Genomic DNA, 144,179 nt, shown 5'->3' with positions numbered 1-144,179 from the left:
ATATAAAGTTTTTATAGAAAGTGTTTTCTTTACTGGAAAAAAATCTTTTAAATGTCTTCACTTATAACTTTAAGAAAACAAAAATTAATCAAGATTTTAACGAATAAATATCAGCATATGTATATTAAACTGACAATGCACATTTTGTTCAGTAAATTCATTTGAATTTTTTTCAGTAAAGTACAAATTATATTCTGGCTTTTAGAAAGCATAGGGCTTAGAATCCTACTCAGATTAATTTCTGCTCGTTTTGAGTTTGACTCTGTTATTTATTTTAATTTCTGTTTGTTTTGGTTTTCATTTATTTATTGATACTGATTTGTGGTAGTTGTATGCTTCGTAGATTATTTGATTCTATTTTTGTTCATTTTTGGTTTAATAGAGTTCATTGCTTTTTTTTGAAGACTTATTTTGTGCAAAAAATTAGTTTCATTAACTATATAAATAACGGTTGCGTTGGAAATTCAACAATCTTATTTAGGCTATGCAAACAATCATGTAAGAAAATGCTTATATGATGCCATATATGATGTCATAAGAAATACTTATATGATGTACAAACATAGTACATGACGTCATTTGCAAAAACAAAAATTGAGGCTCTTAACGATTTTTCTCGGACTTCTGACCTATCTAGATGGTTTTTTTTTGCGAAAATATCCCTAGACACCAATTTTCCCTAAGAAAATATGGAGCCATTTTTATGGAACAGAATAAATATATATATATATATATATATATATATATATATATATATATATATATATATATATATATATATATATATATATATATATATATATATATATATATATTATTTGAAAAAAACTACGTTTTCTAAAGAGTTAAAGAGGCTGAGTTACAAGGTCGAACCTTAAAACGTACAGGGATTAGGAGGCACAGTTGGGGCTGCCGCCCCCAAACCTCCGCTTTCGCAGCCTTTAAATAAAAAAAAAATTTTTTAAACTGAAAGTAAGGAGCGACATTAAATCTTAAAACGAACAGAAATTATTCCGTATATGAAAGAGGCTGTGCCCTCCTCAACGCCTCGCTCTTTACGCTAAAGTTTTGATTGTTCTCAAAACTCCGTTGTGAGAACAGTCAAAACTTTAGCGTAAAGAGCGAGGCGTTGAGGAGGGCACAGCCTCTTTCATATACGGAATAATTTCTGTTCGTTTTAAGATTTAATGTCGCTCCTTACTTTCAGTTTAAAAACTTTTTTTTTTATTTAAAGGCTGCGAAAGCGGGGTTTGGGGGCGGCAGCCCTCCAACTGTGCCTCCTAATCCCTGTACGTTTTAAGGTTCGACCTTGTAACTCAGCCTCTTTAACTCTTTAGAAAACGTAGTTTTTTTCAAATAATTTCTGCACGTTTTTGTACAGTTTATTACTTATTATTGCTTGACTAACTGTTAGCTGATCGTGTCAGGAGTTAAAGCTAGGGGGCTGCCGTCCCCCAAACCCCCCGCTCTTGAACATTCTTGTGTTAAGGCTTTTAATTCCTGAATACTCAAATCACGTCGTACAGGGTGCCTCCTAATCCCTGTACGTTTTAAGGTTCGAACTTGTGACTCAGCCTCTTTAACAGCCCCCCAACTGTGCCTCCTAATCCCTGTACGTTTTAAGGGTTGACCTTGTAACTCAGCCTCTTTAACTCTTTAGAAAACGTAGTTTTTTTCAAATAATTTATGCATGAAGAGAAGACTTCCAAAATGTGGTGCACAATCAGTTTCAAGTGCAACCCGCAAGATGTCCCTTATGTGGGTGTGTCTTACCAATCTGTAAAACTAGGAAAGGAATGTGGAAACAGTGATGTTAGCCGGCTTGCATTTACGATTATATTTAGCGTAATTGCAACCCGTTGCCACTTCCCCACCACGTTGAGGCGCCACTGTTTGTACTCTGTTGTGTGTTTGGACCGTTTTTTGGCTTACTGCTCTTTCTGGGTTGAGTCTGGTTTTTAAATATGGAAGATATGACCGACGACAGACAACAGAATACGGGGAAGAAATGGTAGTCTCCCTGCCTAACCGCGGCAGATCATGGACAATTGTTTTTGTTGTCTTTAGAAAAACAAATGTGGGCAATTGTTTTCAGAAAACACGTCGTACAGGGTGCCTCCTAATCCCTGTACGTTTTAAGGTTCGAACTTTTGACTCAGCCTCTTTAACAGCCCCCCCAACTGTGCCTCCTAATCCCTGTACGTTTTAAGGGTTGACCTTGTCAACCCTTAAATATCTGCGCGTCATATCAATGAAAATATCTGCGCGTCAATTTTCATAACAAAGCATGTCTAACCTGTTTTTGTGTATATTTTTTTTCAAATAATACAAATAAACAGGTTAGACATGCTTTGTTATGAAAATTGACGCGCAGATATTTTCATAACAAAGCATGTCTAGCCTGTTTATGTGTATTATTTGAAAAAAACTAAGGTTTTTCGTAAATGTAAATTCGGGGGATAATTTTTTCGGTCTGAAAATATCAAAAGGCCCTAACAGGTCAAATTCTGCTTCGAATGAGTCCTCATTCACCCGGATCCGTTGCCAACTGTGGCCTATAGGCGTGGATAAGAAAAAAAAAGAAATGATGATGAATTTTAAGTGGCTATATTTGGTTTTTGAAAACAGGGAAGGAGTGATCGGATTGAGCTGAAATTTCGAAGATAAGCTCCCGGGCCCTAGAAAAGCTTAACCTCTAAATTTCAGCCCAATCGGACAACGTTAAAGGGGGTCTGTGGTGGGAGGGTCCAAACTTCCGGCCCAGTTTACCCCATGAAGATAAAGTCGGAGGAGGATGAAATTTTGCAAGTTTCTTAGTTTGAGCTTGGGCTACAACCGCCGTCTCTCTGCGACCTCTAGGACCTGAAATCGCTTAACATTGTGGTGGGTCGCCTCTTTATAGAGGCACAAGTGTGCCTCCTTGATATATATATATATATATATATATATATATATATATATATATATATATATATATATATATATATATATATATATATATATATATATATATATACAATTATTACTCAAACATACAGATATTATATACGCATGACTATACGATATGTAGTGGTTGTTACGTAATAGTTATACGTAACATCCTATACGTAACAACAAAGTACAATATGGTAAGAGCACAAAGTTATAAATATCTATTGCAAAATCATTTCAGAACGATAGCTGATTATTTTGTTTTCAATTTCAAACACCATAAAATACTATGCCTTTCAGAGCACTTTGCAGTATGAGTTTTTACTTATTTAATCAAAATAATAGCTGTTTTGGCAAAACTTGTCCCATATACCGATTTCCTTTACTACATAATTCGTGGTTTCAGCTAACAAACTGCACAACATGGTGGTAACATTGGTTTAGTTGAATCTCCTCATTAGAGTTTCTAGGCCTTCGTTTGATGTATTACTTCTCGCAGTATACCAAATCACTGCTTTAGTGAGACAACGCCTCAGGAGCACCGTTTTAGATAGATTTGCAGCGTCAAACAAAGTTGCTTGTCAAGTACCCATTCCTGGAACCTTCCTTACAGTAACACTGGGTTTATTTAAAGATAAAGTAATGCATTTCAATTCCCTGAAGGAAACTTGTACGGGAGAAACTCCTCCTATTAAATCACTAAAAAAAAAAAAATCATAATTAGAGCTCAACTTCCCGGACCCAAAAACTAACGAAGCTCCAACAGCACCCATCAAATTTATAATATTTATATTCATTTTCATATGCAGCTGCAACTAAACCCTCCTCAAAAACTTAACTTAGTTCCCAGTCCCCATTAGTCCCAATGTTTAGCATTAATAGAATTCACTTTTGACTTGTATCATCCCCTTTTAAAAGACGTGTGCAAAGCGCGTATAAGCATATTATTGGTTTCATTTTTGAAGAATCTCGCTCTGGACAATCTTCCAGTGGGCTCAAAAAGTTGAGTGGCTCAATCCTCTCTTGAGAACAGAGAGAAACCGAATATGAGTGCTTATGTCCTACTCTTTCCCCACTAATTCAGCTCCATGACGTTACTTTGTTAACTTACTAAAAAGCCGATAATCAATAATGTTTCCAACAATTGGCTGGGAAAAGTTCGCAAGAACATTATGGCGTCTTAAATGATCTGTACTTTGTGAAGAAATGAAAGAAAATACCAATGAATTGTTTCAAGTCGTGTCAATATGTGGAAAGTACGCCCCTTTGGATTTTTGAATTTTGAGATAGAAGACTTTACTTGTCATCTTATGGTTTAGTTTTGCTTTTGTTTACATTTGTTCTTACAAAAAGAAATAAACCTCCATATTGTGATATTCTTCTCAATTTTTCGTGAACTGTGAAAATTGTGTGATAGTATAGTAACAACCGAGAGAATAAATGGTTCCTCTCACAAGCATTATGGGCCAGCGAGAAAATTACAGAAATACAAAACAATATAAAAGAAAATAGAAATGACATCAGAAGTAATTTTAAGATAATTGGATGGTTTAATGTAACAAGACCACACAAACAGATATCAAGGGATCCCTTACAAACTGCAATACATATATTTGGGCTCTGAGATTGGACATATATTTGGATTTGGACGATTTTTACATATTGAATGGGGTTACAAATTCTGCTATAAAAACCAACTGATAATATTTTACTAATACGACAAGTCACTTTACCAAAACTTCAGTTCAAATATTCGGAGCAAAATCATACTTTTACTTTTCCGGGTTAAAATTAACTTGTTTTTTTGGTGTAGGATGAAGACACAACGCAGGATCGGGTTTCTATTCCCCTCCCTCCCCTAAGGAAAGCGCACTTCTAAGGTTTTGACTATATTCTTCCATAATATACATACTTTAGAAGTTTTTTCAAGAAACATTCCCCTCCCCCTTAGCTAAAAATAATTTCCTAAGAATGGGTCAGGTAGGACACATTTCTAGGATCCAAATTTCCCCCAGTCTAAAATATTTAAGATATAAGATATGATGAGTAAAATATTTTAGTTTTTGGAGACAATCTTCATAAAAGTACATAAAAGTTATTCTTAATTTTTCACATCAATATAGTGGCTTTCGAAATGTTCTATATAAAGCCTTATATATCTCTATATAATATATAGCTTTTTGTACTTTTTCTCTTCCAGAATAAAGGAGGATACAAAATTTGCTGTTGCCTTTCATCAAACGGTTCTTGGTAACAAATTGTAAGTAAGGAGTGATTCTAATCAATAGTAACCGAAACTCTAACACAAACAAAATTGGCAACAATAAAAACATGAAAATAATGGACTTTTCATACTGATTCTAAATATACAAAATTCATTAAGTTTAATATGGCCAATCACATGCTACAAGCCTGAGAAAATTTGTCAACTTTTATGAGCCTCAAAAAGTAAAGCGATCTTAATGAAAATCATGCCATCAGATTTAGAATATTACAGAACCCTACTGTAGAGGTTTCAATCTCCTATCTACAAAAATGTGAAGTTTTGTATTTTTGTTAGAAGAAAGATCACAGATCCGTGTTTATTTGATTTTGCTTTATCCTAGGGATGATTGTTTCGAACCGGTGTCATGGAAGATACCGATAAGGCTCATTCAAACGGAAATTAAAAGTTCTAGTGCTAACCCCCCTCCTACACCGCTTTTTCCCAATGATATCTTATCAAAAGTATGAGATAGCCATTTGGTTCAAATAGCTTAAAGGTCCAATAGCTATGCCTCTAGCGATGACAAGAAGCCCACCACCCCTAGGGAGAGGGCTGTAAGTTATGCAATCTGCCCAATGTTTACATATAGTATTTGTTCTCAGGAAATATATGGTCTTTTTTGGTGGGGGGACTCCCAAGGGGAGAATTTCCCGTGGGGAGGAAAGTTTCCAAAGGGAATTATACAAGAGGGAAAGGGCTGTATGCTATTTAATTTGCCTATTGTTTACGTATAATATTGGTTATTGTGAAATATACGGACATTTTCTGGGCGGGGGGATTTTCAATGGGGTAGAATTTCAGGATAAAATTTTCCACAGAGGGGGGGGGGTTCTGGAATGATTTGAAAAACGATCACAAATCAAATAAAAAAAAATCAAACGAAAGTAAAGACAATTTTTCAAGAGGACCTGTCCAGGTGGAATTTTTTGCGAAGAGGAAATGTCCGGGGGATTTTTCTAGGGGGAAGATTTTACATGGGTTAAAGTTCCATGGGGCATTTTACACGGGAATATTTTTTCATGGGGGAGGGAATTTCCGAGGGAAATTGTCCACTGAAGAGGAGACGGATTTCCCGGTTCGAATTGAAAAAGACCGGAAATTAAGTTTTAAAACTTGTTTTTTTTTTAGCTTATATTTAGACATCATTTAAATCCATTATTATGTAAATGAAGAAGTATCCCCCAAAAAGGGAAAAAGAAAAAAAAACTTACGAAGGCAGTGATTCCGCAATCCTAAGTAAAAAGGCCACAAAATCAACATCTCCTGTAAATCCCAAGCGCTGTTTGACGTTACCCCAGCGTCTAGCATTTCCAACTCCAATGTAAACGCTGCAAGAAGACCTGCACAATCATAGTGACAACACTGGTAAAAACGCAAATACAATTGAAAAGAAAAACTAAGCAAAGGCTACGACCAAATAAGCTATCTAGGGAACCAAAATCCCATCCCAAAAATACGATATACTGTACATAATACACTCAAATACGATATATATATATATATATATATATATATATATATATATATATATATATATATATATATATATATATATATATATATATATATATATATATATATATATATATATATATATATATATACATATATACATATATACATATATATATATATATATATATATATATATATATATATATATATATGAGTATATATATATATATATATATATATATATATATATATATATATATATATATATATATATATATATATATATATATATATATATATATATATATGTTTATACGGTGAATGTCCGAAATGTAGTTTATCCCGACATTCATCGGTAGATATTTGAAATTCCTTTTTTTCTGCTTTGATTCAATTAGCTTTGCGAGTCAGCTTTTTCAGTCTTATGCAACCTATGATTGTAAAATTTAAAGTTAGGTTAGATTTGATTAGGTTAAATTTGTTTAGATTAGGTTAGGTTAAACTTGGTTCTAAATATCAGAAATGGGTTAAAAACCTAACTTAAGCTAGCCTAAACCAACCTAACCTCGTCTAACCAAACCTAATCTAACTTAACCTCCCATCATCAAACCTTGTGTAAAACTGAAAAAGTTGACTGGCAACGGTGACTAAATCCAAGGAGAAAAAAAAGGTATTTTGGAAATTCACCGGTGAATGTCGACATTAACCAATTTGCGGACATTCATCGTAACATATATATATATATATATATATATATATATATATATATATATATATATATATATATATATATATATATATATATATATATATACTTTCATTCACTTAGTAAACTCTTCATTAGCTGGAGACTCTCTCCTTGAAATGAAAGTAAAAACCATAGAAAATGATATTTGGCTACACTCCTGGAATGGAACGAATAAATAAAAGGTCTTAATTATCCTAAAATGTTTCGTAAAGACAGAAGAACATACTAATTGTATTTTCCAGCGATTGTTTTATATTTGCCATAGAATGGATGTTCTGTTGCATAGATGACCGATGTAATTACTAATTTGCCTTCTTTCGAATACCTCATGCTCTATGTCGAGACGCCTCTAAGCCTGAAACCCAAGTTGAACGTTTTAAAGTTTACGTTAGCAATAGTTATGCGTGATTCTTTTTATTAGTGTTCTTTTGATCCTATTTTATTTTTTCTTTTATTATTTTTAATAGTATATTTGCTGATCGGTAGAATAAACTCATTTACTTTTCTTCTTTTTTCTGTGTTTTCGCGTTTCATATTGATTCATCCCATAGGCTTTGATGGAATACATTAACGACTGCTTAGAAGATAAAGCAAATTATAAATGTGCTTCTCTTTTGCCTCAGTCTTTTTTTCGTTTTTTTTTCTTTTTTTCTTTCTTTCACAATGCTTCCTCGTTATTTACAGGCCATTACAATTTATTATTATTATTCTTATAAAGCGTAACATGAATTGAAGTTATCAAGTATTTTGCAATAGGTTGCATCAAGATATGGCTAATAGTAGACAGAGAAAAGCCAAGACAGATAGTCCAAGTAATTGAGAGGCAAATGTTTAAATGGCTGGGACACGGGTAAATGGCGGGAGTATGCATGACTCTCTTATTGGACACATACTTGTTTGTTAGTTTTTTGGAAAGACATGCCTGCCTAGAGTATTAGGCATGTTGACGAAGAATTTAAAATTGACATAAAATAATCTAATATATCTCAGCAAATATATCTGAGGCTTAAAAGAGGTATCAGGATTTTATTTTAAGGGGAAAGGGGTAGGGGTTAAAGAAAAATGTCTATGGTCGTTTTTTTAGGGTTGTCTTTGAAGCCCTTCTTGTTGCACAAAGAGGATCTTCCTGACCCTCTCTGTGCAATCATGAGTTGTATCATAAAAACCTTATTTCTTTTAAGAAAAAAAGGACACTAATAAATGTTCTGCTAAGAAAGGATGCAACATACAGACATGACTAGGTTGTTTAGAAGTCGTACCGCTACTCCAAAAACAATTTGCTATCATTTTATCCTTATTTTTTCTTTTTAGGTACTTTCCTATTATATGGGTATATCTAAAAAGTCAAGTTTGGTTAATGTTAATGAAATACAATAAAATAGGATGAATATATAATACTTTATAAAAAAAATTGGGCTATATATTTGCACATTAGGGGGGGGGGGGTAAAGCATTGCACATGTTAAATACGTAACCTAACCTAGGTACCTTTTTCTCCCCCTAAACCCTTAAAAACAACAGTTTAAACATCGTAAACGCATTGAAAACCACGCTAAGCATTGCATTACTGTATAGCGGTGTCTTGAATTAACCCGTAAAAAACGGGTTTCTCGTGACTGATTTCCTTGTAAATGCCCATATAATGGGAAAATACCTTTAATTATTTTACGAATTCTAGACTTTTATGTAAATATGTAGGCTATTCAACTTTTAAAGTTAATGCTCTTCGTCAGCTAACATACGCTCTTTTATTCTTAACTATGTTTTTACCAACTGCTTAACCCCTATTGGCCTGTGCTAGGCGCAGCCAAAAAGCAAAAACATAGTCAACCTGTCCAAATAGGATAAAACAAGTGTTATTTAGCGGTTGTAAATTATCGACAAGCTCAGTTGTGCTAAGACCTAACAACCTAACACCAATTAACGGGTAAATATACTGGGTACTTATGTCTTATAGCCACCACACTCAAGTTCTTCATCTGAGAATTACGCCTAGGTTACATCTCAGAAAACCGGTTTCATAGCAACAAAACAAGTGACTGATTATACAATGCATTGAACTTGCATAATCTGGGCTATACATTTCCACATTAGGGGTGGGGTGGGGGTTAGGTTAGACGCGGTGTCCAAATGCACAAATATATAGCCCAAATTATATTATTATATACACTAAAGGTTATATGAAGGTTATTTTTCATTAGGATTAAACTAACTTCTTAAATGGGGTGGCTATAAGACGTAAGTACCATATATTGAAAACGAAAGGGTAAACCTGAATTTTTCTAAATTTTCTCAAAAGTAAAATATAATACAAATTACTCGTGGTAGCAAATTTGGCTCAATGGCTTAAAAGAGAATATGTATTAATAATGTAGTGTATACCAAAAAGAAGGTAAACTGTACCTAAATTTAAGTGTAATATAGTATACCTATGCTATAGTATACCTATATATAGTATACCATAATGTCCACCAGCGACACTTAAAACATCAAGTAGCCACCAATCCCACGGCGGACTTTTTAACTATAGGCTACTATAGTATACCTATATATAGAATACCACAATGTTCACCAGTGACTCTTAAAACATCAACTAGCCACCAATCCCACGGCGGACTTTTTAACTAAAGGCTACTATAGTATACCTATATATAGAATACCACAATGTTCACCAGTGACTCTTAAAACATCAACTAGCCACCAATCCCACGGCGGACTTTTTAACTACAGGCTACTATAGTATACCTATATATAGAATACCACAATGTTCACCAGTGACTCTTAAAACATCAACTAGCCACCAATCCCACGGCAGACTTTTTAACTATATTATAGTATACCTATAAAGTATAGTGTACCTAAATAAAGGTTATAATACATTACATATTCTTTCAGCTAGGATGAACTAAAGAAAGATTTGGGGGGAGGGATGCATTTAGGATTTTGAAGGGGTACAGGCCTGAAGCCCCTCCCTACGCGTATTCACCTGAGTTAAAGGTAGCAAACCTTTTTTCCTAGTCATGGCACGTTTACTATGCCTCAAGATGTAACATGCTTCTGTAAATGGGGCACGTTAAAAAGCTTTCATTAGAGAAATTCATCTTACTTTCCATGCTTTTTTTAGAATATTGCACCGAACAATTGAATTTGTATATGTTAAATATAAAAGAAATACAAGAAATTCAGTATTGGCAAGGGCTGGTTTTATTTTCTACAACATTGAATCATTATGATCTGGCAAACCATAATTATGGAGAGGAAGTTTATTTTAAATTTAATTTACCGGCTATGATTTTATGTCGATGGATTCAGCTTAGGGCGAATTGCCTTCCAATCCAGAGGAGGTAAAAGGTGTTCGACAAAAAGATAGTTAATCCTGAAGGGCAGTATGTGGGTTCTCTTTGTAAAGATTAAATTTAAAAAAAACAAGTTTTTTAAACTGAAAGTAAGGAGCGACATTAAAACTTAAAACGACAAGAAATTATTCCGTATATGAAAGGGGCTGTTCCCTCCACACCGCCTCGCTCTTTACGCTAAAGTTTTACTCTGTCTCAAAAATTTATTTTTTAAAACAATAAAAAACTTTAGAATTAATGGCGAGGTGTTTCGGAGGGGCCAGCCCCTTTCATATAAGGAATAATTTGTGTTCGTTTTAATTTTTAATGTCACTCCTTACTTTCAGTTTAAAAAACTTGCTTTTTTTTATTTAATTTCTGATCGTTTTTTAGTTAATGCAGCTTTTATTTTGGCTCACCGTCATTGAATAAGTAAACAAAATTTGCATAAAAATTTTACTTTTCTTTTGCTAAATGGATCTCTCTAAATTTGGTTATGACGTAATTTACAAATTAACTTACGTAACTAACTTCTATATTCGTATATTTTTCTTCTGGCAAAAAATACAAAGTTGCAAATTTTTGCAGATATGAGCTTGAAAGCTATGTAATAGGGTTTTCTGATACGCTGAATCTGACGGTGTGACTTTCATTAAAATGCATTCACTTGTAGGGGATGTTTCCCCTCTCTTTGAAAAATCGGGTAAATTTTCAATTTTCTCAGGCTCGTAGCCTTTGATGAGTAATACTAAACTTAATAAAATTTATATATTTAGAATCAGCATTATAAACACATTCTTATGATACATTTATTGACATCAAAATTCTGTTTTTAAAAGTTTTGATTGCTATTGAGCGGTATCGCTTGTTTTTTTTTTATTGTTTTTTTATTACGTAAGTGTTAATACGTATATTAGGGGGTTGTCCCCGTTGTCAATGCCACGCTCTTTACGTTAAAATTTAAAAAAAAAATTTATTAACAAGCCCCTGAATCACAAAGGTCGTTTAATTAGAATAGATAGCTCTTTTGAAAGCACTAAAAAACTGTAGCGTAAAGAGCGAGGTATTGACTTGGGGGAGAACCCCCTCACATACGTTATAATTTCTGTTCGTTTTAAGTTCTAATGTTGCTTCTTACTTTCAGTTGAAAAAACTTGTTTTTTTTTATTTAATTTCTGATCGTTTTCTAAATAATGCTTGGAAATCCGGCGCCCCCTTCATAGAAATGCCCCTTACCCCAAAAAAACATCCTCCACGGAAAGATTCTCCAGAGTAACCCTCTCCTCTAGCCCCCCCCTCCAGAAAAAAATCCTTCCTGAAAATGTCTGTATACTTCCCAATAATCAATAAATAATGCTAGCAATTCCGGCGCCCCCTTCATGGCGATTTCCCTTCCCCGATGAACACTTCCTTCATGGACAGATCCTGCAACATAACCCCCGGCCCCCCCCCCACTACCAAAAAAAACCCTCCTGAAAACGTCTGTATGCTTCCCAATAACCAATACTATATGTTGACATTGGATAAAGTTCATAACTTTTAGTCCTCCCCCTGGGGACTTCGGGGGATTAAGTCATTCTAAAAGACATATTTATCATATTTTGGAACATGCTGAACAAAATGGCTATCTCAAAATTTTGATCGGGTGACTTTGGGGAATAAATAAGCGTTGGAGGGGGCCTAGTTGCCCTCCATTTTTTTTGGTCACTTAAAAACGTAACTAGAACTTTTAATTTCCGTTCTAATAAGCCCTCTCACGATATTCTAGGACAACTGAGTCGACACGATCATCCCTGGGGGAAAAAGCAAACAAAAAACAAATAAACACGCCTCCGTGATCTTTCTTCTGGCAAAAAATGCAAAATTCCACATTTTTGTAGATATGAGCTTGAAACCTCTACAGTAGGGTTCTCTGATACGCTAAATCTGATGGTGTGATTTTCATTAAGGTTCTATAGCTTTTTGGGGGTCTTTTCCCCTATTTTTGAAAATCAGCCAAATTTTCTCAGGCGCGTAACTTTTGATGGGTAGCACTAAACTTGATGAAAGTTATATATTTGAAATCAGAATTGAAATCTGATTCTTTTGATGTATCTATTGGTATCAAAAACCCGTTTTCTAGAGTTTCGGTTACCATTGAGCCGGGTCGCTCCTTACTGCCACTTCGTTACCACGAACTGTTTGATGAGGACGAAGATTTGGACCATTTTCTCCCTGGATGTGCCCGGTGCTCTTTGATTTAAGCGGAAAATACTTACATGGGATTGTTTTGCTGCTTCCTTGTATGCTACAAAGTAGTAATCCAACCACAATATTTCGTATTGGTGTGTACATAGATAAAAGCTTAGAAAGAAGGAAAAGTTCATCAGTTAGTTATTATTTGTTATATAGAATTACAATTATTTTCTCGCTAAATTACCATTAGGTATTTTTTTGCTATGTAGCATGTTTCTGTGTGCTTTGTAATTTGTTCTGTGGGTGATTTTTTTTTTCATAAATTTTTGTGTGTATATGGCTCTTGTGCTTTTGAAATACACTATCTATGTATCTATAAAACAGATAATGGGAAATCCCAAAAACTGGATTAAAAATGGATTTATTACATATGTTCGGCCCGCCCCCTGAAGAAGTCCTTGAATCCTTTCTTTCGGCATGGTCATTATATGTCTCAGGGTTTAAATATTTTATTGAGTCATCAAATAAGAAAGCTTAGATTTACAAACGTACGAAAAACAGGAGATTGGGCTTTGGAAATGCTGCAAGTACTGCTTCTAGCTTCTAATCTGCTTCTAATTGAAAATAAGGAAGAGAACCGGCAATGATAGACGCGTTAAATAAGAAAATATACTTTTGGGCCAATACTCAAGTTAAGTCCGGAATCAACTTGAGTTGAGAATCGATTAGCTTGAATTCGAGTCAAGCTCAAGCTTAAGTGTTAGTCCATAGACGGTTTCAAACATTAACTCGACTCAAATTGGAGTCAGTTCGTGAGTTGAGTCAATTCAGCTGAAACTCAAGTACCATGTCTATAAATCAGTTTGACTTTGGGAGCTTTCCATAAGTGGGTACTAGCCGCGATGAGTCACTGTTAATAGTAATAGTAGAGATAGTTACAGAAGGTATCAGTAGAAGCGGTAGAAGCAGTGCCAACATCACGATTTATAGGCTACAATTTGCAACGTGTAAGAGATTAATTTGTAGACAGAGTATACGCAAGTACGCTTATTTTCTTACTGATAAGAGCAAGTCTAAAAAAAAAAAATTAAATCTCTCGTCCTATGCCCTCAGCTAGAATGTGTATACTGGATTGTTATATATGTTTTGTTATGAGGTTGTGGAAGAGCATGTAAACAAATAAACAGATTAAAGTCTTTTCTTTCTTGTTTAAAAGTAGAGATCTCAAAAGTAAACCTGAAAACGAATTCGAAGGTAAATCCCTTTTCTGTGTATTTCGTACATTACAACCCCATCGAAAATTCCATAAGAATATAGAGTTCTATATCAATTCTTACAAAAACACTGTAGAGGCACAAATTATTAAATAGATTTAAAAAAGAAAATTAGTTTTTTTGACTAGCTTAAAATCAAAGTTCTATAGTTTTGAAAAAAGAGAAAAAGTAAAAAAAAAAATAAAGTTACGTCTCTTTCTTTGCTTTTCCTGATTAGATTTTAATAAAAATCTAAGCTGGGTATATTTAATTGTTCTCTTGTTGAAAAGCAAAAGTCTTAAACTAAATCTAGAAAAAAAGGAAGATATATATTTTTATTTGCTTTTCATACATTTAATTTCAATTAAAATCTAAATTACAATTTCTACATTATTTCTTGTTCACATGTTGTAAATGTACAATTTATTAAAGGGATATAGAAAGTTGTATTTAATTTTTTCTCTAGTTTAAAAATAAAGTCCTAAACTACACCTCAATAAGAAAAGCAAAATGGCACACACCTCCTTACTATGTATCTACTGGGTCTTTCCTCTAGTGGCACATTTGGTGGGAACTTATTACAAGGTCTTCCCCGCCTTTGCTTCAAACTTTCTAATTTTAGTCTCCTTCCTTCATCACTATCCTTTTTCATTTTATCTCGCACTAAATTTTCTCTACATTTAAAAACTTGTTTCTTACAAAGAGAGAGAAAATCCGTCTGTATCCTTTAAAAGTGATCCCTATATGTTGTACCTTGCGTACGCGCATTTGTCAATAATTTCTCTCCGAACAGTTTGACTGTCCCTCCTTGCTGGAAAATCACTAAATTTCCTCTGCGTTTCCAGTAACAGGGATAGACTTTGCTTTCTAAGATAGGGAGTTTTTGTTCCCCTGTTTAAAGAAAGCAAGCTAGACAAATATTTCTTGAGAAAGCTTGGCCATTGTTAAAAGTTTTCAAATAATTTTAGTTTTTCGTGCGAGAAAATATTGGAAGCTCCTGTATCAATAAAAAAAATAATCTATTTTTTATGAAATTAAAGAGAAGCGTTGAAACAAAAACTATGAGGGAGCTACACCCCTCCCCCTCAAGCTCCCTTTCTATCCGCTAAAGCTCTACAAGTCATTTTTTTAGCGCAACAAATATAGCCAGTAGGAACTCGTCTTTTACTTAAGGTCTGCCTTTCATAGCTTCTGAACTGAAAACTGCGCAGCAATAAGCCATTCAATCATCGAGGCATTGCGAAAAATGTTTGCTATCCCATTTCTTATAGCCCTTGTGCTTGACCGTTTGTTCTTGCAGTATTGGGAAAATCAGCCAGACTTTAGTTTAAAAAGCGAAAGGTTAGTGGAGGGGGGCAGTTTTCTCATGTACAGAATAATTTCTTTTGGTTTTACTTCAATGTTACTCTTTACTTTCATTTGAAAAAAACTTTACTTATTCAATTTCTGTATCTTTAATGTAATATCCGGGCTAATCGTATTATGAGATCGGCTCCCGCCCTCCAATCACCACCTTAATATTAAACTTTAGCTTTGGCATAACAGTGATTCGTGATAAGGGGCTTATTTAGTGTGTTATTCTATCAGAGGCACATCGAATCAAAATTTTGAGATAGCCATTTGCTCTACGTAGTTGATTTCCAGATAGAAAATTATGTTTTTGAGAAGGACACTCTCCACAGCCCTCAGGGCAAGGGTTTTAAGTTATACCCTCGGGGCACCTAAGATTTATTACAGAAAACGTTGTCGTAGAAACTTCCAAAACGGTCGACTGTAAATTCGAAAGGCTAGTGTTCTTTTTAATAGTTAAAAGTGATTGGAGGGCAACTAACCCCCTTCTCACGCCCACCTTTTCCCCAAACACATCCCATCACAGTTTTGAGATAGCCATTCTGTTCAACGTGGTTGGAAATTCTGGAAATTAGGTCTTTTGAACATGACACCCCCCCCCACAGCCTTCAGAGGGGGGATTCTAAGTTATACCTTGGGGGTAAACGAGGTTTTTAGAGAGAGCGTTACCGTATAAGATTCAAGAAAGACTCATTTGATTGGATATTGAAAGGGGTAGTGTCGTTTCTAATAGTCGAAAGTGATTGAAAGGCAACTAACACCCCTTCCACGCCTACCATTTCCTCAAACACATCCAATCAAAATTTTGAGATAGCCATTTTGTTCAACCTAGTATAAGTTCAGGAAATTATACCTTTGAGCAGGGCACTCCCCCCAAAGTCTTCAGGACAAGGGTTATAAGTTATGCCCTGGGGGATACATAGTTCCTATGGAAGGAATGCTCGTATAAACTTCAGAGAGTGCTCATTTGATCGGAAATTGAAAGTTCTAGTTCTCTTTTTAAGCGTCAAAAGATATTGGAGGGTAACCAGCCCCCCCACGCTCTTTTTTCCCAAATGCATCCGATAAAAATTTTGAGATATGAATTTTTTTAAAAATAGTTGAAAGAACATAAAAAAAGTCCTGGGTCGAAAAAAGCCCCGAGGGCACGGGGGAATGGTCGATAAGTAATGCCCGGGGGGACTCGCTGGTTTTAATGGACTGAATCCACTGATAAACTAAAGTGAGGTCTCAGTAGATGAGACCTTGACCGTGCTCGTTCACTTTTTAAAGTCAACAGAGTTTGGTGGGCACCTCACACCCCCCCCTCCACGCCCTTTTTTTCTCAAACCCATCTGATAAAGAACTTTGAGATGACCATTTTTTTAAAAATAGTTCAAAGACCATATAAAGAACATTCCGGGTCGACACCGCCCCCCAAGGCCCGAAGGTAGGCAGTGTAAGCTATGCCCTGTGGGAATATATAGTTCTTATGGAAGGGATGCTAGTAAAAACTTCAGCGAGGACTAATTTTATTGAAGAGTAAAAGTTCTAGTCCAATTTTTGTGAGTCAAAAGAGAATGGAGGTTAACTAGCCCCCCCTCCCCATAGCCATTTTTGCCGAATGTATCCGATAACAATTTTGAGATATCCATTAAGTTAAAACAACTTTCAAAAGTCAGATAACGATAACTCAGGTGTCGAAAAAACCCCTCAGGGCCCGGGGGAAGGCGCTGTAAGTTATGCCCTGGGTCATATATGGTTCTTATGAAAGGGATACTCGTATAAACTTCAGAGAGGGATCATTTGATTGGAAACTGAATGTTCGAGTTCAATTTTCGATACTCAAAAAGAGATCCGAGGGCAACTAGCCCCCCCCCCCATCCCACGCCTTCTTTTTCCAAACCCATCTGATGAAAATTTTGAGAGAGACATGTTGTTAAAAAAATAGTTCAAAGATCTGATAAAAAAAACTCCGGTTCCAATACAACCCCCCAGGGCGCGAGAAAAGGCGTTCGAAGTTATGCCCTAAGGGTATGTATGGTTCTCATGAAAGGGATGCTCGTATAAACTTCATAGAGGGCATATTTGATTGGAAATTGAAGGTTCTAGTTCACTTTTTAAGAGTCAAGAAATTTAAGAGCAACTAGCCCCCCCCCCACGGCCCTTTTTTCCCCAAACCCATCCACTACAAATTTTGAGATAGCCAATTTCTTCAAAATTGTTCAAAAATTAGATAACAAAATTCCGGTGTCAACACAATCCGCAGGGCGGGTAGGCGTTGTAAGTGTTGTCCTGGGGGCGTGTATGGTTCTAATGAAAGGGATGCTCGTATAAACTTCATAGAGGGCTCATTTGATTGGAAGTTCAAAGTTCTGGCTCACTTTTTAAGAGTCAAAAGATATCCGAGGGCAACTAGACCCATCCCCCCCACACCCTTTTTTCCCAAGCCTATCCGATAAAATAACCTCTCATGGCCCGGAGGCACGCGGTGTAAGTAATGCTCTGGGGGCATCTACCGTTTTTATTGAAGGGATGCTCGTATAAAATTCGGAAAGGGTTCATTTGATTGGAAATTGAAATTTCTCGTTAACTTTTTAAAAATCAAAAGAGACCGGTGGACAACTAGCCCCCCCCCCTCCACACCCTAAATGACTAAGATAAAAATTTTGAGGTAGATCTTTTGTTAAAAATAGGTCAAAGTTGTGATAACAAAAACTCTGGTGTCTACATAGCCCCCAGGGTCCAGGGGTAAGTATTGTAAGTTATGCCCGGGGGCATATATGGTTGTTATGGAAGGGAAGCTCGTATAAACTTCAGAGAGGACTCATTTGATTGGAAATTGAAAGTTGTAATTCGCTTTTTAAGAATAAAAAGGGATCGGAGGGCAGCTAGCCTCCCCCCACACTCCACTCATTTTTTTTCCCAGAGGCACTTCATATAGAAGAGGTCCTCGTATAAACTTTAAAGGCGGCTCATTTCAAACGGGGCAAACTTTTTTCACTTTGATATTGTTACTTTGATACCAGTTTTGATACTCTGATGAAGTTTTTTTTTTTAAGTTTGATTTTGAAATAAGGAATTTTTAAAAACTTGAAACTTTTTGCAATCAAAAACGAGCAAGCATTAATTTAAAAAAACTTCCCAAAAAATAATTTTTTCAAAGAAAAGTAAAGGCCATTTTAAACAATACAAATACCAGTAAAAAAATAAAATCAAAACGACCAGAATTTATTATTAAAGAATAAATGAAACACAAAACGAACAGAAATTAAATAAACGATCATAGGAAAAACGATACAACAAGTAATGATATAAATCAATAAATAGATCTTAAAGCGAGTAATGTTTAGATTGAATATGAAAATCAAGCTTAAAACGAAAAAAAATATTTGCCATTAAAATGTAAATGAAACTTAAAACGAAGAGAAATAAAATAAACAATCAATTCAAACAAACATACAATAGATATTAATATGAATGAATAAATAAATCTTAAAACGAGTGAAACTTAAATTGAATGTGCAAATCAAGATTGAAACGAACAAAAATCACTACAAACATAAGATTGGGTATCGTCTCTTTCTCTCACTGTACAAGTCTAAAACCTACTGCGTCATTGGCGCTTTATTGAAAACTATATGCGTCTTGAATAGTATTGGAAAGTATAAACAACATCGAATTGAATATTCGATGTATAATGATATTAATTGTTGAAAGATCCATCAGTTCAAGAATTTATTTCACTATAATTTTATTTTTATTTTCACTGCTGTAAGAACTGGAAAAGAAAATATTTGTAATGTAATTCGTTTTCAATTAAGTGCCAATGACGCTGTAGGCTTTTGGTGTTTATTTACAGTTAAGGAAGGGGGCAGTATTCAAACTCTTGTTTGTAGTCAAACTATATTCGTCTTGAACAACTTTAGAAAGAACTAATATATTAAACTGAATATTTGATGCATAATGATATTAATTGCTGAAAGCTCATCAGTTCAAAATGCTACTACAATTTCAATGTTTACTTTCAATATTAAGTACAAAAGAAAGTATTTGTAATAAAATTGGTTTTCAGTAAAGCGGATCAATACAAGATACTAGGGTATATAGGAATGCTGTTATTGATGTTGAAAATAAAGATCACCATCAAGCAGTGTCAAAGGTTAACTTAAAGCTGAAGCTTAGGAAGGGTAACTACCTGCCAGAAAGCAATGGCATTATGAAACTCCATGATGAAAATTTGAGAGGAACTTTCCAGGAACAGTCGAATGCTAAACTGGAGAGTTTATAATTTGACAACGCAGAAGATGGATGGAATATTTTCAGAGAAACAGTTTGTGAAGTCACTGATGGTGTCTTAGGAAAGAAAGTTAAAAACGCAAAAAGGAATACAAATGATACTGCTTTATGTTTAATAGAGGAGGAGGGACTTGCACAAGAATTATTTGAGTGATAGATCATTTGCAAATATGAGGAATGTAAAAAAGTGGAGAAAGCATTAAAGTATGAACTAAGGAAGCATGAAGTGGAAACCATGGATAAAATTGTCAAAGATCTGGAAAATGAAGCCAGACGGCCTAACACAAAAATATTTTACTGACATATCAACAAATTGAGAGGGAACAGTCAATCTGGACTTATCCCACTTAAAGATAAGAACGGAACCACAATAAGTGAGTTATAGAGAGACGGGTTGACACGTTTCGAGATTGCACTAAACCGTGATAGAGTTACAGGAAAATACATACAAAAGAAAGAAGAAATCTGTGACACTTTGGGTGTAAAGGAAGATTTACTTTGCGAGTGAGAATTAGTAAAAGTACTAAAAGAATTAAAAAACATTAAGGCCCCAGAATTCTGAAAGTGTGGTAAATGAATTTCTTAAATATGGTGGTTAAGAGGCTAGAAATAACTTACTGAAGATTATGAACATGATTTTTTTAAAGGAGAAGTACCTGGCGATTTTAGGAAAACTCTAATTAAACCCTATATAAAAAAGGCGATGAGAGTGAGTGTGGTAATTATAGGTTAACCTGGTTTCTGTAGGTAGAAAATTAATTAGTATAATGATACTTTTTAGACTTAGAGATGCTGTTGATAAAGTTTTAAGAGAAAAACAGTGTGCTTTTAGGAAGGGTAGAGGATACGTCGGCCAAATTTTCACTCTTAGATTAATAAGTGAGAAGTGCCTGAGTTATCAAACACCTTTAGCTTTAGCGAAGGTCTTATCCTTGTATGGTAAAAAAAAAATATATATATATATTAGATTATACCTACACCGCTCTTTACTAAATCAGCGCTTTTGCGCTGCCTATGGCACCATACAAATACATTAGGACGATTACTGCGATGTATGAGAATAACGTTGCTGCAGTTAAGGAAGGAAATGAGGTTAGTAGCTGGTTTCGTATTAATCAGGAGTTAAACAGGGTTGTGTTCCATCCCGATTTAAATGGATCTCGTTGATGGACTTTGACTTAAGATGCACAGCAAAGGCAATGGGAAAACAGAAGTAAATGGGGAAGTAAAACTCACCTGGACTTAGCTTATGCTGATGACTTAAGCATCCTAGATGAAAGTGTTGGCAAAATGAAAGAGCTTTTAGAGGTTTTCGAGTTAAGGGTACAAGGATAGGTTTGAATATTAATGTTAGAAAGACTAAGTCTCTAAGGCTAGGAATAAGTGGAGGTGAAAAGGTGATTATTTCCCCCCTACGGAAATTTTTCCCCGTGGAAAATCACCCCAGCAGAAAATTCCTCCCCCCCCCACCCCAAAAAAAAATGTCTGTATACTTACCAAAAACAAATACTATACTTCAACAATGGGCACATTTCATGACTTGCAGACCTTTCCCTAGTGGCTGTTTGGGTCATGTTATCCCCAATGGCATAGTTTCTGGACCTTTCAACTATGCTACAAAACCTTTCAACTAAGGCTATCTCAAAATTTTTATCAGGTGACTTTGACGAAAAAGGGGTGGGAAGGGGAACTAGTTGCCCTCCAATTTTTTGGTCACTTAAAAAGGGCACTAGAACAATTAATTTCCATTTGGAAGAGCCCTCTCCCTATATTTTAGGAGTATTGGTTAGATGCGATCGCCCCTGGAAAAAACAACAAAAAAATAAGCAAACAAATATACACGCGTCCGTGATCTTTCTTCTGGCAAAAAACAAAAAATTCTACATTTTTGAAGATGGAGCTTAAAACCCATACAGTAGGGTTCTCTAATACGCTGAATCAGATGATGGTGATCTTAATTAATGTTTCTTGACTTTTAGGGGGGCATTTCCCCCTTTTCCGAAAAACCGGCAAATTTTCTCAGGCTCGTAGCTTTTGATGGTTAACACTAAACTTAATGAATGTTATATATTTGGAATCAGCATAATCAGCCAATTCTTTTGATGCACCTATTGATATCAAAATTTCATTTTTTAGAGTTTTGGTTACTATCGAGCCGCGTCGCTCCTTACTTATAATCCAATACGTTTATAATTAGATACGTTTAATCTTATTTTACGATGTCAATCTCAAGCCCAACATCTTTTTACTTTCGCTTTTTTCTTTTACGGATTTTTTTAAGTTTTAATATTGCTCCTTACTTTCAGTTGAAAAAACTTTTTTTTTAAATTCATCGAATGAATCCCCTTTTTACATTGATTCAAGTCTGTGAATTCTTAAGCTTAAAATTTCCCATCATGAGTTAGTAGCATAAGAAATATGTAACCTTTACAAAAAGGAGGGAAACACGCTTAAAAGAGGACGGGTTTAACAAAATTACACGATCAAATTCAAAATGGCTGAATATCCAAGAGCAGAGGATTCGAACCCTTATGTTCAAAGATCAAATTTTACATTTTTTTCGTAAGGTTGTATTAGGGATGTGTTTTCATTTGACCTTTTTCAGCAGGGTTATCTATTTTGAACCAGTGGACATAAGATGTTAGGAGAATGGAATTCTCCCAACATCTTTCAGCAGGGTATCTTTCAAAGACCTTTTTCAGCAGGGGTATCTATATTGAACCAGTGGACATAAGATGTTGGGAGAGGGCTTTTTCGAATAGAATTATGCAATTTCTAGCCCTCTTTTAAGTAGCAAAGAGATCATGCCAAGGCAAAGTGTCAATTTCTGCCACATCGTACCATAGAACAACAATTTTGGGACAGATAAAGCCAAAATGCTTTCGGGTCAGAATTATGAGATTGTTTGATCGCTTCAGAATTATCGAAAAGCTATTTATCATCTCAGTTTTAGAAGCCTTGCTGCCGCGATGTTGTGTAATCACCAGGAATACAGCACATACGATTGTTATAACCGTTTAAACCTTGGGTCGGCAACCTTTTGCTGTAAAAGGGCCAAAAGTTTACGTTAGAATATTACGCGGGCCGCATTTAGGTCACATGTTATTACACTGTAGTCTAGTATTGTAGGTATACAATAAAAAGTAGAGTACATCTATAATATTTATATACAAATATATAAGGTTTGATAATAAAACGCTCAATGTATATTTTTATACATTTATTCTAGTTAATACAATCAATAAGATTTTCGTTGTTGCATTTGGCTTGCAAGTTTTTTTTTTTACATTAGCTTGCAATTTTGTTGTACGGACGTGTAATATTGCGTCTAAATGTAGTAATATTGTAATATTGCGTCGCAATTGCGTCTAAATGTATGTCCAATAACCGAGAACAGTGTTTGTTTTTTCGATAACTTCAGAATTGAAAAAAGTTTGCTCACAAATATATGTACTATCAAACATATTAATTAATTGCTCAGCCAACCTTTTTAGTTCCTTGTAGTTTTCAGAAGGCAAACATCCGCAGGAATCCACCAAGTTGGTTTTATCCTTAAAAGCTATTTTAAGTTTTGTATCACTTTGCAAATCTATCACCTTGATTTGTAAATCACTTGGTAAATTACTGATAACCACTTTGAAGCGCTTTTCAAAAATATCCATCTTACGTCAGATCTTTGCGAAATTAAATAAATAAAAACAAGTTTTTTCAAATGAAAGTAAGGAGCAACATTAAACTTAAAAGGAACAGAAATTGAAACGTATATGAGGGGGTTTGCGCCCTAGTCAATACCTCGCTCTTTGCGCTAAAGTTCAAATTTTTTTCGAATCACAAATTTCTGAATTACAAAGGCCAATTAATTAGAATAGATAGCTTTTTTGAAAGTTCTAAAAAAAACTTAAGCGTAAAGAGCGAGGTTTTGATTAGAGAGCGAACCTCACATACATAATATTTTCTGTTCATTTTAAGTTTTAATGTTGCTCTTTACTTTCAGTTGAAAGAAACTTTTTTTTCTGATCGTTTTTTTAAATAATGCTGGGAAATCCGGCGCCCCTTCATAGAAATGTCCCTTCCCCCAAGGATACATCCTCCATGGAAAGATCCTCACACGTAACAACTCCCTCCGACCCCCCCCCCCCCTCAGGACAAATCCCTCTTGAAAACGTCTGTATACTTGCCAATAACCAATACTATATGTAAACAATGGGCAAAGTTCATAACTTACAGCCCTTCGCCCGGGAATTGTGGGGGACTAAGTCATCCTCCAAGACATATTTATTAGATTTTTCGACTATTCTGAACAAAATGGCTATCTCAAAATTTTGATTCGGTGACTTTGGGAAAAATAAGCGTGGGAGGGGGCCAAGTCGCCCTCCAATTTTAGTCACTCAAAAAGGGCACTAGAACTTTTAATTTCCTTTCAAATGAGCCCTCTCACGATATTTTAGGACTAATGGAACGATACGATGACCCCTGGGAAAAACAAAAAACAAACAAACAAATAAAATACGCATCCGTGATCTTTCTTCTGGCAAAAAATACAAAAGTCCACATTCTTGCAGATAGGAGCTTGAAACATCCACAGTAGGGTTTTCCGTTGCGCTGAATCTGATGGTTTGATTTTCATCAAGATTCTACCATTTTTAGGGGTGTTTCCCCCTTTTTTCTAAAATAAGGCAAATTTTTTCAGGCTCGTAACTTTTAGACTTTGATGGGTTAGACAAAATTTGATAAAACTTATATATTTGAAATCAGCATAAAAATCCGATTCTTTTGATGTATTTACTTTTTTCAAAATTCCGTTTTTTAGAGTTTCGGTTACTATTGAGCCGGGTCGTTCCTTTCTTACAGTTCGTTGCCACGAACTGTTTGATCAGGAACCAGGTTTTCATACTCAGTTGTAAGTTGTATTAAAGCACTTTTTATTTTAGTATTTTGCAAAACAAAATTTATACAAGCTTCTTCTACTGTTTTTTCGGAATTTGGAAAATAATCGATGTGAATATATCCTTGAAGTGATGAATATATTTCCAAAATAGATCTTGACTGATCCAACTGGATGGTGAGACTCCACCTGCTGAGTTTGCTGGAGCACCAGTTAGAATTTGAGGCTGAAAAATTTTCCTTGTAAATATAAATTAAGGTGGTAAATACTGACTGCTTGCAGAAATAGTCCCGACCATGGTCACAAGGATACCTCTCTCGGATGATGTTGCCTTGCACCATATCATCTGACCCCTCTCCCTAAACCCTTTCGGAGGAACATAAACTATGGTCAGAGAATTTTCGTCATAGTTGTATGTGTCATTTGCATTAAAAGGAAGCTTTTCTAGAACTGACTTCGGGTTAGAGAAGAACTGTTCAATATTGACTCTGTTAAAGCTCGTTGCATGACCCAAGCTTGTAGGTTCTTGCTTCCGTAGTAACAATTGTGGATTTTGAGCTCGAAAACCTACCAGCCAGTATATCCCTGTCTTTTTGGCATTGCTCCAGTTCTGAGGGATTGTCTTGTTGTTTGCTATAGCAAAGTAGTTGATGCAGTCAAAGTCATATGCACTGGCAATTGTAGTTACAATTAGTTGGGGTCGCTTTCGCAAACAGTCACATTGACAAGTATTTGCTGTTGCAAGTAGTCACAAATTCAAACAGTTAAAAGCAGTCACAGTTTGAGAAAGTCAGAATAGCAGTAATACTAATTGCATAAGTAGTAGTTATAGCAGCCCTCAAAGGTTCAATTTATTGCTTTCAGCTGTTTTTCAGATATTGTTCATATTTCCTTTTGACAATCTCCATGCATAGAGTACATATTGATTTTGTTCAATCTACTTTGCAATATCCCTTGATAGTTTCACCTTAATATGCTTAGCCGTCCCATAAATACTACAGATAGACCATTTCAACATCCATATTTGGTTATAAACCCCCCTCAAAAGGTCCCTAAGTTTCAACTTAATACCTTTAACCGTTCCTAAGATGCCGTAATATGCCCTTATGACGCACTTGGTCGGACAGTCTTTTGATTTAGTTCAGCATCCCCAATAATATGCTGTGAAAGTTTCAACGCCCCCTTTTTTCCTGGGATATTGCACAAACGCCCTTTTGACAATCTGGATATGTATTGTATCTTTTGATTTAGTTTTACTCCCCCTCTTGTTTCCCTGAAAGTTAAACACTCAATGCGTATTATGTTCCTGAGGCACTGTATCTATGCTCCTTTGACAATCTGGATGTACTTAAACCCTTTTGAAAAACAAATTACACTCGATTTGGTAGATGGGTTTCATCTGGTACATGCTCGGAAATGTCCCAGAGTGTACCATATTTTCCCATCCCACTGTATACCAGATTACACCCATCTGCAAAATCAAGCGTTACTTTTTTCTTCTCAATGTTTCGCCACAAGATGGCACATAGCATGACCAGATAATTGGGCTTTCATTTGGTATCCCAAGCACTAAATTTTACTGAAATAAAAAAGGAATACACAAAGAAAATATTTTTTTGGGTGTATTTCCCCAACTTTGAGATAGGGTTGCTCAAAAACAAAAATTGTAACATACCAAAACAATTGGTCGGGACTGGATAGTTGAAAATCAAACTAAATATGCTAGATGAGGCTTACGGATTTTTTCGAGAATGCTACATTGCAGAATGCTAGATGCCCTCTTTCACTTCGTTGTGTATTGGTATGGTGAGTAATATGGTCCGTCAGGTGCGTTGCGGTGAGGTTCTTGCGGGCCGCACTATTACGTCTCGCGGGCCGCGGGTTGCAGACCCATGGTTTAAACGGTAAAAGTAAGGGTGATACAGAATTACAAAGCAGCATATTTAGGCAGAGGTCATTGCGCCTTTTATGGGGGATGAGGCTTGAAGCCTAAGAACGTTAAATGCTAACGCAACGTTTCCACGGCCCTTCACGTTAAGATTAATGAAAAATTTATTCCCTAGCAGTCCTTCAACTAGGAATGTATTTGGAATAAGTGTGGAATACGGAGGCTAGGGGCTGAAATATTTTCTTTTATTATACAAACAGCATATTTCAACAACAAAAGGCAGTTTCAAGATTAAAATATTGTGACACAAATTGAACTTAACTGTAAGGAATGGCAGGTTGGGAGGGAACAACTGAAACCATTATTTTTAAGAGACGTCTGAATATGATGTTAAAAACAAAGTGAAACTAAATGGAAAAACAGGCATTTTTTCCAACAAAGGCAAAGAGCGACACTAAGACATAAGATGAGTAGACACTATTTTATATCAGAGAGGGTCTTCCACTCCTCAACCATTACTCTTTACGCTAAAGTTGGAATTATTTTTATAAATCTTCTAGCATCTTGGTTCCCAAACTGTAGGTCGCGAGCGGATATTGAGTGGATCGCAGTCACGAGCATTAATACTGTTAATGAAATTGTGTTATTATTCATGTGTTATATTGTTATTGTTATAGTGTTATATTGTTCATGTGTTATTATTCAATTGTGTTACAGTTGTGTTATTAGACATGTATTATTCCGTAGTGGCGAGTAGTGGAAGTTGTTTTTTTCGAATTGGAATAAAAAAAAATGAAATAAAAAGTGTTACCAATATGAATGAAAGACTGTTAGAATAACAAAAACGACTTAAATAATTTTTTTATTACTTACATAACTACATCTGCAAGATTTTTTTTTTGTTTTTTTTTTACGAAGTTATTTCAATGTGAAGGATGTAAGTTTCCAATTTTTCTTCATAATGGTTCCAACATCAACTTGGACTTTAATTGATTTTAATCGCAGTGAGTTTGATATCTTTAATTTATTTCTGTACTCCAGCCTCATCCAGCCTCAATCCAAAAATCCAGCCTCACATATGAGCTAGAAAAGAAGAGGAGGACTTTTATAGCTTCATCAACCAGTCAAGGATAGTTATCAGCAACTGAGAGCCAGAATTTCGATAACTATTTACAATTAAAACTATTTCTCAGTGACGCATTTTCTGAAAAATTAGTGAGTTCTTCACTTGCTTTTGTTGACATACTAGTTGGTAGATCGTCTTGATATGGTTTAAAAATCCAACTCAACGGATCAAACTTTTTCCCCAAAATAGCCGTCAAAACTATTTTTTCTACAGTCATTAAATGACTGGAAACTTCAGTGTCCAGTCATAGAATGACTGGAAACTTCATCTCAGGCTGCACTTGGTTTTCAATAATAATAGTTTCAAGCGTTTCAAAACAACCATACTTGCCATTATCAATGCAAATTTTCCACACCATAAGATTTTTCAAGAACGCTCGAATTTTATCGTTAACTGTAAAAATGTCGGATCTATTTGAACATTACAAATAGAAATTGAGGTAGTTTAATTTGGAAAAAAAATATCCGCTAAATATGTGAGCTTGAGAATGAATTTGTCATCCAATAGATGTTTAATATATTCAGTTTTTCCTTCTAAGAAAATTATAACTTCATTACGCATTTCCACTAATCGTGTAAGTAATTTTCCTCCTGGATAACCAACAAACTTTTGTATGAAGAGGAAACATATTGCGGCTACCCATTTCTTCACATAGTTTTTTAATTAGGTGGGCTTTAAAAGGGTTTGTTTTAATATAATTTACAATTTTCACAGCTGTATTAAATACTGTTTTGAAATCCTTGGGCAATGCTTTGGAAACCAGTGGTCCTCTATGAAGCCTTCAGAGCGTCCACAAAGCACACGGACTTTGTTCAAGAACTCTCGTAACCATACTGCTATTTTTTCCGTACATAGTCCGCGCACCATCACTACATATACACTGTAAACCTTTTTCTTTTATATGGGAATCTATTATATTGAAAATTATCTCAGCAATTCCACGACTTATTGGCTTGCAGAGCAAGATATGTTCGCACGTCGTTCTTCCATGTATAACACACAAAAACAAGCAGTTTTGATAGACCTTGTACGTCGGTAGACTCATCTATTTGTAGAGTGTAATATTTACTACCTCTTTTCTCTAAGACAGCAAAAAGGTGCGTCCCAAGATTGGAAATTTTCGCAAGATGGGTCGGAGCCCAGTCAACATTGGAAACCACTGCTCTAGCACGAAAGCAATGCGATACAAAATTTTGAATTCTTTTTAACTAGACACTTTCGAGAATAAAATTTAGCTCCATTTGTAAAACGAATGGAATGTTCAAACAAGATGTTTTGAAAGACGACCATTAAATTAAAAAAAATTCCATTTTCTAGAGTGTTACGAGAGAGACAATACCCCGAACCCAAAATCTATGAACTCTGAGGTTTCAAAACGTTATGAGTATCGCTCTATCACTAAAGCAAATTAAACTTCAACGTAAAGAGAACTGGTTTAGGCGCTTCCAGGCCCCCTTCATATTACTACTAACTAGTAGTATTACTAGTTCCCATTTCCCTTACATATTTTCTTACGACATCTCCCTACCCCATTTGAGGACGACCTGCTTTTCACTTGGCCCTGGATGGTTGGCTGACTGAGACAATCATTGGCAATTTCTCATTCTTTATCCACAGAACGTTCCCAAGAAATTTCAACCTTTCTCTCACTATAACCCTAGAAAGCGGGATTGAACCACATTTTTCGTACAGCTTACTGTTTGAGATACGCTCAGTCAGTCGGGTACCCAAAACAATCCGTATACAATTTCTCTTGAAAATATTTAACAAATCCTCCTTCGTTTTTCGGAGCGCCCACGCTTCCGAGCTGTACTTGACTACTCTCATCACTGTAGTTTCGAACATTCTAATCTTGGTCCCCAGACCTATCTTCCTATTCTTCCAACTTCTTTCAACTGTTTCCTGTGCCTAGGCTATTCCAGTTTTAACATCTTTACTGCATCCACAGTCTTTACGAATAATACTACCTAAGCAGGTTAAGCTGTCCACTTAATCTATCTTCTCATTACCCAGCATCACCTTTTTACCTTCACTTATACCTAGTATTAGTGACTTAGTCTTCTTAACATAAATTTTCAAACCTCTTCTTGTACCCTGAATTCGCACAACCTCAAAAAGTTCATTCATTTTGCTAGCATTTTCATCTAGGATACTTAAATCATCAGCATAATCCGAGTCCAGGAGAGTTTTAGTTCCTCATTTGATTCCCTGTTCTCCTATTGCTTTTTTGCTGTGCTCCTTAGGAATAAGTCCATCAACATGATCCATTTAAATCGGTATAGAACGCAACCCTGCTTAGCTCCTGATTTAACATGAAACCAGCTACTTATCACATTTTCTACCTTTCAATCTGATCTACCTACCTAATGTACGGATTGGGGTAGGGCAGCCCCCCCCCTAATGTACGAAACTATTTTTGTCCGTTTTAGGTTTTAGTGTTGCTCCTTATTTTCATATGAAAAAGAATAATTTTTTTTTATTTAATACCTGATCATTCTGTAAATCATGCTGGGATATCTTCCTTCCCCTTCGTATAATTTCTCCCACAAAATCCCCCCTCCCCCCACGAAAAATTCTTCTCGCGGAAAATCTTCCCACGGAAAATGACTATCGCGTAAAATCCCCCGAAAAATTCCTCCTGGACAATTCTCTCATCGCTGAAAATTCCCCCATAAAATTTCCCCGAAAAATGTCCTCTCCAGAGAAAATTCTCCCCGTGGATAGTCCCCTCCATAGAAAATCCCCCCTCCCAACATGAAACACATGAGGCATAGTTATTAGACCTTTCAACCATGCTGAAACAAATCGCTATCTCAAAATGTTGATTGGATGTCTTTGGGGGGAAAAGGGGCGTTAGAGGGGGGATAGTAGACCTCCAATATTATGTATACTTTAAAATGGCGCTATAATTTTTAATTCAGTTTGAATGAGTCCTCTCCCGGTCTTTTAGGACCATTGGTTGAATAGGATCAGTCCTGGGGGAAAACACTCATTCGTAATTTTCTTCAGGCAAAAGAAAATATTCTTATAGAAAGGAACTTGAAATCCCTACATAAAGGTTTTCTAATATACTGAATCTGATAATGTCATTTTATTAAGATTGATCGACTTTTCGGAGGAGTCACCTCAAAATTGCCCACCAGCATTTATTAGACAAATACCCGAGTTCCAAGAAAATCTAGGCACTTTTGAATTCGAATACACGTTTAAAAATCCATAATAACTCTAGTGAAGCTTAATCTATGGTTTGGCGTAAAGAGAGACAGAGAGAAAGGGGAGGGGGATAGTCAAGATGTTCATTTTAAGTTTTAGCTTCGTTTTTTACGTTTATATGGAAAAGGTGACCATTTAAATAAACAAAGGAAGACATATATCGACAAGTTAAAAACATAAAACAAATTTGATAACTTTCTAAAAGATTCTTTTATTTCAAAATTACGATATTCCAAAATTTGGCCCTAATACTTGCGTTAGACACAAGAATATTTTACCGACAAGAACGGAATAAGACCCAACTATGAAACGATAATATCTTTCCTTTTGATAGCAAACAGGAAAAAATGGATGTCTTTTCATTTCTTGAACAATGTCTTAACTTTCTATTCAATACTGTTTCCAGGAAGGCTTCCTACTTTATATTAAAGAAACGCAGAAAAAAAATAGATACTTCACAGCAATGGACAACAATCGTTGCCAAATTTAGTTTCTTGGAAACAATAAAAGTCATGTTCTTGGAAATTGACTGGTACAACAGAGAAGAAATCCAACTATTGCTCAGTAATTAAATTAAGTTCAAATAACAGATACATAGTGTATATAAATTCGCAGAAAATTGGAAGTTACAAAAATTAGCTTCCCTAATAGTCGTCCAAATGGTCTGATGTGCCTATCATTTTTCACAGTTTAACAAGAGGGAATAGCTATTTCTATTGAAAGTTAAAAAGGCTTTATGATCGGTTTAAATTTCAAACTTAATAAAAGTTATCGAGTGCGCCCAGATCCGATAAATTAATTAAACAAATTCATGGAGCTAACCTAGTAGGTCCATAGACGGACTATTCATAATTTTCAATAGTAGTTGGAATTACAGTGTGGCTTTGGTATCAATAGTAGGCGTACATTTCGTCATAAAGACAACTAGAAAATCAATCCCAGCCGCCATATTATGCAACGTAGTTAGATTGGTAGTGAATAAAGTTTACTAAGGTAAGACACCACAGTTCATGCAGATTTTAAAGTCGATAAATGTGATTTTCCGTTCTTTAACTTTATTTCTTTTTGTTCACAAGGAGACTGAACTAACAACCACCAAAACTTTAATGATAATTATAAAATTGCAAGATTTTTTTAGAATAAGTAAAAAGTAGCATCAAAAATTATAATGAGAAAATTACACCCTCCCCTCCTCTTATTGTAAAGCTGCTAAAAAGCAAAAATTCTAGTTAGAAGTTGCATTAAATTTCTGTCAGAATCATTTTGCATCTGTTTTTGCCTACTCGGGTAGTAATACCATTTGAAAGGAATATGAGAGCGGCATTGCCATCTTCTAGTCCAACAGGAATACCAGCAAAATAAATAATTCAACAAAAACTAAGAAAAATTGAAGATAACAGCATACACTACCCCTCTCAAAGTTTTTTTTTTAAATAGCATCCTAGTCAGAGGTAACCGCTGGAGGGGCTACTCCCCTCCATAAATAGACTGATTTTTACTGATCAAAATAAAACTACAGAATAGAAGTTTATTCTAACGTTTAAAAAACAGATCAAATTTTTATTGCGGCTTTTATAAACAACGCAGTGTGTCATCGTATGTCGTGCGCATAAAAAAGGGGCTTATTTAGAGCCTTTTTTCACTATGCTTTGAATGTAATGCCCACACTTTGAGGCTTACAAACATTTCAGAACTATTGGTACAAAACAGTAAGTGAATTGAAAGATGATTTTTTTTTTCTTCTGAGTGGACTTGAACTTGGAAACAGGTAACCCTATGCAGACCTGTAGATTTACCTTACATATCTTACAGAAAAAAAAACGGGTGAAAATTAGCGCTATTGTACTATTAATTAGAAAAAGCCAAGCTTTCCTGATTGAACTAAAGAGCAGAGACAAAACTAAAACGAATAAAATTATTGCATCGCAATTTATGCAACTTATATCTAAAATATTAATTCAAATAAACTGACTCGTAATATTTCCCTAAATTTGTAGAATTCTGAAAAAACTATCGCTTTACTGAAAACACAAATCCAATTACAACAACATCCGCCCATAATCAGAAAAGTCCGTAAGTAGCTTACAGAAAATAAAGGACTAATTTATAAAGCTCTGAATAGTTTTTCACTGCCCACAAAGTCCGTAAATTTTAGTCTACAATTTTAAGTCTCTCAAAGCCTGAAGTAAGTTAAGTCTTCGGTAAAGCACTAGTTTTTCAGAGTTTTGTCCATAGACCGTATCTTTGATATCTAAGGATCGGCTAAGGGTGTTAAGTTAAAATTGCCAGGACATTTTGAATAGAAAATTAAACTAAATGAAAATGAACTATGTGCATCCAAGGTTGTCAAAAGCAGGCATCTGCAATATCGCAGGGAAGGTTAAAGGAATTAAGTTGAAACTTTCATGGCTTGTGGAGAGGGATAGTTGCTTAACATTTGTCTATACTAAGGTTGTAACATGATAAGGGTTAGAATTCTGTAAGCGGTATAGAAACCCGAAGATCATGCAGATTTTCAATCCATATATCTGAATATTTTCCCTCTAGACATCAATCCAAAGGATTATAGTACAACTATGATAAAAATTGTTGCAACATTTTGTCCAAAATATAAAACAGTAAGCCAAAATCTAGATTCTTATAAAGAAAACTAAAAAGATTTAGAAAACAAAATTTCGTTAAATAATGAAAAAACTATGTCAGTTAAAAATGAAATAAAATTAATTCAAAAAAAGTTTTTCCCAGAAGTTTTCAAAAGAATTTTTCAAGCGTAAAAACCATACATCACCATCGATAAATAAATGAAACCCAAACAAAACAGAAATTACAATAAATAACCAAGTCAAACTCACAACGAGATTAAACGTGATACAACATTTTTCAACAAAAAAAGAAAGAGAAATCAAAGGTAAAAAAAAGTTGAAATCAGCAATAATTGTATTTGAAATAAACATGTCATTCGAAAAATATCCATCAATTTTACATAGAGCGTCTTAAAACACTCGAGACATTCTTAAAAGGCTGCACGCAAAATCTGCCTAAATAAGGTCATAAAGGTCAATGTAAATTCAACACTAAACTTTCATAAGTTTCTTATCGGGTGATAGTTTTTAAGAGTTTTCATAGAACGAATGTGTTAAATCAAAATCAACCTCCACAGTTAACGAACTTGAGATGAACATCATACATTTTTTTTCACTAGGCGATCTAATTTCATCAAAGGAAAAAAAATACATCTTACTGATCTGAAACCAAAACTAGAAAGAACAATAGTATTGCAAGGATCCGACCAAGGAACAACCAAAAAGTGCGTAAAGCAAACATGATAACCACTTCTATCCTATTAATGATCTTGTTGATGGTCCTCATCCCCATGTGCGTCCTGTTCTTTTTGCTGACGACAGTCAGCAAAAGAGAGCAACCAAGGTGACCTTTAATAAATTCAAGTAATTTTTCAAGCGTATAAAAATATAAGTCACCATCGGTAAATAAATGAAACCCAAACCAAACAGAAATTACAATAAATAACCGAGTCAAACTCACAACGAGCAGAAACTAGAAACAACGAGCAGAAACAACGAGCAGGCAGACGCTCCTCTTGCTTTCTAAAGACCAGAACATAATTTGTATTTTACTGAAAACAACATAAATTTTAAATGTTTTCTTTTTTAACTTTAATAAAGCCAAAATTATTAAGATTTTTAGTAATGAATATCAGTATATATGTAAAGAAATGTCAGTCCACATTCATTTATTATGTTTTTCAGTAATTTCGGTTATGATGGAGATTTTTTGATGACATGAGAAGTAGAAACTTTTGAATCAAAATGAGGATTGTTCTCTTCAAAGTACAAATTATGTTCTGGTCTTTACAAAGCAGGGGGGGGGGACGTCCATCCTAGTCTTGTTAGTTTCTCGTCATGAGTTTGTCTTGGTTATTTGTTGTGATTTCTCTTCGTTTTGGGTTTCATTGATGGTGATTTATAGTACATTTAAGCTTGAAAAACTATTTGATTTTTAATGTTCATCTTTGGTTTACTATAGCTCTTTACTTTTCGTTGGAAAACTCCTTTCGGGGGGGGGGGGGTTAGAATTAGCTAAGTAATTAAAGTGATGTTTTTCGAATCAGACGAAAAAAGGGATTTTATTGCTATGTCATTAGTCAACTAAAGGGATATATACTACAAAACAGGATATACCAACTGGTCTTTCTAAAAATATGTTAGGTTTTTTTACCTACCCGGTAGGTAGGTTAATTAACTAGTAATTTCAGGTGTTTAATCTATAAGAAGATTAATAATCAACATCTTAATAGACAAATTGGGCAAAAAGTGCATTTTTTGCAGTACCGAGCGCATCTTACTACCTATACAATGATCCACCGGCCCCTCCCAATAGCTGATACGCAATTATACATCACTATGCATAATTCTATCAAGCATCAATTAAATCAACTTACGGTACTTAAATGAAGATTTAAAATAAATGTCTATCAACCGCTCGTTTTTCCAAATCGAATTGTGTCGTTCTGAACGTTTTTAAACTAAACGTTTTTCATTCAGTTTTTAGAGATTCTAAATTGACTGGCACCTTTTGTGCCGGAGAGCATATGAATGTGATTTTATGCTACAGAGAAACATTTCCCAGCCGTAAAAGCGAGCTTTCAACCCACGGCACCAATGTTAATACTTAGTGCAAATGAAGGTTGATTAGAGATTAATTTCAACCCCTCCCCCATACTCTTTTTTATATTTATCTGAGGATTCACGAGGAGCAAGGAAATTGGGGTATAAGAATGCACTTTTTGAGGCATCAGGCACACCTATACCCCCTCCTCCCATGTAAGCCATGAGTCAGCAACACACTGATACGTAATTACACACCATTGTACACAATTTTCACAAACATCGAATGAATCAACTCAGCTAAATGAAGCTTTAAAATAAATTTATAAAATAAATAAATAAAACCGTTTATTTTGTATGGACTAAGTGACTTTTTAGGAACAAGCGCGCCACCGCGCAGCATTACTGCCTCTGAAGCTCAAGTTTCCGGTGATTTTAAATTGATTGACTACCTCAATATTTTCACGTTTTGTGCCAAAAAAGGCAGGACATACAACTTTGCTGTGGCACAATTTTTTAGGCTATTTGAAAAGGGCATTAGAGCTTCTGATTTGCGGTTGAAAGAACCCTCCGACCATTCTCTTGGACTATTGGTTCGATGCAACAGCTCCTGGAGAAAAAGCAACAAAGGATCACGCACCCGTGATTTTCCTTCTAAAAAAAAAAAAAAAAAAAAAAAGCAAAATTCGAAGTTTTATAGATAGGAGCTTGAAACCTCTACGATACAGTTCTCTGATATTCTAGATTGATGGTGTAATTTTCGTCAAGATGCCCTTTTCGGTTGCCCTTTTCGGTTGCCTTGCCCTTTTCGGTTGTTTTCCTCCTTTCATGAAAATCGGACAAATTTTCCCCGGCTCGTAGCCTTTAATGGGTAATTTTAAACGGGATGAATTTTATATATTTGGAATCCTCATAAAAAAAACGATTTTTCTTATGTATGTATTGGAATCAGAACTCCTTTTTCTGGAGTTTCGATTACTACTAGATCTTATTGCTCCTTACTGCTTAAAACAACAGCGCAGGTTACCCAGGTTCTCACAAAATGGTACAAGCTGTGAATCTTCTTTCATTATAATGCTGGCATCTGATAAGTTCTTTGGCTAGCTCAAAAATATTATTGTCTAGTCTATTAGGCTAATTTTTAAACCTTTTACAATTTGAAAATATGTCTGGAATGAAAGTTTTATTGAATAGAATGAACAAAATACAAACTGTGCGAAAACGCGAAAAAACAGTCATAGAGACGAGACGTTCTTAAAATGCGACCCAAACAAAACTTCCAATAATAGTTAAGATATTTTTTACGAGATAGACCGTGATAAATTTCCAAAACAAGCCAAACTTGCCTAATCTAGCAAAATATCAGACATTCTCAAAAGTTATCCCTAAATAACAAAATAAATCCCAGTAAGGAAGTATCCCAATATTTAGCAATACTCATTCCCACCATTTTAATACCAATTCAATAGATCAAGACAAATCCTAACAATATTTGGTTCATACACAATTCAACAGATAATTCACTTGAATTTATAAGAGTTTAGATGACTCAGGATTAACCCAGATGAGTCATCTTACGGGGATCATGAATGAACTCATAGGCTTTAGACATTGGCCATTATTCCCGAAAAGCGGACTAACCTCAACACCATCTATAAAACTTTAAAAAGCATTCCCTGGAAATGCCTTTTTTAGGGAAAGGATGGCCAATTCTGATAGCAACTAAAAGAGAAACAACTGATTTTCAGGACATTTGATGGAGATATGACCCCCCATAACGACTAAACCTTAAAAGATTTTTTACCCAAAATTTGGCATTACTCGTTCCGTCGTTTCAATGCTCACCCAATGGAAACAAAATAGTTTTCATAAACTTTTTTTTTGGAAAGACCAAAAAAAAATTTTTGGACTGGCTATATAGTCAGTTTTATTCAGTCAGCCACTATCTCGTATAAAAGTAGAGAGCAGAGAAACATAGCTTTTAGTTTCACAGATAAATTTACTTAGACAACACTGCCAAACCCAGCATTAAGCTTATGAAGAAAAAGGAGAAATATTACTTTTTATTTGGCAAACAGCAATTTACTAAAAAATATTATTTACGTACAAATAATGCAATATGTGAAATATTAATTATATTTAAATTTGAGGAAATTGTGTTAAGGAAAAAAAAACTCCCAATTTTCTTATATATTTTGTTTTGGTGACACTTCTTCCTTTTATTTATTATTATTATTATTTTTTTTTGGTTTACCAAAACGTTGAATCTCATACTTGGTAATCACAGCAAGAACAGCTAGGCCAAAAACTTTATAAACGGCTAAGCTAAAAACTACAAAAATGATTATAACCGGTATATGCAAAGATGTTGAAATCAAGACAATATTTCACCATATGTTATAGACTTTAAGTTACAACCTATAATTTCCAACATTTATACAACAATTTGTAAATTTAATAATAAAATAACTTTCATTGAGTTGAGATCAGCGACACACAACAATCAGGTTAGCATAAATATTAAAAGCACATTACCCAGAACCTTTATAAGTGGCTAAGCCAAAATTTGCTAGTCGGATAGTGCCCAAAATTTTAAAGAAAAATACTTATATGGCAGCGCTTTATCTTACCCCTACTTACTTCATTTAAACTCAGAACCACTGTGGAAACGCAGGTCAGTATTTATTGATATGCAATATAATGAAAATGAGGATTAAGCTCAAATTATTTACGGATTTTCAGATGGATTCAGAGGAGAAAAAACGATGATGACGTAGCACCGGTCTCATTGCAATTACTGCTTGAAAATTAATTTTAAACCTTAAAATACATAGCAAAGGTGAGCTTAAACACCATTCTCAAAAAAAAAAAAAAAAAATTCATTATATCAAGTAATCAGACAGGCCAAAAACACTATCTAAATTTGAATCAAAAGAATTTGCAAATCATAATCTTAATGTTACCTTACGGAGTACGAATCAGCAAAAAATTCATGGAACAGTTCAGGCCACCAGCGGTCAAAACACATTCCATACTAAAAAAGAATATGCGTTTGTGCCATTATGATAGTTACATTTACCATAGCGCTTGGTGATATCTGCGAAATAGCTTAATATACACAGTTGAATTATTTTTATTCAAAACGCCCTTTTTGCCATCCTTTTTATGGAGCCATTTAGCTTCAAAACAAACAAACATCACACTATAGCTTCAAGCTAAATTGCGAAAAACTTGTTGTTTTTTGTAGGTAACATTTTGATTTTGACGGCCGAGTTGTAAGGAAGGATTTTTTGAAATGGAATAAATTCTTATGAATTCCAATTATAATTATATTATATATATATTTCAATTATATATAATTAAAATAGGGAATAAAGTCCAATGAAGCAAATTTCAAAATATGAGTCGAGGTTAGTGTTTATAACTAAATTTAAAACCCTAATTATCGAATTATAATTTATTTCAAAACAATTTAACGAAGCTGAACATTTCACGAGTGTTCAATACCCCTCGAACACTACCCCTCGTACGGTATTTCGGGAAATATTCTATCGATATCCTTCTATACGTAATGCTTAAATTTGCGGTGAATGGAACAAGCCAAAAAAATATCTGCACAAGGAAAAATATCTGCAAAGGGAAAAAAATATATAAAAATATTAATAAAAAAGATATCTAAAAAAATATATAATAAGGAAAAATATAATAAAAATATAATAAAAAATATATAATCTGCAAAATATCTGCAAAAGGAAAAACCAGTACTTCCATTTAAATCTAAAAAATATTTGCAAATATGGCATGAACAATTCCTTACAAATCAGGGACTTTTTTCCTATTGAACTTTAAACGAAAAATTAAAAAAAAAATGTCATTATTCATATTTATGATCGATACAAAAGTACTATAATTAGTTATTTTCTTCTCTTGAAAAGTTGACACTTTCTTAGATACAAGGTGTACGTGCCAAGACCTTGAAACAGATTCAAAGTCATTTGTGAAAAAATATTGGTTAGGTTAACTTCGATAGTCATGCCTGTACATGAAAAACCGGCATAATCATTAAACCTGTTTACCCCTAAGAGAAAATAAAGCTGGCCAGAGTCCTATTCATCACGATCCAGTATAACCTCCATATTCATAACTTGCTATATAACATACTGTCTGCTTTGCTTTTTATATCTCCTTAGAGATAAAAAGAACACTTTTGTTCCAAAAATGAAACATTATAGAACTTACCAGGACAATACTATTTTAGCTGAGAAAATACTATCTACAGGATAAAGCTAAGTGGTAACTAAAACAGTTTCTTAGGAAATATTTTAACTGATTTACCAAATAAATTATAAAAACAAATTTTCGCCAAAAGCTAAAGGGACACTGAAATATTAGCAGTGTAAGTCTTAGTAGGAATAGCTGAGTGAGAAGTAGCAATGATAAAAGCAGTTGCAAAAGTAATAAGGCTGGATCCATTCTGAAAATCACGTAAAGCGAAATTTCCTGGAACTTTACATTGCGACTTTATTTGTTAATGCAATTAGTTAATTAATACCATTAACTACCAATAATAAAAAACGTCATTTTTCGTGCGTAAGCTGTAAAAAAACATCACCCAAGAAATTCCAACTCAAATTATTACTACCCCCTTAACGGCGCAAGACTGGCTATCACTCTTGTTTTCATATTTTCTTAACGTAATAAAAGGAGAATTTTATAAGAAAAAAAAAAGAAGCCCAATAGAACTTAGCGTGATAAAACCACTTAGTTTAGAGCTACATAATAGACCAAGCAAGGACAAGAATCACACAACAGGGATTCATAACAAGCAAATTTAATCCCAAACTTAACGGATTGACTATATAAACTACGTAGACAATAAATTTTTAACCTAAAGCTAAATAATCACTGAACTACAGGCAGTGGAATCACGCATGAACTGTAGGATAGCACCCTAAATATAACTCGTATACATATAACTCGTATACGTTCAAGTTTAAAGCTTAGCTCTAGCATTGTCAGTTACCAAGGTCCACCAATCGGGTCGGTTGAAGGAGTTGGGTACTTCACTCATAGACTTGAATAGATGTGCGTATACCTAAAATTAACAGATAAGTTCACATTTGAAATTCTGAAAAGTTATCTAAGGTACTACCCACCCTGCCCTCGAGTGCAATGTGTACGAAACCCGGAAAAAGAGAGACAGTTCTTGAAACCGGGTTTAAGATGTTCAAGCAGGATTATGCTCACCACTGTATCAGTCATAGACTGAATATTATTGCAACGACCTGGCAGTAGTAATAGTGAGCAGGTAATAGTGAGTTGGTCCTGCAATCTTGCCAGTGTTGCTGTTAAAAAGTGTGGTCTTCCTTTAACTAATTTACAATTTTTTTTATTGTAATTATTAATTATATACATCCCCTTATAAATAAAACAAATACGCATGTGTAGGGGCCATCCAAGATAAAAAAAAAAATTCCGGGATTTTCATGACATACCATCATTTTCATTAATTTTTACACAATTAGCATGGGCTTTGCGCATTTTGACAAATTTGTCAACACAATGCAGATTCAGTAATATAAAATGCAACTCCGTTATGAGTAGACACATGAGAACGAAACATGGGTTAAAGACCGACTATCTAGCCTGGTTTCGCCGCGTTGATCAACGGTCAGATGACACCTTTACTGAGCAAGGACTAAGACGCAAGTCCATTGGTCGGGCAAAGAAGAAGCAGAGGGAAGGGAGTCTTTAATGAATATAGTAGAGGCCGGATGCAGCCACTTGGTGATTTACGACGTCATAAGCCAATTTGTGAAAAGCAGCACCCTGATCTTTCAGAACTGTAAACAGCAAAACGACTAACCTGACCGTTAAGCGCATGTCAAATTATTTACAACAGCAAGAGCCTAAGAGTTTTTTTCCCTATCATGGGCAGAACTATTAAGGGGAGGGGCAGGGAAAAGGGCTAAGTATGGGCATTGTTACCCCGCCGAAAAAATATTACCAAAATAAATGTAAGACAAAGTTGTGTCCAAAGATTTCAAATCCCCCTCTAAAAATAGACACCAATTCTATAATGTCAAAAAATTTCTAGAATGATATAACTCAAGATAAAATTGTTTTCATTTGTGGCATTCTTTATCAACAGGGGGGCAATTTAAGATAATTCAGAACACGATACCACCGCATCCAAAAAGAATTAGAACAAAGAAATAACATAAATTAGGAATCTACTTAAATCCCCATGAAGAAACCAACACATGTAAAAAAAAAAAATATAATTTATGCCATGAGCATTTTTTTCAGCATTAGGCAGTTTTTTGCAAGCTGCACAGTACTGCATATACTTGGTATAGCAAACTGCAAATACAAAAGTTTTATTTATTTTGTTATGCATAGTCAGTGTAGCCTTAGGAATTATTTACGACAAGCTCATGGTGAGCACATGACCAAGTCTGTTATTAATTTTTTCACTGGCTGAAAATATCACGCTTTTTCTCCTTAGAATATTTTTTTCATTTTCTCATGCATAGCTAGAGTGGTCTTAGAATTATTTAAATTATAGGGATTGCATACAATCTTAAGGTTCTGTTAAAAAGTGACAGCGATTATACGTATTTTGTTAAGTTTATTCTATTTTGTCTTGGAGTTGGGGCTTGGAGTTTCATTTTCAGGAAAAGGTAGGAGAATTAATATCTTGCGTTTGGGGGGAAGGTGGTAAAGTATTTTTTTCTCATTTCCTCAAAAAGTAAACACAGCATTTTTTGAGTCTGTTGTCCGATTAGTTCTTTGACTAATCGGTAATAAAACTAAATCAGTAGCTCATCAGGGAAAATAAGGAAACAAAATATATAAAGAAGGAAATAAACAGTCTCACTTCAATTCATTTATAGTTGGACTGACCTTGAATAATAGCCCTTATAAAATTAAGTTCTTTGAAACGTTTTAAAACCTTTTTAGATTCAATCAGCATAATTAGAAGTATTCCTGGAAACTCACCTGACCATCTGAGTGACCAAGAGCTGATTTAAGGATGAAGTCTGTTGGGGCCAGAGCATCAACCAATGAAACAGCGTCATTTTTCAGGTCACTACAAAGTCGAATAATAGCAGAGCGCAGAGTTTGGACACCCAACTTTCCATCCAAATATCCACCTAAAAAGAAGAACAGTAAGAAATCCCGAGCACAGGGATATCGGCTAATGGGAGGATATATTGGTTCCTTCCAACCCCTCAGTGCGTTCAGACTTTGGTCTTGCCGTTGCTATGGGGCGTGCATGGAACTCTATTCATTTTGGGTTCGAGACTCCCATATCCTTGGTTCCTTTAAAAAATCACATAAAAAGATTTTTGTTGGACAAAGATTATTGATGTATTAATTTACAAATAAAGTAGTTTTAAATTAGATATTAATTGGAATCTTGTTTGTTTATTTTATTTTTTCTTCATTTAGCGTCGGTTCTTAATGGCGCTGACAAAGTGAGATTTGTTGTGGAGATCGGTTGTCTTCGTGTGAGCATTCACGTGAGCAGTACTTCTTATTTATTTTTCTAGGCCTAGTTCAGTAACCTGCAAATGATTAATATGCAGTGTTAATTTTTTTTCCAGTTAACGGGCCTCTGGGCCCTTTGGGATTTTTTTTTGGATTCTAGAGTTTTTATATTTATTAAATAAAAGAACTTGAACATACAGCATTACGCCACAAGGTATACCTTACAGTACCAAGGGCATTAAAAAAAAAAAAACATTTTTTGCCCCGGGTACTCGTCTTGGGTCTATTCATATTTGAAGGCCACGATTTTCTAAGATGTTTCTTTTAGTTGTTCCAGGATTATGAAGTTTTTAGGGCAATACGCAAATTATCGTCAGTGCTGCCACGTTCAGCCGTGAAAATACTTAAGTAAAATTAATGAAAATTAATTGGTAAAACAAAATTAATAAAATTGATTAAATTTGCGGCGCTTTTTGTCCTTGATACCCCAAACAACTACATTTTAAAAAGAAAGCTACCCTTCATGAACTGTTTGGCACCATTTGCTGATATTTCATCTACATTTTTTTTCTTAAACTTGATACCCCATCTCCAAAAACCGCAAAACTGCACATGAGAGGTTTTTTCGTTAAAAACTGAGTTCTAATTTTTTTTAAAGATATGTATGTTTAAGCTTCCATTTAACAAGCTAAAACAATCCAATTTCCTGTTGACTGTCCTTGATACTTTGAAAAGAAGGATTGATACCAATAACAACAACAATTTTTAGTCACTGAATACTTTTTTATAATCCTTTTTTTCTTTCCTTTTTGAAAATCCTGTTATTTAAGTGTTTTTCACCCCGTGGATAAGCTCTGCTTCTTGGGTGGATTATTTATTATATCGTGTAATTGTTTCAAACAAAGTATTTCACAAAATAAAAAAACAGTTATAATGGAAGGATGTCACCATACAAATCATAAGTCACGAGCCTATCCCTTAAAAACCAGAATTGGCATCAACAATGACGAAATTTTTAAACGCTGAATAGTTTTTTTTTTTTTTTTTTTTTTTTAGAGGATTTCTAGATGAAATATCCTGGGCTGTAAACGCCGTCCTAATTGGTGTAATACGTCTGATAAGGATTCTGCACCTTAGGAGGCTAATACACAAATTGCGGATATGAGATCTCATCTTGCCATCAGGTTTGTAATCTGTAGCACGAAAGTGCTATTTTAGCACTATTTTATTATGTGTAGCACTGTAGCACGTTCTCAGGGTTGCTAAAATAGTACTAAAGCAGCACGGAAGTGTGCTAATTGGCACTATTACAGTCAATTTTTTGAATATAGCACCGAAAATTACTGTGTAGCAAGCAAATTTGGGCAGTTGTAGCACTTTAGGAACTGACAGTGGTGGCAACCCTGATTGCCATAATTTGTGTACTAGACGATTACAACTTTGGCTTGGATTCGGTCTCAAAAACGTTGCGAATGTTCATCGGATGACTATTGCACAAAAACTAAAGTCAGCAATTAATTAATCTTCGTGTTGAGGTTTGTTAAATCAACTTGACAAAACTGGCCTTTCAACAGTCCAGATTATACTTGGATAGTTTTTTTTCTCATCAGTTAAGTACAAACGTCCAACATTTTAAACCAAACGTCTAAAAAAAACGTAACAGACAAAACATTCTGCAGAGAAAGGGTTTTTTGAATTTTTCCAAATTTCATCCGATATGACTTATGAAAAAAACAAATATCTGATAAAAGATGCAGGCAATCATTTTAAATGTAAATTTAAATTGACCTATAAAAAATTTCAATTAGTTAGTACATATGTTAAATTCATATAGTGACCTCATTGAGGTCTCTACGGATAGAGTTGTGAATTAAAACCTGCAGTATTAGTTATGTATTTTTCTCTGTTGTTTTCTGTTTTATTGTTTTAACAAACTTCTCTCTCACTCTAAAAAAAAAGTGAAGAAACATATTGAGAAGAAAAATATTGTTTTAATAGATAACTAAAAAGGCCTTGTAACACGTACGTAAGTAATCTCTTATTGGTTAAGCCTTAAATGTAATGCCCGTCCTGACTAGCTAGTACTACTTCCACTCAAGATAAACCTTATTTACTGTGACTGTCAATAAACCTTATTGACCTTATTTACTGTGAGAGTAGTTCATTCGCAAGCCAATTTTATATAATTGGAAATCAAAGGTTCAACAGTCCTTTTTAAGGATCAAAGGTGAGTGAAGGGCTACCAGCCTCTCAAGCATGTCCTATTTTGCCCCTAGGTATCCTCGTAACGCTTATAGTAGCGGATGAAAATTTTGAGGCAATCATTTTGTTCAAAATTATCGAAAAGTATAAAAATGTGACTCCGAAGTCGACGCTACTCCGCACAGCCCCAGGGTTAGTGACCATAAATTATGTTAATTACATACTGTTAACAAAAAGTTTTCAGTGGAAAAGGTGGATATGTTTAGTCTTGACTGTCCAGTCAGCTTCAAACTCTTAGGGATTGTTCCCTTGGCTAAGATTTCCCAAGAATCACGAAGTGTAAACTCCTGAAATGACCCTCGTACCTGAGGACATCGGAAAACGATCAATACACCCAAGCTTCAAAAAATACATTATCTACAATATATCAGGAACACTGGGGGATCGAATTGGTATTTCAGGGGGTGTTGGGGAAGGGTAAGAGCATTAAAAACGATGTCTTAGGGAGAAAAGAGCGGAATCTAACCCCACTCCCTACTATAAATTTCTTTTCGTTTTAAGTTTGATAAAAAATTTTCTGTATCACCTTGGGCCCATATTTAGGGCTCTAAACACGAAAAACAGACTCTGAAAGTATTGACGAAGTAATTGGCAGCCTGATATTTTCGTCCTGTTTCGTTTCATTATTATTTAAATCGCTACCAAAACACTAAAGCTTTAGGCCAGTAACTGTTAACTCTATTGTCCTTAGCTCTTCCTGTACCTCCAGCGGCAGAAAGGGCGACAATAAAAAGCCTCCATTCATCCTTAGGTCAGAAGCAATACATTGTTCGCCAATTCTGGGATTAAACTTGTGTTAAGGGCATTTTTTCTCACCGGTATTTCATTCGAAGCGTATTGTTTTGTTTTTCCCGTTGTCTTGTAATCTCCATTTGCCACTGGAGAAGCATGCTGGGCAATCCGGATCCTGGTAAGCAAACAACATGTCTTTGGCACGCCTTCTTCGTTGTCTGATCACGAAGAGGGTGTTTAACATACGTCTGTCTAGTTTACTCACTAGCCAGAACACCTGATGGATATTCCCTCCTTAATACAGAATACTCAGAATTTCCCTCCTTAAACGCCTTAAAAAATTAAATGTCTCAAATCGTCTTGTTGGAGGATTTTCCTCTCTTTTGTACGCCCAACCCTCGAGTACGCCTGTCCTGTGAGGCATCCTGGCATCTCCGTTAAATTGTTGACGGAATAGAGGCAGTCCAAAAAACGTGCCTAAGAATTATTTTTAATGAGGGTAAAATGCCTTATATTTCCCTTCTTCGGAGAGCCAATCTAGTTTCCTTAAGGAAAGGAGAGCCAAATATTCTTTACGTTTCGCTAACAATACCCTTCACAACTCTCGGACAACTAACCTTTTCCCTAGTCAATATTCCCCCTTCGACCCCGACTCCTGCGTTCTGCTTCAACAAAAATACCCCTCCTTTCCCCAATAACATCTTCCACTGAAAGATATGGAAATACTTTCATCCCATATATAGTTGACTTATTCAATCAGTGAATCTCCTCCCCTCCCCCTCCCCCATATCTCCCTTTTCACCTTATATTTTTGGTGTTCGTTTTGCAAGGTTCGATCTTTTTTTTTTTGTTCGCATAACTAAATTGTTTTTGTTTAATTATTTTGTTCCCTATTTAATTTTACAAGTTTTTCTTCTTTTAGACATTTTGCTGATTCGGCAATGACCTTTTAATTTTGTGTTTTAACTGTTTTTGACATTTTTATATTTTTTTTGTCGTTTGTTTTCGGGTTTTCTTTGTTTTATTGACGCTAAAGTGCGAATTCAGCCCATTTTGGGCTTGTGATAGCCATTTTTCAGCAATAAATCTTATCTTACCCAGGCAACTCGCTGTATCCTATAATGCCCATAAGTTAACTTGATATTTTAGTTATATTAATTTTGCAGATCTTGACGAAGTTGAAGATGACAATCAACTGTTTGATCAAGTTTCATCAGGTTTCATTAAGTTTCATCAAGTTTAGTCCTACCCATCAAAAGTTACGCGCCTGAGAAAATTTGGCTGATTTTCGAAAAAAGGGGGAAAGCCCCCCTAAAAGCTATAGAACCTTAATGAAAATCACACCATCAGATGCAGCGTATCAGAGAACTCTACTGTAGAGGTTTTGAGCTCCTAATGGCAAAAATGTGGAATTTTGTATTTTTTGCCAGAAGAAAGATCACGGATGCGTGTTTATTTGTTTTTTTTCTTTCTTTTCCCCAGGGGTGATCGTATCGATCCAGTGGTCCTAGAATATCGTAGGAGGGCTCATTCAGACGAAAATTAAAAGTTCTAGTGCCCTTTTAAAGTGACCAAAAAATAGAGGGTAACTAGGCCCCCTCCCACGCTCTTTTTTCCCAAAGTCGCTCGATCAAAATTTTGAGATGGTCATTTTGTTCAGCATGGTCGAAAATATAATAAATATGTCTTTTAGGATGACTTAATTCCCCAAAGTCCCTGAAGAAAGGGCTGAAAGTTATGAACTTTACCCAATGTTTACATACAGTATTGGTTATTGGGAAGTATACAGATGTTTTCAAGGGGGATTTTTTTCTGGTAGTGGAAGGGGGCCGGGGGTTATGTGGGAGGATCTTTCCCTGGAGGAAGTTTTCATGGGGGAAGGGACATTGCTATGAAGGGGGCGCCGGATTTCCCAGCATTATTTAAAAAAACGATCAGAAATTAAATAAAAAATAAACAAGTTTTTCAACTGAAAGTAAGGAGCAACATCAAAACTTAAAACGAACAGAAAATTATTAATTATATGATTGGGTTCGCCCTCTAGTCAATACCTCGCTCTTAAAGCCAAAGATTTTTTAGTACTTTCATGAGCTATTTATTCTAATTAACGGCCTTTGTGATTAAGGGGTCATTTTTAAAGAATTGGAACAAAATTCGAACTTTAGAGTACTTTAGAGAACGAGGTATTGACTAGGGGTGAACCCCTTAATATACGTATTAAAAATATATGAATATTGAAGTTCGTTGCGTATGTTAATTCGTAAGTTATGTATATTTATTACTAATAAAAACGTTCGTAAATAAAATTAAACAATTTTCGAGAAAGCCATTTAACCAAATAAAAGTAAAATTAATATGCAATTTTATTTTAATTATTCATGTACGGTGAGCCAAAATTAAAACCACCATTAATTCAAAAACGTTCAAAAGTTAAATAAAAAAACAAGTTTTTCTAACTGAAAGTAAGGAGCAACATTAAAACTTAAAACGAACAGAAATTACTCCGTATATGAAAGGCGATGTCCCCTCCTCAACACCTCGCTCTTTACGCTAAAGTTAGACTCCTTCTCACAGCTCTATTTTTTCAAACAATAAAAAACTGTAGCGTAAAGAGCGAGGCGTTGATGAGGGGACAGCCCCTTTCATATACGGAATAATTTCTGTTCGTTTTAAGTTTTAATGTTGCTCTTTACTTTCAGTTAAAAAACTTTTTTTTATTTAATAAAACGGATACACTAGTGAAAAATGCAGAGTGCGTAGAAGAGAAGAGGCAATCAAATTTCAATTTTTGCATTGAATAGCCTACATAAACAATAACTTGTGTATGTCTCATATAGCTTAACATTTCATCCATTTAAACTCTAAATACCATAAAACACCACTTCTTAGGATATTAAATTCACCAGGTTTTAACACCAATTTCAAAGGGTAAAAATTCTAGATTGACCGTAAATGACCGGCGGTGACTCCAAAACCATCCATCTAATTCATTTTTTTTTTTTTTAGTGGTTTAAATTTAAAGGCAAATTAGAAAGGAAAAGATAAGATATATTGCATGAATTTGAAACCAATATTCAAGACATTTGATGATATCTAAGCCTCAGGTAATTAAGATGTCACATGGAAAAATGTCAATTTAAAAATATTACATTGTAAATGCCAAATTGCAAAGGTGACAAAGTGTAAAAAGTGTGACGAAGTTGCAATTTTGTAACGGAACGAATATACAACTTATGCAACTTTCCAATATTTCTCTAATGTATCAGAGCAAGTTTTAAGTAAAAAAAAACGACATTTTCGCAAATGTCGGATTACCCGTGCCATATTATAAATACCCCATTTCAAATGTCATATTAAAAATGTCAACTCAACGATTTTTTTCTTGACTAGAAAGATCTATACTTTACTTAGAAATAAACCCAAGCTTGTAACGAAACCCGAGGCATCTAAATTACTGTAATAAAAATGAAGAGAGATAGCGAACATACTGAGTATTCCGCAGCTTAGAAAAATTTAAAAAATGTCTTTTTTCTATTTTTAAGTTTGAAATTAACTACAGGCTTCACTTAATAATCTGCTGTATTAATCTTTGCCTATAATCCACTACTATTTCAGTTTATTCTTGTTTAATCTCTTTTATTCTATTTGTTTAATCTTGTTTAATCTATTGTTTAATCTCGTTTATTCTATTTGGTCTCTTTTTTAATTACAAGGTTATATTTCTCAGATCTATATTTAGGCCCTGCTGTCAGAAATCGAGCTGAGTCTAATTTGAAATTATGCAACAGTCCGTATTCAAAAAAAGAAGAAAAAGAAGTGCTTTCCTAAATCCTGTCAGTTTTTTCCTGTGAGTTTTTATTGCATCCTTAGCTCCACTCAATTCTGCCCTAGCATTTGCATATTTCCTTCAATAAATTGCTGAATAGATAAATTATTGAATAGATAAATATACAAAAAAATTGTGTTTGGTTTATATGTCCTTGATTAAATACATTCCAAGTACACATCATCAGAATGGATATTACCAAAAGCCAAGTTTTTTTTTGTTTTTTAATGAGCTTATTAAGCTTAGGGGGCAGTTGGGTAGTCAATCGATATAATTTGTTGTATACGATTTAAGATAATTAAAGATATAGAAATAATTAAAGTTGTATAGATAATTTGTTGTATACGTTGTAAGGACTTAAATGACGATTAATCGTATCCTAATTTCATAAAGGAGACGGCTTCATTAAAACACTAGTTACTCAACAATAGATTTACTAAAGTACGCTTTTTCTACAAAGTATGGGAGTGTACGAATAATTTTTAATATACAAGACTATATCAAGTCTCAAGGCCGTATCCAGGGGGTGGGGGTTACCCAGTTTGACCCCCCCCCCCCGAAATTTTTGACCGAGTCGAAAATAAGTCGAAAATTAGTAAAACCTAGGTAAAAATCAGTAAAATTAGTCGAAAACTGAGTCAAAAATTAGTAAACCCCCCGCCCCCCCCCCCCAAAAAAAAATCCTGGATCCGCCCTTGTCAAGTCTAAAACTATTTACCTTGAGACTCCAAGGAAACTTATTCAGTTAAGTGAAATGATAATAAAACCGAACTAATTCGGGAGAATGTTCTCCACCCCGTCGAGCACGACATCTAGGGTGGATTATTCATCATCTCCTGTGTTTGGTTTAAATAAATTATTTCACAACAACAAAGAATATGAATAAATTAAGGAGCATAAAATAATAGAATAAATTAAAAAGAAAGCTGAATCGCAGAATATACCTTCATACAGCGTAGCTGAATATTTTTCCAGTGACCAGGTTCCATACAATGCTGCCAGCTTACCGAGAACATTCCTCAACTCTCTTGCGACCTCTGAGCTTTCAGACAAAAATATCAGACGTTGAAGGAAAACATACTAAAATAAAATTGGTAAGTCCTATTTTAACTTTTCTCGCCATTATTCCATAAAAGATACATTAATTTTGTAATTTTCTATTTTTTTTATAAGGGTTGACCCTGCCGTAGAAGTACAAACAGCGTAGAACTGTGGCGGTCACTGGAGAAGAAGGTAGCACAGTCAAGACAGTCGATGGGTTCCGGGTTGGTCTCTGGTCGGGTCGGTGTTCCGTAACCGAGAGACATAGAGGTCAACAGTTTCTGCCTTACGCCCCTTAAGGTGTGGGGGAAGCTAAGTCTAAAATAGTGAGTGGAATATAATTAGAAACTCAAAATTTAAAATAAACAAAGAAAAAAGCATTTTTAGACTACTTTTCATTCCCTCTTAGGGGGTGCTTCAGACCAATCCAAGGGGGAGGGGATAATTCTTCCCCTCCTCTGCGGACGTTTGCTGCTTAGATTTTATTAAGCTTAATTTTAAAAATATTGTGAATGAATCTATTTGTAACGATATTACTTGTGATACTACTTGTGACTTGTGATATTACTTGTATTGTAGCAAATTACTTGTGATAGGGCTAAAATATTATCCATTAGCCTTGAAGGGTTTTTGAAGTCACTAACCATAAATTTGAAATCTCAATTCGACGGCCAAAAGGCACACTAAATAAGTTACTTAAATGGATTTTTTTTTTTCAGAAAAAAAAACGCTGTACAGAAAAACAAATTGATTGTTTAAATAGAAAGTTTTTTTTTTGTTTTTTTTTTAGCCAGCCGATTCTCTATGCATTTGAAATGCATGGATTTAAGATCAAGAAAACTAATGAAACTTGTGCCGCATATCAAACTAATTAAGACTTAATTAATTGTGAAAAACAGACTGGTATCAAAAAGTATTTTCCTAAACACTGGAAGAGATATTTTTCAAAATAAGGAAAAAAAGAAGAAAAACTGTTCGAATCTACCCTTGTTTCCAGCACAGCGCCAATAGCAGCCTTGCCTTTAGCGGAATATATGGGTACACCGATACCATACTTATTTGTGGTAATTTTGGTTCGCTTTGTTTCATTTTATCGCTTGGCGTGATTTCTTCTTGTTTTGGTTGTCTTCTCTACATCCATAGTAGTTTCTCTTTGTTTTAAGTTAGGTTTTTCATTTCATTTAATTCCCGTTGCTTTGAAATTTTTATACCGCCTTTTGTTTTGTTGAAAAACTTTAGTTTTAAATTGATATCCTACAACTGGGGTTGACCTTGTACTTAGGATAGACAAGACCAATCTCCCTTGACAGGCTTTACCTTGACAGGATTGATACCTCCCTTGACAGGATTATTAGGGAAAAGACAGGAGGCAGTGATTAGGGGAAATCATCATAATTAGCAAGGATTACTTATAATTAAAATAATGATAAATTATAAATTAGAAAATATTATAATTAATGACTTAAAACTATTTAGGGTTAGCCAAAGAAGAAGCTTTAAAAAGGTGGTATGGAGGAACTGTGTTTGCAAGGGTATCAGTCTTTGGGAAATTGTTGCCGGGTGACGAATTTGTACAAGTATTAGAGACTTTAGAGGCTTTAGGCTATCCTCGGTCATGATCCTGAAAGAGTATCGGATTTAATAATAATAATATTATATATCAACCCCCTGTACAAAGTGAAACGCACTAAGAGGAAAACAACAAGGGGAAATAAAGAGAAAAAAAGAAAGTGAAAAATCTAACAGGGAATTCACACAATTCAACTACTTAGACTACGCAATGACGTGGAAAGTTCATAATATTTTCTTGATGCTTGCAGAACAAATGTACTAACTGGTTCATTTTCGAAAAATATCAAAAATTCCGTACCTACTCTAAATATATCGATTAAGAGTCCAATTGACACTTGCTGGAAATACTTTCAGAATTGAAAAATAATTGTTAGATTAACTTTCTAACTTACTATCGGTTAACTTTTCTAAGCGGCAACATTTTTAATAAAAGGCGTTTTTTGCATATCTTTAAAATCCTAAAAAAAAGAACACAGAACCTTCTAAAACTAGTACATAATTTTATTGCACATAGATTTTCAGCTTCTATGCTAAATCTTTTTCATATAATTTGAAATAAATAAACAAAAAACCTTACTTCAACATAGCTCCTTGCCAATGCCGAAGCGAAGAAAGTGCGAGATTCGTTCTTCACCCTGAAATCATCCATTCCAGTGGATTCTAACTTTTTAATCTTCTCAGCTGTAGATTTGCACAAGTAGCATATAAGGAACTCAAATGCACGAAGACTTTCTAAAATGATAGGAAACTCAAAATAAAGGAAAGCCAATTAGTAATAAAAACATTACTTGAGGCTACAAAATAATTTGATTTGTTCAGAGTAAAATGTGACCAAGTCAATCAGACACATGTTGAAAAAGAGATTCTACAATAAGATTCTATGATGACCAATAGAAACTTTTTAATAACAATGCTTCGAGAAAATGGCTCATTTATGCGTCTTATTTAGGCGTATTAGCTTTTCAAAGTTACATAAAATTTTCGTATATGAGAGAGAATAAACCCCTGTTCCTTACACGCGAGTTTAACTTTTTATCACAATGCATTGATATAAAAACTAATATTGCCAGAATCAGAGGCCTTACGCACTTGAGTGTGGGTAAGGTTCTTAAACAGGGGCGTAATTTGCTATGGGGTATGAGGGAAACTGCCCCTCCCAGACCTCGGTTTTCCCCCTCCCCCTAAAACCCAGTTTGCCTCCCCCCAGATGAGATCTAGTTTCTTCCAAAATATTGTCAAAACTAAGATAAACCTGCATAATTCAAGCATCAACAGAAACAGAACAGATTTTTTAGTACATAGGCTATTCACCTTTATAGTACTATAAGTTACCACCTTTATATAGGACTATAAAGTGCCTATTTAGTACTTTAAAGTCTAAATAGTACCTTTATGGTACCAAACGGCTTATTTTTTTAGTTTTTACTGTCATTTTCACTTGATTTGGGAAAATTGGCTCCAACTTTGTCTCTCCCCTCTCCAAAGATTTTGACGAAATTACGCTCCCTATTCTTAAAGGTTCGCTGGTGAAATTTTGGGTTGTATTTTTCTCCATACTGCAAAACTCTAATAGAAGTTGTTTTTTGGACAAACTGTTGAAGATTTTGCTCAATGATTTCTTAGAACTTCTCACTAGAACATTCTCAGCGACATTAAAAATTCTCTAAGAAATATCAATAGAAGAATTCTCAATAGAAGATTCTCTGCGACGTCACTTGTGGCTAATTAACGTAGGGTGAGTTCTCTGTAGCGTGGGGTTCTTAGTGGCACATTAGCGTGTACTATGGTATCCTGTACTATGTACCATATGTATATGTTTACGTAAAATTATGTATATGTTTACGTAAATTCAATCATTGGACTAACTTAAACGGAAGCAATAGCATATTAAGAACCTGTCATAATAATATCAGTTTAATTTTCAATATAACATTTCATCAACTGAAACTGTTATAAACTGAAACCGTGCATATTTTCGCTCTTTTGACATTATTACCTTATATCAGCGAATGCAATCACTTTTAAAATGGCACTGCCCATGGAGAGAAACATTTCACCCAAAAGCATAAAAACTCCGTTATTTTTTAGTTGTCCAAAATTCAAGTGATAAAACCATAAATTGGGCATTGAGTAGCATTTTATTATGATACAACTCGTAACATTTTTAATTAATATTTGAATTAATATTAATATTTAATTAAGTCCATTCTTAGAATGGACTTAGTCATAGTGTCACCTGAAAAAAAATTACTAAGAAAAAAAGGCAAAAAGGAAAAAAAAGGAAAAAAAAGGCAAAAAGATTTGGGTTTACATCTGCTGGTGATAATACTTACAGAGGAAATTCTTGTGATAGTATAGATTTCAGAGTGAATCAGTTATGTCGACGCTAAACCCTCAAATAGTTTAAAATTGTAAAATTAAAACCAAATTTTGTACATATACAAAAACAATTCAGAATGTTTGGTGTGTGCGTATGTGCCAGAGCATGGATAAGGTTCTTGAGTGCATTTTAGGATGGGCTCATATTGGCTTCTAAAAAAACTGCAAAAAAATTGAAAAACAAAGTTATTGCAATTAGTTAGAAATTGTAAATATATTTGCAAAAAAAATTATTCAGTGATCAGCTGATAATCTGATAATTAGCAGATAATAATAATTTGGATCTGCTGATAATTTAGTTATTAATCCTTATTTTTAGAGGATATTCACATCAATTAAGAGTTAATCAAGGACTTGACAATAAAAACTCAAGAAATATAAAAATTAGACTTGGTCACATTGGCTTCTGAAAGCGTTAGTTTTTACAGAAACCAAAAAAATAAAGAGCATTTTGCTACCTCTTGGACACATCCATCCTTCCTCAGGTAGAGAGCCAACTTTGTACATTAATATATCAGAATAGCCCTTCAGAAATGTGGCACTATTAAATGGCGATCTGGCTTCAATGTCTATGGCCTGGTGTTGGTCCTTAACGATATCATTCCACAGAGAAAGAAGCCAATTTGCAGATTGTTGAAGGAGAACATTATTATCTCCTTCGTATGTACAGTTGGCATCATTATCATCACGTAGAGCCTTGAAACCCGAAACTGAAAGTAAAATATTAAACTAAATTTATGTACAAAAAAAAATCCGTTGATTTTTGAATTAAAATCAAGATGCCATCAAGCCATGGCTAATTGGAGAAAAAACCAAGACAAACAGTCTGAGTGAGAGGCAAAGCTAACATAAGCCTTTTTCAAGATTGTATAAAAATTATTGTATAAAAACGGGGAGTGCTCAGTATTGCAGCAGACTAAGGTATATGTTCCCTGTAAAATATGCAATTTTGCGACAAGTTTATAGCTGTAATTGCACCGAAAGGACAACTTACTTATATCACTGCTTTATTAATTTTAGATCTTCCCTTAGAGAATGGTTTAAAATTGATTCAAAATAGTGATATTCTCCTATTTTCGGTAGATTTAAACACTTTTCAAAATAAAAAATATGAAGTAACTTTCAAAAATGTAATTCAATTAATGGATAAAGCTGACTCTCAGCTACCAATTGATAGTAAAGTGCGTATGCTGATACATTAAAATTCAGACCTGCAGAGAAATAACATTCAAAACATGCATACGGAACATGAACCTTTGTGAACCTTTGTGTATATTTTCGAATTTTGTGTATATCTGGAGCAACCTGAATTAACTCTAAATTAAACCCAACCTGAATCTGACAAAAACTTAACTCAAATAATTACAGGGTGGAAACTGAGGCAAGCGTCAAAAAGGAAAATCACCATCTTCATCTAGCGTCTGGTTATTTGTTTGACTCTAAACTGATCCATACTTGTATTTCCTGGTACTTTAAATTTTAGAAGGTGGGAGGGGTAAAAAAGGAAAATTCTGTCCCAAGCGGGCCTAATAGTTTAAATTCCAATACCCTACATATACGTTTTCCAAAGCTAACCTAAGCCTATCTTATGCAGACTCGATTTTGACTTAAATAATTCTTGAAAATAAAAAATACGGTCTGATTATTACTTGGAGGGATACATTAGCTTTAATCCTAATGCATTGTGGATTAATTACATCAAATATTAAATTTTCTTTGATTTTTCATGACACAACATGTCATCAGACACAACATTAAGGGGCACTGGCAGTTTTTAATCTCCATCCTCCCATGCTAAGTCGGTGAAGATTCAGCTCTTATGATTTTCCCATTCTCTTTGTCTTAGACCTTATATAAAACCTTCGGTTAAAACTTACATCTGAATAAACCTTAATGGAAAAATATAAGGCAACTGAATCCACTCATTTTCCAGCTAAAATCAAGCAACTTAATAGATTAAACTTCAATTATTTTTGCTCACAGTTTTGTAAAATAAGAATAATTTGACTAGAAAGTAGCTCGTTATATTTTAGGTCCAAAATTAAGAACAGTTTTAAGACTATAAGTATGATAACTGTGCAGAAAAGGCTGAGAACACAACCCAAAGCAAAGTGTTTTATTCGAATTAACTGTAAATGAACTCTTTTAAAAAAAAAAATTGTTTGTAATCCCCCCCCCCAACCCCCGGAACAAAAATCCTGGATAAGGCCCAGATCGAAATTGCTATAACTAAGCTAAAGAGCTTGGTTCGTGAGATCACAGAAAAAATATGAATTTTCACATATTACAGAACAACAAGATATCACATTTTGTCAAAAATAGTCTATATTTACTATGAACTCTCAATATCATTACAGCGTCTTCAAAAACATCATTATTTTTATACTGACATTTTTAGCTGATGCTGTAAACTGTGATGGATACCACAAGGACCGGAGACCTCATCAGGCATCATCATGCATCATGCTTGCCTCATCAGGCAATTTTGTACATGTTCATCTTTTGTCCCTATGGACCGTGGTTCGTCATGTATTAGGCTGCAGCTACCGCTGCAAGCACGATGATTGGGTTGCCGTATGAGCATAAAGCTGATAGTTACCTAATCGCCAAGACTAACTGCATATGCATATAAAATGGAAGGAGCTTAGAACCACTACCCCTCCCCTCCCCATCACAAAATAAATAAGTAAATATTTACAACTCCCCCATAATTTCCTTTATTTAAAAAATTCCACTTTTTATAATTTCAATTTCCCCCCAAGCAAGCAATGAACACCCCCCCCCCCCACCTAAAAAATTACTGCTTATGCACCTGATTGCAGCATATTAACAGGTAGACTATGGTCAATGGCAACTCTCCCCAAAGATTTCCAAGTTGTTCTAATAAATTGTCATTTAGTTAGTCCGTTCTTTGATGTTTCGACAAATTTATCCACCCCTTCCTTCATATCTTCTCCCCCTCCTAAAAAACAAAACAAAATGGATGCGCGCGCCTCTGTTTAAATAGCTGGTGCGTATTGGCTATCTCTGCGTCACCAGTTATTATACCTCTCATATCTTAGTTTTTCCCTTCTTCTTTTTTGTTGACTCAGAATAATTCTACTTTAAAGTGTAACTACAAACCCAGGCGAAGAGTACGGGGTAGGGAGGGCTATGCCCTCTCCTTGGCCAAGTTCGGGAGGGATCAGCCCCCAAGAATCTTCGGGTTTCACTCCGAAATGGTTTTAAATGTCTGGAAAAAAAGTGTTTTTGCATCAGGTTCGAGCCCCCCCCCCCCAGAAATATGTAAACTCTGAGCCTATGACTGCAAGTGAAAACTTTGGAGTAATTCTGAACACATAATTAAAGAAGTAGATGAGCAATCATTTTAATGTTATTTTTTTATATTCTACCATGAAATTTTGTTAAATCAGGACTCTGTATTTTCATCAAAATTACTAAATTACAAAATTGACAAATTTAAATACTAAAAAAGATATTTTGATCCTTCGGAAGCTAATTTCATACCTAATGTACTTAATACGTTCATTCATAAATAAATGTATTAATTAAATTATACTTAATTATGTTATTATATATGATTATATTTTATTAATCATATCGTACTATATCTAAATAAGTATAAATCTATAAAATACATTTATTCTGAAATAAACGTAAGCAAGCACCATATTCTTAAGCACTCAATCTCCATATTCGTAAAAGAAACATAAATATTTTTCATTAAGATCATATTTTTTTTTTTTTTTAAATATTTTTCATAAAGATCATTAAAATCAAAACTTGGTTAGTCAATTAAAAGGATTTAATCAATATGAATTCTGAATTAGTTAATTATTACCTCAAGGTGGCATCATTTTTTAATATTTCTTTTTTAATCTGGGGATAAAGAATTTGGGAAGGCTTATTGGACTGGGCATGGAGCATAGAGATCATTTTCTTTAGATTTTTATTTTATTTTTGTTTATAATAAGGGTATTTTCATTTATTATTTTTTAAGTGTATTGTGTATTAACCATGACCCAGTAGGACTTTTAGTGTCAATAAATCATATCATACCATATCATATAAATATAATCCCAACAAACACAACGAGAAGATGTACCTGATAAATATCCATGCCCACCACATGCTTCTCTAGACTCCTGAATAGCGTCTCTTGCAAGCCAGCCAGCAAGTGGTTTAGCAGCCGAGGATAAAGCGTGAATCTCAGCTCCCATTAAAGCCTAAATAAATGTAAATATATCCCTTATCACAAACCAAGGCGAAGAAATAAAAAAAAACTGGATAGAAGCGGGCTCAAAATGATATTCCTCAAAAGCAGTGACTCTGCTGGCAACTACCACCAATACAAATTAAATCTAAACAGTAGCCGGCTTTAGGATTCTACTAAGCAGCTCTTGATGTTGATGTTTTGTTTCGAACAGTTAGTGGATTTATTAGTAAATTTCGGTGAAAAAAGTTGCAACTTAAATTTTTAGGTGCTTTTAAATCTTTAAAAGATTTTTTATACAGTTCGCGACAAAAAAAGAAGAAAAAAATAGTACACAACTGAAATTAAGGAGCAACATTAAAACTTAAAACGAACAACAATTATTCCGTACATGAAGGGGGGCCTTCCTTAGCCCTCACTCTTTACGCCAAAGTCGAAGTTCTTTAAGAAATACCTGTCATTCAAATTGAACGGCCATGCGTTTGAGCAGTCTTTCTTGAAGAATTGTGACAAAAAGTCGAACTTTAGCGTAAATAGCGAGGGTTTAAGAAAGGAAAGCACCCCCCCCCCCCTCTATATACGAATAATTTCTGTTCGTTTTAAGTCATAATGTTGTTCCTTACTTTCAGCTGAAAAAACTTGTTTTTTCTATATATTTAATTTCTGATCATTCTTCAAATTACACCACGAAGTCCCCCCCCCACCGTGTAAAATTTTTACTGTAAAATTTTCCCCGGAGACTTTCCTCAAAACTCACCACGTGGAAAATCCCCCCCCCCCCCGTAGAAAATACCCCCAAAAATACCCATAATAACAAATTCTATACGGATGATACGCAAATTGCGCAACTTACGGCCCTTTCCCGAGGGACTATGGGGGTTTTGTCACCCACAAAGGCTTAGTTATTGGACCTTTCACTATGCTGAATCAAATGCGTAACTCAAAATTATAATCGGATATATTTAAGGAAAAAGGGGCGTGGGGGACTGGCTACCCTCCGATCTTTTTGGTCACTTAAGAATAACACTAGAACTTTTGCTTTCCAATCGAATGAGCTCTCTGTTGATCTTCTAGGATCACTGGTTTGATATGATTACCCATAGGGGAAAAAAAACAAACAAAAAACAAATAAACACGTATCCGTGATATTTTTTCTGGCAACAAAAAAACGGAAATTCCACCTTTTTGTATATAAGAGCTTGAAACTTCTACAGTATGATTCTCTGATACGCTGAATCTGATGGTGTGATTTTCATTAGGATCACTTGACTGTTTATGGGTTTTTCCCCCTTTTTTGAATATTTGACAATTTTTTTTCTGGCTGATAACTTTTGATGGGTAATATTCACCTTAATGAGCTTTATATATTTAAAATCAACATAACAATTCAATTCTTTTGATGTATCGGATGTTATCAAAATTATGTTTTTTCTAATTTTAGTTACTATTGAGCCGAATCGCTCCTTACTTATAGTTCGTTGCCACTAACTGCGTTATTCTTAATATAGAAAATCGATAAGTTTAAAATTACACATCAAAAGTTACGATCGTGAGAAAAAATTTAAAATGTTAAAAAAAGGGAGAACATTCCCAAAAAGGCGCATGATCTTATTGAAAATTATGTTATCATATCCAGAATATCGGAGAGCCAGAGTATAGAGGTCTTAAAGCCCCTGTCTATGAAAATACATCTTTTTTTGAAAATGATGGTCATGGACGCGGTGTGAATTTGTTGTTTATTGTTGTTATATTTTCCACGGGTGATCGCATTGAGCCACTAGCCCTAAAGAGCGCTCGAAAAGTTAAAGACCGCTCATCTGAAGAGAAATTAAAAGCTCTAGCACCCTCTATAGATGAAAAGGAAACCGTGCCACAAGAATGGACCATTTTGAACGATTTTGTTGTATTTTATATCAGTTTTTACCTAGGTGGGCCAAAATACTAATGACGCAAACTTCTGAAATATCCGATTGGGTTAGATTTATCTAAAAGCTATATATTGAGATTTTCAGTTTCAGAGGCCATAATGTCACGCGGAAAAATATTTGTTCCTAAATATACATCCAGCAGATACAAAATAAACGGTTAATATGGTCAATCATTTTTTTAGCTTCATCTAACTGAATTTATCATCTGAGGTTTCATGTAAATAGGTACTGTGGTGTGTAATTGTGTATCAGCATCTGCTATGCACTATCTTCCTTTTTCAAGGGTGATCGAGAAGCCTCAAAGATAGCGAAAAAGGACAAGATAGCGAAAAAGGACAAGCCACAAAAAAGTGGCGTCTTCTGCTATGTCATTGCGTAAAAAAAAAAACTTCAGTCCAAATAAGGCTGAAATGCAATCGACTGAAAAAGCTGATTGATTTAGCTGGAGCAAACTTCTGAAATACCCAAAATTGGTGAAATACCCAAAAACTTAATTGGTTTAGGATTATTGATTAGCTATATATTAAGCTTCAGAGTTTTAGAGGGTCTAATGCCGCGCAGTAACACATTTGTTCTTAAAGATAAATCCAGTTAATATGATCAGTTATTATTAAGCTTCCCTTAACAGAGTTTATAGAAGCAAATTTCTTAAACCACATTGGCCTGCCATAATATAAAGAGAAAAAAAAGATCAAAAACGGTTTTTTTTAATACCAAATGAAAATATTGAAAAGTGGGGTTTTCTAAGGCCAAACGAAAATGCTGAAAAATAAAACGAATATTTCGGAAGGATAACCGCCTCTCTTCCTTAGCACGAACAAAAAAAAATTCAAAGAATGCCAAAAAAATACAAAAAGACAAAGAAAACCAAAACAACGCGGAGAGTAAACGTAAAAAAAAAAACAAAAAATAAAATAAAAACTAAAATTAAAAGATAAATAAAATTCAATAAAAGCCAAAATTAGAAGAATTAAAACCAAATACCAAATAATCACGATTAGCAACAAATCCAAAAACGCACTTTTCAATATTTTCGTTTGGCCTTAGAAACACCCACTTTTCAATATTATCGTTTGGCCTTAGAAAACCCCGCTTTTCGATATTTTCGTTTGGCCTTAGAAAACCCCACTTTTCAATATTTTCGTTTGGCCTTAGAAAACCCCCCTTTTCAATATTTTCGTTTGGCCTTAGAAAACCCCACTGTTCAATATTTTCGTTTAGCCTTAGAAAACCCCACTTCTGATCGTTTTTTCTTTATATAACTGAGTTTATCAGTTGAGGCTTCGTAAATATATGTACAGTGGTAAGCAGATGTGCATCAGTTATTTCGAAGGACTATCGGTGGCCCTCTTAAGTTTGTAATTTATGTACAAATGGAATAATTCTTTGAATTTTTGACCTGAAATGCAAAAAATAAAAATTTAACCTGAAACGAAAGCTGGGTAGAGTTGCTTTAAAAATTGTTTAAAATAATAAGATCCTGAAAACTAATTAGTAAAAACCAACATTTACAAACCTAACCTGACAAAATCCACCATATACAAAAAAGCCCTATATCTAAAAACTATAAATTCAGAGTATAGCCTCTTGTATTGAGAGCATAAATACTCTCAGTAATAAAGTGCATTGTTTGAGTAGTTTGTTTTTAGGCGAGTTCCAATACTCTTTGTGTTTTAGCCAAGTGGTTAGCGTGCTAGACCGTGAGACAAATACCCCTTGTCTGTGAGGACAAACATTCGAGCCCTGATGTCACTGGTTATTTGGTTTGAACGGGGGTCAGTGCCGTAACTCTGTAAGCTCAGACATAGTCGACCCAGCTCCAAGTGGGTACCTGAAGAAATATGGGGAAGGTAAACAGGAAGAGTGTGCAAGAGCACAGGATGGCTGCCCCCCCCCCCATTGCACTTCCAGGCTGAAGGGCCATGAAATGGAGATCAGCGCCGCCGATAGGGATTTGAAAATCCGATGCTGTATTCTGTACTCTTTAACAGTAACACTGGGTTTATTTAAAAATAAAGTATACATCTTCGATTTCATGAAACAAATTTGTACGGGAGAAAACCCTCCTAATAAATCAATAAACCAAAAAAAGAAAAAATAGAAGTCAACTTACCGGCCCAAAAACCACCGAACCTCTAAACACACCCAACAAATTTATAATATTTACATTCATTTCCATATTCATGTAAATGAATATGTGTTTAAATTTGTGTTTAAATTAGAAAAATGTGTTTCATCTTATTACGAACTATACCAAATTGGCTTAAAACAAATGATTCAGCATTTAAAAATTATAACGTTGAGAAATTAGTTGGTGACAAAAAAAGACTGAAATTTTATGCAGACTTACCAATTTTTCTGGATCTTCTTTTAACATTCCCGCCTGTCTAAACTTGAAAAAGTCAATGAGGAATGTTTTTGAGAAATAGAAGCCAGCATACATCGCTGCAATGTATGGAAACAACCTGCCTTGCTACAAATAAAAATAAATTAACCTTTACATAGTAATAAACCAAAAAGTAATAAACGTATCCACGTTGTTTGTTCAAGGGGGGGGGGGTAACGAAATTTTTTTTAAAAACGCCTCAAAAATTTGTTATATGCCCTTTTATTACGTTTTTATGAATCGTACAAAATATCGGGGGGAAGGGGGTTCCAACCCGGTAACCACCCCCCTCATTAATACGGCTTTGATTATTATGTTTTATTATCAACTTGTTTTTTTTTTCGCTGCTTAGTATCAATAAATGTATGCATCATGTCTATACGAAAACACTTTTTCTAATCATAGGCAGCGCTGCCTAAGAAAAGAGCGATGTGGGCACAATGTATTAATATTTTTTGTTTTTCTTTTTTGTTTGGTTTTAGACCAGGGCACTTCGTATCGAAGGAGTTGTCGTAGAAACTTCGAAAATGGCTCTTCTATTGGAAATTGAAAGGGCTAGTGCCATTTTTGACAGTTGATAGTGATTGGAGAGCACCTAAACCCCTCCCACGCCCACCATTTCCCCAGACTCATCCAATCAAAATTTTAGAGATACCCATATTGTTCAACGTAGTTGAAAGGTCTGAAAATTATGTATTTGAAGATCACAACCCTACTACAGCCCTCAAAGCAAGGGTTGTAAGTTATGCCTTTGGGGCATATAAGGTTAATCTAGAAAGGCTGATCGTATAAACTTCGGAAAGGGCTCATTGGATGGGTAATCAGAAGTTTTAGTGTCCTTTTTAAGATTGAAAGTGATCGAAGGGTGGATACCCCCCCCCCCCAACCTCGTATTTTCCCGAAATGCATCCGATAGAAATTTAGAGATGACCATTTCATCAATCATTTCTTATCAATATTTCTCAGTATATATGAATATATCACTCAATATATGATAATTAAAAATATATGACATCTCGATATTTAAAAATGTTGACGGCGATCTTTAGGCTTTATACCTTGACTAATACAAGAGATATCTAGTCCTTCTTTAATTTAATTGAAAATAAATCTATTACTTCTGTGGTTTTCCAAATCACAAAAGTAATGACTCCTTTTGTTACATGTGTCTTAAAAAAGGAACAAAATATACATTTCTTTGTAAAAAGTAGGCAAAGAGATTTTTTTTTTACTGATACGTCTAATGACTATTATGAAACAGTTCGTGGTAGTATACTGTAAAGGAGCAATTCCGTCCAATTGTAACCAAAATTCTAAAAAGAAGGAAATATAATAACAATTTATACAACAAAAGAATTTGCTTTTTATGTTGATTCCAAATATTTAAAATTCACAAATTTAATGTGATTGATTAAAAGCTATGAGCAGGAATTTTTAATATTTGTAAAAAACTGTAAAGCCATACATATATATATATATATATATATATATATATATATATATATATATATATATATATATATATATATATATATATATATATATATATATATATATATATATATATATATATATATATATATATATATATATATATATATATATATATATATATATATATATATATATATATATATATATATATATATATATGAAGTCAAATTGATGGAATCTAGTTTTTCCATTTAGCGTAATAATTTACTCCGAATTGATTAATTAGCTTATAGACTATTATGCAATTCGTTGATTTCATCCCTGAATTAAAGATATTTTTGAAAACTGGTTTGGCAGGGTTTATAAGGGTTGTTTAGTTTGTATGGCCCTGCGCAGTGGTGGCTGCACAAGGCCACCTTAAATACACAGGCTATTTTTAATCAGCTTAAATAATTAAGCTACGCGTATTTATTTTCACGATTATTTCAAATAATCGATTTATTTTCAAATATTGCATTACACACCTGAAATTTCAATAACAAACCAAAAATTGAATTTTCATATAACTGCCTTAAATACTTAGAAAATGTATTCACATATAAATACAATCTAAGATAGGTCTGTGAAAAAAAAATTAAAAGTAATTGCTAACTATATATGCAATTAATAACTAACCTGCTAACTAATTATGAAAACTAATAATTAGTTCTAAGTTCTTTTGATCACATTGTTATAAGGATACTTAGGCAGTTGTAAAACATAAACTGAGATAAAAAACTCAAAAAAAAGTTTCGGACTGTTTTCTAAAATATCAAAATTGAACTTTATCCGACAAAGATTTCTTTGTAACAGCACACTGTTTAAAGAAATTCAAATTGCTCTCGATTAAAACAAGGTTACGAAAAGAACTTAATTTTGTATTCTCCGTATACAGCTCAATTTGAAATGGCGCTGTCTATAACTGATTAACAGGTAGTTTTTTATAATTTGGGTGATTTTAGGGAAATTTCAACTTCGGCTATTTATATTTTTAATTTTTTATACTTCTGTAGGCAAAGCAAGCCAATTCGTAAAAATACAAAAATGAGATGGTTAGCTTTTCTCTTATTTTTATTTAACGAAGATAGCGGAAAAATTCTTCAAGATTTTAGTTGAATTAATGCGAAATTATAATTCAGTTTTTTAATTTGGTCCCTCAGAAACAGGACAACATTAATTGTTCATTCAATTAGGGCCTTCGGGAGCCCTAAGGTAAGGTAGGTCCCCGCTAAGGTAGGTTTCGGCGGTAGGGCCTTCCCCTACCCCCGAAAAAATTTAGATATGGCCGTATTAGAAAAATCCAGAAATAAATATGTTCATTATAATTGTAAAAACTACTTTTGTTTTACTAATCAAAAATTCATGGCTAATTTAAATATCAGCTCTAATTAAAATACTTTAAGTTTCAATTTATTTCACACGATTTTGTTTCTTATTTTTTTCCTTTTTTACAAAAATGAATAAAAACGAACAGAAATTAAATTAAAAAAACTAATTTTCTTAACAAAAGTAAAGAGCGAAAATATGTCTTCAGCAGAGTAAAAAAAATAAATGACACTATAAAGAATAATCAACTAAGAGTTACAAGAAACAACTTAATAAAAATGAAATCAATAATGAACGTATAAGTTACAAAAAATAAAACTAATATTCAATTCAGACTCAAAACGAACAGAAATTACTAAATAATTGAACAAGGAAGTTGTCTGTCTTGTACCCCAATTATATTTTTTTTTTTTTTTTTACAGTTATTATAAGATTTAAAAGAGTTAAAACTGTATAAGAGATAAAACAGCTAAAAGAAACGGATTTTAGACTTAAGAAAAAAATAAAACCATTAATGAACTTACAATGCAACCTGAATACAATTGATATTCTAATCAAACTCAAAACGAACAAAAATTACTAGAGAAAATACTTATATCTATTACTAGATATAATTACCAGATATATATAGCAGCAAATTGTCTCGTAATATTGGTATTATGCGTAAACTTAAGGTATCTTTTTCCGTGTGAAATTCTGAGAATATTGTATTTTTCTATGGTTCATCCATATTTCATTTACTGTTGTATGGTTTGGTCGAAAACATTCGTAACTCACCTCCATCCGCTCTGTGTAACGCAAAATATGGCAATTAGAGTTTTGTATGGTAATCAAATTGACCTATCTGTATCGGTGAGGTATCTTTACCGCGATTATAAAATTCTACCGTTGGCAGGAATATGCGTATTCTATAATGCTATGTTTGTGTTTAAATATTTAGATTCGGAGTTACCATCATGTTTTTCAGGAATGTTTAGTCTTGCGTCTACTATTCACGATCATTTGACACGATCTTCTCAGTTGGTGCGAAGACCAGCTATGGCTACGTCTAGGTCTAGGCTTTCAATTCGCCATGTTGTTCCATTAGTTTGGGAGAGTTTGCCAGAGAATTTGAGGAATGCTGGGGGTTTGCAGGAATTTCGTAAGTAGTTAAAGAACCATTGTTTTGATGTGTATATTTTGGATGGATTATTCTGTGCCAGTTACTTACTTACTTATGTCCCGGACGTCCTCAAGGGTCGCGTTGGGGCCATCTCCTTCACACATTCCTGGATCAGTTTCCTGCACAAAGCCCGGTCATCAGCTTGTCTTAGAAGGCATAAGAGGTCATCTCCGAAGTTGTCACGCCATCTCTTCCTAGGTCTTCTAGGTGGGCGGCTACCTTGGACCCTTCCTTCGAAGGTAACTTTTGGCAGGCGCGAGTTCTCCATTCGCTGTATGTGGCCCAGCCACCTAAGTTGCTGCAGGCGCACTTTTTGGAGAATAGTAGTTTCCCGCTTCAGCTGCTTCCAAAGATCTTCTTTCAATACTCTGTCACGGTATGTGATTCCGGCAATGCGTCGGAGGCATTTTGTCTCGAAAGCCGAAATTCTGCGTTCATCTTCGACTTTCAGTGTCCACGTTTCGCAGGCGTACACGGCAGCAGGTATGATTAGAGAGTCGAAAAGTCGAAGTTTCAGTTGCATAGATAAGTGTTTATTTTTAAAGAGGGGGGGGGGTAGCCTCTTGAAGCTTGCACTTCCTAGGGCAAGTCTTCGTTTTATGTCGTCGGAGCTGTTGTTGTCTGACGATATTAAGCTCCCTAGGTACACGAACTTGGTCACTGATTCGATTTCTTCGCCACTTACTACGAAATGGACAGTGGATGGGTTTGGGTCTTTTGTGGTGCGCATCGCTTTGGTCTTCTTTGAATTTATGAACATACCAAAGCTATTTGCGGCTGTTTAAAGTTTGGAAGCTTGGGTTTGTAGATTTGATTCTGTTTATGCTAGCTTATCAAGGTCGTCAGCATAATCTAGGGTATCGATGTTTGTACCGTTAACGGTCACTCCTACATTGTTCTCAAGCAGGGACAGTATTGCATGTAAGAATAGCTTGAAAAGTTGCGGTGAAAGTATGCAACCTTGTAGCACGCCCGAAGTTGTAGCGAACTCTTCTGTTTGGCCTTCTGGGGTCTGAACACAGTCGTACATATTTTAGGCTATGTTGACTATATTTTCAGGAAAGCCATAGTGGACTAGTATATGCCAAAGTCCATTTCGCCATACTAGATCAAAGTCCTGCTTAAAATCAATGAATGGTTGGAAGATTTCTTTGCCAAATCCAAGGTACCTTTCTGCGAGTTGCCTCACTACAAAGATCTGGTCGGTGGTAGACCGTCCAGGGCAAAAACCTGCCTAATAGTCACTGATGAAGTGGTCTGTTATGACTCTGATTCGGTTTAGAAGGATCCTTGTTATGACTTTAGCTGGGTGACTTGTAAGGCTTATGGGCCAGTAATTCTCAAAGTTGTTTTTAGGGCCTTTCTTGTTGAGCAGAACAATGACTACCTTTACCCATGTTTTTGGGAAATGGCCTGTTTGCCACACGGCAACAACCACTTTTTGCAGTAAGTCCTCTAGAAGATGACACCAATATCTAAGCAGCTATGCAGGGAAAACATCAGGGCTTGGGGCTTTATTGTTCTTGAGACTATGAATGGCCTTTTTTACCTCACTAAGTTGATGTGGGGGGCTTGGGTAAGATTCTATCTAGAAAAATACTGACAGCACAGTAGAGGTTTAAGTAAGACGCAGATTAAACTGTTCTTTAAAGGAGCGTTTTAATCTGCCTTTGATAGTACTACTGTTGCTAAAGAGCTTACCATGTTTACCCAAGATGCTTGCAGTGACTGTGAACATTTCCTGGGAGAGTTCTTTGACTGTTTTGTACATTCTGTGGTTGTTTCCTGATTTGAAATCCTTCTCGCAGGACTCGTACTTCTCCCGTATGTAATCTCTGAGGGAGCTGTTCAAATCTTTTTATTTAGAGTCCGCTGTATCCGCTTATACCTGTCTCTATTTTATCGGGCTTACTTTTTGCAAACCTGTCGCGTTTGGTCACAAAGATCTAGAATATCATATTTTATACAGAGCTTCTCGGTTTTAGGTATGTGGCCTAAGATTTACTTATCTGTCTTTATGTGTGCTTTGTTCAGTTTCTCAACTAGGGCATCTAAGATGTCAGGGGTTAAAGTCGACGGGAGTGACTCAAGTATAGGACCAAGACTTTTTTCTAGTGACTGCAGGAAAGTGGTGCGTGTGGTGGGTTCTATCGGTGCGGAGTCTTGGGATCTTATTTTTCTTTACAGGAAGGGTTTTGAGTCTGAGTTGATCCAATGTGCTCATTTCAATGACAAGATCTGAATCTAAGTTTCCCCCAGGCAAGGCGGTGGTATTTGTGACAGATGGTTTCCACCGTCCTGAGATGAGGACATAATAGATCAGATTTGTCTTCTCTCATCTGGTGATATCCAAGTTGCTTTTCTTCTCTTTCTATGTTTGAACATTGAGTTCGTAACAAAGAGATCATTATCCCTGCAGAACTCAAGTAGATGCTCACCACGTGCGTTTTGCCTCCCAAGACTGAATCTGCCTAAGACGTCACTGCCAAGCTGTGTGGCTTCTCCGGCGATAGCATTGAAGTTACCCATTACTACGAGGAGATCTTTCTTTGGGACTTCATCAGTTACAGACAGAAGTTGTTGATAGAAGATGTCAACTTTTTTATGAGGTCTTGAGGAATCGGGGGCATACACTTGGATGGTGGTAGGGTTTTATACTTTCGCTTGCAGCCGATTCATCATAAGGTACCCTGAGACTAACTTTCTGGCTATGAGTGCGTGCGTCCAAGGCTTTGCCAAAGTTCGCACATTCAAAGTTCCCAGGTAGAACGGGGCTTTCTGTGTCAGAATAGGGGTTTCTCCTGGTAGAGAGCTATCATCCTCAATGGGAATCGTCCTCGTCTGCCCAGTTCGCATATCTTCCTCTGAAGTCGTCAGATCATCGGCTCCCCTGTACGCGGTAACATTATCATTCACTGGTATATCTTTCCTTCCGTCGGTTACCCCGGACGCGGTAGCACGGTTTCGTCTCTTTGTTTTCAACTGATCCATAACTTAAAAGAAGAGGGTTTCATGGCTATTGTAGGACAGCGGCAAGCCACTCCTCTCTGCCAGTTAAGTTATGTTTTTGAAGAGGGTTTAGTTGCAGCTGAATATGATTATAAATATTATAATTTTGTTGGGTGTTGTTTGAAGGTTCGTTGGTTTTCGGGTCAGGTAAGTTGAACTCTAATTATGATTTTTTTTTTATCTTGTTTTTTTTTTTTTTTACTGATTTATTAGGAGGGTTTTCTCCCGCACAAGCATGCTTCAGGGAATCGATGATGTATACTTTATATTTTTAAATAAGCCCAGTGTTACTTACTTATGAAGTGGGAAATTTCCCCCCTTGCACTCATACAATCATAGCGCGATTGTTATACGCGCTTTACTGAAAGCAATATATAGTTTAAGTGATTTCAAACCGAGAGAGAAATAAAAAATGGAATTTTTGTCAAATAAAAACTCAAGGCCGTATCCAGAGTAAAGTGGTTACCTGGCTCGAGCTCATTGCCCCCCGCCCCGCCCCATCACCCGAAGGTTAAATTCTACTCGTAAAAAGCTACAAAAATGCAAATAAACTAATGTTTATGCATTTTGTTAAGATTTTTTTTTGTAAGCCCCTAGATTTTGTAAAACCAAAGAGAAGCGAAAGAAAGCACCTTTTTTTTTTTTTTTTTTTTTTTTGTAAGAATTGATTCGTCCTGGAACGTCGTTTTTCTTTGTTAAGTTGTGGTTAATGTTGTAACAAATAAAAACTAAATTCATTTTATATTTACTTTTTAATTAAAAATATAATAATTAAAAACTAAAATTCCAATAGCAATCAAGAAACTTTTAGAAGGATAGCAAATGAAAATCAAGAAGAATAACATCAAAGAACATTTTCAAGTTAAATGAAACAGTTTTATGTCAATATTCTTCTTCTAGTTTTATTTCTTTTAGAGCAATGGGGCCTAAATTACCTTTAGAAAATGAATAGTTTAATTTTTTGAGGAAATCCATTGTACTCTTTGCAGTGAAGTTTTGCAATAACGAATCGATTTGGTTGTTTTATGCATTTTAAAGAAATATGTTGGGAATGAAGAAATATTAATGGAACTTTAGTGCATATCAGTCTGATGAAACTAGATTGATATTAGAAAATGTAATCGCAGGAAAGTCGACAACTTTCGCTACTCTACTTATTTTTCAATGTTATAATAATAAAAGACTAATTGCTTAAAATATATATTGCTTTCAGTAAAGCGCGCGTAACAATCGCGCTATGATTGGAGGGGGAAAATTTCCCACTTCATATATCTAGCAACTTCTGTTCGTTTTGAGTTTGATCAGAATGTCGATTTTATTTTGGGTACATTCTGAGTTCTTTATTGGTTTTATTTTTTATTATGTCTAATATCCGTTTCTTTTATCTGTTTTATCTCTTATACTGTTTTAACTTTTAACTCTTACAATAACTGTTATAAAAAATTATAATTGGGGTACAACACAGACAACTTGCTCGTTCAATCATTTAATAATTTCTGTTTGTTTTGAGTTTGAGTTGAATATTAGTTTAAATTTCTATAACTTATAAGTCAATTATTGGTTTCATTTTTATTCATTTGTTTCTTTTAACTTTTAGTTGATTATTCATTATAATGTCAATTTTTTTTTACTCTGCTGAAGCCATATTTTTGCTGTTTACTTTTGTTAGGAAAAACTTTTTTTTTATTTAATTTCGTTATTAGAACAGCTCATTCATATGAGTGAAATTAAACAGAGAAATATCATAAATTAGTTTAAGTCAGCTGTTTGACAGCTTTTCTTGGGTTTTCTTAATAATAGTGGTTGGAAGGGTTATTATCATGGTACTGATATGGTAATTCTTCTTGTGTTTGCTCATTTTTCTTCCCGATTTTTTTTCTTTCTCGTTGTGTCAAACGAGCTGTGGCTCAAATGTGTTCTAAGACCACACTGAATAAACATGACGGAATAAAAGAAAGCAGAGCAATTAAACAAGGTGAAGTTTCCAGGTAGCAAAACCAGAAAATGATGCAAATATTAGCTCTTTCAAAGTTTTTTTTTTTCTTCTCTTTGCATTCAGGACAGCTGAGTAGACGTCTGAGCAGGATAATTTACATTACTTTCTGCTTTTCATTTGCTGAAAAACTTTTCCTCGTTTCATTGTTTTATGTTTTTGATTGCTTACATCTTAAAAGAAACAACAATTGGATGTTTATTTTTAGTGTACAGAGTAACGGATCTCATAATATGGCGATCTAGCGACCCCATTCGGCTAAGTTAGTACTCATTTTATGAAAGACTGAGCTAGGTAATGCCACTCTATCCGCGCCAACAGCCAAAAACAATATTAACGGTTTCTTATAACATCTACAAAACGTATGAAAATTCATTACAAATAGATCATTAATTATTTTTGCTACGACTTTTTCTAATTTTTACTAAAAATAGTAAAAGTAAAAAAAAATATGTTATTCACAACCCCTGCCCTTGGATGCGGTCCAGCTATCAGGAGATATAGCCATATTATTTTTTTCACACCATCTCAAACAAAAGTCCTCCAAACAGTAATTAGTGATTATCTAACGAAGCAAAAATGAAATTCCTTGATCGTAGAATTAAAGGCATTTTCCTTATAACCCCGTTAAATATTTCTTTATTGCCTTTTTGTCTGCCAAAAACATTTTTTTTTCCTTTTTTTTATTTACATGCGTCAGGGGATAGCGTTCAGAGGAACTAAGGCTTATCAATTTTTTGAAATAATGACATACTTGAAGTTGGTATTCAATAACTGGTAGTTCTTCGCCACCTTCCGGTCCAAACTGCCTTCTAACTCCTGAATAGCGAACGGATATAGCCAGAGCCTTCTGCATGTTAGCTATACATATGGCAACAATTCCTACACGTCCTGAAGATAAGTTTCCCAGCGAAGCTCCAAGACGTTTTCGGGGGTCCTTGAACGGTGAAACATAATTTCCAGCCTCATCAACATCACCGGTACGATTTAACAAGCACTCCCTTGGAACTCGATAATTCTTAAACATCATAAACCTGTAATTTACTCATTATTACTGCATAAGCAAAAATAACGGGATAATATAAAAATAATACTTATCGTACAGAATGAAAGTGAAGCAATAGAAATGCTGAAACAAGCATATTATCAGCCTATACAGGCCATTTTGCTCCTACACATGAAAAATTTTAACCGCAATGTTTTTGCGCAATCTGCTAATTAAATTGGCGAGTGCAATTAATCAGCAAAACTAAATTAGCACATAAATTTTGACCCAAACATAAAAAATTTGAACTTCTAGGTTTCGGGTTACCGTTCGTAAATACGAACGTTAACACGAGATACAAATCATTCATTTTTGTTACCGTTAGTCTTTGAAGACGTTTCTGAGACACAAGTTTTCTTTTGGGAAAAACCCACAAATTTGGGGGATTGTTGAAGCCCCATAACCACTTTTAAAGACGAGAAGACTCTCTTACAACTTTGTCTGAATTTACCAAAGGTTCTGGGACCTCCTCCACCTTTTTGCTATTTCTACCAGGAGCTATAGTTGCAAGCATTTCAATCCATTTCTCTAACTCTTTTCGCTTCAAACTACTTACTATAGTCAACTATAGCTTACCACGCTCGCTAAGTATCGTAAGTGATAAAATTCACCGGTGTAAACACAAAATTGAAAAGAAACTATAAACTACCTTTCAATTTTCAAGTGTTGAAGGATTCACAAATGTTTTGCTTTTAATATGAATTGACCAAATGTTTCGAGCTAAAACTAAAAGCTACAAAAAACGATCAGTCTAAGTTGTATCTCCCGACATCACTTGCCATATTAACTAAACTTTCCTTGGTGAAATGTAGGAACAACCTTAAACGAAATTTCAAAACATACCCGTTATCAAGTCATACCTTTGCAACATCATTACTTACTTAGGTCTTCCCACTCAAGCTGGCGCATGAGACAACAACAGCACCTTTCTACGATGAACTCTCCATTGCTGCAGGTAAAAGATCCTCCATTAACGACATGAATAGGAATGCATCCTTCTCTAGACATCGGCATACCGCTAATTTTTGTCGTCCGACGATGCTGATACCAAGAGTGACGCAACATCATGCATCGTTAGGGAATCAAACTTCACCCAAGCGCACCATAAGACCCCAGTAGCCCCAATAACAACTTGCTATTTTATCAGTAACAAACGGCTATAACATTTTTGGTACGAATAGAAATCTTCGTAATAGTACCGGTCCATTATCTTCCAAGGCTCCATCTAAGACAGTAATTAAAATCCGTCTACCTCTGTAACACACCTCCTTCTAAACTCAGATACCCCATCATTATACTACTATTGTTACTACTACCGCTACAACTAAGTGCAGCCCCGAACCTTCTGAGGCCAAGACAGCCGTGCACGTTCCTCTCCATTCCCATCTACTCCTAGCTTTGCCCTTCCAATTTACTTTTAATCCTTCTTTATTACCTCTCCGCATCATATTCGTCGACGATCTGTTTTTATTTGGTCCGACGTGAACCGCCAAAAAACGTGGCCTAGTCTTCACATCTCTTTCATCTTACATATCCAGCCACTGTTATACTAGTATATCCCAAGTTATCCTAAATTGCACTGATAAAATATACAGATATATTTTTAAAATTTACCCATTATCTACTCCATTGAGTCCTAGTTTTTCTCCCATGTCTCCAATAATAACATTTGGTAACGTCTTTAAAGTGAACTTATCACGGATTTGTACAATAAAAGCATGCAAACCATGGCACTTTCCATCCGGTGTATATAGCTGAGCATAGACAACAACATGTGTAGCCGTTTTACCTGGAATTAGAGAAGCATAACCACCTTGTGGCACCTCGCAAATAATATCAGCTTACGAATTTTTGGCCCTTTAAAATAACTAATTTGTTGTTAATTAATTAATAATAATTAAACAATAATTAATCGTACGACCCCACAAATAATGTCAGCTTACTGATTTTTGGCTAAAATATCTAATTTGTTGATTATTCAATAATTAATTAATAATTAATAATAATTAAATAATAATGAATTGTAGGGCCCCGCAAATAATGTCAGCTTACTGATTTTTGGCCCTTTAAAATAATTAATTTGTGCGTATTTACTGCCTTGTACTTGATTTAGGACACAAGTTGATTTGCAGCTCTAACTCGCACTATAAGGTATCGGATAGTCGAATTAACAGGTTAAGGCCCTATGAAAGATGATTTCAAGCTAACAGAAATCCCAGTGACGGCCATGAAGACGAAAACCATCAATCGACTCACTTTCTAACTCGGCTTGATTGGGGTCAAGTCGGGATTTGGTCTGGCAGCCATGATATTTTTTTGCATCCAGGGAGGGGTTTGCATCAAAGTGAGTTTGAGATGAACGTATCTGAGGCCCCCCGACAAGCATGTCAGGTGTCAGAACATTGAGAGAGGACGTTGACACATGAGGGTGCATAGATCATACATCTGCCCGTATCCTTGTCTTATAGTTTCATTCTGCCCGCACCTATGTCTTATAGTTTGATTGTGGTTATCATTAAGTTGACAGTAAATCTGATATTATATGCTTAAAGAAAGAGCATGAAAAACCGAGAAAATAAAACGTAAGTTTGTACAGAGAATGAAAGAAACCAGCACCATCTAGCATTACCTCAAAAAATACTAAACCTAAAAATCAATAAAAATGTACGTTAAAGCAAAAAGAATCAACAGCGAAAGAGCTTAAGTAAATTACACCATTTTAACCGATCTCTAAGCAGGTCTTCTTCTTGTCACTTTTTAGTATTTTCTCTACTGTACTAGTCGTCCACAGCATTATTTAACTCAGAATTTTCTCAAAATTTACTTTATTTTGATTCCCATCCTCCTCTTGGCTTCCCTGGAGTGGGTTTACCTATATTTGGAGTTTCTTAACGTTAAATCTTAGGCTGAGTCTGTTTACTTATTCATTCATAGAATGGAGTGTGTGAGTTTCTTTGCAGACTTGGTATTAATGTAAGCTTGACTATTTTGCTTTTCCTTCCTTAGTTGGTTTTTAGCTATGTCTCTTGGCATTTTTTTGGTTTTCTCTTCCATAACAGTCCCTTGAGTAACGCTAAAATACACAAATTTAAAAATAAATTCTACTTGCACTATTTGAATAAACAATTGAATTTTGTGATTTGAATTTCTTGGCTAAAAAGTGGTTCCGACTTCTACATGTAGGACAATTTCGTCAGGCGAGGACAGACCGTTATGATCAAGATTTATAATTTTGAGGCTTTTAGGAATCACTCCTCAATATTTCACACCCTCTAAATTTTAAGAGGCACACTTTTTCATGTATGATTGCGTTCAATTTAAATAGAAACAAAATTATACCTCGATAAGCAGCTATTTTGGGCCAAATTATCCAATAGGCCGATAATTTTGGTCCAGATTGGGCCAAAACACGAAAAGACTTAAAAACGCGATAAAGCCATCCGGTTTTTTTTATAAATAAAAATCCTACCAGTATGCAGGGGAGTAATGCGGCGCGTTGATCTATTGTGGTCTCAAAAACAATTAGAAACAATCTCAAAGACAATTAGAAGCAATATAATTTAATGTTTCTCATGGGGTATCTTAACTTTCTAATTTTTTTAACAATTCCTTAGAGCTCTTTGTCTAAGTCTCTTCTATGGATCATTAACTGATAGTATTTTAGGACATTTTGTTCTATAGAATATTCTACTGAAAAATTAGAAGGAAAATCAATTAATATCCCTAATAAAATAATTAGCGACAGTTATACAGTTATACCTCGACAATATACCTCGATAAACAGCTATTTTGGGCCAAATTATCCAATAGGCCGATAATTTTGGTCCAGATTGGGCCAAAACACGAAAAGACCTAAAAACACGATAAAGCCATCCGGTTTATTCATAAATAAAAAGTCTACCAGTATGCAGGGGAATAATACGGCGCGTTGATCTATTGTGGTCTCAAAAACATTATTGGACAGCCTACATACTATAATTAAATCTGTTAAAAAAGTTAATATTTTTTCTGTTTATTGCCAAAAATTATAATGTTTTTCCACTTTTTTTTTTAGTAAATAGCACGCATATAATCTTATTATCTTACCATACCTAAATGATGCTTACAAAAGTAAAAGAGAAAACAGAATGAATCAACGTTAAGGCCTATGAAGATTTTTAGTGAAAGATAGCCCACTTCCATGGGAGTTTTAAATTTAAAAGCATTTAATTCAGGATCTATTAGTTAATACATTTTATTTCTTGTATTTCTAATAACTAAAATACCTGCTGTCTAATAAGATTTGATGGGTGGCCTCCCTCTAACCCAATGAGGGAGAGGGGGTCAACCAACCCCTCCCCTTTATAATAATAATAATAATTTATTATAAGCCAAAAAAACAGGCCATACAGCACAGTATTCTTAAATACACTCCACAAGAAAAATAACATAAATATCAAATTTCACTCATTGCTGTCAGCGCTTTATTTACATAGTTATATAACTGCCTGATTGTCCTTTTTATAGTCGTTTGCAGGATCCCCGGGAACTCCAAGTTAACACCCTCAAATACTTTCCCCTTAAAAGAGAAAGTTGCTGGCACTCGGCGAGAATATGGGTCATATCATCAATACCTATGTTACATCTGGGGCAAGAGTAATCCACATCTGCACCTGGGGCCATCCTTTTTCTTTCAAATACTCTTTTTCTATGTTTTAGTGGCAGGCAATTCGCTCGGATCCGAAACCAAGTCCTTAATGTCTCCCCCCGTAAACCTAGTTTAAAATAATATTCAAATCCAAATATCTCCTTTACTTGGGAATAAAACTTCAATGTCTCAGATGTTTTAACTGCTTGGGTCCACATTTGGACTTCCTGGTCTTTTATTCTTTCTATAATCTTAGCCAAAAACGGCTTGTTTATCCTACTGATAATCCTACTCCATCTAAAACATTTTTTATTTGATACGGCCACGATCTTTTACGTTTCGACCATAGCATCTCCAGATAAGCTCCTTTTGCTAACCTATCTTCTGGCAGACTTACAACTTTTAGCCAATAGCGGATCATCTGTGCTAATCTACTCATTCTCAGGAAAAATATTCCTAGGTCACCTTTTATTGCCTTATTGTGGGTCGTTACGTGAAGACTAATTAATCTTTTAAAGTGTTGCAGCTGAATTGATTCCAATTCAGAGTTCAGCTCCGTAATGCATAATAGGTAAAACTTTAGAATTAAAGACATATTTATGTATTTTTAGATCTTTTATACTTAAAAGCCTTGAATTACGTAAAATGGCAGCTGAAAGGCTGCTTTCCCTCTTTTAATCATCTCTTTTACATGCTCTTTCCATCCTCCTTTTGCTGAAAGTGTTACTCCCAAATATTTAAAATTTTCGCTCTCTTTTACTTTTTCACCTTTATAATAAAATTCTACTTTTTGATCATCATTATTTACATGGATTCCTCTTAAAACCACAATCTCAGTCTTTTTCATATTCAACACTAGTTTCTTTCTATCTAAATATTCTTCTAACATACTCAATAAGATTTGGAGCTCCTCTGGTGACTTGCCTATCAACACCGCATCATCAGCAAAAAGCAACAGAGATAATGCCAGGTTCCCTAGTGACACCGTGGGGCCCTTACCTTTTTAAAATGATCAACAATATAAAACTTTAACTATACCAAATGTCTTTCTGTACATTTCAGCTAATATCCTAACGAAAAGTCTTGGTAATCCTACCTTTAATAGTTCTAAGCACAGGAGAATCCAATCAATATTGTCGAATGCCTTTTCTAGATCTAAAAATGCAACGTAACACCTATTCTTCCCCTTTGCATACTTCTCTACAAGCACCTGTAAGACTAAAACCCTATCAATAGCATTATATCCATCTCGAAACCCTGCCTGCTCCTCCTTCAAAATCCTATATTTTTCTAACCAATGAACTAATCTAGAATCTAGTATTTTTTCTAATATTTTGCTAAGACTAGGTACTAAAGAAATCGGTCGATAATTACTGTGATCCGCTGGGTCTCCTTTTTTGAATAGCGTATTTATCAGTTTACACAGGTAATTTTACATTTGGGGAAGTTAAGCTTAAACTTTCAAATTGCTAAACATGATAAGGATAGATAAAATATATTTTGAGAGCGCAACGATTCGTGCAGTTTGGATAACATACATTTTTTTTCCATTTTCAAGAAACTTTTTTCTGGACAAACGCTTCAGTTAAATTCCAAGTTTTTTTTTTTTTTTTTTACAATGTACCTAGGAAAGAGACACGCGGAAAATAATTCAATGGGAAAGGCAGTCAATGCACCAATGGTAATATATATTTTTATATATATATATATATATATATATATATATATATATATATATATATATATATATATATATATATATATATATATATATATATATATATATATATATATATATATATATATATATATATATATATATATATATATATATATATATATATATATATATATATATATTTTTTTTTTTTTTTTTTTTTTTTATATATATTATATATATATATATATATATATATATATATATATATATATATATATATATATATATATATATATATATATATATATATATATATATATATATATATATATATATATATATATATGTATATATATATATATATATATATATATATATATATATATATATATATATATATATATATATATATATATATATATATATATATATATATATATATATATATATATATATATATATATATATATATATATATATATATATATATATATATATATATATATATATATATATATATATATATATATATATATATATATATATATATATATATATATATTTGTTGTCGTGTTGGTGTCTCAAGAACATTTCAAGACCTCGAGTTTTCCAATTTATCTTTCCTTATAGTATTATTTCCTTATTAGGTCCAGTAATAAGGTCCAATTAGTCCTTAAACAGATAGTATTGCTAAGATATTGCTATAGTATTCTTATAATATTGCTTTAAATAAAATTTGACTCTCAGATCTTTGTCAGATTGGCTTTCAATTTAAGCTTAACAGATTACTGCAACGAACTTCAATAAGCACTAAAGGATTTCTTCGAAGACCACACTGCCTTTCAATGACGAACAATTAAAAGTTCAAATAGGGATAAGTCCTTTTATTAGACCAGTGAAAAACAGATAAAAAAATATATCTGTGACCCGGAAGTAATTATTTTATTCTGTATAAATATAGTTTGTTTTAATTATAATGCTTTAGTTTATCTGCTGTTGATGATTACTAATGTATGTGGTCGAGGTATCCAGAATTTTTTTTATCTGTTTTTCATTGTCTAATAAAAGGTCTTATAGCTATTTGAACTTTTACTTGCTAGCGTTAAAGAACGCGGCTTTAATGCAGACAATGTGAATGGAGTTTATGTTAGCTCTGAGAAACAATACGCCAAGTCTTTGTTACAAAACTATATTGAAGAAAAGATTACAGTAAAATTTACCCAGATTTCCCGCCCAGCATTTGGCAGCTTCAAAGTCTGGACTATTCAGGACAAATTCTTTGGTAGCTTTATCGTAAATGGCAGTAGTTCTCATTGCTTTTGTATTAGTCCCGTGGCCAATTTCAGTAAGAGCAAAACATCCAGTTGCCTAGAATATTGAAGAATCTATACTCGTGTATGCATAGATTTATGGGAATGCAAAGGAGTAATAAATTATCGATTTCACCTTTGCCCAAACACTACGGAATTCGATCTCAACACCACTACGGAATTCGAACGATCTACAGCGTTTGAAAATTTCCGACTAAAATACACAAATGGAAAATGGTCGGTAAGAAATGAGGTTCTTTGACTCCCTGATAGTCAAAGAAGATTTAATTATTCAAAGATTCAAAAAATAAATAAATGAATGTAATGCTAATAATAGTAAGTAAATAATGTATTTGATGTCCAAATGCCAAATTATACAGAACAATATTAGCTAAACAAAATCCCTCACCCGGCAGCGAAAGAACTCGACAAGTGAACCAGCATAAATAAATATTATGTATTATATGATATTACTTAAAAAAAACTTTTTCCACAAAATAAGTTATTTTTTTTTTAAAGTAAAGAACTCCATTAAACCAAAAATGAACAAAAAAAGAACCAAATAATCTACCAAGCATACAACTACCACAAATAAGCATCAATAAATAAATGAAATCTAAAACGAACAAAAATCATAGGCAGCGCGCCTCAGAAAAGAACGATGTTGGCACAATGTATTATTATTATTATCTTTTTTTGTTCTTTTAGACTAGGGCACTTCGTCTCGAAGGAGTTGTCGTAGAAACTTCGAAAACGGCTCACTCGATTGAAAATTGGAAGAGCTAGTGCCCTTTTTAATAGCCAAAAGTGATTGGAAGACAACTAACACTCCTTCAACGCCCACCATTTCCCCAAACACATCCAATCAAGTTTCGAGATAGTCATTTTGCTTAGCGTAGTTTGAAAATCTACCCACTGGGTTTTCGAGAGTGTCAATCCCTCTCAGGTTTCTCAGACGATAGGCGATGAGCTTAACGCTGGGGGCATATATGGTTTTTTTTTTATAGGTCGCGCTGTCCCAGAATTTTGAAAAGATGCTCCTTCAATTGGACATTGATAGTGCTGTTGCCCTTTTTTATAGTCAAAAGGGATTGGAGTGCAACTAACCCCCTCTCACGGCCACCATTTCCCCAAACACACCCAAACTAAATTTTGAGATAGAAATTTTGTTCAACGTAGTTGAAAGTTCTGGAAAGTAGGTATTAGAGGATGACAGCCCCCCACAACCCTCAGGGCAAGGGTTGTATGTTATGCCCTGGGGTCATATAAGGTTTTTATAGAAAGCATTGTCGTAGAAACTTCAAAAAGAGCTCATTCAACTTGGAATTTAAATGGCTAGTGCCCTTTTTAATAGTCAAAAGTTATTGGAGGGCAACTAACCTCCCTCTCAGCAGAGTTGTCCATTAGTCAGAATCCCGTGCGAATGCTGTGTCGTTTACTAGGCTATAATTTCCTCGGGGGGCGCCACTCCTCAGGTGGGAATAGAGTTGACCGCAAGGTCCCCAGTCTTGTAGGTATCCCGGAAGGGCCAATGCAGCCTTTTGCAGAGGCTCTTGTCCATATATCCGGATCTTACACTCTGCCGCAGTTGTCCACATGTAGAGGATCCTTCTAAGATAGTGCTCTGCATCACCATGCAATTTAACCCATTACTGGGAGAAGGTTTTTAACTCATGGGACTTGTGGACAAACCAGTGGGCCCTTTTGAGTTTTACATTTGAGGGGCCTTCTTCCTCCTCCGCCTGTTTTTATGACCCCGGGCGAGGGTGCCCCAGTTTCTATTATGGACCCCCAGGGACAAGGTCCCCCTTGGTCCGTGCCTCCTATGGAGGTACCCTACATATCTGTAGGGCGTTCCCCTATCGCCACCTGGGGAAACGGTGAATGGCCTGGGGGAGGCCGTGAACATAAGAATGAAATTAATTAAAAATATTGTGTTTCTTTTAAACATGGAGAATGATATAGTCTTCTGTATGATTTTTTAAACATCAAATTATTACAGACAAGTATTAATTAAGTTATACAAAAGACTTTTTGGTTTTCTTATTCAAGAGAATCTTATTCAAGGATTGTTCTGGGTACCCGGCTGACTGACCATATTTCAAACAATAGGCTATACGAAAAATATGGCTCAAGACCTCTCTCTAAGGTTATAATGAAAGAAAGATTGAGATGACTAGGGCACGTTGTGCGGATGAAGTATGACACATTGCTGAAGATTGTTCTTTTCGGCCAACCGTCTAGGGCTAAACGGGGAGTAGGTTGTCCTCTTCTGGGGTGGGAGGATGTCATAAAAAAAGATTTAATGGAAATGGGAACTTCGTGGATGGGTGTAAAAAGGGAGGCTTTGAATAAATTGGGGTAGAGGAGGAGCGTGCGTAGCTGTGTTGGCTTGAGGCGCTTGGTGCTGCGGTGAGTTGTTAGTAGTAGTAGTAGTAACCTCCCTCTCACGCCCACCATTTCTAAAAACACATCCAATCAAAATTTTAAGATAGACATTGTGTTCAATGTAGATAAAAGTTTTAGAAATTAGGTCTTTGAGGATTATAACCCCCCTCAGAGCCATCAAGGCAAGGATTGTAAGTTATGCCCGGGGGACATATGAGGTTTATAAAGAAAGTGTTGTCATAGAAACTTAAAAAGGGCTCATTTGATTGGAAATTGAAAGGTCTAGTGCCCTTTTTAATAGTCGAAAGTGATTGGAGAGCAATTAACCCCCCTCTGACGCCAACCATCTCCCCAAACACATCAAATCAAAATTTTGAAATAGCCATTTTGTTCAACGTAGTTGAAAATTCTGGAAATTAGGTATTTTCGGATGACACCCCCCACAGCCCTCAGGGCAAGGGTTTTAAGTTATGCCCTGGGGTCATATAAGGTTTTTATAGAAAGGGTTGTCGTAAAAACTTCAAAAAGGGCTCATTCGATAGGACATTGAAAGAGCTAGTGCCCTTTCTTATAGTAGAAAGTAATTGGAGGGCAAATAACCCCCCTCTCACGCCCATTATTTCCCCAAAGACATCCGGTCAAAATTTTGAGATAGCCATTTTTTCAACGTTGTTGAAAGTTCTGGAAATTAGGTCTTTGAGGATGACACCCCCCCCCACAGCCCTCAGGATAAGGGTTGTAAGTTATGCAATGGGGGCGTATAAGTTTTTTATAGAAAGCGTTGTTGTAGAAAATTTCGATTGGAAATTGAAAGGGCTAGTGCCCTTTTTAATAGTCGAAAGTGATTGAAGGGCAACTAACCACCTTATCAAGCCCACCATCTCCCCGAACACATTCAATCAAAATTTTAAATAACCATTTTGTTCAACGCAGTTGAAAGGTCCAGAAGTTATGAAGTCCAGAAGTTATGTGCCCTTTAAATTTCCAATCGAATGAGCCTTTTTTGAAGTGTCTACGACAACACTTTCTACAAAAACCTTACAAGCCCGACGGGCATAACTTATAACCCTTATCCTGAGGGCTGTGGGGTGATGACATCCTCAAAGACATAATTTCGAGAAATTTCAACCGCTTTAAACAAAATGGCTATATCAAAATGTGGATGGGAAGTGTTTGGGGAAATGATGGGCGTGGGGAGGAGGGGGGTAGGGGCATTCGCCCTCTAATCACCTTCGATTATTAATAAGGGCACTAGTCCGCTCAATTTCCAATCAATGAGCCCTTTTGAAGTTTCAACGACAACATTTTCTATAAAAACCTTATATGCCCCCATGGCGAAAAATTACAACCTTTTTCCTTGAGGACTGTGGGGAGGGAGGGGGCTTAACATCGTCAAAGATATTATTTCCGAACCTTTCAACTACGTTTAACAAAATGGCTATCTCAAAATTTTGATTGGATATGTTTGGGGAAATGGTGGGCGTGGGAGGGGGGTTAGTTGCCCTCCAATCACTTTCGACTATTAAAAAGTGCACTAACCCTCTCAATTTCGAGTCGAATGAGCCCTTTTGAAGTTTCTACGACAACACCTTCTATAAAAACCTTATATTCCCGGGCATAACTTACAATCCTTGCCCTGAGGGCTCGGGGGGAGTGGGGGATGTCATCCTCAAAGACATAATTTCCGGATCTTTCAACTATGTTGAAGAAAATGGCAATCTCAAAATGTTGACTGAATTTGTTTGGGGAAACGGTCGGCATGGGAGGGGGGGGGGGCTAGTTGCCCTCCAATCACTTTCGACTACTAAAAAGGGCACTAGCCCTTCCAATTTACAATCGAATGAGCCGTTTTTGAAGTTTCTACGTGAACTCCTTCGATACGAAGTGCCCTGGTGTAAAAAAAAAAAAAAAATAATAATAATACAATGTGCCAACATCATTCTCTACTTAGGTAGCGCCATTGGGTTGCCTGTGATTATATGGCATTTAGTGTCACATTCGGTACCAAATTGATATAATGTCAGAGAGAAATAAAATAAGCCATGGGAAAGTATTGGAAATTGATAGAGTTCATATAACCTTTATTTTTATAAAGAAAAAATGCCTGGGTTTACACTACACTGGGTTCACACTAATCTCTCTTCAGTTCTCGGGGTCTACAATTTCTTGGAAGCATAAAATATATTATTAATGGACCTCTCAGATGTCGCTCCTCATTTTACAGATATATTTCAAATATTTTACCTGTTTACTGGTTAATTGTTGCATAATTAATTGAAATTTAGGCGCTTTTTACAGCAAGCAAAACAGATCGACATGCTCACTGCTAATTATTGCCGAAAGTCAAAAGATCACGAAAATCTACTAATTACTCAATAAAATTCCAATCAGTCCTAAGACTTCTCCCAAAAACATAACCTTTGAGAGTGGGGGGGGGGATTTTTGGATCATAAAACTTTATTTTTTCCTTAACAATTTTAACTGGGCAGAGCCAAAAAAAATAATAATAATAACTTCAGACAGTAAAATTTACCGTTTAAAAGGTAAGTGGTACTGGAACCACTTACCACGTGGTGTACACAAACCCGGTGCGGTAATTCAAAAACTAGTATGTTAAACAATATAGAATTTGTAGGAGAGCAGAAAAATTAAAAATTATGCTCTTGATTGCTTTTTTACTGTTAAGAAGCAGTTCTTGCAAAACAGAACAATATTATAGAGCAATTTTGATCTCAAAATCTATTATTTGCAACTATTTCTGTAAGCGAGAAAGGATTCAAAAACAAGTGGAAGAATTGATAAAACCTCCAACTAACGAGAAAATTAAAATAGATGGAAGCGATAGATGGACTCATTGGGGTGGACCGACCTCCGAATAAATGCCTGGAGAAATCCAGTGAAAAAAAAAAACAGGGGAAGCACTGGGTGATTCCAACTCCGTTTAACACTCGCGGCTGAATGGGGAGCATCAGGAAAATGATACTAAACACGGACCATTGGTCTGTATGCGGAAAAGTTTAAGTTAAGTATCTACAAGGCAGGTACAATTAGCTTTGCGATACCTAGAATACATATTTGTTATATTACTGATATTGCATAGACCAAACAAATATAAACGTTGTTGGCAAACAGAACTGCGTAATTGCGATATTCAGACCCACAGAATGGCTTTTCTTAACGTTTATTTGAGATTAAATAAAAAAAAACAAGTTTTTTTTAACTGAAAGTAAGGAACGACGTTAAAACTTAAAACGAACAGAAATTATTAGTATATGAAAGGGGCTGTCCCCTCCTCAATACCTCGCTCTTTACGCTAAAGTTTTTTATTGTTTAAAAAAAAAGAGTTGTGAGAAAGTCAAACTTTAGCGTAAAGAGCGAGGCGTTGAGGAGGGGACAGCCCCTTTCATATACGGAATAATTTCTGTTCGTTTTAAGTTTTAACGTCGTTCCTACTTTCAGTTAAAAAAACTTGTTTTTTTTTTATATTTAATCTTTGAGCGTTTTTGAATTACTGCAGGTTTTGATTTTGACTCACCGAACATTAATAATTAAAACAAAATTTGTATATTAATTTTACTTTTATTTGGATAAATGGCTTTCTCGAAACTTGTTTAATTTTATTTACGAACGTTTTTATTAGTAATAAATATACGTAACTTACCAATTAACTTACGTAACGAACTTCTATATTCATAGATTTTTAATAGGTATATTAGGGGGTTCGCCCTCTAGTCAATACCTTACTCTTTAAGCTAAAGTTCGAATTTTGTTCCAATTCTTTAAAAATGACCCCTTAATCACAAAGGCCGTTAATTAGAATAAATAGCTCTTATGAAAGTACTATAAATCTTTGGCTTAAAGAGGTATTGACTAGGGGGTGAACCCAATCATATAGGGTAAGTGGTACATACTGAGCATAGGTACATAGTGAGCCACTAAGCTTAACTGCCATCTACTGAGTTGAAAAAGGACACCCAAGCCATGTGACATAGTTTACAGGATGGCCGACTTTTTTGTCCACTTTTGAAGGTATGTTTCTATCTTCGTTTTCCACGAGATCTATTTAACATTTTTGTTGTACCATGGGAAAAATATTTCTTGTATGCACTTTTGTGCTACGGTTTATCCTAGAAGGTTGTTTTTTACCTTGTTTGAATCCTTATTTATCAGAGAGCATAAGCAGTGCCGTCTTTTACCTATTCTTACAACCAGCTTCAGGTAGTTTCACTTTTAAAGAACAGATGGCCTGTGGTACATACTGAGCCACTCAGAAGCGGCGCATACTGGATCAGTGGCTCACTATGTACCATAGGATTTTTCCTATGGATTTAAAGAAGTCTCGAAAGGCCAAGAGTCCCAAGGGGCCAGATAGAACAGTACAGACAGGTTGCAGCGGAACAGCAGGCTGAATCTGAAGAGAATACTAGACTAGCTTTAAATAAGGTTTGTGAAGGTCTCAGAGTCCGAAAGGCTGGAAGTATGTTTGGCATTCCCAGAGCAACGCTTCAGCTGCGGTACAACGAATACAAGAATTTCAGTGATGACCAGAAGGTCTCAGCCAGTCTCGCCAGAAAGCATGGATTTGTCACCGTGTTTGCTCCCAATGAAGAAGTTGCTTTGGTTACTTACTTAATCACTGCTTCGAACATGTGTTATAGGCTTACTGAAATGGAGGCCAGGAAACTGGCGTATCAATTTGTATTAGCAAATAAGAAAAAAATGCCTCAGGCATGGGTTGACCACGCAAAAGCAGGTAAAGATTGGATGTATGGTTTCAAATCTCGGAATTCTACATTTTCACTGAGGAAACAAGAAGCAACCAGATTCAGTAGAGAAACCAACTTCAATCCTCACAATGTGATGCAGTTTTTTACCAACCTGCACACTGTGCTTGGAAAAAAACTGCATTGATGCAGCTGATATTTACAACAGGGATGAAACAGGTATTACAACAGTTAACAAGACCCCAAAGGTCCTTGCCGAGAAACAAAGAAAAATAGTAGGTAAAGTTACTTCAGCAGAAAGAGGAACTCTATTCACAGTGATTAGAACAGTTGCTGCAGCTGGAAATTTCGTGCCTCTGTACTTGATCTTTCCCAGAAAGAAAGTTCAGCCACATATGCTGAATGGAAGCCCTGCTAGATTAGCAGGAGGAGCAAACCCAACTGGATGGGTATCCCAAGAACTGTTTTGCAACTACTTGCAACATTTCGCCAAACATTTGCATGCTACAACTGAGCAGAAAAAGCTGCTCATGCTAGACAATCACGAATCCCATATCTCGGTAAATGCACTGGAATTCGCAAGAAGCATGGCGTAGTCCTACTGGCTATTCCCCCACACTGCAGCCAAAGGCTACAACCCCTGGATGTCAGTGTCTATTTCTCATTCAAGGCCCAGTATAACAGGGCAATGGATAATTGGATGTTGAGCAATCCGGGAAAAACCATCTCGATCTACAGTATTGTTGGACTAGTTGGTTTAGCCTTTCCACTCGCATTTACCCCTTCCAACATCCAGAGTGGGTTTGCTAGATCAGGCATTTGGCCTTACAACCCAGGCGTATTTACAGAACAAGATTTCCTGGGCTCATATGTCACAGACAGACCTGAAAGTGAGGAGAACGGATCAAGCAGTACCACAAATCATGACACGGAAGCTGTGGACTCTCGCCCAGAGGCTAACAGCACAGGAAATCACAGGAATTTTTTTTATAGCATACCATTTTAGTTTTCTTACTTTTCTAGCGCTTTAACATTATAAACGAATGACTATCATCTGTTTCATTTTTTGGAAGTTTTGTTTACCTTTGTACCATTTTAACACAATAAACGAATGATTTTTTATTTGAAAGTCTTCAAGCGGCCCAGTATGTACCATAGGATGGCTCACTATGCACCACCCCCGGTCCATACTGGGCCAGGTGGTACATAGTGATCCACTGAGATTTTTCCCTAGATGGAGCCTGTATTAAAATCTGCAAAAATTATCACAGAAACTACTTGTTATGTGCTACGTTATGATGCAAGAGAAGTAACAAAACACCCGACGGGCAGCGAGAAAATCCCTTTTTCCAAAATCCGGCTCAGTATGTTATATTTTCTGTTCGTTTTAAGTTTTGATGTTGCTCCTTACTTTCAGTTGAAAAACTTGTTTTTTTTTATTTAATTTCTGACTTTTTCCTTTAATAATGCTGGGAAATCCGGCGCCCCCTTCGCAGTACTGTCCTTTCCCCCATGAAAACTTTTTTCTAGGAAATATCCTTTCGCTTAACCCCCGACCCCCCCCCCACCTAACAGAAAAAATCCTGCCAGAAAACGGTTCTGTAATTCCTAATAACCTATTATATATGTTAAAAGTGGGTGAAGTTAATAACTTTCAGCTCTCCCCCCGAGGACTTCGGGGGATTTAATCATTCTAAAAGACATATTTATTATATTTTCGACCATGCTCAACAAAATGGCTATCTCAAAATTTTGATCGGGTGACTTTGGGAAAAAAATGAGCTTGGGAGGGGGCCTAGTTGCCCTCCATTTTTTTGTCCCTTAAAAAGGGCACTAAAACTTTTAATTTTCGTTCCAATGAGCCCTCCCACGATATTCAAGGACCACTGGGTCAATAAGATCACCCCTGGAAAAAAAAAAAAAAAAAAAAAAAAAAAAAAATCCGTGATCTTTCTTCTGGCAAAAAATTAAAAATTACACATTTTTGTAGATAGGTGCTTGAAACCTCTACAGTAGGGTTCTCTGATACGCTGAATATGATGGTGTTATTTTCATTAAGGTTCTATAACTTTTAAGGGGTCTTTCAATCTTTTTTCGAAAATCAGCGAAATTTTCTCAGGCGCGTAACTTTTAATGGGTAAGACTAAACGTGATGAAACTTATATATTTGAAATCAGCATTAAAATCCGATTCTTTTCATGTATCTATTAGTATCAAAATTCCGTTTTTAGAGTTTCGGTTACCATTGAGCCGGGTCGCTCCCTACAGTTCGTTACTACGAACTGTTCGAAAGAAATTATACTGGAATTATAATTAATAGTGAAAAAAAATTATACTGGAATCCTTTAGCAACTGTTTAATGCATAAAAGATAAACTGATCCTTGATAACTAAATAGTTTTTCCTGGCCAAGTAGGTATTTTTTTTGTCTCTATTTACTGTACGGTAAAATAAAGTTCTCAGCAATAACGTTCTTCTGGGTCAATCAATCGCTTTTACATAATGCATCACCAATTTCCTACACCGTCTAGACTTATCATAAAACAAATTAATCAACAATATTCGCCGGACATGAAATTGTTTCTCCAGTTTACTGCAATTACTATAACCTAGAACCGCGTCAACGATTAAACTTTTAATAGGCCAAACAACTATTTTATAGGCTAGGCTATCATTTACCGATGTGAATGAACTAACCACAAGATATAACACAATAATAGCGTTTTGCCAAGCCAAGTAATTAACCTAAAAGGCTAAAAGAGCGTTTTTTAATGCATCTGAGCCTTGCATGATACGAAGAAAATGTGATATACCTAAATCTGTGATATACATAAATGTGATATACAAATGTGATATACAAAAACGTGATATACAAATGTGATATACATAAATCTGTGATATACAAAAACGTGATATACAAATGTGATATACATAAATCTGTGATATACATAAATGTGATATACAAATGTGATATACATAAATGTGTGATATACATAAATGTGATATACAAATGTGATATACAAAAACGTGATATACAAATGTGATATTACATAAATCTGTGATATACATAAATGTGATATAAAAATGTGATATACATAAATCTGTGATATACATAAATGTGATATACAAATGTGATATTACATAAATGTGATATACAAATGTGATATACAAATGTGATATACATAAATCTGTGATATACAAAAACGTGATATACAAATGTGATATTACATAAATCTGTGATATACATAAATGTGATATACAAATGTGATATACATAAATCTGTGATATACATAAATGTGATATACAAATGTGATATACATAAATGTGATATACAAATGTGATATTACATAAATCTGTGATATACATAAATGTGATATACAAATGTGATATTACATAAATCTGTGATATACATAAATGTGATATACAAATGTGATATACATAAATCTGTGATATACATAAATGTGATATACAAATGTGATATTACATAAATCTGTGATATACATAAATGTGATATACATAAAAAAATATAAAAAAAATATACATAAGAAAATGTGATATACATAAAAACATATGATATACCTCGTTGCTCATTAGCTCTCCAAGAATGTCATAGTGTCGTTCAGTTCCAAGCCCTTGAATAGCTGCAACTTGAAACGTTGAAAGGAGGGACCATTTTACACTAAGTGACCAATCGTACATGCCAACTGAAGTTATATACGCACTAATCTGAAAGACAAGTATAAACTTCAAAGATCAAAATTTGGAAATAAAACGGATTGAGGCGTTCCAATTTACAATCAAACGAGCCCCTTAGGAAGTTTCTACGACAACTCCTTCCATACGAAGTGCCCTAGTCTAAAAAAAATAAAAATAAATAAACAATACATTGTGCCCATATTGCTCTTTATTTAGGCAGCGCTGCCTTTGATTCCTTTTTATCTAAGCACATATCTTATTCACTTTAACCCAATGCGCCACGACAGGACACATTATTGAAGGTAATTCTTCACAACCATTGCATTTGACTTCTTAGCGTTACCGTAAGGTGTATGAGAATCTAAAGCATCAACTCAATTCGAAAGATTTTTTCGTCTTTCAAGAGGAAGAGTCAAAGATTCCCAAGCCCTCTCACTAGATAAGCCGCCTTAAGTCCCCTTATCTTCATATACTACATATATACAGCGATATTGACAGAATAGTTTGTGACAAATGCAGTGGCGTAATTTCATCAAAATTCTGAGGGGGGGGGGGCAAAGTTGGAGCCAATTTCCTAAATCAAGTGAAAAAGACAGTGAAAACTGAAAAAAATGAGCCATATAGTACCATAAAGGCAAAGATATAATAAACTGACCCGTTTCTCTGGATGATTGAATTATGAAGGCTTATTTTAGTTTTAACCAGATTTTTGAAGATACTAAATTTCAGCTGAGAGAGGGGAGGGCAGTGTATTGCATAGGTGCTGTCTTGCAGGTCCTACATCAGTATATTTTTTTCAAACCGAGTCTTTTCACGTTACGGTTTTTCTTTTGTTATTTATTTACGTGCTAAGACAAAACTGTAGCAAACCCAGGGCTTGTAATAATCTTTTATACTTATGTACAACTTTTAGAACCAGATACCGGAGCAGGGCAACAATTTCTATCAACTAATAAAATATAAAACAAATTGTATGAACATTTCTAGATTTCCTTTTCCCTGTTAGCAAGTATTTTCCAAGCATAATATCTCATATCATGTCTAAAAAGATCAGAGATCTATATACACACTTTCTAGTCAACTTTTATCATAACTATGACAATATGGGTTGCAAAGCCCACTTACTTTTAGCTTACCAGTAAAGGCTTGGCAATGGCTTCGTCCATTGCCAAGTGTGATAATTTTATCATAGCTATTGACAATATGGGTTGCAAAGCCCACTTACTTTTAGCTTACCAGTAAAGGCTTGGCAATGGCTTCGTCCATTGTTAAGTGTAATACTTTTATCATAACTATGGCAATTTGGGTTGCAATAAAGGCTTAGCAATGGCTTCGTCCATTGCCAAGTGTGATACTTTTATTATAACTATTGACAATATGGGTTGCAAAGCCCACTTACTTTTAGCTTACCAGTAAAGGCTTGGCAATGGCTTCGTCCATTGTCAAGTGTGATACTTTTATCATAACTATGACAATATGGGTTGCAAAGCACTCTTATTTTTAGGTTACCAATAAAGGCTTGGCAATGGCTTCGTCCATTGTCAAGTGTGATACTTTTATCATAACTATGACAATTTGGGTTGCAAAGCCCACTTATTTTTAGCTTACCAATAAAGGCTTAGCAATGGCTTCGTCCATTGCCAAGTGAGATACTTTTATCATAACTATTGACAATATGGGTTGCAAAGCCCACTTACTTTTAGCTTACCAGTAAAGGCTTGGCAATGGCTTCGTCCATTGTCAAGTGTGATACTTTTATCATAACTATTGACAATATGGGTTGCAAAGCGCACTAGGTTACCAATAAAGGCTTGGCAATGGCTTCGTCCATTGTCAAGTGTGATACTTTTATCATAACTATGACAATTTGGGTTGCAAAGCCCACTTATTTTTAGCTTACCAATAAAGGCTTAGCAATGGCTTCGTCCATTGCCAAGTGTGATACTTTTATCATAACTATTGACAATATGGGTTGCAACGCCCAATTACTTTTAGCTTACCAGCAAAGGCTTGGCAATGGCTTCGTCCATTGTCAAGTGTGATACTTTTATCATAACTATTGACAATGTGGGTTGCAAAGCCCACTTATTTTTAGCTTACCAGTAAAGGCTTGGCAATGGCTTCGTCCATTGCCAAGTGTGATACTTTTATCATAACTATGACAATATGGGTTGCAAAGCCCACTTATTTTTAGCTTACCAATAAAGGCTTAGCAATGGCTTCGTCCATTGTCAAGTGTGATACTTTTATCATAACTATGACAATATGGGTTGCAAAGCGCACTTATTTTTAGGTTACCAATAAAGGCTTGGCAATGGCTTCGTCCATTGCCAAGTGTGATACTTTTATCATAACTATTGACAATATGGGTTGCAAAGCCCACTTACTTTTAGCTTATCAGTAAAGGCTTGGCAACGGCTTCGTCCATTGCCTAGTGTGATACTTTTATCATAACTATTGACAATATGGGTTGCAAAGCCCACTTATTTTTAGCTTACCAATAAAGGCTTGGCAATGGCTTCGTCCACTGGAAGCGCAGCATATGACCAAAGTTTCTTGATCCTTTCCATTGTTAAGCGTCTTGCATCTTCCATCGAGGTTGCATCCCGATTATCCCTGAATAATGGGTCATTTTCCATTTCGCTCCATATTCTGTGCTGAAAAAGACAATTGTGTTAACGCCCCTTTCGGATTAGTTAGCTAGAAAGATGATAAAACATTCAATTCAGAAGTTATCTTGCACCGTCTACTGATATTCTTTTCTCTACCTTTATAAAGTTAGGCCTTAAAACTTCTGCATTGGGAAACTTATTTTTTGCCAAAATAAACAAAATAGAGAGTGTAGAGAACCTAAATCAGAATGACAATGGGCCAAGAAAGTGCAGAACAATCTCCTCTAAAGATTTGAAATAGAAATTTAGAGCGTCTAAAAGACCTTAAACAATTTGCCTTATTCAAAACGAATTAATGGTTCATATGATGAGAGATATGGTTTTATGAAACGTAATGAAAATGATAAAACAAAATTGCTATCTAAGTTGACAACAATCTAATTTGACACTTTTTTCTCTTCTTATTTGCAAAAAAGGAAGGAGGTGGGGGTGCGAACAGGTTCAAAGAAACGGGAGGAAGCAAGGAGGGCACAAACTATGGGACCAACTTTCAAAAACGTCCAGCTTGGGGTCAGATTCAAAATTTTGTGGATGTTAGCGTTTCCAGTACGTTTTAAGTCTTCAAGTCCACAACATTCAATGTCAAACCGTAAAAGAAAATAAAAAAAAAACACGGAAGTAATGAAGTAGCCATATTAATAGTCTAATATTTACTCTAAAACTTACTAAATCATACTGCAATAACAACCCTAGAAATTGAAGCAGAATAACAAGCCACTTTTAATCAACCGCTTGAATTGTAGGCTAACTTTGCATTCTATTATTGTTGCTTGCCCACCTCAAAATGCTTGTATGCGAGAATTTACTTCGAAAAAAATGGGGGAGGGATTTCAAAAGGCTAATAATACATGCATTATATAGAAATTCACAGAAAAAGGGAAATATCAGTGTAATCTTTAATATGGAAGATACATTAATCCTCCCCCCCCCCACCCCCCCAGGTACAAGTCCGACGTTAAGTGTTGAAAACGCCAATGCTTTAGGAGATGAGGTGCCTTCTTTTTTTGTAAGAAAAAAAAACGTAGTCTTAAGTTGGCAAATAAATTGGTTTATGGGGCGGGAAGATACGGCAATGATTTAGAAGAAACACAAAGACACTTTTTTACAGACAAAATTTCATACAGGAGTCAAACTATGCTTGTATCCCTGGTTTTCCCGGTAGGAGAGGGACCAAGCATATTTGCCCAGTACTCCTCCCACCTTGCAAGTACTGTTGCTTGGTTGCATAATTTCAATAATTCATAAAAGAACTTTAACACTTCTGAACAGAATTTACTGGTTCAAATTGGCCCAGAGCAATTCCAAGTACAAGAGCAAGATATTACAGTTTAAACACTTAATTCTAAATTAAACAATATGTTCCGGTTACTGACAACAAATGTAGCTACGAATTTGACTATCAAACGTATAAACCGTTAAAAAAAATTCCAACAACTGTTCATGAATTTCTCAGGAAACAAAATTGTTCCTAGAAATAATTATAGGCGAATTTTCTAACTGTTAAGTCTCGGTAGCTATCGCCCCATTTGCTTCACCAAAAATTTTATTTGCTTCACCAAAAACTATTTATGCTCCTTCGATCTTCAACAATTAGTGAAACCTCTTCATCTATGTAAGAAGAATCTTTGCGTACAACTAAAATGGATGAAACATATCCTAAAACTATTAAATTTGTCTATGTTGGGTATGAATCATTAAACGTTGGTTTTTACTTATATTTGATAATTCGTTGTTGTTGTTTTTTTTTTTTTTTTTGAATTTAATGGAGATAAAAGTTCAATAGAGGGAATAAATTTTGTTCAGTTTCTAATCAGTTTTTTTAGTATTCCTCAAAACTGAGGGGAGTAATATCTTCACCAGAAATGTATTTGCATCACCAAAAAATATTTATTCTTCTTCAATCTTCTGCAATAGGTGAAACCTCTTCATTGCCTATGAGGATTTTCATAAGAAAATTCCTAAAAATAAAATAAATAATAATAATAAAAACAAACAAATAAAACTTTAAGCACAAAAACTACAATTACGCGGTTCATAAGGCATTTTATATATCTATGAAATTGTAATTAAAGTTGCTGCCCGACATGTAATATACATTTTTGCTCAATGAATCCTTAGAAATTTCCAATAAAAGATTCTCTTTGGATCACTAGCATCTTATTAATTTGTATAGTAGTATTGTGTAATATGTACACATATTCATGCAGGCCTATTTACACGCACTAGAAAATAACGAAGGAGATTAGTAAGGAGTAAAATCACGATAGGGACCTAAATGACAATTTATGTTTTTTCTTAGTAGATTTCTAATATTATATTTTATTGCCTGGAACAATTTATAGTTTAAAAAGCATGTGTATATTTGCTGCTTTAATACCATCAAATTTGTTCTGAAGAGTGTGGTCACTTTTAACATGGTTATACGCATGGAGAGAACGTTTTTGCCCAACGGGCTTTTTAAGATTATTATTTTTGATTTGACCAAAGTTTAAGGGTCATACACACAGGCAGCATTGACTGGCATCATATTTTGATAAGGCTCAAAATGAATGAGCCCATTAGAGAATTTATGTTTTTCATCCAAGAAGAGGAGATAGTTACTCTTAGTTTTATACAATCTTCTCCATCCAAGAGTAATGCCATGTCTTTCCAACTAAATGAAGCCCTGCTTCTATACCGATCCAAAGGACCACTAGGAAAATCCTTCAAAACTTGTTGTTTTTCCATAATTGTCTTGTGTGCACTTTCGCAACCCTAAAAAAAGAAAAAATTAAATTTGGAAATACATTTTAGTCATACAAAAGTTTTCTAGTCTTGTCCTTAAAATTGATCCTTCATTAGCTAATATATACAAAATTAAATTACTAGATTAGTTGCGTAAACATGTGTATTTTTTTATTATTTAATGGAATTATGTGTCTTTAAGAAGTAAACTTCAATTTATTTCTTTTCCAATATCCTTCAAGAGGCCTAAGTCACGGAAATGTGGAAGAGGGAGGGGCAAAATGCATTTACCAACATCTAAGGTGCCGAGGGCGGGGGGGGGGGATTTTGCTTTTTTCGATTTTTTTCCAATTGAAATACCGAAAAAGGATATTTCTCAATGAGAATCCCCAAAAAATATATTTTCGAAATCTGGGAGGGGGAGCCATTGTAACATACAAACCAATCGCATGCAAGAAACTTTGATGAAAGACTGATTTTACAATGATGCCACTTGTAGCCTACTGAGGAGCGTTAGACCAGCAAATCCTATTGGAAACAATATTTTTTGCTTAGTTAAACAATAATTTAATAGTAATTGAACAATAAGCAAAAAACGTGCTTAGCTTTTTTTAAGATAAATTCAATTTCAAAAACGTACGTACTTAATTAATTTGTCAGAATTCATCTATCAACAAACCAGTGGCGACAATTCAAGAAATATTAGGTGAGGGGGGGGGGAATTGTTTTATGATTTGTATGTGAAAAAACGTGTATTATGAAAAAACGAGCTTAACTTTTTTTAAGATAAATTCAATTTCAAAAACGTACGTACTTAGTTAATTTGTCAGAATTCATCTGTCAACAAACCAGTGGTGGTAATTCAAGAAATATTAGGTGGGGGGGGGGGGAATTGTTTTATGATTTCTAGGGGGAGGAAGTTTGTCACTTTTTTTAATTTGGCAATGAAAATACTAAAAGAGGGCATTTTTATTGAGAATACCCTAAAAAGGGAATTTTTCAAAATATAAGGGGAGAGGGGGAACATTTAGTGGGGAGCTCCCTCTCATTGACGCCAATGCGCTGGCGTCAATATTCTGACAACCCCTTAAGGGATGGACACAAGAAAAATTACAGAAGCAGACACTTGACACTCTGAAAAGGGTGCTATAAAATTCGTTTTTCCTAGTTTGTGGGGTGGGGGGCACCTTCAACAAAAATAAGAATATTATATGGGAAATATAAGATGTCATGGATGACAAAGATAAATCTTGACGTCTTGGGGGGATGGGCCCAAAGCCCATTAAATCTTGAAGATTGACAGCTTTCAGGTTTGGCAAGAAAGATCTTATATGATGGTGACTATATTTTATCCTATTACTACAGCGTCATCCTATGTTTGAAATCTTATCATAGTCTATTCCCTGTGCTAAACCTATGTCTATGTCTCTTAGCATATTACAGGGTCATCCTTTTATTACAGCGTCATCCTATGTTTGAAATCTTATCATAATCTATTCCCTGTGCTAAACCTATGTCTATGTCTCTAAGCATATTACAGGGTCATCCTTTTATTACAGCGTCATCCTATGTTTGAAATCTTATCATAATCTATTCCCTGTGCTAAACCTATGTCTATGTCTCTTAGCATAATACAGCGTCATCCTATTATTACAGCGTCATCCTATTATTACAGCGTCATCCTATGCTTGAAATCTTATTCCCTGTTTGAAGTCTATTCCCTGTGCCAAACCTATGTCCATGTCTCTTAGCATATTACAGCGTCATCTTATTATTACAGCGTCATCCTATGTTTGAAATCTTATCTTAGTCTATTCCCTGTGCTAAACCTATGCCCTTGTCTCTTAGCATATTACAGCGTCATCTTATTATTACAGCGTCATCCTATGTTTGAAATCTTATCTTAGTCTATTCCCTGTGCCAAACCTATGTCTATGTCTCTTAGCATATTACAGCGTCATCCTATTATTACAGCATCATCCTATGTTTGAAATCTTATCATAGTCTATTCCCTGTGCTAAACCTATATCTCTTAGCATATTACAAATTGTTTGGAATTTTTTATCAGTTGCTGACCAGGCATGTATGTAAACAAGAGGGGCGTTTTGGCCAACCCCTTCTACCCAAATGCCAAGAGGGTTTTGACAAAAATACCAAGCACCATCCCTCCTGCCTCTGAAAATAAAATCCTATTTACATGCCTTGTGTCCATGCTTTTGTAGCTCTGACATTGCAGTTGGTGCAAGAATGGAAATCCTGGACACTGGAGAACTAATAAGCCTTATGCTGGACCTGAGGTTTGGATGCATGATAACCCTGATTTGTTCAACCAAAATAAGAAATTTCTTTATTCTTTTTCAATTACTTTGAATTACGTATCAATAAAAAGTCAATTATTTATTTCTTTTTTCTGAGACCAAAATCCTGACATTTGAATTTTAACCATACAACATATCCATGACTAACTTTTTTCTTTTCTTCTATTAAGAAAAAAAATATCTTTAAAAAAAATTAAAGAGTGGCATTAAAACTTGAAAGGAACGGATATTATTCTATATACTAGGGGGACTGACCACTGCTTAAGTATTTAGCCTAGTTCTTTACTCAAAGCTTTTATGAATGCAACCAATGTAGTTGATGGGTCTTTGCAAGTGTTTTATTTACCAAATGCCTTTTAAATATTTGAACTGAAAACGTTATAGTCTAAAGCAAATGTCCATCAATAAGCTGCTTAAGTTTTTAGTTCTTTACTAAAAGCTTATGAGTGCAACCAATTTAGTTGATGGGTAGTAGCAAGTTTTATTTACCAAATGCCTTTTAAATATTTGAACAAAAAACGTTATAGTCTAAAGCAAATGTCCATCAATAAGCTTTTCTACTCTTAAGGGTCTTAAAAACACTTTTACTACATTCTAAAAGCCGTTATATTTGAGCACTTGTTCTATTCGAGGCAAAAAGTCAAGCTTTGATATAACGAGCAGGTATTGAGGTGGGTATCCTCATATACTAAATTTGTTTTTTTTTTTTTTTTAGTTTTTAAGTTGGTATTTACTTTCATTTGAAAAAATGTGTTTTTTTCTATTTAATTTCCATACCATACCCAGAGTTTCTCTTAAAACCAGGAGGGCTACTATTCCCTCAAATCCCATTCTTTAAGCCAAAAATAAACTTTCGAAAAACACTTCATTGAGAAGTGTTTAATGTTTTAACATGTGTTTAGTGTTAAGTGTTTAGCTCTTTTAGTGTTTTTTTTTTTTTCAAAGTAAACTGCAGTTTGCACAATAAGAGATTTACTGTTTCATAATCTATACACTGCATACCTCATCCTTTATTAATCACAATATATATTCGTTTTAATGATCAAAATGATCTAGAATAAAGGAAACAATTTTATGGTATGGTCCCGGCCCTGGCCTGGCCAGGTCCAGATCAAGGGCTATCTTAAAGATAAGGTAGGGTACCACTCCTTCCTTCAACCCCCGTTTTTTTTATTCAAATTTAATATTTGTCTAACAATATGTCAGAAATGATAATCACCCCTCAAAAATTGGCACACCTTCAAATGGGAGGGGGTGGGTCTTAAATATCAAAAATGCATTTAATGTCACCATTCTCATGATTTTGAAGAGAAGTTCTTTGAATGAATCTATTGGCACAAAAATTCTTTTTGAGGCTTCACACCCCCACCCCCACCACCACCTAAAAAATATTTACAGGCTCTCCTTATATAAATGCTGATACACAATTGTGCATACCAAAAGAATATTTACTATATTAACTATTTACTTTTTATAGACTGTGTTTCTTTACAAATGATTGTGCCATTATGCAGAGGCACAGATCATAGATCATGTCTATGATCATTTTTACAGACTGAGACAGTGTTTTGCCAACGTGCCTGAACCTGATTTGTTCTTCACTAGGTTGTTGCAATCACTCCAACCATGATTACAGACCGAAACGGTTTTGCCAAAATTCCTGAACCTGATAAAATGTTCAAGTAGTCTGCTCTCTGAATTTAATGAATTAAATATATGGCGTTTCTGCATGAAACATTATCCGAAAAAACTGAGAACAGAATGGAGTTTTTTTGTTGTGTTTTTTTTTACCTTTGATACTAGCAGCAGAGCCTGTTGGAAGATACGCATAAGAAAACAGCAGCATATCATCTTTTGTGAGGGAAAACTATCATTAAAAGTTTCAATTTGATTCCACAGAAATGAGACAAAATGGACACACTTACCAAAACTATAACTTTAAAATACTCATTTACAAAAACAAAGGGTCCCCTCCTCTTTATCCATCTGTTGCTGGCATCAAGCCACAAAAGGGGGGGATACATTCCAATATCTAAGGGGGCAGGGCAAATCTGTTATTTTTTCAATTGTAAGTAAATATAATAAAAAAGGTGTTTCTCAAAATCTAAAATGGGTTTAAAAAATGGTGGGGGGACAGAGACCCCCCCCCCCACATTCTCTTCCTTCAATTGATGAGACTACCATCTCTGCATATATAAAGTAGTTTAATATTGATTTTTTCAATTGTCACTAAAACATGATTGTTGTTCAACAGTACATCACCAGAAGAGATTATTGATTGACAATGCTGATCAACGACATCAGCAGAATAGACCCTGCTGCGAGTTTCTAAACAGTGGTGTCATCAGGACTTTTCAGATTTCTTTTAAAAACTGAGCCAAATAAAATGTAATATTTATCTTAAAAAACTTTCTTAGATGGTTTAAAGAAACCTTATTCCAACTTACTGTTCAACTTCTGAACTAGAATTTTGGTACTCATAAGTTTAATACAGTAGTATTTTAATTTTTTTATTCAGAGCAAGAGAAATATTTTAGAATAGAAAATATTTTCTCCCAAAGTAAAAAGTGACACTCAAACAAATAAGGAGCAAAAGCCAGAGATCCTGATTAAGCAATACTCAACTCATTATGTTCTGCTTTTGTAACATTTAACTCCCCTCATTGATTTTGTGTTTTATCAGTAATAAGAGTTAGTAGCAATTAATGTTTCCAACAAGGGGATTTAAAACACAAAGAAAAGTTACTAAAAGTTAAAAAAAGATAAGCCATACGTTTTTTAGCCTAATAAAACTCTGTTAGAACATATGCTAGGCCACTGGTTACCAAACTGTAATCCAGGACTTCTTGGGGAGCTGCAGTATTGTCCTAAAGGTGACATGAAATATTCAATTTAAAAATTTGCGAAATTTGTTGAAATTCCCAATTCTCGAAAATTTAGTACCAACATTTTTTCAAATCGTGTATGCTGACAAAATTCCACTGTTTTCTTTCCAATGCATAGCTTTGTCCATTTTTTTCGGTCTTAACTGATAGTTCATTTGCAATTGAAACTACCTGGGCCCAATGATGCCTGTACACACCCACCATTTAAAAAACAAAAGTTCCCATCTAGACACCAATCTGCCTTGTTTAAAACAGCTAATGTGCAAACACGGCTTCTGTGCCAATGCTTGAGGGCTGTAGTACCATTGCAAGTTGAATTCCCATTCCTTTGTAGAAAGTAAACTGTTGTAAGCATTTCATTATTGATGTGAATTTAAAACATAATTTTTTTAATTGTATTTAAATAAATATGTCTTATTGGTTCTCAGTGCTGGCATTAGTTTTTGATTGTTAGACTACCAAATTATTGAAGCAAATCATTCTGACTTTGTTGCTAATCCTTTAAATCTCCAGAAAATTATTTGGTTTAAAAAACAAAAAGACAACATTTATAAACTTTAATTTCCAAAAAAAATATGAAAATAACTTTCAAAAAATAATATAGGTACATGTTAATGATCATTGTTAGTGACAGTCTACTTGTTAGTGATCATGGGAAGATCACTGGGATAGTTAACAATGAGATATCTAGAAACTAAAGCAGAACATTAAAACAAAGTCTTTTATAACTTCATAATATACGTGATGTTTTTATTAATCAGATTATCATGCTTCCTTTAATTACTACACACTTTTTAATGTCATTTCAAATAATAGTTCAGTAAATTATATACTTAATCAAACACAGAGATAAATTGTAGACTGAGAAGACAACTGGTTTAAGATCTTTTCTGGCAAACAAATTGTTGATCAACAACCATAAAAACAGATTCATTTATCAATTAAATAAAAAAAAGTTTTTCAACTGAAAGTAAGGAGCAACATTAAAACTTAAAACGAACAGAAATTTTTACTGATATGAAGGGGGTTGACCCTTCCCCAACATCTTGCTTTTTATGCTAAAGTTTTCTGTACTTTTAATAAAGCTTCTTATTACTCCAATTAAATGACCCTTGTGTTTCAGGAATTGTTCTTAAAGAATTGGGAAAAAAATCCAAACTTTAGTGTAAAGAGCAAGGTGTTGAGGAGGGGGCAACCCCCATCATATATGTAATAATTTCTGTTTATTTTAATGTTGCTCCTTACTGAATAACACATGAATAAACACTCATGTCTCCTGAGTGTTTATTTCATGGTGTATGGTTTTGTCTTCTCTGCGGTTTGACTCCCAGGCCTCGGGTATGTTCTCTTTTTAATCTTATATGTTATTTGACTATTCTTCTCTTTTTTTTAGTTTTTGCGTATATTGTGTTTTTTTTTTACCCCCCTTGTATCCCTGGCTATGGAGCCTTTCAAGGGGAATGAGGGTATTGCGTTTCCATTTTGTATTTATTGGTGAATTAAACTCTGAACTTTGAGTTGAAAAGACTTGCTTTTCTATTTAATTTCTTATTGTTTTTTAGATAATGCCAGGAAACCTGGCCCCACCGCCACGGACAAAATCCCCCTCTCCATGTTAATATCCTCTAGAAAATTCAATACTGGTGAAAATTTCCCCTGGACAATTACCCTTAATATCTCTATGCATAAAATTGAGACAGAAAAGAGAAAGCAAGACATATAAAAAGAATTTTGTATAGGAACTCTGGCAAATTCTCCCAATGTATAATTTCCCTTGACAAGTTCACCCCCTGGAAACTTCCCTCCTCATAGAAAATTCCCCTGTGGTAAAACTCTCAGTAGAAAATTTGCCCACCACCCAAAAATGTATGCATACTTCCCAGTAACAAATACTATGCATAAACAATGAGCAAATTTAATAACTTGAAGACCTTTACCCTGGGGATGTGGGGGGTCATGTTCTGTCAAGAAGTGAAGTTTGGTTAATGCTAATGAAATAAAACAAAACATGATGAAAACATATTACTTTATCAACAAAATTATGAAAACAACAACACAGAATTATGGAAGGGGGCCGCCCAGACTGCACTATATTAAATACGTAACCTAACCTAACCAAAATACCAACTAAATATTTAATTAAAATATAGCTACAATGTAGTTTCCGACCAAGCCAAAGCTAATATCGTCTGGTATAAAGACCATGAAAACCAGTTATTTTCTCATGTTCACAATAAAAGATCTTGAGTGTGTAGGCTAGAAGACAAAAGTACCAATCTTTCTTCTAGCAAAAAATATCAGCATAATAGCCCAATTAGTATGATATATCTATTAGTATTAAAATTCTGCTTTAGAGTTTTGGTTCCTACTATTGAGCCAGGTTGCTCCTTACTTACAGTTCATTACCACAAACTGTTTGGTAATTGTTGATCAACAATAATTTTCATGAGAACACAAATTGTTATTATTATTGTAAATAAATGGCAATATTTTCAAAATCAGTTGAACATTTTTAATTAAACTCATGTGTACTCCTGCAATCTTAACTATTTGTAAGCCTTTTCACTAGCCTATCTGGTCAAATTCAGAATTTTTCCCTAAACACAATAAAACTTCTTTACTATCCTTTGGAGGGACAAGGGATAGGTAATTCAACAGAAAGTACCTTATAATGTCTTATTTAAGGCAAGAGATCAAGATAAAATATAGAGATCACAAAACCTTTTTCCCAAATTAATTGTTTTTTTCTCTTCTAAATTGTAAAAACAAAAAAAAAATTTATAAATTTCTAGTGGGCCTTATAATTTAGCTAAGATGAAAGTGAAAATGTCATTTGATGCCTTTTTTTATGCTCTTTCAAAATTCAATAATTGCTTCTGGGGGTAATTGCATCTTGAGCCCTTAACCCTAGAAAGGCAAGCTTCCCAAAAAGTTACATAGATAGTAAGCTTTCATAAAAATTATTACTTGAAGAAACATTGACTTCTAAAACTCATCATAAAACCATATTTTAAAAGTAAGTGAGAATTATCAAAAACAGATCTCCAAATAGTGTATTAAACAGAACAAAAGATTGGTTTCATTTCTTAGAGTCACATGATAAGCATGAATTCACATGGAGTTTGCTGCTGAATAGCTTTTTTCCATGGTTGCAAAAATTGGTTGTCATTCAACAAATGCATGCTGGACAAAGGCTACAGGTCATTCTTTTCCCTTCTACAGATACCATTAAATGTATTTCACCTGTCACCTCTGTTGTTTGACTGATATTGGGTCTGATCAAATGCTGCAAAGTCGAGGCAGTTGCCTCATTTTTTCTCCATATTATTGGGGGAGTTGCCCCCAAACCAATAATGTGGGGAAAAATTATTATGTATCCCATGCCCCTTGACTATCTGGATATGGACCTCTCTTGCCCCCCTCCCCACAATAAAAATGCAGAATGTTCGCCTCTGGATAGGAGAACAAACAGGTTAAATCAGAAAATGGCCAAATTCTGAATTTTCATATTCTATACCTGACGAAATTTGCTACAAGCTTATAAACAACATTAGAAAACTGATATCACCTTATAGTCTGAAAAAGCTTAAAAATTACACAGTTTTAAAAAACAGAAATCAGTTTTCTTGAATAGGTGAAGAACTTACGCAGATGGTAAGCTTTCGTAAATTTTACTACTCACCCTTAATATTTCCCAAACTGGTCCAGATAATAAAACCTCAGTGACAGCACAAAAAATGGCTAATCTAAATATGAGCACATTAGGGAGGTAAGTTTGTGCAATGCATGTTTCCATGGTAACTACAAAAAGTGTTTTGGCGTCTTAAATTTTAAGAATGCTCACCCTTCTAAGGTTAAAGGGGCCCCAAAGGTATTTTATATGAATAATGAAAGAGCATCAAATAATGAAAAAAGCATCAAATGATGTTTTCATTTTCATCCTAGCTAAATTATATGGCCCACTGCAAATTTACAATGAAATTCCCCCCCCCCCATCCCCCTAATGTATAAATATATACCCTGAATTGGAACATACCCTGAATTGTTGACAGAAAAGTTTCAAATTGCGAAATTCAGTGTTATTTTAGTTGACAGGATTTGAAAAACCTGAAGCAGTATGAAAATGGTTTATATTTGAGTTGCCTAATAAACGAGGATTGAATTGTTATAAATAAGTATTTTTGGAATATATTACTGTTGAGCATCTATTTATAAATTAGTGATATTTAACCACTTTTCAATAACTTAACTTGTGTTGATAACTTATTTGTGTGGTTACAAAAATGAAATACCTTTGGGGCATCTTTAAGGGCTCAAGATGCAATTAACCCCAGAAGCCCATCTGCCTCAGATTGCCAAGAAACTGAGCAGACAATAGCAACTATGCTGCATAAAGCAACTATGAATTATACAGGGAACCTACTTATAGCTGGTGATTTTAACTTCCCTGACCTCATATGGAAAGAGGGATACCCGTATATATCTGTACTTACAAACAGAAGCACAAGCACAAATCTATTCACAGAGTGCCTTCACAACCTTAATCTCTACCAGAATGTCAAACAAGCTACTAGAGGCTGACTTTTCCAGAGACCAACTCTACTGGACCTAGTGTTCTTACAGGATAAAGACCAGCTTCAGAACATAAATTACTTACCCCCCTCTAGGAAAAAAAAAATCATTTAATCCTAGAAGTGAATCTGTCATTTCGTAAGATAAAAAATGATTACATAAAGAAAACTTATGTAGATTACAGGGCAATCAGAAAAGAGCTGGAAGGCATAGTCTGGTTACTTTTACTTCAAGGGGACATTGACCAACAATGGGCTAACCTAAAGGACAAGCTACTTACACTTCAAAAAAAGCACACATCAGTAAAACTCACACCAAAGTCCAAAACACTGCCTTTCATGACCACCAAGATATGCAAGAATAGAAACAGGAGGGGACAGTACTGGAGAAAGTACAATAAAGGAGGGAAAGAAGAACACTACCAAAAGTTTGCAAAAGCTCAAAACAAACTAAGAAACCTGACTAAAGAGCTTTATGCAAGTTATGAGTCCAAGCTAGCTGATGATAGTAAGAATAACCTGAAGAAGTTCTGGAAGTATGTATCTAGTAAGGACCGTAGCAGACAGTCAGTAAAATCACTCAGTACAGATGATAGCAAGGAAGTGACCAACTTGAAGGACATTGCCAAACTCCTCAACAGGCAGTTTGTGTTGGCTTTTACTAATTAACCAGATGGCCCTCTTCCTCATAGCCCATCATACTACATCCCTAACCCAATGCCACGTATTCTACTCTCCCCCCCCCCCCTGTCATCCAAAAGCAACTTGAAGCACTAGACATCAACAAGTCTGCTGGTCCTGATAACTTGCACCCAAGACTATTGAAGGAGCTTGCCAAAGAAATTGCACAACCACTATGCAATATATTCCAACTGTAGCTTGACTCCAAAAAGGTACCCATAGACTGGAAGCTGACCCATGTCACCACAATACTCAAGAAAGGTGACTGCGCCAAAGCCAAGAACTACAGACCCATCAGTCTGACCTCAGCAGTGGCAAAAACCCTTGAATGGATTGTGAATGGTGAGATTCTGACACATCTTTGTACCAATAATACACTTTCCCCCAACCAGCACAGCTTTCAGCCAGGAAAATCAGTTGAGACCAATCTCCTTGAGACATACAGCATCATAACAGATCACCTGGAGAAAGGACTCCCTGTGGACCTGATTTTGCTGGACCTAGCCAAGGCTTTTGACAAGGTACCACACAACTGTCTCAGATTGAAACTTTCAGCAGCAGGTACTCACATGGACCTGATTGATTGGGTCATGCACTTTCTGACTGGTTGGACTCAGGAGGTTTGACTCTTCACAGCTAATGGCAGACAAAGTTTTCTCTGAACCATGTGATGTTGTAAGTGGAGTTCCCCAAGGTACTGTTTTGGGCCCTACCCTATTCCTCATATACATCAACAATATGGTGAACAGAATAGAAAAACAACATCACTCTCTATGCTGATGACTCCAAGGTTTTCAGGCCTGCAAAACAACAAAGTCTGCCATGTGACCTTCATATAATCCAAACATGGGCACAAGATTGGCTACTTAAGTTTAACACATCAAAGTGCAGTGTCCTTCACTTTGGAAGCAACCACCCCCATTACCAGTACAACATGTCCAATCCCAATTCATTGGCTGACTTAGTACTAAAGATAAGTCTGAAAGAAAGAGATCTAGGAGTGCTGATAGATGAACAATTGAAGTTCCACAGCCACTGGCAACAAGCAGTTTCAAAAGCAAATTCAAGCCTCGTTCTCCTCAAACGCACCATAACCAGCTGTTCCCGTGCAGTCTTTCTAAGGCTCTATAAGGCTATAGTTAGGCCTGTTTTAGATTTTGGTACATGTCTCACCTCCCCTTCCTATAAGAATGATACCAGTCTAATTGAAGGAGTTCAGAGGCATGCCACAAAGTGCATAGCTGGCCTACAAGATCTCCCATACAACAAGAGACTGGAACACATGCAGCTGCCAACACTCATCTTCAGATGCTGCTGTTGTGATAAGATGCTGACCTACAAGTATAACATACAACCAAATAACCCACTTTTTACCAAACATTCAAGTCAGCACCATACAAGAAGACACTCACAAAAGCTGTCAAAATGTTCAGTCAATACAAAAACATGGCAACACTTCTTCTCTGAGCATGTTGTCATTGATTGGAATAGCCTTCAAGCTGAAATGGCAACTGTGCCCATGGCTGTGTCCTTCAAGTCCAGACTGGACAATGAAGGGAATGACAAGCCCTTGAAATATGACTCTCAACTACCAACTTATGTCAACTTCATTATAGGCTAATGAGTGTCTTGCTAGGAGGCTGATGCTGCTTTGGGCTTAAATTGCATCTCTCCTACAGACCACTCTTATGGCATGTCACTGGGCCATAACACAGTGACAAAATTTTGTCATCATTGGCCCAGAGCATAACAGATCCTGTACGGACCTTAATTGCTCTGAAGTTCAAATTAAGGTAATTAAGAAGTAATTATTGAATTACGAAAGAGCATAAAAAAGAATCAAATGACATTTTCACTTTCATCTTAGCTAAATTATAAGGCCAACTAAAAATTTACCAAAAAATCGTCATGATGTCCATCCATGAAATTTCTTACTTTAATTTGACCAACATAGCCTATTGAAAAACAACAATTTTAATTGTGGGTTGTTTCCATCTGTAAATCAACAAAACCTTTACTGGTGGCAACAATTGTTGAACAACAATGTCTCACCAAAACAGATTGTAGCCTAGACCAAAAATGTCACCAGAAAAAGCCTTTAATATAGCCTAGGCTAGCCTATGAGCTATAACAAAAGACTGCAGTGATTTAATAGGGAATAAAACTACTTGGGTTATATATGGGACCATCAAGAAAGGACTATTAGCAAGTTAATAAATTAGTATATTACACAATTCTTCTCAATTCCTCCTTGGTAACAAGATGTGAGGGTTTTAGTTTTACATAATTTTGCTCATCTGGATACTGATCTTTTACCCTAGGCCTAGGCTATGTCAATTATGGAAGCTTGTATATATTGACTAAAAACCAACATATCTACCCCTCCCTCGTCCATTTTCATGAATCAACCCTATTGTCCCTAATATTTTCCAACAAAGACCTAACTAAAGTCCCTCGTCTAAGACTAGGCTCTAGGGTATAGCCTGCCCTACTTTCTTTTGATTATTAGAAAATTATCAAAGAAGATACCGCTTAAATTATTATTTGCGTGTTAACAATATTTCTTTAGATAATATTTTGGATGGACAGGCCACATTACAGGCTCACTTTTGATGTTTGTCTTGAATTTTGGTGTAGGCTATTGAGTTATTGGGAATTACGTCAGCACACGTGTTTATATTTTGAAAATATAAATTGTGATTGTATTTTGCCATCTATAATAACGTTTTTCACTAAATGCCTAATGTAGTTTTCAGATCCCGACCTTAACCATACAACGTAAGTTCATGAAAAGCCCATGGTTGTTCAATAGGTTATAATTTTCAAACCAGAAGCAAGTTTACATCCTTAGAGACAAAGCCAATCGAAATCCCTTCAATTTTACAAAAGTCTAGCTGCAAATTTGTTTGACAAATTTATTCTATTAATAGATAAGCCTCTAGTTTCGTAAAATCATTATAAATTTCAAGAAACATGTTATCAAAATTTCATGTTACAGCAAATATTGATTAGTAATTTGACTTCATTTTATGAATTTTGAAAGTGGCACAGTATGTAATCACGTTACATAATTTTAGAATAATTTTTTTCTTAATCTTCTATTGAAATTTCTTATATCCTAGCAGCCAAAAATTTTGGTGTTATCTTTTTACCTCAAATGGGCATCATCCAGTGATAAGACAATTCCAATTAATTTACCCCGCTTCCATTACACCCTGAGCAAATATGGTTGAACAAGATCAAAATTAAACTTTGGCTTTAATTATTTCAATTTTTCAGCAAACAATAGAAAAAATCCACCCTTCTTTAAAGTAAGGTTGTCTTGCTGGAGCTGAAAAGTAAAACTGGTCTGCGGTTTGGAAAAAACTGGTGTTCTGGTATTCGGTCAAATGTATGTGCCTATAATTAAAAAAAATATTAATTGTTCTAAATCGATGCTCTTGATTGATTTTCTGCCCATAATGATACAGAAAAACATTTCAAATGCCATAAAGAAGATTTGACAAGGTCCGTTTCCCGACGTGAATAAATAACGATGGCGTTCCAGTGAAAATATTCTTCTGTGGCACTGTTTCAGAAGAAAACCAATAAGAGTTGAGAATTGGATTTTTGAATTATCAAATTTATTCTCATTTGCTGTTCAAAGACTGATTAACATGAATATTCTTAATTTCATTTATTTACCTAACTAGGAGATGAAACTTATGTTATGCTTTATGATTGACTTTTATGGCAATATGAAATTTTCACAGAGATAGTACTTATCCAATATCTCTAAATAATGCATTATACTTTAAATCAAACAAAAAATACATAAAGATGTTTTGTGACAGGAAAAGAAAGTTATACGAAAAAGACATGACCAACAAATAATTCTTTGGACTGACAAAATGGACCGCCAGAAAAGTTTTTTTTTCCTTTTAGAGACATCTACAAAAACAGCTTCTGTCATATCTTAGAATACCTGTTATGTTTCTTAAACATTTTTCTCGTGGCGATGAATCTTTGACAGGAACCATCGAAATCATAAGATACCTTTATTTTGGATTTATATTCCCTTTGCAGGTTTTGGCAAGTCATTTTTCTGCTCTTTTACGGTTTTAATATTTCAGAGAAAGGCGAAAATTTTACTATCACTCCTTGGCCTAAATTCAGTTCATTCTACCTACAGAATTAAATTTACGAAATTTAGTAAGAGAGTCTTTTCGATTGAAAGTAAATCAAAAATTGGTTGAAAATAATCCTTCTTTAAGAAAAACTGTAGGCAATATAATAATACTGGCTCAGTGAATGAATAGACCTGAGACTAGTGAATGGTAAATGCAAAGATATAAGTAATTGTACTTTTAATAGAAGTTACAGCGGTGGACCTGTCGCAAAATAATTTTTAGCACGAATACATATAAAACCTTGAGCACCAGCAACAGCAAAATAGTTCCACCAAAAGCTGCAACTGAGTAAAGAACAAATCATAGCCCATAGTATTCAAAAGTTAAAAAAAAAGTTTTTATGTATATAAGACGAGGAACGCAGATAATTTTCGTAGTCGAGTATTGAGACGCCATACGTACCGGCTTCACGATTCGTTATTTAGCTCCGGATATTTGGAATGGTTTACCAACTAGCATTAGGGAGGCTGAACATACTGATTTGTTTAAAAAGAGACTGAAAAGTATTTTTTTAAATCAGGAAATACAGTGTACTCATTTTTTTTTTATTGAATTCGAATTAAGGTTGTTTTTTATTTGAGAAGGGGGGATTTAATTTAATTTTGCTTCTTCTTTTTTTTAAATTGATATGACGAGAGAGAGCATTTTTTGTTTTTATTGGTTGAGTAATTGATTGAGTAATTGGTTGAGTGTTAAAGGGTTGCAGCCGTCTTTTATCTGGCGCATTGTGCTTTCTACCCTGGGTGGTTGTTGTGTTTAATGTTTATTGTATGAGTTTCTAAAATAGTCAATAGAAAAAAAATCTATTGAGAAAACTTTTTCATTTAAAGCTGTTTCAGTAGTTAAAGCCGTTACAAAGATTCATAGTAAAAGTTAATTGTGGAAATAAATTTCCGGTAAATCCATAAAATAGCTTGAAACCTTTTAAAATGACGGTGGATTGAAGACAAAATTGCATTTAGAATCACAATGGTTAAAATCCTTTGCTGAAGGTTTTGAGTTCCTTATCTTTAAAAATAAGGAAAATCACAGTTTAGCATGGGTAGCAGTGATGTGTTTTCTTTTTTTCTTTTTCTCCTATGAGGGCAAGGAAGATTCTGCAAAATCGTAGAGAGGCGTTTAATTGCTCATTTTAGAACTTTTGATCATGCCTACTTGTTATTTGTAAATTCTTCTTGAATATGCCATCATGAATTGCGATATAGCACCAAAAATGACAATAACGTTGCCATTTCTTGAGTTGAAAGGCTGGATAGCATTATCAAGATACCATGATAAAGTCCATGGTCAGAAATGTTTAACGGGAGGTTTAAAACTTCACTTTCCTTGCGTACTTCCCCTTATATCTTAATTAGCAGGTGAAAACTAAAAAACATGTTTTGCAAAATATAGATAATGAGAAAAATTAATTTAAGTTTTATTTTAGAACAAACTGACATTTATGTTCATATTAATAGTAATCATTAATTTTAAAAAAGTAGAATTTCGAGAAAGAGCTAGAAACGGTTTTTTTCAATTCTTATTACTTATCCAGCTCAAGCGAGGCAACAAAATATCGCAGAAAGCTGTTTAAGAGCTCATTTGAAAGGTGCTGCTTACGTCCACATGCTGATTAAAAATTTGGCTTGATGATCAAATCCAAAAATAACAGAAAGCAGCAAAAGTGCTGCTTTCTGTTTCATTTTTGGAATAGATAGGCATGAAATCATAAACAAACTACCCTTGAAATATCCGTGGTTAAAATCCTTAACTGGGAGCTGAAAATCCTCTCTTGAATGCTCTTCTTTCCAGTACCGTTAGTAGTTATAAATTTCCAAACGAGTTTTGAGAAAAACTGCCTGAAAAAATGTCTGTTTATCGTTTGTCTGTGTATCGATTTATGTTAATCGTAACAGTAAAAGCTTATTACGAAAACGCGTCTTTAGAGAATTTAGAAAAAGCGGTTAAAATCCTAATGTGTCTTTTTTTTCTCCAAGACTGGTGGGGAACTGGGACATCATCAGGTACCAAAATTCTTTTACTTTAATTTAAAATTTTTAATAATAACACAATTTTAATGATCAGTTCTCCTAAAATGTTGAAATCCAAGAAGCAAAATAACGATAGTTTAGTTACTTATAAGAGATTCAAAATTGTATTATTCAAGAATAATAACAAAGATTTTGATAAATTTTTTAACTATGCATCTAAAACTCTTTAATGTCCTTAAGTTTTCTAAAATGTTTATATAATCCTTATACGCCAACGTTTCATAAGCAATTGAATATTTCGTTTGCCTGTTAGCGAAGTGACAGACTCCAGTATGTGGTGATAGCAGCACTGAAGAGAAATGCCCAATACTTTTTCAGCATCTTCATTGGCCTTCTAATTTTATGAGTTTACTTTGTACTTTGTTTTTGTTTTTAACGTTTTTACGTATTTGACATTGACCCTTTTATAATTTTCTGTTGTTGTTTGATTGTTTGTTTTTTTGTTTTTTTTTTAGCTGTATTTGACGCTAAAGTGCGAATTCGGCCCTTTTGGGCTTGTGATAGCCATTTTTCAGCAATAAATCTTATCTTATCTAACCCTAAATGATTGAGTTTCCAAGACGCTTGATATGATCGTCATCAGTTGTTCTTCACGCAAAGAGGGTAACCGCTTCTTGTCTGACAGGGATACACTACAACCTGTTGGCCTACAGTGTTGTCATAACTTTCTAAATCTTAGTGGTTGCAACCAACTCTCTTAGTTCCAATTTGATATCGTATAAAAATCAATTAACTTTTGCGTTTAAGAAGCAGCAAAGATGCTTTTTTATTTATTTGTTCTGGGTTTATAATTAGTAATCTTTAGATGATCATTAAAAAAGAATATTGGTCATTTTCACCCTGCTATTTGAAAAAAGTTTTCCAAAAAGAGAACTTTCATCAGAATGAACCTGATAATGAACTTCGGGAGGCCCGATTACGTCTGATGTTTTATTTTCGTCTAGGCTAAACCCCACGCTGGAAGAGGAATAAGTACTGTTTCTTGAAATCTGAAGAACAGTGTTTTCAGAGGCATCAGTTTCACTGATATACAAAGCTGCCGGAAGATTTTACTTTGAAGCTATAGCTCAAATACTGAAGAATTTTGTCTTTTTTTGTAATCCCTCCTGCTCTCCCCTCAGCGATGTCTAAATATAATATAGCCAAAAATAATACAAATTTACATCACATACACTAAAAACTCACTTTTCCTTTTAAACAATCTTAACAATAACTCTTTTACTTTTATATATTTTTTTTATTTCTTACTTCCTAGCTAACAATGTTTACCAACTATCCTCCATCTTGCCAAAAAATAGAAGTAATCTTAACTCGTTCGTCTTTCATAATTATGCATCAAATAAATCTTGTCAAATGACTAAAAAGCATCGAAAAAAAATCAACTTTTACAGATTTTTTTTACATAAAAAAATATTTTTCAGTCACAAATAAGAAAATAATTAAAGATCCGCAAAATATGTCTCCTATATTTGAGATTTCACTGAATTCTTTTTCTTTTTAAACATTCTTAGAAAACTTTGATAATTTTTTATCAATTTTTTTTCCTTCTACACCAAACACAATCTCATAAATCCCCAATCATCAAACAATTAAAATCCTTAACTTTCTTCTCTAAAACATCATCAATTTTAAAATTAAAAATTTTAACTTTATCTTCCAAATTCCCCACGTTCAAACTAAAAATTTTCACCAGTATCAAAATTCTTTTAAAGTACATTTCCACAGAAGAAATGAACTCCAATTTCAAGGCAGGAAACCTTCTGGCAATTCTAGGAAGGAATTATCGATTTTTTGTTTCGTATTTTTTTTTTCAAATTTCTTAAGCTTCACCCCTTAGCGCAACTTATCATGTGAGGGTATAGAGTAGCAAAATTTTCAGAAATTGGAAAATTTTGCTTTGATAGAATATAACAAAATAACGGAAGGCAAAATAGAAAGATAAATAGTTTTTTTGCAAAACAAGTTTGTTATTCTCTAAAGGGGTCCTTGAGCTTCTTCTTCGAAGGATTTGCGGATTTTCTGTTGGCCAATCATTGTTACCTAGTGGATCAAAGAAAAACCTAAAATAAAAAAAAGGATTAGAGGGAAGTAGAGTTTGCAGATGTGGTTAAACAAACCTCTTTAATTCCCCCTTCTCATTCTAGTATTCCAATCACTTATCAGTTTTGTCTTTCAGTTAGACATATTTGAATTTGTAGAATTGTTGAATCCGGCAAAAGCGAATCTCAGCAGAATCTCTTGAATCTCAGCAGCTTCAAGAATGGGACTCAATGAAGGTTGTTGATGAGTGATGAACAATGCTTGCAAGTGATTTTGAACACTGTGACGTGGTTGAGCTTTGCATTCTTGTTGCTGACGCAAAAACAGCAACTGGGGCTTTTTCTCATGCTTCAAGGGTTGTGGGGTTTTATTTATTTACCCCTTTTGGATGCAATTGCCGAGTGCTTTTTCAGTACTGCAAAACGTGAAGAAAAACAAAAGGAACAAATTGAAACTGTCACTTTGAGGTATGTACTACAGGCCAAATTAGGCTTGAAAAAAACGAAGCTAGAAGCTTAGTCGTTGTTTTAACAAAAGTCTTCTAAAAAACCATTAAAGAAGCCAAAATATCAGCTACAGCTCACAAATGTGAGAATAAATTTTTTTTATGAGTTACCGCTTTCCTTTTTAATTAATATTCGCTGTTTAGTGTTTTGATCCATACATGTTTCAACGGTTTTTTTTTTCTCCGAAAGAGAACAAATGAGTTTTTACTTTTCCTTGTGTTGAAATGGTGATAATGTCCATAGGCTACTCTTTTGACTATATGGCTCCCAGATTTTATTTTAGACATCAATCGATATTTAAAAACGAACATCTTTTACCACGAAACGAAAACTACACGGCTGGCGCTTACCATGGGTTTCAAAACACTAGTAGATATTTTAAAGACCATAGATTCAAAAAAACACCTCCTTAGTAATGAAACGTCTCATTTCAAATGTGGACTTTGTCATAGTTTATCCGTTCTGACTTTCAACCAAATTTTTAATATCTCACAAAAGCCTTTCCGACACGTTTTCCAACTACCAAAAACTCGCCCATTAGAAACATTTTCAAAGTTGGAACTTGAAAATGTTCAACGTCCAAGAATTTTCCTTCCTAAGCTTTGCCTTGTTCCCTGTAGAAAATCTATCTTCCAAGGTTTTCACATCTAAGGATCTGAGTATTTTATCGAAAGGACCTCAATTTGCCATGACTCAGACACGTGTAAATAACTCATAAATTATTACGAGTGTGGAATCCAGTATTTTTAGCTCTTACTGCGAGGTCGAAAATCTAGATCTTTTAAGAGAAGTTGTAAGAAGTATCCTCAATTTTAAGTTGTCTTTGTTGCTTTCAATTAAATCCAATGAGGAAATTAGAATCCTTTGCGACTTGAAAAAAGACAAAAACACAGTAATCACAAAAGTAGACAAAGGAAACAGAATGCAATTATGGATACCGCACATTATGATAAAAAAGAGGTACTGTCCTAAATTCCAGGACATATGCGAGAGTGAAGTTTGGGTAATGCTAATGAAATGAAACAAAATAGAATGAAAATATAATAATTCAGAAACAAATTTGGGCTATATATTTGCACATTAGGGGGGGGGGGGGTAAAGCATAGCTTATATTAAATATGTAACATAACCTAACCTTTTCCCCCAATCTGGGTACCTTTTAGTCCCCTGAAACCCCAAAAAACTAAAGTTTAAATAAAGTTACCGGAGTGAGAAACCCTTATCATTGCAAACTAACAGGTTTTTATCTGATGTTAGCATTATCAATTCTCACATGTGTCCTGGATTTTAGCACAGTACCAAAAAAGATTATCCCTCTTGGTGGATAAAAATACTTACACAGAAAAAAAATTAACCCCACAGATATATACAAACAACAATTGAGAAGAAAATTATAAACTTTAAAAGATAACAGACTAATTACTCCTCAAATGTACAGAAAGTTCTACCCCAAAGGTTGCTCTGCCTCCAAATTTTACGGTCTTCCCAAAATTTATTAGAAAGATATTCCTTTGGGTCCTATCGTAGCATGCTATAGTTCCACAGCTACGAGTGTGGAAATAGTTTGGCCACAATTTTAAGGCTCTTTTTGGTACATAGAAATACTACGTAAAAACTCTTCAAAACCCTCCCCCACATTAGTTACAGCTTTGACCGACAGCGCAGGCATTTTGTGGACGCTGGCGAAAATAAGTTTTGGTCTTTGCGCACTGGTTGACGCTGTCTTTGAGAACTCTGCGATGTTTTGCTGCAGATCGAATCTTAAATGAGCCAGAGGGGCTATCGCAAAGAGTTTGGGTCTGCTTCAGATGAATAACTCTTTTAAATTTGCAAGTTCGATGGTCTATGATGAGGGAATATAGTTCTCGGTACAAAAAAAAGTATATATATATATATATATATATATATATATATATATATATATATATATATATATATATATATATATATATATATATATATATATATAAACCACATAATAAACCTTTCACTGATATCAGACACCTCAGAGTTCCCAGTTTGGCATAAAAAAGTATCTACTAATTTCTAAACTCGAATCAATGCTCTTCTTTTCTACTTCCTCACACAACACTTACATTCCGACATCAAATTAGTAATCATGAACAAATCATCTGTTTATTTTTTTTTTTTTTTTTTTGTTTAGTCGACTTTGGGATAGGTCTTTGTTAGGTATACAAAATGAAAAATTACCATTAGTCAACATTTTGCGAACCCCGTTGGAAGCCTACAGAGGTTGCTTGACTCTTCCCTTAATTCAGATTAAAATAATACCGCTGCCACTAAAAGATGTAGCGTAACGTCATGCAATTACATTCGGGAAAAAATGATCATACAGTTCGTGGTATCGAACTGTAAGTAAGGAGTGACCCGGCTCAATGGTAACCAAAACTCTAAAAAAAGGAATTTTGATACCAATAGATACATCAAAAAAATCAGATTTTTATGCTGATTTCAAATATATAAGTTTCATCAAGTTTAGTTTTGCCCATCAAAAGTTAAACACCTGAGAAAATTTGGCCGATTTTCGAAAAAAGGGGGAAGACCCCCTAAAAGTTATAGAACCTTAATGAAAATCACATTATCATATTCAGCGTATAAGAGAACCCTACTGTAGAGGTTTTAAGCACCTTTCTACAAAAATGTGGATTTTTCCATTTTTTGACAGAAGCAAAATCACGGATGCGAGTTTATTTATTTATTTTTTTTTTCCCAAGGGATTTTCGTATCAACCCAGTGGTTCTAGAATATCATGGTAGGGCTCATTCGAACGTAAATTTAAAGGTCTAGTGCCCTTTTTAAGTGAATGAAAAAAATGGAGGGTAACTAGGCCCCCTCCCACGCTCTTTTTTTCCAAAAGTCACCCGATCAAAATTTTGAGATGACCATTTTGTTCAGCATGGTCGAAAACATGATAACTATGTTTTTTAGGATGACTTAATCCCCCGAAGTCCCCGGGGGGAGGGCTGAAAGTTATGAACTTTACCCAATGTTAACATTTAGTATTGGTTATTGGGAAGTATACAGACGTTTTCAGGGGGATCATATCTGTTAGGTGGGGGCGGGTCGGGGGTTACATGGGAGGATCTTTCCATGAAGGAAGTTTTCACGGGGGAAGGGACATTGCTATGAAGCGGGCGCCGGATTTCCCAGCATTATTTAAAAAACGATCAGAAATTAAATAAAAAAAAGTTTTTCAACTGAAAGTAAGGACCAACATCAAAAATTAAAACGAACAGAAATTATTACATATATGATTGGGTTCATCCCCTAGTCAATACCTCGCTCTTTAAGACAAAGATTTTTTAGTAATTTTATAAGAGCTATATTTTCTAATTAACGGCCTTTGTGATTAAGGGGTCATTTTTAAAGAATTGGAACAAAATTCAAACTTTAGCTTAAAGAGCAAGGTATTGACTAGTGGGCGAATCTCCTAATATACGCATTAAAAATCTATGAATATAGAAGTTCGTTACGTAAGTTAATTCGTAAGTTACGTATATTTATTACTAATAAAAACGTTCTTAAATAAAATTAAACAAGTTTCGAGAAAACCATTTAACCAAATAAAAGTAAAACTAATATGCAAATTTTGTTTTAATTATTCATGTACGGTGAGCCAATAATACGGTGAACCTGCATTAATTCAAAAACGTTCAAAAATTAAATAAAAAAAAAGTTTTTTTAACTGACAGTAAGGAACGACGTTAAAACATAAAACGAACAGAAATTATTCCGTATATGAAAGGGGCTGTCCCCTCCTCAACGCCTCGCTCTTTTCGCTAAAGTTTTTTATTGTTTAAAAAAATAGAGTTGTGAGAAAGTCAAACTTAGCGTAAATAGCGAGGCGTTGAAGAGGGGACAGCACCTTTCATATACAGAATAATTTCTGTTCGTTTAGATTTTTACGTCGTTCCTTACTTTCAGTTAAAAAAACTTGTTTTTTTTAATTTAATACCACTAAAACGCGCAGCGTAGCTAACCTAACTCTGACTACTGAGCAGAAGTCATATCACGTTTTATTTGGATACAGTAAGCTTTTGTCAACTCGAAAATCACTATTCAAACAGTTCGTGATAACGAACTGTAAGTAAGGAGCGACCCGGCTCAATAGTAACCGAAACTCTAAAAAACGGAATTTCGATACCAATAGATGCATCAAAAGAATCAGATTTTTATGCTGATTTCAAATATATAAGTTGCATCAAGTTTAGTCTTACCCATCAAAAGTTACGCGCAAAAAGTTACGCTGAGGAAATTTGGCTGATTTTAGAAAAAAGGGGGAAAGACCCCTTAAAAGCTATAGAACCATAATGAAAATTACACAATAATAGTCAGCGTATCAGAGAACCCTACTGTAGATGTTTCAAGCTCCTATTTACAAAAATGTGGAACTATGTATTTTTTGCTAGAAGAAAGATAACGGATGCGTGTTTATCTTTTTTCCCAGGGGTGATCGTATCGACCATTGGTCCTAGAATATCGTAGGAGAGCTCATTGGAACGGAAATTAAAAGTTCTAGTGCCCTATTTAAGTGACCGAAAAATAGAGGGCAACTAGGCCCCCTCCCACGCTCATTTTTCCCAAAGTCACCCGATCAAAATTTTGAGATAGCCAATTTGTTCAGCATGGTCGAAAATATGATAACTATGTCTTTTAGAATGATTTAATCCCCCGAAGTCCCCGGGGGAGGGCTGAAAGTTATAAACTTTACCCTATGTTAACATATAGTATTGGTTATTGGGAAGTATACAGAAGTTTTTAGGGGGGATTTTTTTTGGTAGGTGGGAGGGGGTCGGGGGTTATATGGGAGGATCTTTCCATTTTTAAAGAATTGGAACAAAATTCGAACTTTAGCTTAAAGAGCAAAGTATTGACTAGGGGGCGAACCTCCTAATATACGTATTAAAAATCTATGAATATAGAAGTTCGTTACGTAAGTTAATTCGTAAGTTACGTATATTTATTACTAATAAAAACGTTCGTAAATAAAATTAAACAAGTTTCGAGAAAGACATTTAACCAAATAAAAGTAAAATTAATATGCGAATTTCGTTTTAATTATTAATGTACGGTGAGCCAAAATCAAAACCTTCATTAATTCAAAAACGTTCAAAAATTAAATAAAAAAACAAGTTTTTTTTAACTGAAAGTAAGGAACGACGTTAAAACTTAAAACGAACAGAAATTATTCCGTATATGAAAGGGGCTGTCCCTCCTCAACGCCTCGCACTTTACGCCAAAGTTTGATTCTTACTCACAACTCTATTTTTTTTTACAACAATAAAAAACTTTAGCGTGAAGAGCGAGGCGTTGAGGAGGGGACATACCCTTTCATATACGGAATAATTTCTGTTCGTTTTAAGTTTTAACGTCGTTCCTTACTTCCAGTTAAAAAAAACTTGTTTTTTTTTTATTTAATTCAGGAGAGAGGAGGATGTGCCAATTATATATATATATATATATATATATATATATATATATATATATATATATATATATATATATATATATATATATATATATATATATATATATACATATATATATATAATACTTTCAAATTCTAGTTACACTTGGCAACTTAATCAAAGAGGCAATATGCGTTCTTTAGTTAAATCTGATTTAGCTTATTTTATGAACATTCCCTAGTAAATTTGATTTATTTCTTAATTTTCAAAAATCCTTATTCTTTCCTTACTTTTCTGCGAAGTGGCACCCCTGGTTTTAAGTTGAAATTCTTGAATTCTGCTTAAAATCTTTTAAGTACAGTATTATTATTATTATCGTATTTATTATGTTCATATTTCCAATTGTTTGACAAATACAGGCAAATATATGACTGTACGTATAAAAAAGAAAACATCACCAGAGGTTTTGCAGTTTCAATATGGCAAACTGTATTCCTAATCGACAGATGATTGGTTTCCTTAGTCTCTTTTTCCAAATTTGGTTTCTACATCACGCCTTTCTCGCAGTAATCTCCTTCTTAGATAGGCTAAGGGCTACTAAACAATGCCAGTAACGATTTCCAGTTAATATGCAAATCAGGTTGCACCATAATTATTAAGATAAAGTTGATACATTATATTGAAGACGACATTTCATGGGTGATACGACCCCAGGGATCAAAGGCCTTGCTACCCCCTACCCGCTGCCACTCGTAGGACATCAGACAACTGATTAATATCCCACCATGTGGTCTCTATAGCCAAGGTGTTACGTCGTGATTTTGGTTGATTGAATTTGAGACAACTGATCCATCCGTTAAAAGAATCCTCTCAACGGAGGCTCGAATATTATTTATTACAGATTTCCAAGTCATCCTCCAATTTATCGTAAATCATTGACTATGATAAAGCACTCCAAATATGTCGAGCATGCCTTTAATAAGCGCAGCTCATTATCTAGCTCTGTAATTGAATTTATTATGAATCTCAGAAACTAATCAACAAATTGGCGTTGCCAAACACCAACTTCATTGCTAACAATCCTGAGTTTCCAAATCTTTGACTTCCAATACAGGGCCGAAGACGCGCTTGGGGCAAGTTATTTTTCAGGTTGTGATTCGACGGTGACCTAAATCGAGCGAATCAGCTTCCAAACTCCCCTTGGGTGAATACGGTTTTCCATAATAAGGATCATAAATGATGGGGGATAGAGGGAGTCAAGCTCTTGAACTTTCATACACTTTATTTGAGCTTTTTAGGATGACTAATAAGAAAGTCTTGTTTTTTAGTTCATGAAAACCAAAATGTTAAAAATTATAAATGGTACTATTCATAAAAACTTAGCCTTACAATAGAAGATTTTCATTGGTTCTCTTTCTTTTGCGCCACTCCGTGCTGTTTTTCGCATAATCCTTTGCCTCTTTTTAATTGTAATATTCTCTTAATAATCAGCAAGGCTAAGATTTTTGGCAACCGACAGGGGTGAGGGGTAATCATCCAGAGTACAAAGAACTGTGCTCCAGGAGGGACCCGACAGTTTTGAATTGACATAAGTTATTTAAAAACGAACAGCATTTTTACGCTTATTTATTTTACGGTTGTTGCGATACTACTGCTACTACAGCTAATAACTCACGGCAACACTAAGCCATCTGAGGCCAATAAAACTTTCAAGCACCTTCTTCTACCTCCTCGACTCTTTACCTCAGTCATTGATGTTCGAATTTTCTTTAAATCCCCATGACCTATTCCCAAGGCAGTATCCAGGGGGATTAGGGCGTTTGAGCACCCCCCAGAAATGTTTGTCCGCCTCTTAAAAACGTAACGAAAATGAATGTAAACAAATTTGGATGTGTTTTTAAGGCTTTTTTGTGACTCCCCCCCCCAAAAAAAAAAAATCTTGGATACAACCTTGCCTCTTCCTCTTCTCATCCCATTCGGGGCCGACCCGCTTTTCGTTTGGCCCCAGATGGATGTCCAGAAAGAACAATCTTCGGCAATCTGTGACCTTTCTTCCGTATAAGCTGTAAATTTTGTCCTAGTTATCTCAACCTCTCTATGTTACAAACACAGAAAGCATTATTGTTGTGAAGTTTTGCCTTGAACATCAATGGTTTTATTACGCATATATATACCCTGTAGACATCCCATGTTGCATTTGATATCTATTTGATACCTTTGATACCATATTGCATTTAATAGCATTTAATATGCATCGATTTCCCAGTGTTGTTTTTACGAGAGATTGCGTTGTACGAGAGATTGTAGACTTGTTGATAAATTTGTGGCGGTGTTTTGAAAACTGACCGCTCTTGTAAATGAATTGAATTCTCATGTTCAAATAGGAGTGGTGTCAATTCAAGAATATGTAGGGGTAAGGAGCAAACTGTATTTTTCATAATCTAGGGGGACAATTTGTTCCTTTTCAAGTTTTTTCAGTAAAAGTACAAAAAAAAGGCATTTTCGATGAAAATACCGAAAAAATTTTTTTCAAAATCTAGGCGGTACAAAAAATCTGAGGGGAAATTAATTTTTCTTCCTCCCTCCCAGTTGATGTGCCAAAAAGCAACTCTAGTTAAATATGAATAAAAACATGAAACAAACCTCAATACTATTGACCTATAATCGTCTTCTGTTTTTTTCCTATTTTCGCCAATAACCAGCAACAGAAGAAGAAGAATAGTTCCTGTTGAGCCATTTCTGGTGCATAGAGTATCCATTAATGTTTTCTGTCAATCTATTTAACCGACGGGTCCTATTCCCTGTTGACGCTGCGGCAGCTGGGATCCAACGCTGGACCCCTTGTTACCAAGCAGAGGTAAATCCACTACCCTACCACAGGTATATTGACCAGCAGTACTAGTGGTTAAAAACTCCCGAAGCCGTTAGATGTATAGGACCCAAAAACCTGTCAGCAGCAGAGTTGCCACATGTAGCCCAAAAGTGCTATTTTAGCACTATTGCATTTTGCGTAGCACCGTAGCACGTACTCAAAATTGCTAAAATAATGCTAAAATAGGACGAAAGTGCTATTTTGACACTATAGTCCAGTAAATCTACGAAGCTCTTGGACAAAATTGCAATATAAAAGATTTTTACACCGTCTTGTAGAGAAAAAAATTCTATATGACATATCAAAAGTCCCCCAAAATCCCCTTGTTAGAACAGGATAGAAAACATATGGAAAGGGGGAAAATTGCAAAAATTCAGGGACAGATTTATTGTGCGCTCAAATTTCACGTCTGCTCTTTTTCTGCGTGGAGAACTCGAAAAAAGAAAGTTATATTGTTTTATCGCTAGACTTATTTCTATTTCTCCCTTTAATGGGGAAGGGGGGGGGGGGGAAGTATCCTCGAGAGTTGTGCGATACGGCTGATCAAAAAGTTGCCCCCAAGGTTTTTTGACTCGATGATTTAAAAAACATGCCATTAGATTTGTATCTTGCTTTTCTGTACTGTTTTCACCGTAGGGGAGACAATGCATCGGGCCTTTGGAGTACGTGGGCAGATTTACTTCGACTGTATAATAGAAACATAAGACAAAATTAAATGTAAAAAATGAAACAAATCAGGTAACTTCGGTAATCATAGCAAAAGATAAATAAGGTTTTGATTGAACTAGAAAGGATAAGATCAAAGATTTGTACTAAACATCGTCTTCTTCATCGTTATCAACAAAAGAATCTCTTTCGAAACACGCCAAGAGCGGATCTTGGATTTTTGTTCATGGGGGGGGGGGGTACCCGATTATTTCCCGTCTTTACAGATATTTTTTAGACTAATTTTTGACACGGTCAAACATTTCGGGGGGGGGGGTTCAAACCGGGTAGCCCCTCCCCTGGATACGGCCTTGAAACACGCTATCCCTTGGCAGTCTTTAAAAGCAAGTAAGCAAGGCAATCCATTTTTGTTAGCAAATATAGCGTGAGCTGTCAGAGCTGGAACGCGTGCAGCTGCAACGAATCACATTTAGCAGGTGAGGCGGAGTAGGTTCGATCTCTGTCATGATCCAGAGTGAGGCGTCCCTCACGTAATCGCCATCCTCGGTCTTTTGGGTCGAGTTCTGACGCAGTATTACGCCATTCCATTACCTGATAGAAGGCTCTATAATAATGAAATTTCAAAGCCGATGGAGTTGGTGGAAGTCTCTCTGGGTTCACAGAAGTTCATGTCTTTGAGCTGTTCAGTTTTTTAAGAAAAACCCTGTACCTAGTTTTGCTGAGACCCTCGCTTTCTTAGCCTTGTGAAACACAGCAAAATATTTTCACCGGCTTGTTGGACTTCTTCCTTCGTAGAGTGCGGATTAAGGAATAATTCACAGTTATTCCTAAATTCTTCATGGCTTTTCAGGAATGGCAGGACAGCCTGCTTTCCTATCCCAAACAAACGGAACGTCGTGTCACAACCAAGAACAGCGCGGTCAACAAGAATAAAGGGACAAACCTTGATCTTTGACAAAGTTTATGTGCCACTACTCAGTTGACAGCGCTCTTGAATTGGTACTGTTTTCGAAGTAGAGATACCTGGCTTCCGCAGGTAAATGATGGAGGAGAAGGATCAATAAATCAGTGTCGTCTCCGACTGTTGCGGTTATCCTTTCCTTGGCCGCATTAACACCTGTTAATACAATCAGAACGTCCGCATCTCTCTCTGCATGAAGGACAGTGAGGCCGGCTTGGACAAGCTTCTTACCAATAGCTCGAATAATGTTCTGCTTATTGTTGGGATTCCGCAAGAAGTCCTCCTTCTTCCGTTGTAGCTTCATGCTCAGTGTGAAATCGACATTCGAACACTGGATACCTTTCGTTCGGCTAACCTAGGTGACATCTTTGGTAGACGAACCTAAAGTGTAACCATCAAAGACGACAGAAGCATTTGAACACTTGTGTGTCACGAATGAAACGTAACTGTTGCAAATCTGTTCGAAAGTGTTCCCTGTTTTCCATGGAATATGCTGGAGCGGCCATCCACCATCGATCACGGATTTTTATGGCTCTTTTGATAGGACGTTCACAGTTTGTGTCTCTGCTAATTTCTAAATAGCTTTCGCTAGGTCCGCTTTATCTGGCTGTGACGGCAGACTTGACGATTCGAAAAGGGCAGTAGGATAGCTGGAGAGTTCCAATCTGAGAGTTTCTTCCATATCCTCTCCGGCTGTAGTTCCCGCTGCTTCAAGACGTTGTAACAGAAGACTTGCGCCAATGTGTATGTCTTAACCGTCAGCTTCGGAAATGTTGCCTTGATAGGCCATCGTAATCACTTTGCTTTTGCGCTTGAAAATGTAGCAATCGGCATCGGCGTCGTCCATTGACTTCAGAATTTCTTTTCCTATCGCCTTTGCTGCATCCGCGTTGACATCCCTTGATGCTGTCATACCATATGATATATTGCGCAATTGAGTGCAGTTACCGCAAGGACAGGACTGCACAAAAAAGCTACTAAATCCTTTACGTCCTTTCTATCTCTTTCTATCCGAACTGGTCTTGCGGAAACGTGCTGGTCAGAAGATACGCACTCAACGCCAGTGAGTGACTGCATAAGCCTATTAATTTCAGCTCGCACTGGCATTGACATTATCCAGATCAACATTTGCGTCTCACTCATTCCATTTCCTTTCGTAAGTTCCATGCTTGTTTTCAGCAACATCATCAGTACTTGCTCAATTACTAAGTCGGGAGAGAGCCCAGTCCAAAATCTATCGCTTCTTCGAATGACAAACATCCCATCCACGACGCCTTTATACAGCTTCAGGTTACTTTCTTTCAGCTCTTCTATTTGCTGAAGAAATATTGTCACCGATTTCGTATACAGGTTGTGGCCTGCAGCTGCAAAGTAAGTAAGCATCTCAGAGAGTGCTTGAAGATACTGCAACTTCCCCACTCAGTTACGTCCTCATTCAGTAGAGCTATGCATATTGCCGAAGCTTCTGCAAATACTTGATGACTCGCACGTATGACATCTGTGCAGTCGAAACCATACGATTTGTAAATGAGAGGGATCTGCAATGCTGAATCTATAAGCACGTGCGCTCTCATGGCTCTTGAAACAGCTTTACCGCTACGGATACGTTTAATGGTGTTACCGGCATATAATCATTCGAGCATCTCTTTAATTCCTTTTTCCGTCATCAAGAGCTCGATCGCTCCAAGAAAGCTCATATGGCAATTGAGACCACCGATAATTGGAACTGCTACCTTGAGAAGACTATCAGCAGGCTCAGCAGGTTGGTCGAAAGTAACAACTGGTACCATTCCGTGCTTGCGTGGTTTATCGGAGATATAACGTAAGGTTGTGTATACACAAGAAAGATCGGAGGGATTATAGTCAATCTTAGGCAGAAAATCAATCGACAAAACACCTTTGTGTGACCCATGGTGAATTGTTTGCATAAATTCACCCCATCCGACCCGTTTCGTGTCCTGTATCCAGCTTGCATGCCATAGTAGGTCAATGCCATCGATCTTGTCGTCGAAGGTGATGGTTAGGATGGGTTTGTGCACAAGACTGTTCTTCTGCTGGCTTCTGTCGTAGAAGAAGAAAGGCACTTGTCCAACCTACTGAAGTACTTCAAGGTTTACAACTGCTCTTGGGATTATGATTTGAAATTTGGGTAACCTTGGCGTGGCAGCAGCTAGCATGCCCATCCCATGGAAAGTACATTTTCCGTCGATAGTACAAATTTTGTGGTCGACATTGTCACCAATGAACTGGATGAAAGTTTCAGAAGTCATCCCTGGAAATTCTGTACCATGAGTTACTGCGGCAGAACGCTTGAATCGAAGCACTTCAGAGTAAGAAGTAGAAAAACTAAGCCTATTAAGCAGGTTGATGAGAAAACGTGAACTGGATTGCTGGTGTAGCTGGACTCCAACATATAAGGGGACGGCAAGCCTGTATTATTGCTTGACCGATTGAACCTACCAATAGGTAGTGAATCTCCAGCAAAGAGGAAAAGAGAAGCACCAGGGAATAGAATATTAAACTTTCGTCAAAACGTTGTCAAAGGATTTTAAAACCGAGTTGACAGACCTTTGTCTCCTCTCCAAATTCTGTAGAGCCGTCTGACTATCTTTTCCCTTTAGAGGATATCTTGATTTTCCCCTCTTTTTCCCTAGTAACTTGAAAACGGGGGAAAGGTTAATGACAGAGGGATCAAAGTAACATATTCTTTCTTCTCGCACTGGGAAACCCCAGAAAGCAAGTCTTGCAGACTGCTGTATAGGATCTTTATTTACCCCCTATTTTCACCCTGTAAGTGGGAAAACGAGAGAACGACTTATTACACAGCAATAAAAAAAATGTATATTTGATCTTTTTTAACTCAAGAGCATCAGAAATGCCATTCTCAGCATCAAAAAATAGCGGTCGTAGGTTTTCGAGTTTTCCCCTGGATTTTTCCCTTTCCCCCCATTTTTAATCCTGTTCCGCCAAGGGGATTCTTGGGGACTTTTGATATGTTGTACAGAATTTTTTTCTCCATAAAATGATGTAAAAATCATATATAGTGCAATTTTGTCCCAGATCGTCGATTTTTTCCGTAGATTTACTGGACTACTATTTTAGCACTATAACAGTCAACTCTTTGACTATAGCACGAAAAAGCACTGTGTAGCACACAAATTTGGGCAAATGTAGCACTTTAGGAACTGACAATGGTGGCAACCCTGGTCAGCAGCCAGTGAGAATTGTGGGTAAATAAGTCTAGTGAGTTTATGTAGCAATTTGAGTCTTAAGCAATATCCCTTTTATCCACTTTCTCTAGCTAATATTTTCTTGGTCTTAGTTTCAACCGAAAAAAAATGAAGGGTTTAAAATTTAACAATGCAGAAGACGGATGAAATTATATTAGGAAAACAAATTGTGAAGTCACTGATGGTGTCTTAGGGAAGAAAGTTAGGAACGCAGCTAGGAATAAATCATATGAGAATAAAAGGAATGTAAATAAAGTGAAAAAATCATCAAAATATGAATTAAGAGGGTGTGAAGTGGAGGCCATGGATAAAATGGCCTAAGAGCTAGAAGATGCAGCTAGACGGCATAATAGTAAAATATTGTACTGACATGTTAATCAATTGAGAGGGATTAGTCAACCTCAACTTGTCCCAGTTAAAGATAGGCACAGGACCACAATTAGGGGTCTTCAAAGAGAGATGGGAAGAAAATGTTGAGAATGTGCTAAATTGGAATAGTACTATAGGATAAGATATACATGGGAATGAAAAATTGGTGACACCTTTCATGTGAAGGAACTAAAAGGATAAAAAAATAATAATAATAATAAGGCCCCAGGTGCTGATAGTGCGGCAAATGAGTTTCTTAAATGGGGTGATTATGAGGTTAGAAATAAGTTACTTAAGGTTATGAATATGATTTTTTAAAAAGGGGAAGTACCTAGCGATTTTAGGAAGATCCAGATTAAACCCCTGCGTAACAAAGATGATAAGAATGAATGTGATAATTATAGAGGCATAAGCTTGGTTTGTGTAGGTGGCAAATTACTTAGTATGATGATACATTTAAAACTTAGAGATGCTGCTGTAGAAAAAGTTTTAAGAGAAGAATAGTGCGATTTTAGGAAGGGTAGAGGATGTGTCAACCAGATTTTCGCTCTAAGATAAATAATTGAGAAGTACCTGAGTCATCAACCGTCTTTAATACTCAGATAGATTATGAGCAAGCACCTGATTGAGCTGATAGAACAGCTTTAGTGACGGTCTTATCCTTCTATAGTAGACCAGACAAATACATTAAAGTGATTAGTGCTAGGTACGAGAATAACAATGCTGTGGTTAGGTAGGAAATGATGTTGAGAGCTGGTTTCGTATTAAATCAGAAGTTGAGAAAGGTTGTGTTCTATCCCCAATTATTTGGATCGTTTTGATGGACTTCGTCTTAAGGAGCACAGCAAAGGCAATGGGAGAACACAGAATCAAATGAGAAGTAAGACTTTTGTGAACTTAGATTATGCTGAAGATTTAAGCATTCTAGATGACGAGTGTGAGAAAATGAATGAAGTTTTAGAGGTTTCACGAGTTCAGGGTGTTAGAATAGGTTTGAAAATTAATATTATGAAGAATAAATCGCAAAGGCTAGGAACAAGTGAAGATGAAAAGGTGACGAAGGGTAACGAAAAGACCAATCAAGTGGACAATTCAATCAATTCAATTCAATCGGTTTATATTAAAAAAAATAGAAATAAATAAACATAAATAAACTTCTCTATGCAAAAAACACACGTTGAGTCACAGCTACTTCACAGCTTCACTTACCTAGGTAACGAAAAGATCGACCAAGTGGAAAGCTTCACTTACCTAGGTAGCATTATTAGTAAAAATGGTGGGTGCTGTGAAGATATTAAAAGTATAATAGCCAGGGCCGAGGGTGTTTTTTCACACTTGAAAAAAGTTTAGAAGAATAGGAAGATATATCTACAAGCCAAGATTAGAATATTGGAAGCTGCAATGATGACTGCGGTCAAGTATTATGGTTCTGAAGCATGGGAGCTCCGAAAAACTGAGGAATATTTGCTAGATGTTTCTGGAGAAATTGCCTACGGATTGTTTTGTACCCGACTGACTGACCGTATTTCAAACAATAGGCTATGTGAAAAGTGGGGTTCAATCCCGCTTTCTAGGACTATAATAAGAGAAAGGTTGAGGTGGCTAGGGCACGTTCTGCGGATGAAGAATAGCAGGTTGCCAAAGATCGTCCTTTCCGTCAAGGGACAAACAAAAAGCAGATCAATCTTGGTTGGGGTGGGACGATGTCACAAGGAAAGATTTAAGGGAAATAAGAGCTTCCTGTGAGGGTGTAAAGAGGGAGGCTTTTAATATATTGGAATGAAGGAGGAGTGTAAATAGCTGTTTTGGCCTCAGATGGCTTAGTGCTGCGGTGAGTTGTTAATAGTAGTAGCAGTGACTGCAAAAAAATTTTAAAAATCAGAACTACCCCCCTAGAATTTGAACAACACGTTTTCTTCTATATTCATTAAAAAAATTTAAGAAGATCCTCGCGTTCTCCCTGCTTACATTTTCATTAATTACCATTATTAATAATTAAAATATAATAATTATATAATACTAATTAAAATATATGATAATTGCCATAATTAAAATGCCATTGTTTCTAATTATCTGCCTTAAATAGTATGAGTAACCAGAACAAGAGAAAGTTTGTCTCTATAGAAACTTTTGACAAAGGTTAAGGTACAGATTTGCCAGCTTGATTCTACAGATAAAAAAAAAGAACGAAAAAAAAGGTGTTCTGAAATTCCACCTTTTCTTACCTAAAAAAATTTTGCCTTAAGTATTATTACCGATTACTCCCTCGCCACTTTAATCCTTGAAAATAGAGCAATGTTCAATAAGAGAAATTATGAACTGGGTAAATAATTAGCATTGCAGTCTCACGTATTTTTGATTTTGTCGACATATGATTCTATGATGTAGCCCAAGTATAAATTGGCAAAGAAAAATTTAAGACAGCCAATATAGCCCTTTTCATTATACATGATCATATATTTTTAAGAAATGCTGAAAATTATTTTGTTCTTTTGAAATTTACGAGTGTATTGTAAAATATATAGCTTGATTAGATGTGTGTCTTACTCATATTTCAGCCTTTTACAAAATTATCCCCTCCTATTCTCGTCCTGTTATGAGGTATAGGTTTATTTTTATTATGGCTTTGAAATTGCATTTGTTTACTCTAAAATCTAGTTTACTTACAGCCGTGTCACCCACAGTACAGTACGCACATCCCCAGGGGTAGGAGAAGAGTTTGATGGGAGTACATGGTGCGCTAGTGTTTGTTGGGGACATGGACCTGCACTGTGCAAGGTGCAGTCAATTGGAAGCAGAGATGCATGTCAGATAAAAATTAACGATCATAGGACTAAATTATGCTGATTTGTCATCTCGAGAGGAAGAATCTTATTCTTTTTACTGATCCCGTAGGTGTTATTCATAATATAACTTCTATTTATATTCTATCGCGGATAATTTATTTTTCTGTTATTACTACTTTGTGTTTGTACAAAAAAGGCGCTTTAAAACTATTATCATCAAAATACACCCATCTTTTCAAAAGGGATGCTCATTATTATAAACATTATAAGAAGGGGTCACTAAGCATGACCACATAATTTCTTCTTCTTTTTTTGGGGAGGGGGAGGGCTATAATTTTTTCATTTTCAATGTATACCAAAATTGCCGAAAAATTCAGAAAAATTAGAATTTCTAGGGGGGCAGGAGCCGAAGCCCTCTTCCCGGTGCATACATGCTTACTGCTTAGGGTATACATACGTCAAAAGTTCGGGAAATATTGACTTAAAAATTAATGTTGCAAAGCTAGAATTAGTACTAAACTGATCGCTTTGTGCAAAGAAGGAAGGTTTTATGCTAATGTGGTTTTTTACACTGTAGTTGGCCAAACTGTCTTCCAAAGAAAAAGAAATTAACTACAACGACAATTTATATGTATAAACCAAGAATATTGACAAGAAAGTAAAAAGTAAAATGTACAAAATTAGAGTCGGTCTGATTTGACTTTTGTGTTAAACTACCCAATTGTTTTTTTGATTAAATAAATTGCTTTTCCCACGGAGAAACAGAGAGTGTATTTGCAAAATATGCTTGCAAAATATTACAAAATATTTGCAAAATTATTATCTTAGAACTAAATTGCTGGCTTAAAGTTTTATACTAAAAGATTAATCAGGTCTTGATCTCTGGTCAAGAGATCAAGATTGGTCAGGCCTTGACATTTAATAATATATGAACATAACATGTATCAAAATAATGTGCATTAACATAATGTAATTGGCTAATACCAGAATGCGCCAAAGACAAACCAATAGAATTGAAGCACACTTTTTAACACGGAAGTATAACACAGAAAGTACTCTCTCATTTTTTTGTCTTTTTTTTTACTTTGCAAAAGTGCTTGCCTCTAATAGTGTTGCTAGAACATTTGATTAGAAAGTTGACTTTTTGTCCCAGCTTTTGAAGAACGAGTTCAAACATAAGGATCACTGAATTGGATTAAGAAGTTTTTAAAAAGCTATAAGACTTTAGCATGAAGAATAGAGGGGTTGAGGAAGAGGAAGACTCATATACGGGATAATTTCTTCTTGTTTTAAGTTTGTTTTGTTTTAAGTATTTAAAGTGGCTTTTATGAGTTGAGAGCTACCCAAAAATGCAATTTCAAACACGTTCAGAGCAATACGCCGCCAACAACATTAAGGGTTGTTCTTTTCTGCATGAAACTACATACACGCAGGAAGGGGTGTCAGATTTCAGGCTTGCCTCAAAATTTCAAAATGATTGCATCCCGCCCACATAATTGTCTATATTTCCCCCAAAGCTCTGTTATTTCCCCATCAGTTTATCATTTTTCTTCCAACACTAGGCATTGATGAAAAGTGCATATTCTATTTGAGCTGGAATATTTATCCGCCTTGTGAGCATTGTCTGTCTTACTGTAACAATCTCACATTCTTTTCGATGTTTATTTCTTATAAAAATTGAAATTATTTTTATTTTAGTAAATCCCTTAGTCGTGTCAATTTTTGCGCTTTAGTAAAGCGCAAATGTTCTAGCCTTGGGAAGGTATAGGAGTTTCGCGTCCAAATTTTGAGAATTTCTGCTCGTTTTTAGTTTTACTCGGCTGTTGATTTTAATCTCTTTTCTTCTTGTGTTTTATTTATTTATCGATGTTGATTTACGGTATGTTCTGGCTTGGTAGATTGTTTGATTTGGTTTTTGCTCATTGTTTGTTTAATGGACTTCTTTACTTTTCTTTGAAAAAATTATTTTGTGGAAAAAGTATTTTTAATTAATTATAACAAAAAGAATTAGTCCAAACGTAACAACTAACACGCATCCGTGATCTTTCTTCTGGCAAAAAATGGAAAATTCCACATTTTTGTAGATAGGAGCTTGAAACCTCTACAGTAGGGTTCTCTGATACGCTGAATATGATGGTGTGATTTTCATTAAGGTTCTATAATTTTTAGGGGGTCTTTCTCCCTTTTATGGAAAATCAGCCAAATTTTCTCAGGCAAGTAACTTTCGATGGGTAAGATTAAACTTGATGAAACTAATATTTTTGAAATAAAAATAAAATCTGATTCTTTTAATGTATCTATTGGTATCAAAATTCCGTTTTTTAGAGTTTCGGTTACCATTGAGCCGGGTCACTCCTTACTTACAGTTCGTTACCACGAACTGTTTGATTAAATAACTTGTCCTCATGTAAGCTTACTTGCCTAAAAACCTGAATTGAGTTGAATTATGATCATTTCAGGGTAACTTGATAATAGTAGGGCTTTCAATTTGTCCTTCCAGACGGTTTGTTCTAATTCAAAATAGCGTGCCAATACTTTCAAATAATCCGTATACATTTCAAATTGTATTTCTATATTTTCAATTCACTGATGTAATTTCGTCAAAATCTGCGGGGGGGGACGAGTTTGGGGCCAATTTTACCAAATCCACTGAAAATGAGAGCGAAAACTGAAAAATAAGCCATGTAGATATACTACATAAAGGTAAAGATATACTAAAGAAAACTGACCCGTTTCTACGGATGCTTCAATCATGCAGGATTATTTTATTTTTGACAAGATTTTTGAAGAAGCTAAATTTCAACTTTGGGACGAGAAACTGGGGTCTGAGGAGGGAGGGCAAACAAAGGCCTTTTGGGTATTTAACGAGCCCCCCCCCCCTTCTGCCCCATAACAAATTACGGCCCTGTTTTACATATTTACTTATTAAAGAATTCTTTTTTATCATGAGCTGTTTCTCCTCTTCGCATCAGCTTATCTAAAAGAAGAAGTCAGAAGCATTTCGTATTTCTAATACTGAAGCAAGAAACTAGAAAAGGGAATCTTACTATGAGTTTAAATTGTTTTACAAAAATTATTTTATAAAAATATTTTATATTATTGAAGGAAACTGCCCACAATTTTTAAATACATAAATTTGGAACCAAACAAAAATTATTAACGACTCATATTTTGTAATTTTTATTGTACAAATAGTAATATAAAGTGATCTTGCATTTAATAAGTTGAAAGAAAAATCCGAGAAGTTTATAATTTTTGAAATGCTAATTGACCGAAGATTGATATCCTGATCTTCACAAATTAGCATACCAATTCTCCGAAAGATATTTGTATCGTTGAAGGTTATCTCCTAGGGCCAATTTCCAATGGAGCGGGCTCCCAACTTGATGCAACGAATGTCAGAAAGACACATTCCCAGCTGTCTGCCTCTGTGGAGACAATCACAATAAGGCCAAAAAATTTAGAAGATCAATATGTACACATTTTGTAAATTTATCACATAAAAAGAAACATTTCCCAATTGGGTACATATTTTGGTAAAGAAATGCAAATTTTAAGTGCTTCTTCTCAGCAATTTTTTTTTTAACGTCCAGGTTTTGCCATAGATGACGCAAGTAAAGAATTTTCACCAAAATAAGGCATTTAACAATTATTCTAAGCTGGCAAATCCTCCGGCTTTCACATCTAGTCTATTTTTGTGAATGTTTTATATGTAATTTTTTCGTTTTAATTATATTTGGTGTTAACTAGCCGTTTTGACGGAGGCTTAAAAAGCGTCTTTTGGACAAATAAAACAACTAGTGAAAAAAAAACTTCATCTTTGAGAATTTGTAATGGTCCAATTTTAGCTAAAAAATTACACGTTTTTGGATCCTCAGGGGAAATATTTATGAACCAAAAAGTTGACTAGCCTGTTTACAGATATTGCGCAGTTTTGGTAGTGTTGCGAGATCTGAAGGAGAGGATTACACTTTCTTGAGATCAAAATTATCCTTTTTTCGACTGAATTATGCTACGCTTTTTGTTCCTTTTCCTAAATTTAACGAACAAGTTAATCAGTTATATATTGGGATTTAGTCTGATAACACACGATTCAAATTCTGTCTTATCGTAACGATAACCATTTTGTTCAGCGTAGTTTATTTCCAGATAGAAAATATGTTTTTGAGGAGGACACTCCCCATCAACCCTCAGGGCAAGGGTTTTAAGTTATGTCCTGGGGTATATAATTTTTTTATAGAAGGCGTTGTCATAGAAACTTCGAAAGGGGCTCATTTGATTAAAAATTCAAAGAGCTAGTGCCATTTTAAATAGTCTAAAGTGATGGGAGGGCAAATACCCCCCCCCCACGTCCATCATTCACCCAAACATATCCCCTCAAAAGTCAGAGATAGCCATTTTGTTTAGCTTAGGCTAGTTTATTTCCAGATATAAAATATGTTTTTGAGAAGGACACTCCCCAACAACTCTCGGGGCATGGGTTTTAAGTTATGCCCTGGGGGCATATAAGGTTTTTATACAAGGCGTTGTGGTAGAAACTTCGAAAAAGGCTAATTCGATTGGAAATTCAAAGGGCTAGTGCCCTTTTTAATAGTCGAAAGTGATTGGCGGGCAACTAGCCCCCCCCCCCCCCCCACGCCCATCCTTTCCCCAAACACATCCAATAGAAATTTTGAGATAGCCATTTTGTTCAGCGTAGTTGATTTCCAGACAGAAAATTTGTTTTTGAGGAGGACACAACCCTCAGGGCAAGGGTTTTAAGTTATGCCCAGGGGGCATATAATATTTTTATAGAAGGTGTTGTTGTAGAAACTTCAAAAACAGCTCATTCGATTGGAAATTCAGGGCTATATTTCGATTGGATAATTTCTTCTTGTTTTAAGTTTTAATATCACTCCGCTATCATGTGAAAAAAATGGTTTTTTTATTTAATTGCATTATAAAAGTCATTGTGAAGCGTATCAGCGCTGTTAAAAAAGTGTTGCTAAAATATCTAGCCCTGTTGATAGTTAAGTTAGTCCAGCTGTTCAATCTTCCGAAAGTAAGGGCAATTCATTACCCTTTAACAAGATAGCTTGAAGCGGACACGGGTTGATATAAAGGTATACATATTATGCAACAATAACCGTATGGGGTATTTGATAGATTACTATAAGCTTTCACACTCCCTCCGTATTATCTATCACTATTCAAATTTGAAAATTTTGATAACACCAGGCATTGAGGGAATCTACATACGGTAATTGAAGTGAATTTACCTGCGTTGTGAACATTATAGTGATATTTTAGATTGATATTTTCATTATAGTGATCTTTCTGTAGTGGTATGATAATTTTTTATGATACTGATATTTTATTATAAAATTTAAAAGTGGCTTTTGTGAGTTGAGATCTACCCAAAAATGCAATTTCAAACACGTTCAGAGCAATACGCCGCCAACAACATTAAGGGTTGTTCTTTTCTGCATGAAACTACATACACGCAGGAAGGGGTGTCAGATTTCAGGCTTGCCTCAAAATTTCAAAATGATTGCATCCCCCCCACATAATTGTCTATATTTCCCCCAAATTTCTTTTATTTCACCATCAGTTTATCATTTTTCTTCCAACACTAGGCATTGATGAAACGTACATATTCTATTTGAGCTGGAATATTTATCCGCCTTGTGAGCATTTTCTGTCTTACTGTAACAATCTCACATTCTTTTCGATGTTTATTTCTTATAAAAATTGAAATTATTTTTATTTTAGTAAATCCCTTAGTCGTGTCAATTTTTGATGGGAGGAGGGGGGTACGACGGGGCAGTGGAGGGACCGGGGGTGGCATTGGTCCCTTAGATGTGGGGATGCCCCCTTCCCCAGGCAAACTATGAAAAATTCCGACCAATAGCTGGTAAAAAGAAGGTAAAATTTCATACTGCATCAATGGGTGAAAAAAGCTCTTGATTTCTCTTCATAACAGCTTGACAGAGAGGTTTAAAGAATGGACATAATTTCCTATGGGGCAGAAGGGCAACTGCGCCCCCCTCGACCCCAGTTTCACCCACACCTGACCCCAGCTGAAACTCGGTTCCTTCAGAAATTTTGTCAAAACTTAGATAAGCCTGCATAATTCAAGCATCCACAGAAACGGGTCAGTTTTCTTTATTATATTTTTGCTTTTATAGTACTATATGGCTCATTTTTCAGTTTTCAGCGTCATTTTTACTTCATTAAGGAAAATTGGTTCTAACTTTGTTCTCCCCTCCCAGAATTTTGACGAAATTACGCCACTGGTTTAAAGCCAATCAACTGTTCATCTGAACTTTGAGTTGCATAGTTTAATTGCACCCTCTCCGTGAAATCATTTTTATGAGCTCCCCTGAAATGATTTAACATAAGGGCCATCTACTAACACGTTAACACAAAATCCATTCTTAGAATAATGAGCCTTCACAAGAGACTTTACTTTTCTTCTTCTACAATACAGCAGAATATACAGAACATGCCCATATCAACTCACGTGCAAAAAGAGCACGAATGTTGTGCCACCACAAACACAGGTTGCCACCTGTGGTGGCAACAGTCCACCACAGATAGGTACTGATGTGATGATTTTAAACAGCTTGTAATATATTTTGCACAGGATTTTTAGGTTTTGGTTGTTGACAAATCTGACCCCTTCCCCCTAAATTGATGTGCCCCGAAATACATTTCATCCTATAGAGGATTTTAGCCCCTCTTTAATCCCCTATAATGGGTGCCTTAAGCTTGAAAACCTTAAAATTAGTCCTCTAGTGAAGCCTGTATTAAAGATCTCAGCATGAGGTTCTTAAGTCTGTCATGTAGGATATATCAGCTAAGAGGTCAGTTTTGAAGCCTTGTTGACATAACAGATCATGCAATTTAGAGGAGGTGCTGACTATGAACAATGGGTGAACGATTACGTTATTTTACTACGGTACATTACTTTCATAGAATAAAAAGTTTTTTTCATTTTTTGTTTAATTTGAAAATAATGCTTCATTATATGATGAAGCGCTATCATTTTCTTCAATACATTTTCACCTACCTTATTTGGCTTTAAAAATTAATATTTAAAAGCTCCTCTATTCTTCAAAATGTCTTAAGTAAACCTCCTTCTTTTTCAGCAGTTATTTGAAATTGAGGCTTTCAATATCTTAATTATTTTTGCTGTATCTTTGATGCATACTAAAACTTAGGTTTTTAAAACAACTGCTTTTTAAAAACAGTAAAAAATTTGGAAACCAAGTTTCTCAATTTTTCTTGTTTTCTTTTTTAAACTTTTTTTCTGTGTCTTATAGCATAAGCCTGCGCTATTTGAATTACTGAAGCCATTCTCCGGATTTCATGGTATGGATGTTTCTTCCAGGATACACGGAAATACCTTAATTTGTTATAGTAAATAGTTATAATCAAACTGAAAGAAAAATATAGAAACGATGGGTAAAAATTCTTTGGTGTCTTAATTAGAATTTATTACTTCATTGTACATATTTAATGTCATTTTAATTATAAACTGAAAGCAATATGGCCCAAATCACATTTCGTCTGTGGCAGCGTTTCGAGCACGAGTCCGGCCACCTTGTATTATGACTCAAATTGGTTTTGCAAGGGCATTGGTAATTGAGGCCATTTATGGACTAGAGATTTATGTTAGAGATCTATCGATTGAAAGTATCGATATTTTCTATAACTGTTAATCCATCTGATCACACACCACTGATTATACCGTTGAACACACATTGATATTTGTTCCGTCATATCAAGTACTGGTCAACACTAAACCTAGTCCGGATTTGTCACTAAATTACATGTCAAGTATTGTTAAATTGAAAAGTTGTGGGGGTATTGGGGGGGGGGGGAATTATGCAGTTATAGTAAACATATGGGGCCGTTGTGCTAAGATAATGGAAAGGTAAAGAATACGGCATTTGATTTTACAGCCCCTACCCGCGGTGCTGATCTCCATTTCATGGCCCCTAAGGCAGCCATAAAGGGCAAGCAGTTGGCTATGGAGGCCAGCCATCCTGTGCTTTCGCACACCCTTCCTATTTATCTTCCCCAGATTTCTACAGGTATCCATATAGAGCTGGGTCAACTCTTATTGAGCCTACAGAATCACGCCACTTACCCTTGTTCAAAAAAAAACAAAAACAAGTAACAATAGGACTCGAACCTTTGTCCTCACGGACAAAGGTTACTAACTACTCGTACTAGCGTACTAACTACTCGACTAGGACGGGTAAGGCCTCGACTAAGGACTATGTAAACATTTTCCCCTTCGCTTGGAATTGTTGCATTAGCTATGATTTTGGTTAAGGTTTATGTTACCTCTGAAATGCACTACTTCGTGATAAATCTACTACTGCAACCTTTGCCAAAAAATAAGGTATTACTATCATTGGATTAAATAATTGCATATCTTTAATTCACAAAGCCAAAAATATTATAGTAAAGAGGCTTTTTCTTCATGAATAATTTAAACTGGGTATAAAAAAAGGAAAACTTCGCTTTTTTTTTAACGTGCTTCCACCAACTTTCAGCGTATACTACAATTTAAAAAAAAAGAAAAATTGTAAAGTCAATTTAAAAAATGTGATCCGGTTAGATTGATGAAGCTAAATCTCAGCTATCGAACTATTACAAAATGGTTGTTTTACGTTGAAAAATAAAATTTTTAAGACTGCAGTAAATAGCACACCAAAACATTAGCAGGGAACATAGACCTTAAGCATTAAAGAAAGTAGGGGTGCTACCATTTCAACTAATCGTTACAAGTACTAAACGTCATAACATCTAAAAGGAAAATCCGTCCGAACCACTAACCGTGATAACATCGACTAAAAATTTATAAGTTTATGTAAGAGAAATAAGTAGCCTATATAATAGTTTAGAAACAAATTTCGGCTATATATTTGCACATCAGGGGGGTGGGGGTAAAGCATAGCATATAATAAATACGTAGCCTAAAATAGGTACTTCCCCCCCCCCCCCTAAACTCCAAAAAACTAAAGTTTAAAATTTTAGATGTTATGACGGTTAGTGGCTCTGACGATTTTTTTTGTCGATGTTATGACGGATTTTGTCGATGTCTTGACGTTAGTGGTCCTGACGGTTAGATGTTATGACGCCTTCCCTTGTCCAAAAACCAATTATCTACCCCAGTTCACGTTTTGGTAGATGGCGGATATCACTAAAAACAGTCTTGCCACCCCTTACATCCACTCAAGTTGAACTACAGGTGCGAGTTGTTGATATCCACGTCACCGAGCGGTATGAAAGATGAGACCTCTGACAATAGACCTGTCACAAATGCTGTGATGGATGTTGACCCTCCTCTAAGAGCCTCTACTAGATAATCTCATTTTCGACCAAGAACAATATCATACTGATTGCTTGTGGCACCACTAATTGAATAAGTTTGGTGTCTGGCCTTTTAAGTAATTAAATTGTGTTGGACAAAGGTAACCAACCTTAATTTAGTTTATATTTAGATACTTGAATACAAGCTCTGATTGTGGTCGTTCAAAAAAATTAGATTTTGAATATATTGTTCATTGTCCTCTTGAAATAGTTACGCCCAAGTGTTCATACCAAATTAAGGTGAAAGAAATTAATGTCACTAATTTGTTTCAGAAAATGTTTAGACCAATATCTTACACTCGAAGTTTATTGATCTATTTGAATCTCAAGTGTTGTTGGATTACATTTTTAGTGAACAGGTTCGATTCCAGAGCAGTCTGGGTAACTAACTATCTTGAGTCCCAGCGTGAGGGTTCAGAAAGTTTGATTCCCAAAATTATGTGTAAATATTATATGATATTTGCAAATGCGAACTGTTTGCTTATTAATATTTTCAATTCCCTGTTTCTATGTTTTTTACTGATTGGATATGAGAAATCAGTGGAAAAAAATGACAAAAAAAAAAAAATTTTTGACAAATTTCTCAAGAAAAATACGACTTATTTTGGTAGATAAAAGACAGAAAATTCGGATCTGGAAGTCCAAAATACATTCTTCAATTTGATGATATGCCTTTTATGAAGAACATACCCCTTGTTAGGGTGTTTTCCACCTTTTTAAAAAAATAGGCACATTTTCTTAGACCAATAGCTTTTGTAGGTAACTTTAAATTCAACTAATCTTATTTATCGAAAATTAGAACTAAAAGTAGATTTTATTAATGTCTATATTATTATTAAAATTAGATTTTTCTTTTTGAAGGACTGTTTTCTACTTGTTTTTCTTTTTACTGCGTTCTTATAATGAAAGCAATGAAACACCAATTTCTGGTAGACAAAACATGAACTACAAAAAACATTATTCGCATTACGGTGCAACTTTTGGTGACTCTAATGGGAAGAGGTTAGAAATGGAACAGAGAAAAGGTAAAATGTGAAAGATTAAAGATTGTGTAGGCTACCTATGACAACGGTGTATTTGTAGCCTTTCATTTTTAGCATTTATATTTGCGGCATTTGTGGTTTGTAATGATTACATCTAATAAATGGTGTACTTATAATTATGTGGCTAAATTTGTGCAAAATATGGTCATTGCTAAACAAGATTCCTGCAAATGCAGCATTGTAAGACTTTTCTACCGTATAGCCAAACATTTTTGGTTCCAAAACTACTAACAATTCTATTCCCACAAGCAAACAGAAAATTGTTACTAATGTTTGCTGGTTAAGTTTGAGATGAATTCAACGAACTCGCAAATTTTTTTTCTTAAAAAGAAAAAAATAAAAAATGCGGACGACTTGTTTTGTGTGTGTGTCTCTTTCCTAGTTTTTTATTGCACTTCATGTTGGTTTTTTAGTTTGATCTGCTGTTTCATTTTTTTTATTAGAAAGGTCCATTTTATATTTGCGACCCAATTAGTATGTTTCCACGAATTTTGATTAGCATATTTTCTCATAGTTTTATTTTTCAAAGCCAACAAATAATTGTTAGTACCAAATAGCAACACATATTTGTTAGTTAACAATTTTCTGCAAGCTAACAAAAAAATTGTTAGTGAAATTTGGGATGGCAAAAAAGGCTTTCATATTTTAATTTGAATACTTTTTCCACTGTTTTTGTAAAAGGTTCGAACTAAGAATTATCCAAAGTTTTTTTTTTGCATAGTTCTACTTTAGTTGATACTAAAAGTAAAAACATATTACTTAAAAACAGTGATGTAATTTCGTCAAAAACCTGGGGGGGGGAGCAAAGATGGAACCAGTTTTCCCAAATGAAGTGAAGACGATAGGGAAAAATGAAAAATGAGCCATGTAGTACCATAAAATCAAAGATAAACTATAGAAAACTGACCTGTTTCTCTGGATACTTGAATTATGCAGGCTTATCTTAGTTTTGACAAGATTTTTATACAAACTAAATTTCAGCAGGGGAGGGGGGCCAAATGGCGTCTAGGGGGAACTAGGATATGGAGGAGGCACTTGTCCCAGACCCCATAACAAATTACGCCCCTGCTTAAAAGTCAAAACTGAGA

General features: G+C 35.0%; 2 protein-coding genes across 8 annotated transcripts in view; both read right to left on the bottom strand.

Annotated features, from left to right (window-relative positions):
- LOC148941991 (uncharacterized) overlaps positions 1-14,832 on the bottom strand; it is a 137,343-nt gene extending 122,511 nt beyond the window's left edge. For 2 of the 4 annotated variants that reach the window (XM_089103425.1, XM_089103427.1), the window contains exons 1-2: positions 14,685-14,832; positions 6,409-6,537 (exon numbers count right to left, since the gene is read on the bottom strand). In XM_089103425.1, coding sequence (XP_088959551.1) covers positions 6,409-6,537; positions 14,685-14,815 — 260 coding nt within the window. In that variant the 5' untranslated portion in view covers positions 14,816-14,832. The remainder of the gene's footprint in view (positions 1-6,408; positions 6,538-14,684) is intronic. The other 2 variants (XM_089103426.1, XM_089103428.1) reach the window with 2 other exon arrangements.
- Positions 14,833-39,137: 24,305 nt separating this feature from the next.
- On the bottom strand, positions 39,138-110,303 carry Acox3 (Acyl-CoA oxidase 3). 4 transcript variants are annotated; one of them, XM_089103429.1, is made up of 14 exons: positions 110,232-110,303; positions 97,047-97,199; positions 94,272-94,430; positions 91,657-91,803; positions 80,877-81,024; positions 74,984-75,158; positions 73,079-73,358; positions 63,326-63,448; positions 58,940-59,060; positions 55,293-55,544; positions 53,033-53,187; positions 50,787-50,922; positions 42,531-42,685; positions 39,138-40,623 (listed from the first exon to the last, which is right to left on the bottom strand). In XM_089103429.1, exons 2-14 carry the CDS (start codon positions 97,170-97,172, stop codon positions 40,522-40,524), a joined length of 2,079 nt encoding a protein of 692 aa, XP_088959555.1. In that variant the 5' UTR covers positions 97,173-97,199; positions 110,232-110,303; the 3' UTR covers positions 39,138-40,521. The 4 variants fall into 4 exon arrangements, with proteins under 4 accessions (XP_088959555.1, XP_088959557.1, XP_088959558.1 ...); XM_089103431.1 differs by having other exon boundaries at positions 110,154-110,284; XM_089103432.1 differs by having other exon boundaries at positions 110,224-110,276.
- Positions 110,304-144,179: the final 33,876 nt, after the last annotated feature.

This window comes from Artemia sp. Qi Xiang Cuo, chromosome 17 (genome assembly GCF_049724085.1).
Source record: "Artemia sp. Qi Xiang Cuo chromosome 17, ASM4972408v1, whole genome shotgun sequence".
NCBI lineage: Eukaryota > Metazoa > Arthropoda > Branchiopoda > Anostraca > Artemiidae > Artemia > Artemia sp. Qi Xiang Cuo.
Note: the sequence above shows the minus strand (reverse complement) of the source record. Positions and strands in the feature narration are given on the sequence as shown.

Excerpts from the sequence above, each read along its gene's own strand:
- Acox3 (XM_089103429.1), bottom strand. The coding sequence starts at position 97,172 with ATGGAAAAACAACAAGTTTTGAAGGATTTTCCTAGTGGTCCTTTGGAT. Across the intron at positions 91,804-94,271 it reads CCATTGCCAAGCCTTTATTG|ATTAGTGCGTATATAACTTC; the intron begins GTAAGCTAAAAA and ends CTTGTCTTTCAG. Across the intron at positions 73,359-74,983 it reads CTCAATGGAGTAGATAATGG|GTTTATGATGTTTAAGAATT; the intron begins GTAAATTTTAAA and ends AGTAAATTACAG.